We start from the raw sequence: 141,771 nt of genomic DNA on the forward strand, positions 1-141,771 counted from the left end.
TATTTTGCCCCAAAGAAGGAAAACAGAAAACACCCTAACTGGACCTGTCTGCCTCATCTGGGTCCTGTCCGGGTTCCTTCTGCCCATCACCTCACTGCTCCTAGGGAAGGTCCATACCCACGGTTCTAGAGTGCAAGGCTTCTGCAGAGGGCTCTGAGTACTGTGTTCTGACTTCAGATGACCCTGTCAGATGGCTCATTTTACCAATTGCAATTGGTTTTTCCCCTCCTTCACCCTGATATCTTTCACTGCTGGATATGGTATGACTTAAAAAGAATATTCTCTGGAGCTGATCACCTTCCTTCCTCACTGGCCTTGTCCCCACTCCCTCAGTGCCCCTTTACTCACTCTCAGCAAAGATGCATGCATGTCGTGGGTCACCAGCTGGTAAAATGTAGAGCCATAGTCAACCTGGTCAGCTTGATTCCAAACTGTGATCTTACTTCTCCCTGTCTCTTCTCTCCCATTCCCTTCTCATTAGTTCTCTGGAACTGATCCTTCATCTGTTGCCTTGGAGAGGAGGAAACTGGCATGAAATCAGCAGGCAGTGGATGGCCCTTCACTTAGGCAAACCCCTCGCTGATCTAACCCTCCATGAGACTGTCCAGTGTCAGGAAACCAAAGGCACAGACATTCGAGGAGTGAAAAATGCCAATACTGGGACTTCCCTGGTGGTCCAGTGGGGAAGAATCCACCTTCCAATGCAGGGAACATGGGCTCGATCACTGGTCCAGGAGCTAAGATTCCTACATGCTGAGGGGCAGCTGAGCCTCCATACTGCAACTACGGAGTCCATGGTCTGGAATCCATGCGCCACAATTAGAGGGAAGTTCATGTGCTGCAACGAAGAGACTGCATGCAGCAACTAAGACCCGACACAGCCAAAAATAAAAGGAATGCAAGCTGAAAAAAAAACAACCCAAGACAAAAAGAAAAATGCCAGTACTGACAGACCCAGACCATCGCCCCCTCCCTTGGGGAGGTTTAACCACCTTATCCGCTCTCCTCATAAAACCTGCTGCCCTTGGCTTTCTCCTGTTTCTTTTCCTGTCTCCTCTACATGTTTCTCCTTTGTCCTCTTTGCAGATTCTCATCTGGGAGCCCATGGGGGCCACCAAGCCTCAGCCCACGAATCCTACTTCATCCTTCTCTTTGGAGGCCAGAATCCATCTAGTCCTTCCCTGCCTCAAGGCTTTCTCACTGCCTCCCCTAACTGTGCCCTCCATGGGGTCAGGGACCGCATGGCCTTTGGACCACCCCCCTCTCCACCGCAAACCATTAACCTGGCCCAGTGTCTGGAGCAGAGATGTCAAATGCTGCAGGTGGGGAAATAAGTAAAAGTGCCAGCTTCCCCTCCCCCACCTCTTGGTTGTGACCTGGCAAAATCCGGCCCCACCTAATCACCCAAGTAGACCTCTGAAGCTCAGAGTTTTGAACTTAAAAGAACAAGACACAGATAAACTCACTCACAGAATGTGATGCAACTTTTCGGAGAGACAGTTCAGGGGCGTTTAATAACAAATGAGAAATGCGTATGAAGATGCTGACCATGTGGCAGCACAGAAAACTGTATAAACATAATGATCATAGCTGGGTGCACAGGATGTCTGGAGGGTTCCTGGGTCAAAGTGCTGAAGTTTACTTCCTGGATTCATTGAACCAAGAAGGCTCTGGGCCTGGGGATACCAACTGCAATGAAGTGAGTGAGATGTCTCGTACTGAAAATGTACAAGATTCTTCCTTAGGGAAAATGATCAGCCTAAGTGAAAAGTCTTGTAACCGCTGACACAGGAGATCTGTCAGAGTCCTCTCTCATGACCTTGCCCTGAAGCCACAGCTTGGCAAGCCTTGTTCACCTGCTCAGCCTTGTGTGTGTGTGTGTGTGTGTGTGTGCGCGCGCGTGCATGTGTATGCTCAGTCATTCAGCTGTGGCTGACTCTTTGCGACCCCATGGACTGTAGCTTGTCAGGCTCCTCAGTCCATGGAATTCTCCAGGCAAGAATACTGGAGTGGGTTTCCATTTCCTACTCTAGGGGATCTTCCCAACCCAGGGATCAAACCCAGGTCTCCTGCCTTACAGGCAAATTCTTACCCTCTGGGCCACCAGGGAAGCCCCAGCCTTTTGGGTCCTGATTGTTAAATTTGGAGTCAAGGCAGGACTCCTAGGGAACTGCCAAAAATCAGTAGACATTTGAGGAAACTTCTGACATGAAAAGTACAGACTGAAACAAATAGAAAAAGGAACTCAGAGGAAACAGAGATAGTACAGAGAACAAAAGGGAATTGAAAACAAAAAAACTTAAAAAGCAACCCTGTGATTAGTATCTTCAGAGATTAGAGAAGCTGTCAGGTCCATAATGTGTCCACATTCAGACACAGGAAAGGGCCCAAGGGAGCTAAACAATTGACTGTTGTTCAGCTGCTAAGTCATGCTGACTCTTTGCCACCCCATGAACTGCAGCACTCCAGGCTTCCCTGACCTTCACTATCTCCCTGAGTTTGCTCAAACTCATGTCCATTGAGTCAGTCATGCCATCCAACCATCTCGTCTTCTGTTGCCCCCTTCTCCTCTTGCCCTCAATCTTTCCCAGCCTCAGGATCTTTTCCAATGAGTTGACTCTTCTCATCAGGTAGTCAAAATATAGGAGCTTCTTCAGCTTCAGCATCAGTCCTTCCAAAGAATATTCAGGGTTGATTTCCTTTAGGATCTACTGGTTTGATCTCCTTGCTGTCCAAAGGACTCTCAAGAGTTTTCTCCAACGCCACAGTTCAAAAGCATCAATTCTTTGAAGCTCAGCCTTCTTTACAGTCCAACACTCACATCTGTACATGATTACTGGAAAACCATAGCTCTGACTAGATGGACCTTTGTCGGCAAAGTGATGTCTCTGTTTTTTAATAAGCTGTCTAGGTTTACCATTGCTTTTCTTCCAAGGAGCAAGCATCTTTTAATTTCATGGCTGTAGTAGCCGTGAGACTGGAAGTTGAAGGACAGAGTCTCTCATTGGATGGAATGAAGAGACAGAGAAATGTAGTATGGGAGAGAAAAGATAAAAAAAAAAAAGAGATAAATCCAGGAGGTTCACATGTAACAACTAGGAGATCTAGAAATAGAGAAAAGAGAAATTGAAAGGGAGAAATTATGAAATAAATTATACAAGAAAATATCCAGGAATTTGAGGATGTGAGTTTCTAGATTAAAAGGGCTTACCAAGGATCCAGCCCCAGAACTAATGTGACAAGATGCATTGTGAAATTTGAAGCAACCAAAATAAAGAGAAGGTTCTAGGAACAGTTGGGGGAGGGGTGTGGAAAGAAGGCAAACGTGAAGGTTCAGGAATCAGAATGGCTTTGGACTTCTCAACAACAGTTCCAAGATTCTATATCCAGCTAAACTCGCCATCAAGGTTGAGAGTAGAATAAAGGCATTGTCAGAATAGCAAGATCTCAACATTTAACCTTCCATGCACTCCTTCTAAGGAAGGTCCTGAAAATCGGATGAGGAGCTAGGAAACAGGACTAAAGGAAATACATCAAAATGTTTGTCCACCATCAAGTTCTACCTACAGTTCATCCTGGAAGGAATTCAGGGCAAAGATCAAGAATGAGGCAGTCTGTGGTCTGGGAAAACAAGTATAAGAGGCCTCCAGAGGTTAGATATTTTGAGAAGAAAATTGTCTGAACACAGATTCCTCCACCTTGCATACTTGCAAAAGAACTAATTTACTGAGATAACATTCCTCATGACTTAACAGTAGCCTTCTAGCGAAATGTGTGTATACACTGACTCTAAAATTGTGTATACACTCACTTCTCTCCTTACCTCTTTGGCACAGTTCTTCAGAGCTGTCTGAGAGACTGTGTCCTGGGCTATAGTCCTCAATAAGTCTCCCAATAAAACTGACCTCACAGCTCTCATGTTGTGCATCTTTTTTCTTCAGTTGACATTTGGTTTATGTTTATCTTAGTTAGTGTGAGAGAATGACAGGTATTACAGAGGCCGTCCCCATGACAAACCCATGGCCCCCTGTTTTCATCAAACACCACTTTGTTTTGCTTCTTGGTTTTTTGTTTTGGCCATGTCCCACAACATGTGAGATCTTTGTCTCCTGCATTGGAAGTGCAGAATCTTAACCACTGGGCCACCAAGGAGGTCCCTCAAAAGTACTTTGTTATGAGACCTTCTCTCTTTGGTTCCCAGAATGTCTCCATAACAAATCATAGGGGATAAATTAAAAGTAAGATGATACAAAATGGTCCAACCTAGCTTTATTAATTTAGGTGTAAATGACAAATGACATGTAGGAGTGTGATGGACTTTTACCAATATAGTTCAGTTTAGTTCAGTCGCTTAATCATGTCCAACTCTTTGTGACCCCATGCACTGCAGCACACCAGGCCTCCCTGTCCATCACAAACTTCTAGAGTTTATCCAAACTCATGTCCATTGAGTTGGTGATGCCATCCAACCATCTCATCCTCTGTCATCCCCTTCCCCTCCTGCCTTCAATCTTTCCCAGCATCAGAGTCTTTTCCAGTGAGTCAGCTCTTCACATTAGGTGGCCAAAGTATTGGAGTTTCAGCTTCAACATCAGTCCTTCCAATGAACACTCAGGACTGATCTCCTTTAGGATGGCCTGGTTGGATCTCCGTGAAGTCCAAGGGACTCTCAAGAGTCTTCTCCAACACCACAGTTCAAAAGCATCAATTCTTCAGCGCTCAGCTTTCTTTATAGTCCAACTCTCACATCCATACATGACTACTGGAAAAACCATAGCCTTGACTAGATGGACCTTTGTTGGCAAAGTAGTATCTCTGCTTTTTAGTATGCTGTCTATGTTGGTCATAGCTTTTCTTCCAAGGAGCAAGCGTCTTTTAATTTCATGGCTGCAGTCACTATCTGCAGTGATTTTGGAGCCCCCCAAAATAAAGTCTGCCACTGTTTCCACCGTTTCCCCATCTATTTGCCATGAAGTGATGGGACCGGATGCCATGATCTTAGTTTTCTGAATGTTGAGCTTTAAGCCAATTTTGTTTACTATTGATTCATTGAGAGTGCTTAGTTGTCAAGAATAGAATTCACTCCAGCTAGTATTTCTCAGGGAAAGAACTTATCAAGGGTTACTGTGTCATTCACAAAATCTCTCAGAGGGAAGTTAATCAGGCTTGGATGCCACAGTGTCAGAAACATCAGTTGAATCATATCCCAGGGCTGCCTTGGTGGCCACCCACTGATCCCTGCCCATGCCCTTCCTCCCCCTGCACTCCCCTCTGCCCCAGGCTCACACACTGCAGCTGCCCAACCTGGAGGTCTCTGCCGCAACAGGTGCCAGATACCTTCCACATGGTGCTACCTCTCCATGTCACTAGCTTCTCAACTAACATTTCACAAAGGTGGCATTTGATTGGTGGAGCCCAAGTCATTGGCCTGCCACTGGGTACAAGGGATGCTGGGAAAGGGAGCTTCTGGCTTTTGCCTCTAAACGGGGTGTGGGTTCTTAAATGGATAATCTCTAAAAAGAAAGCAATGTGTAGGCATTTGTCCCTGGGACAGCACAGCCCTGGATGCCCAGCAGTTATTTTGTTTTTTGGCTGTCTTGAGTCTTAGTTGTGGCAAATGGGATCTTCCATCTTCACTGCGGCATGTGGGATCTTTTTATTTTTAGTTGCGGCCTGTAAGCTCTTAGTTGCTGTAAGCGGCATCTAGTTCCCTGACCAGGGATCAAACGTGGGCCTCCTTCGTTGGGAATACAGAGTCTTAGTCACTGGGCCACCAGGGAAGTCCCCCAGCATTTTTTGGATAAAAGACGGTTTTTGATTCATTGGCTCCATAAACAGTGAGTCTGATGGCCACTTTCTGGGCCAGCAGGACAGATGTTCGGGTAGGGCGATGCTGTCATCCTTGCTGGAACCCACTGGGTGAACTGCTGCCCTTCCATACCAGAAGGGCGGTGCTGGGCACAGCTTCTCAGGACCAGGGCTTCCGCTGCCCTCCCCGGTCTGATCGTCTGTGTTCTGTCTGCAGTGCTCACCCTCAGCCAAGGACTTCCTTCCACTCTGCCTAAGGATCCGGGATCTGCTTGATTTGGATTTAACTCCTACTCGGTGAGGCAGTTTCCTCTTTGCAAAGGCCCATTCTTTTTCTTTATATTTTAATTGTGTATATTTCATATAATACTAATGTTGCAAGTTGATGGCTCAGGTGAATTTTTACAAATATAAACACACAGATTAAGACAGATAACATCCCTGGACCCCAGGAAGTTCTTACATTCCCTCTCCTAGTTACTATCCCACAAGAGAATCACTTCTAAACGGCACAAATTCATTTTGCCAATTCTTGAACTTTGTCAAAATGGAATGCAACAGTATATACCCTTTCATGTCTGGTTTCTTTCACTCCACATGAAAGGCTCAGGAGATTTCAATTTTTCTTATTTGTCCTTTTTCTTAGTGTTCTACAGTGAGCAAGCATTACTGTAATTAAGTTTATTTTTTACAGATCATAATATCTTTAAAAATCATCACAATACCTGTCAATTACAACATTTTCAGAAAGTATAGGCATTTTTTTTTGTGAGCAGAAAAAGTAGAATTTGAAAAATCATAGAACTATACAAAAACAGTTGATAATCATATGCACAGAAATAATGAGGTGGCAACTAAGATGTATGTCATCCCAAAGTTGCAAGGTGGCTCCAATCTCCTCTTGGGCCCCTCATCATTAACCCCAACACCAGGCTGTCTGCACAACCTTATAGATTCCTGCAGCAGCTAGCATTACTGAACCAAATTTGAGTCTGCCTGCCTGACTTGCACCAAAGCCAACCTGCTGACACCAGGCTGTGGTGAAAGAAAGTACAGTGGTTATTTCAGGGTGCCAAGCAAGGGAGTGAGATACAAGCCTCAGAGCCACTCTGCTTGGTCTTTGAGTTAGCGGTTTTTATTCATTTTGTTAATTAACTAATTAATTTCAGTTTGGGTTGCCATAGGACTGTGTTGCTGTTCACGGGCTTTCTCTAGTTGCGATGCATCAGCTTCTCTGTGCAGTCGCTTCTCTCGTTGCAGAGCCTGCATTCTAGGTGCACGGGCTCAATACTTGTGATGCTTGGGCTTAGCTGTTCCTTGACATGTGGGATTTTCCTGGACCAGGGATCAAGCTTGTGTCCCCTGCATTGGCAGGTGGATTCATATCCACTGTACCACCAGGAAAGTCCAAGTTAGAGGTTTTTTAAATGGGGACGAGCAAAGAGGCTGGCATGAAGCATAGTCTTGTGACACTTATGTGGCATTTCTTAAATGTAGTTTTGGGAATCAAGATGTCCCTGGTTTATAATTCTCTATGGCTTGGGGATCTGTTAGCTTATCCTGTCCTGAAGAAACAACTTGAGTTTTTACGTTGATGATGATATCTAGAACAGCAAATTTTAGTACATTAATGATGTTATTGACAATAACACTTATTCATTTAACTCTGTTTAGCCCAGGATTGAGGTCAGAGGGGATAAAGAAAAGGAATAAAGTTTTAGGCATAAAGATTAATCAGGGACTTTCCTGGTGTGGTCTAGTGATTAAGAACCCACCTTTCAATGCATGGGACTCAGATTTGATCCTTGATGGAGGAACTGAGATCCCATATGCTGTGGGGCAAATAAACCTGCACGACACAGCTAGAAAAAAGCCCGAGCACCACAACGGAGATCCTCTGTGCCACAGCTAAGACCTGACGCAGCCAAATACATTTAAAAAAAAAAAAGAAGATTAATCATAAACTCAGTAAGGGAACTCAGTTTTAGGGGGATTCAGTTCCAATAGGTCCCACAACAGAGGTGGTGAGCAAAGGGCCCCAGTAGAAGACAGGCGTAAATCTGAACCATTTCTGTATCATTACGAGGGCCCACTGGGGCTGGCACTGAGTTTAGAGACACAGGGGTCTCCTGCGCTTTGCGGAGCCTCTCTGACTACAGGAATTCCAGGTCAAGCCTTTGTACTATCAACTGAAAAAAAAAAAAGCACACACACACACACACACACACACACACACAAGGTGAGAACAGTGGATTTCAGTTTTATTTTGGGACTTACCTGAAGACTGTTGAGAGGAGAAAATTTTCCTTTACCTTTTTAAGTTCTTCTGCCTGGTATAAGAATGAAATTGACATGAGACAGAGTAACAGGAGAAAATAAAAAGAAGTTAGTAACATGAATACATGGGAAAGACCCAGGAAAACTGAGTAAGTCGCCAAAATGGCTGAAACCTTCACCATAGATACCATCTTCAACTGAAGACAAAAGAGGATGCTGAAGAAAGGAGTTTAAGACTTTGAAGGGGCAGGGAGATAGAAAAGCAAACGCTTGGTAAATAAATGTTTGATGGGCCATATGGCAACCCACTCCAGTACTCTTGCCTGGAAAATCCCATGGACGGAGGAGCCTGGTAGGCTGTAGCCCATGGGGTCGCACAGAGTCAGACACGACTGAAGCGACTTAGCAGTAGCAGCAGCAGAGACAATGGGATGGAGTGGTCTCCTATCTCCAAGCATTGCCCCCGCCCCCATGCACATGCTGGTGCCTGCATGCGAGCCTGCCCAGTTGTTCAGTATTGTTGGACTCTGTGACCTCATGGTACTTAGCCTGTATTCTTTGTAGATGTTTCTGATAATAAGTCTGTTTCTGAAACAGACCTTCTATTTAAATTCTTCAGGGAATTTGGGAGAAAATTAAACGCTTCTACCTGAGTCTTTTGTTTCCATCTTGAAACAATATGCATTTCAGAGATATTTTGGGCATGTTTTGCTTCCTTGCAGTCCTGCCTTTGAAATTTTTCAGAAGTTTCACATTCTAGAAGCTGAGTTGGTGGATTGTTCCATCTCTCTTAGTCCTGATAATAGGACTCATTTTAGGAGATGCTGACACAGGGGGATTCTCCAAGTTAGGTGTATAACGTGCTAGCAATCAGGTATTTAATAAGAGCATTTCTGTGGAGGAAAACAAAGGTTAGTGATTGGGGCAAATTATTAATATAAACCCAGTGTCTGAGTCCTGAAAGCTACCAGTCAAGGTCTCTAGGTGTGAGGGTCGAACCACCTGCTGAAGTTTGAAATGTCTGTGACGATGCTGTCAGGTATTTAGGTAAACTTTCTGAGTGGCCCCAACAACAAGAGAAGTGAAAGCTGTTTAAACATGAGCTGTTGTGGTGATTTCTCTGAAGTTTCTATCCAATCATCGAGCTTTAGTTTGCAGGGCTTCAGGAAAAAGGATGGTTTTAGTTCTCAATGATTCCAAGTCAAAGTAGGAAAAAAATTGGAAGAGTGTGGAGAGCTGTAGTCAAATATTTGAGGAAACCCTAAGAATTCAGGATCCAGTCCAGCTTACTGATGGAAAAACAAAAACCTCAAAGATAATAAACAGAACCGGAATCTAGCATCCACAACTGCTGTCTTATAGTTTCTGCCGAAACAGCTTTTTTCTCTCTGTAAAATCACCCATCATCCCAAGCGATTTTTCTTGCTGATAGATTTTGTAACAGGGATAGCATAAGCTTATTTGGCTTGTGGTAAGCCTAAGTACAATAAAAGTTTTACATTTAATGCTGATAACAGTAAAAACATGCTTATTTTAATTAAGCCAATAATTTAAAATTTGCTTTTATTTACTAAAGATTAGTCCTAGAACCCTTGGAGTAGGAAATGGCAACCCACTCCAGTGTTTTTGCCTGGACAAGTTTATAGACAGAGGAGCCGCAGTTCTGGGACTGCAAGGAGTAAGACACGACTGAGCACGCACGCGTGCACTAGTCCCAGAACGTGTGAACCTGAAAAATGTTTGGATTAGTTTCTGTTACACTTTTGAGATTTAGAGTTATTTGATTTGTGTTTACTTTTAAGCCCATTAAATAGAGATCTTTTACAAATTAATTTTGGCAATACATCCAGAGGTAGAAAACTACCACATCTATAATGTACACATTTAGACTTAAAGACAGACACAACCAGAGACCTTATAGCTTGCATTTAAAACTTTTAGTTGTGAATCAGACATAACAGTATAAAACTCATTAGTTTATAAATAGCAGTTGGAATAAGTTAAGTTTATTTGCTCTGATGGCTAAGGCTTTTCACTATTTGTGGAAAGGAATTTTAAGATTTGTATTTGTCCTGAATAAATCCTTACGTAGGCTGTGAACTAGTGTTTTGAAAATAATTTGATTTATTTGCTTTTGGCTGTGCTGGGTCTCCGTGGCTGCGTGCAGGCTTTTCTCTAGTTGCGGCGATCGGTGTCTACTCTCTAGTTGTGGCACGAGTGCTTCTCTTTGCAGTGTCTTCTCTTGCTGCAGGGGGCTCTAGGCGGCCCAGTCTTCAGTAGTTGTGGCTCATGGGCTTAGTTGCTCTGCAGCAAGTGGGATATTCCCAGACCAGGGATCAAATTCACATCTCATGCATTGGCAGGTGAATTCTTTAGCACTGAACCACTAGGGAAGCCCTGTGAGCTAGTTTTTTGGGTAAGGGAGAACTCCAGCAATTTATATTTTTTAAAAGGTCTCTTCTTTGGTTTCAAGTTTTACCCGATCCAAGTTAACTAGGCTCAGTCTAGTTATATTTCTGACTTTGTAGAGTTTTCAAGACACAGACAGTTACTTTCAATTCCCCAAAGAAGTGGACTGCTGTCTAAATGATATCAAAAGATTGATTTGCCCAACTACATTTTTTCTCACTTTGCTTCTTTATATCAGTGAGAGTTTCAACTAAATGGGAAATCAAAAGATTTTTATGTTCTAAAACTTTAGAGTTCAGTGTACTATGCCTTCAAAAGTTTGCACAAGGCATTCAACAAAGACCCCTTTTCCAAGCACATAAATCAACCCCAGATCAATTCACCCTATGGGCAAAAAGCTTTCACTATTGCTCATTTTAACCCCTTGATATTAGTAGGGGCAACTGAACCCACACAATGTGAATCCCCAGTTTTTACCTCACATTGTATGGGTTCAGTCATCCCTACTAGTTTCTTCAGCGTGTTTAATTAACATTGCCTGAGGCTGGATTTCTGCGCCCTGTGTTACAGGTGGGGAAACATTTCCCAGTGAGACACAATGTCTGTCCCCACGACTGTTGTTGTTCAGTTGCTCAGTCGTGTTTCACTCTTTGTGACCCCATGGCCTGTAGCCTGCCAGGCTCCTCTGTTCAAATCAGGCAAAAGAGACACCACCATCTTACAAAAAGCCCATTCAGATATTTCAGTTTCCCTAGAAACTTTCATCTCAATTCTGTTAACTCCTACTCTTTTAACCATAGCCTCCATTAGGACCCCATCAGCAGGTCCTGGTCTTACAGCTGCTACTGAACCAAATTTGGGTTCCTTTGCCTGACTCCACCAGAGAAGGCAATGGCACCCCACTGCAGTACTCTTGCCTGGAAAGTCCCATGGACGGAGGAGCCTGGTAGGCTGCAGTCCATGGGGTCTCGAAGAGTCGGACACGACTGAGCGACCTCTCTTTCACTTTCACTTTCATGCATTGCAGAATGAAATGGCAACCCACTCCAGTGTTCTTGCTTGGAGAATCCCAGGGACGGGGAGCCTGGTGGGCTGCCGTCTATGGGGTCGCACAGAGTCAGACACGACTGAAGCGACTTAGCAGCAGCAGTCTGACTCCACAGCAAAGCCAATTTACTGACATTGGATTGTTGTGAAAGAAAGTACAGAGTTTATTGCAGAGCACCAGGCAATGAAAGCAGGTAGTTTTTGCTCAAAAGACCTGAACTCCCCAAGGGCTTTCAGGAAAGTGTTTTGAAAGGCAACATTAGGGGTGATGGGTGCAGCTTGTGGACTTTCTTCTGATTGGCTGGTTGTGAGGCAACAGGGTGATATTTCAGGAATTTTTATCATCCACCTGATTCCAGCCAGTCTGGGGTCCATGTCCTTGTGGTCAATGAGTCTCCTTCCTTTGCCAGGGGAGGGTTTTAGTTTCTGCAAAACAACTCAAAGCTCTGAATCAGATGGTTATCTAGAGCCCTTGAGGAAGAGCCAAGATTCTTTTATTACTGAACTATTTGTTTAAGTTACCATTGTTTTTCTTGATGGACAGCTTTTCATTTGATTTTGCATTCCCTCACTTCTCTAGTTGCTAACTTCTCGAACCTGCTGTTTGGAACTCAGGGAAGGTCTAGGAGATGAAATCTTTTTCTACAAACAAGAAGTGGGGGACACAGAGGGGTCTTGTCACTGGGAAGGTCTGATAGGATCTTGCTCAGTTTTAATCTTCTCTTTGCTTTGATATTCCTCAGTTGTAGGGGGAACAGGAATGGGACAAGAAAGAGAATAGCGTTTTGGACAGAGAAGTTAATCAAAAACTTGGTAGGGGAACTCAGTTTTAGGGGGGACTCAGTTTTGCAATGAGACCCAGAAAGTTTTATCCTCTGGCTATTTTTTAAAAACTTTTAAAAATATTGGAGTATAGCCAATTAACAATGTTGTGATAGTTCCGATGTCCCCTGGTATTTTGTCTACTCCAGTGTAAAAGGCTTTGGGTCATCACTGAAGGATGGAGCCAAGGGACTCAGGTTCTTTGGTCAGTCTTTAACTTGACTAATTGGTCTAGCTGTCGCTGTAAGTAATTCTGGTCAGATTTTTCAGTGTATACTTTTTTCTTCCAGTTTTTAAATTTTTCTAAACAAGTCCACTCTGTTTATTCCCATTTTAGAAAAATTTAAAAACTGGAAAAAAAAATACACTGAAAAATCTGACCAGAATTCCAACCCCAAAGAAAGGCAATGCCAAAGAAAGCTCAAACTACACTACAAGTGCACTCATCTCACACACTAGTAAAGTAATGCTCAAAATTCTCCAAGCCAGGCTTCAGCAATACATGAACCATGAACTTCCAGATGTTCAAGCTAGTTTTAGAAAAGGCAGAAGAACCAGAGATCAAATTGCTAATATCTACTGGATCATTGAAAAAGCAACAGAGTTCCAGAAAAACAGCTATTTCTGCTTTATTGACTATGCCAAAGACTTTGACTGTGTGGATCACAAGAAACTGTGGAAAATTCTGAAAGAGATGGGAATACCAGACCACCTGACCTGCCTCTTGAGAAACCTATATGCAGGTCAGGAAGCAATAGTTAGAACTGGACATGGAACACAGACTGGTTCCAAATAGGAAAAGGAGTACATCAAGGCTGTATGTATATTGTCACCCTGCTTATTTAACTTATATGCAGAGTACATCATGAGTAACGCTGGGCTGGAAGAAGCACAAGCTGGAATCAAGATTGTAGGGAGAAATATCAATAACCTCAGATTTGCAGATGGCACCACCCTTATGGCAGAAAGTGAAGAGGAATTAAAAAGCCTCTTGATGAAAGTGAAGGAGGAGAGTGGAAAAGCTGGCTTAAAGCTCAACATTCAGAAAACGAAGATCATGGCATCTGGTCCCATCACTTCATGGGAAATAGATGGGGAAACAGTGGAAACAGTGTCAGACTTTATTTTTGGGGGGCTCCAAAATCACTGCAGATGGTGATTGCAGCCATGAAATTAAAAGACGCTTACTCCTTGGAAGAAAAGTTATGACCAACCTAGATAGCATATTAAAAAGCAGAGAGGAGGTGGTCCTAAGATGGCGGAGGAATAGAATGGGGAGACCACTTTCTCCCCGACAAATTCATCAAAAGAACGTATGAACGCTGAGAAAATTCCACAAAACAACTTCTGAATGCTAGCAGAGAACATCAGGCACCCAGAAAAGCAGCCCATTGTCTTTGAAAGGAGATGTTTTATCAACGGTGCTGTATAGATGGAGAAGTCTTGATGCTACTGTAAAAATAAGACTGAAAACCAGAAGCAGGAAGCTTAAGTCTAAATCCTGAGAACACCAGAGAACTCCTGACTCCAGGGAATATTAATCAACAGGAGCTCATCAAATGCCTCCATACCTACACTGAAACCAAGCACCACCCAAGGGCCAACAAGTTCCAGAGCAAGACATACCACGCAAATTCTCCAGCAACACAGGAACATAGCCCTGAGCTTCAATATACAGGCTGCCTAAAGTCACTCCAAACCCACTGACATCTCATAGCTCATTACTGGACACTTTATTGCACTCCAGAGAGAAGAAATCCAGCTCCACCTACCAGAACACCCACACAAGCTTCCTTAACCAGGAAACCTTGATAAGCCACCTGTACACCCCACCCACAGCGAGGAAACTCTGCAATAAAGAGAACTCCACAAACTGCCAGAATACAGAAAGGCCACCCCAAACACAGCAATATAAACAAGATGAAGAGACAGAGGAATACCCAGCAGGTAAGGGAACAGGATAAATGCCCACCAAACCAAACAAAAGAGGAAGAGATAGGGAACCTACCTGATAAAGAATTCCAAATAATGATAGTGAAAATGATCCAAAATCTTGAAAACAAAATGAAATCACAGATAAACAGCCTGGAGACAAGGATTGAGAAGATGTAAGAAAGGTTTAACAAGGACTTGGAAGAAATAAAAAAGAATCAATATATAATGAATAATGCAATAAATGATATCAAAAACACTCTGGAGGGAACAAATAGTAGAATAATGGAGGCAGAAGATAGGATTAGTGAAGTAGCAGATAGAATGGTAGAAATAAACGAATCAGAGAGGAAAAAAGAAAAACAAATTAAAAGAAATGAGGACAATCTCAGAGACCTCTGGGACAATGTTAAATGCCCCAACATTCGAATCAAAGGAGTCCCAGAAGAAGACAAAAAGAAAGACCATGAGAAAATACTTGAGATAATAGTTGAAAACGTCCCTAAAATGGGAAGGAAATAATCACCCGAGTCCAAGAAACCCAGAGAGTCCCAAACAGGATAAACCCAAGGTGAAACACCCCAAGACACATATTAATCAAATTAACAAAGGTTAAACACAAAGAACAAATATTAAAAGCAGCAAGGGAAAAACAACAAATAACACACAAGGGGATTCCCATAAGGATAACAGCTGATCTTTCAATAGAAACTCCTCAGGCCAGGAGGGAATGGCAAGACATACTTAAAGTGGTGAAAGAAAATAACCTACAGCCCAGATTACTGTACCCAGCAAGGATCTCATTCAAATATGAAGGAGAAATCAAAGCTTTACAGACAAGAAAAAGCTGAGAGAATTCAGCACCACCAAACCAGCTCTCCAACAAATGCTAAAGGATCTTCTCTAGACAGGAAACACAAAACGGGTGTTTAAACTCGAACCCAAAACAATAAAGTAAATGGCAACGGGATCATACTTACCAATAATTACTTTAAACGTAAATGGGTTGAATGCCCCAACCAAAAGACGAAGACTGGCTGAATGGATATAAAAACAAGACCCCTATATATGTTGTCTACAAGAGAGCCACCTCAAAATAAGGGACACATACAGACTGAAAGTGAAGGTCTGGAAAAAGATATTCCATGCAAATAAAGACCAAAAGAAAGCAGGAGTAGCAATACTCATATCAGATAAAATCGACTTTAAAACAAAGGCTGTGAAAAGAGACAAAGAAGGACACTACATAATGATCAAAGGATCAATCCAAGAAGATATAACAATTATAAGTATATATGTACCCAACATAGGAGCACCCCAATATGTAAGACAAATGCTAACAAGTATGAAAGGGGAAATTAACAATAACACAATAATAGTGGGAGACTTTAATGCCCCACTCACACCTATGGATAGATCAACTAAACAGAAAATTAACAAAGAAACACAAACTTTAAATGATACAATAGACTAGTTAGACTTAATTGATATCTATAGGACATTTCACCCCAAAACAATGAATTTCACCTTTTTCTCAAGCGCACACAGAACTTTCTCCAGGATAGATCACATCCTGGGTCATAAATCTAGCCTTGGTAAATTCAAAAAAACTGAAATCATCCCAAGCATCTTTTCTGACCACAATGCAGTAGGATTAGATCTCAATTACAGGAGAAAAACTATTAAAAATTCCAACATATGGAGGCTGAACAACACGCTTCTGAATAACCAACAAATCACAGAAGAAATCAAAAAAGGAATCCAAATATGCATAGAAATGAATGAAAATGAAAACACAACAATCCAAAACCTGTGGGACACTGTAAAAGCAGTGCTAAGGGGAAGGTTCATACCAATACAGGCATACCTCAAGAAACAAGAAAAAGTCAAATAAATAACCTAACTCTATACCTAAAGCAACTAGAAAAGGAAGAAATGAAGAACCCCAGGGTTAGTAGAAGGAAAGAAATCTTAAAAATTAGGGCAGAAATAAATGCAAAAGAAACAAAAGAGACCATAGCAAAAATCAACAAAGCCAAAAGATGGTTCTTTGAAAGGATAAATAAAATTGACAAACCATTATCCAGACTCATCAAGAAACAAAGGGAGAAAAATCAAATCAATAAAATTAGAAATGAAAATGGAGAGATCACAACAGACAACACAGAAATACAAAGGATCATAAGAGACTACTATCAGCAATTATATGCCAATAAAATGGACAATGTGGAAGAAATGGCCAAATTCTTAGAAAAGTACAACTTTCCAAAACTGAACCAGGAAGAAATAGAAAATCTTAACAGACCCATCACAAGCATGGAAATTGAAACTGTAATCAGAAATCTTCCAGCAAACAAAAGCCCAGGTCCAGACGGCTTCACAGCTGAATTCTACCAAAAATTTAGAGAAGAGCTAACACCTATCCTACTCAAACTCTTCCAGAAAATTGCAGAGGAAGGTAAACTTCCAAACTCATTCTATGAGGCCACCATCACCCTAATACCAAAACCTGACAAAGATGCCACAAAAAAAGAAAACTACAGGCCAATATCACTGATGAACATAGATGCAAAAATTTTTAACAAAATTCTAGCAATCAGAATCCAACAACACATTAAAAAGATCATACATCATGACCAAGTGGGCTTTATCCCAGGGATGTAAGGATTCTTCAATATCTGCAAATCAATCAATGTAATACACCATATTAACAAATTGAAAAATAAAAGCCATATGATTATCTCAATAGATGCAGAGAAAGCCTTTAACAAAATTCAACATCTATTTATGATAAAAACTCTCCAGAAAGCAGGAATAGAAGGACCATACCTCAACATAATAAAAGCTATATATGACAAACCCACAGCAGACATTATCCTCAATGGTGAAAAATTGAAAGCATTTCCCCTAAAGTCAGGAACAAGACAAGGGTGCCCACTTTCACCGCTACTATTCAACACAGTTTTGGAAGTTTTGGCCACAGCAATCAGAGCAGAAAAAGAAATAAAAGGAATCCAAATTGGAAAAGAAGGAGTAAAACTCTCACTGTTTGCAGATGACATGATCCTCTAAATAGAAAACCCTGAAGACTCCACCAGAAAATTACTAGAGCTAATCAATGAATATAGCAAAGTTGCAGGATATAAAATCAACACACAGAAATCCCTTCCATTCCTACACACTAATAATGAGAAAATAGAAAGAGAAATTAAGGAAACAATTTCATTCACCATTGCAATGAAAAGCATAAAATACTTAATATATCTACCTAAAGAAACTAAAGACCTATATATAGAAAACTATAAAACACTGGTGAAAGAAATCAAAGAGGACACTAATAGATGGAGAAATATACTGTGTTCATAGATCGGAAGAATCAATATAGTGAAAACGAGTATACTACCCAAAACAATCTATAGTATCAATGCAATCCCTTTCAAGCTACCAACGGTATTTTTCACAGAGCTAGAACAAATAATTTCACAATTTGTATGGAAATACAAAAAACCTCGAATAGCCAAAGCAATCTTGAAAGAAGAATGGAACTGGAGGAATCAACCTGCCTGACTTCAGGCTCTACTACAAAGCCACAGTCATCAAGACAGTATGGTACTGGCACAAAGACAGAAATATAGATCAATGTATGATTTCACGCCAGTCAGAATGGCTGCGATCCAAAAATCTACAAGAGATAAATGCTGAAGAAGGTGTGGAGAAAAGGGAACCCTCTTACACTGTTGGTAGGAATGGAAACTAGTACAGCCACTATGGAGACCAGTGTGGAGATTCCTTAAAAAACTGGAAATAGAACTGCCATATGACCCAGCAATCCCACTCCTGGGCATACACACCGAGGAAACCAGAATTGAAAGAGACACGTGTAGCCTAGTGTTCATCACAGCACTGTTTATAATAGCCAGGGCATGGAAGCAACCTAGATGTCCATTGGCAGATGAATGGATAAGAAAGCTGTGGTACATATACACAATGGAGTATTACTCAGCCATTAAAAAGAATACATTTGAATCAGTTCTAATGAGGTGAATGAAACTGGAGCCTATTATACAGAGTGAAGTAAGCCAGAAAGAAAAACACCAATACAGTATACTAACACATATATATGGAATTTAGAAAGATGGTAATGATAACCCTGTATGTGAGACAGCAAAAGAGACGCAGATGTATAGAACAGTCTTTTGGACTCTGTGGGAGAGGGCAAGGGTGGGATGATTTGGGAGAATGGCATTGAAACATGTATAATATCATATGTGAAACGAATTGCCAGTCCAGGTTCAATACATGGTACAGGATGCTCAGGGCTCGTACACTGGGATGACCCAGAGGGATGGTATGGGGAGGGAGGTGGGAGGTGGGTACAGGATGGGGAACACGTGTACACCCGTGGCAGATTCATGTTGATGTATGGCAAAACCAATACAATATTGTAAAGTAAAAGAAAATAATAATAAAAATAAAAAGCAGAGACATTACTTTGCCAACAAAGGTCCGTCTAGTCAAGGCTATGGTTTTTCCAGTAGTCATGTATGGATGTGAGAGCTGGACTATAAAGAAAGCTGAGTGCTGAAGAATTGATGCTTTTGAACTCTGGTGTTGGAGAAGACTCTTGAGAGTCCCTTGGACAGCAAGAAGATCCATCCAGAGCATCTTAAAGGAGACCAGTCCTGAGTGTTCATTGGAAGGACTGATGTTGAAGCTGAAACTCCAATACTTTGGCCACCTAATGGGAAGAACTGACTTATTTGAAAAGACCCTGATGCTGGGAAAGATTGAAGGCAGGAGGAGAAGGGGACAACAGAGGATAAGATGGTTGGATGGCATCACCGATTCAATGGACATGAGTTTGGGTAAACTCCAGGAGTTGGTGATGGACAGGAAGGCCTGTCATGCTGTGGTCCATGGGGTTGCAAAGAGTTGAATACGACTGAGTGACTGAACTGAACTGAATGTTTGCGGAGACCAGTGGAGGTGGGATCTCATTGACCCACCCAGTGGTAGGTAAACCTAAAACCTTTATTTCAATGTCTGTTTTATTTATCCGATTAGTTAATAAATATCTAAAGATTTTCATTCTGCCTGAAGGGTCCAGTAACTCTTCCCTTTTGATTTCTCTTTATTCTACCACTTACAATATTTGTTTTATTTATCTTATTTTTAAATAACCCCTTAAAATTTCCACCTTGTTCCCCATGAGGGAAAACTGAGACACCAAACTCCTTAAGGCTTTCCAAACTCTTTTTGGTTTTGTTTTCCTTTTTTTCTCATCAAGGATTTCTTAAAGTTAGTTGCTATATTTCTTTGTATCCACCCTCTTAATTTATTCTTTTTAATAGGTACCAATAAAACAGGTACTTATGATGAGATCTCTGTAAAACATTTTATCACTTTAGAAGCTTTTCCAATTTAAAGGATCCATCATCTGGCCATTGACAAGGATCTTAATAGTGACTCAAACCAACAAAATGCAAGAGACATCCCCACAAGGGAGTGTAGAGAATTCAGTCTTCATAAGATCCAGAAAGTTCAGTCTCAAATATAGTTTGAGAAATTAAAGACTTTTGTTACCTCACTAATAAAGCAATGAGGGTTGAGATAACAAAGGCCCATGTGGACTGAGACTCCATATGACAAAGTCCCCTGAGAACTGGCACGGCTGGACCAAGAGACTGCTAAGAATCCCAGTCTATTCAGCTGGCTCCCAAGCACACACTGGTAGGTGCACCTTGTGAGAGCTGGACCATAAGGAAGGCTGAGCACCAAAGAATTGACGTTTTCAAAATGAGCTGCTAGAGAGGACTCTTGAGAGCCCCTCGGACTGCAAGGAGATCAAACCAGTCAATCCTAGAGGAAATAAATCCTGAATATTCATTGGAAGGACCGATGCTGAAGCTGAAGCTCCAAACATTGGCCACCTGATAGGATGCGTCCACTCATTGGGAAAGACCCTGATGCTGGGAAAGATTGAAGGCAGGAAGAGAAGGGGGCGATAGAGGATGAGATAGTTGGATAGCGTCACCAACTCAATAGTCATGAATTTGAGCAAACTCCAGGAGATAGTAGAGGACAGAGGAGCCTGGCATGCTGTAACCCATGGGACCACAAAGAGACAGATTAGACTTAGTGTCTGAACAACAACAGCAAAAGTGCACCTGCCAGAGATGGTAGAGAAAATAGAGAGTATTCTCACTGGTTTACAAGCCAAGCTCTCAAGACACAGAACAAGACGAAAGGAAAACCTAATCAGATGAATGATTTTCTTCCTTAGGACAAAGGACACAAAAAACAGACAAGGAAAACAGTGACAACTTCTGAGAGGAAAAGAATCAACAAATCGAGAGTACTCTGCCAAATTTCAAGCCAAGAGTCACCAAATCCAGCTAGCCCTATATCTGTTTTCTCCAGATAATCTATTTTAGGAAAGAGAAAACTTAACCACTCTTGTTTCCAATAGATCTAGAAGATAGAGATTCAGGAGACAGGCATAGTAAGAATTCTTAAATTTTGTCAGTCATCCTAGGGTCTTTTAACTGTAGCAGCTTTGAAGTGGGTAGTGTCCAGCCAGTAAAGCTGCATCCCACCCTTGTTGCCAGCTCTTGGGGAGGAAGAAATTTTCCTCTGCCCTTCTAGGTTCCTCTTGCTGGTCTAAGAATGAAATTGACATGAGACTGATGTCTCATCAGAAGAAAATAAAACAAAGTTTAACAACACACATAAATGGGAGAGATCCAGAAAAACTAACACGCTGAAATACTTGAAACTTTCACCTTAAATACTGTCTAATTAAAAAATAGTCACAACCTAAAAGTTGAGAAATATGTTTTTATTTGGTGGGAATTTTTAGGACTTTAAGCCTGGGAGACAGCATCTCAAGTGACCCTGAGAGAACTTCTCTGAGGAGGTGAGGCGAGGAGCCAGGTTATATAGAAGTTTTGTAACAAAGGGCATGTAGTCTGAACATCAAAATGATATAATTAAAGGAAACCAGATATCCTAAGTTAATGAATTTAGCACTTTTCTATACATGGGAAAGTTAGAGTCTACTTCTGCTTCACTGACTATGCTAAAGCCTTCGACTCTGTGAATCATAACACACTGTGGAAAATTCTTAAAGAGATGGGAATATCAAGCCATCTTACCTGCCTCCTGAGAAACCTATATGCAAGAAGCAACAGTTATAACCGTACCTGGAACAACGGACTGGTTCAAAATTGGGAAAGGAGTACGTCAAGGCTGTATATAGTCACCCTGCTTATTTCTTATACGCAGAGTACATCATGTGAAATGCTGGGCTGAATGAAGCACAAACTTGATTCCCGGAACCAAGATTGCCAGGAGAAATATCAATAACTTCATATGTGCAAATGACATCATCCTCATGGCAGAAAGTGAAGAGGAACTAAAGAGCCCCTTGATGAAGGTGAAAGAGGAAAGTGAAAAGCTGTCTTAAAACTCAACATTCAAAAGATGAAGATCATGGCATCCAGTCCCATCACTTCATGGTAAATAAATGCAGAAATCATGGAAACAGTGAATAACTTTATTTTCTTGGGCTCCAAAATCACTGAGGAAGGTGACTACAGCCATGAAAATAAAAGACACTTGCTCCTTGGAAGAAAAGCTATGACAAACCGAGATAGCCTATTAAAACCAGAGACATTGCCGACAAAGGTCCATATAGTCAGTGCTATGGTTTTTCCAGTAGTCATGTATGGATGTGAGAGTTGGACAATAAGGAGGCTGAGTGCTGAAGAACTCATGCTTTTGAACTGTGATGTTGGAGAGAGTCCCTTGGACTGCAAGGAAATCAAACAAGTCAATTCTAAAGGAAATCAACCCTGAATATTCATTGGAAAGACAGATGCTGAAGCTGAAGCTCCAATATTTTGGCCACCTGATACGAAAAGCCGACTCATCTGAAAAGACCCTGGTGCTGGGAAAGGTTGAAGGCAGGAGGAGAAGGGGATGACAGAGGACGAGATGGTTGGATGGCATCACCGACTCAATGGACATGAGTTTGAGCAAGCTCTGGGAGATGGTAAAGGACAGGGAAGCCTGGCGTGCTGCAATCAAAGGGCTTGCAGAGCTAGACACAACTGAGCGGCTAAACAACAACAACTATAAGAGTCTGGGCTCACTGAAATAATTCTTTTCATTTGTATCTCAGCTATCTGGGGCCAGTATCTTGTGTTTTTCCCGTAAAAGAAGATGTTGGAGGTAGGGGCTTAAGGGGTTTGAAGAGGCATGGAGATGGAATAGCAAATGTTTGGTAAATAGATGTTTGCTGGCCCATGCAGAGATAATGGGATACAGAGGGGTCTCATCTCCATCTCTAAGACCATATTCTCTGTAGATGTCCCTGGTGATTCCTGAAACAGGCCCTCTTTAAATTCTTCAGGCAGTTAGAGGGAAGGTCAATTTTTCCTAAGTCTTTTGGGCTTTGATTGTTTTCATTTTTAAGTAATCTGCATTCTAAAGAGATATTTTGGGTGGCAGATTTTGCTCCCCTACAGGACTTTGGCCTAGGAGACTGCTCTCAGCCAGCTCCAATGATCTGTTCCAAAGAAGTAAGGGAAAAGATAGGGTTTATATCAATCTTTTTTTTTTTTTTTTTTTTGCCGGGAGAAGGGGGATGAATATGTAGTCATAAAAAGATTATTGCTAATCCCAAACAACAGACACCTCAAGTGAATGATTTTAGTGTTTTTCTATATATGTTGTTGTTTAGTCACTAAGTCCTGTCTGACTCTTTTGAGACCCCATAGACTGAAGCCCACCAAGCTCCGCTGTCCATGGGATTTTCTAGGCAAGAATACTAGAGTGCGTTGCCATTTCCTTCTCCCTGGGATCTTCCTAACCCAAGGACTGAACCCTCGTCTCCTGCATTGCAGGTGGATTTTTTACTGACAGCCACCAGAGAAGTTATGTGTGCAAGAATCTGGGGTCATGGAAATTTTCCTTAGATAAACATCTTACCTAGGGACCAGTACAATGCAAACGCTTTCTGTTTTCCTTCATCCTGAAGTCTCCTCAGGGTGCACTGAGGGAGGGAGTTCCCTCAGGTAGGTGGCCACTGTGGCTGATGCTTGATGTTTGTAGAACTGAAATGACGGGCTACATTCTTTCCTTTACAGTACCAAGTTTGGGAGGAGCTGTGTGGGCTGGAGTCAGCTGGAGGAAGCTGACCGCCCTGTCAGCTTCTCACTTAGCCTTGAGCTGGTGATTATAAGCTGGGTCCCAGGGCCCCAGGGCCGGAGTCACATGCTGCAGTACGGGCAGGGACAGCGGCAGCTGTAGGGGCAGCATGCTGGCCAGGGGGCTTCCCTTCCGCTCAGCCCTGGTCAAAGCCTGCCCACCCCTCCTGAACACGGGCAGGGAGGGCTGGGGCCACCACAGGGTGGGCACTGGAGAGGGAGCTGGCATCTCCACGAGGACCCCTCGCCCCTACAGTGAGATCCCCTCCCCTGGTGACAACGGCTGGATTAACCTGTACCATTTCTGGAGGAAGAAGGGCTCACAGAGAATCCACTTTCACCACATCGAGAACTTCCAGAAGTATGGTCCCATTTACAGGTAAGCCTGGCAGAGGATGGGGGCTGGCGGGATAGGGAAGCCGGTGGTGGCCCCCTCCCTGAAAGGTCTGCCTTCCCTTTCCAGGCTCTGGTTCACCTCTGACTTTATTTCTTCCTGCCTGGGGTGGCAGGAGTAGAGTTAATGCTTCCCAGACAGTGGGTTTACTTTCCAGCCCTGAGGCCTCAACAGTCCCCGGGCTCTACACCCTTAGAAACTTTGGGGAGGTGGGGAGGCCAAGAGAATAAGCCCCGGTACCTCCATTATCTGCAGGACACTGTGCAAGGTGTGGTTGTCATCCCCATTTTCAGAGGAGAAGGAAGTTCAGAGAGGTTAGGACTCTAGCCCTGACCACTCAGCTAGAAGCCCGTCCTGCTAGGGTGCTGGTCTTGTCACCCCTGGGCCTGTGGGGCTCCGAGTGGCTGATTGGTCCCTTCCATTAGGCCTGGCTGCCGTCCCTCTTCCCCAAACATCTGCCTTGCATCCAGCTGGGAGGGAGGGCCTTTGGGCTTTTGGCCTCGCTGTACCCCACCTTCTTGCCCTGGGTTGGGGGTGAGGTCTGGGGGCTGCCCTTGGGAGGGAGGCCTCACTTGTTCTGGTTTAGCAGTTTCTAAGGTAGGTGGGCTTCAAGAGACATTTGGGTTCCTTTCTGAAAGCATAGGTGAGGGGGATTAGAGGTGGCAAAGGTGATGGTTGAGGGCAGGGAGGGGATACGAGGAAGGATAACGCTTTACTTTTACTTTATTTATTTATTTTTTGGTGGGGGGGATGCACTGCGTGGCCTGTGGGATCTTAGTTCTCTTCAGGGATCAAGCCTGTGTCCCCTGCAGTGGGCGCACTGAGCCGTAACCACTGGACTGACAGGGAATTCCCCCTTTTACAGTTATAAGCGCTTTTTTAGAACTGGTTGGAGACAGGGCACCCCCTTAGCCCCAGGCTGAATGTTAGGTTTGGAAGAAGTTTGCTCCTTAGTCTCTCTTCTTTGTCTGTTTCTTTCTCTCCCTTCTAAGCCTCTCTCCCCAGTCTTACTCCATGGATTTTTTCATTATTCCCTACTTCCTCCCCTCCTCCTTCTTCCTGTTCCTAGCCCCTTGTAGGAACTCTTTATTTTATAAAGCCCCTATTTTCTGAGTCACTTTCATTTGAGTCTTGCAACCTGTCCTTAAATTTGGCATTATCCCAATTCACAGATGGGAAAACTGAGACCCAGAGAGAAGGGTCTTGCCAAGGTCACACAGTTCATCAGGGCAAAGCCAGGGCTGCAACCCTGATTGTTTAGCTTCCAGTTCAGGGTGTCAGGCTTCCCAGGGGGCACTAGTGGTAAAGAATCTACCTGCCAATGCCGGAGATGCAAGAGATGCGGGTGTGATCCCTGGGTCAGGAAAATCCCCTGGAGGAGGACATGTCAGCCCACTCCAGTATTCTTGCCTGGAAATCCCATGGACAGAGAAGCCTGGCGGGCTAGAGTCCATGGGGTCGGAAAGAGTTGGACATGAGTGAGCACGCATATTATTATATTATTCAGGGTGTCAGTATTCTAACTATAGCCTGGAAATAACAAACTTCTAAATGAACATGAGGAATTTACAAGTTTCATGGACTTTCCCTTAATACAAGTCTATTCCTGTCCTTTATTCAACAGTTTAGAAAAATTGATATCAAATACAATCTCAGTTTTGGTAATATTTATGTACCATTCAGAATGTGAATGTATTTATATGCTATTTGTGTTGTCCTATAACACTGTACCAAGGACTTCTTTTCTCTTTTCTCTCTTTAATATAATTTTAAAAGGCAGCATATTAGCCCATAGTATGGATAAGACATATTTTTTTCAGCCAGCTTTTTAAAGTGGATATTTAGACCACTCTAGTTTTTTTTTTTTTTAACTATTAGACATCCTTATCCTTTTTTTTTTTTTTCTATGAACATTTTCATCCATCAGGCATCACTGATGTCAGATAGCTGCCTTGGGCTAGATTCCCAGAGGTAGAATTGATAGTAACAATAGCATTTCAAGGACTCTGCTTAGCTGTTTTTAATGGAGTCAGCGGTTTGAGGATGTGTGGCAGCTGGAAAAACACTGGGGGGATTTTCTGGGAGGCCATGGTCGGCCAAGGAGACTTGGGGAAGATAGGCCTGGGCTCTGTGGGTTAGTGGCTAAAGCCATGCTCTCTCCCACTCCCCAGCCTCACCTTCTCCCCTTCCCCTCTCTCTCCATTCTCAAGGGAGAGGAAGGAAGAGAGGGGAAGGAGGGTAGAGAGAGGGAGAGAATGAGAATTTGGCTTATACTTGTATGCTTTTATATTTTACCTTGAAGTGTATCTTGAATTAACTTTCTTATGCAAAAGGCAGATACAAGTGAGAAGCAGAATTTTCTGTTGTTTCATGACAGTTGTACATTAATACTATGCAAAGTGTCTTAAGGTATATTTATACCTGGGGCTTGATGATTTAGCTCTGTTTTATTTTAATAGTGACAGAGTACTTTGTTGGGCATCTAATTCCTGGGGGAGGGTGACCAGTCCCACAACGTCACTCCTAGAGCTTAGAAGGGACTGCCTGGCCTGGTGTGTGACCTGCATGGAGTCACTCTAGTCCAGGGTTACTCCCAGCTGCCAGGAAAGTGCCATGTTTCTGAGCTCTGCATAGGTGAGAGGGTGGAGGGTGCTGAGAGTGTAGACACACAGGAAGAATGAACACTGGAGGGCCTGATGATCCAGGGGAGGCCCTGGGTAGGGGTGGGCTTGGTCCTGAGGATGTGTAGGAGCCACTGTGATGATAAGATGAGCACGAAGCTGTTACTTAGAGAATGTCTTCCCAGGTGGCACAGTGGTAAAGAATCCGCCTGCCAATGCAGGAGACACGAGGGACAAGGGTTCAGTCCCTGGGCAGGAAGACCCCTTGGAGGAGGGCTTGGCAACCCACTCCAGTATTCTTCCCTGGAGAATTCCATGGACAGAGGAGCCTGGTGGGTTACAGTCTATAAGGTCACAAAGAATCAGACTGAGCACAGACACACGCAACAGCAGTCACACTCATAGATTTCATATCATCCTGTTCCTCAGCAATCCTGTTGGGCAGGTACTGTATTTATCCCCACTGGAGAAACTGAGACTCGGAGGAGGAGACTCAGGTCGTACAGCGAGGAAACTAAGGGCCAGGATCCACTCCCAGGCCCGTCCGCGCTGTGCTGTTGGCCGCAGGGTGGTTACAGAGGAGCTGAGTCCTGTGCCCTGATTGCTCAGGGTCTGCGGGACTCTCCGCAGATCCTGACTTCACAGCGCCCCTCTTCTGCCCCTCCAGGGAGAAGCTCGGCAATTTGGAGTCAGTTTATATCATTCACCCTGAAGACGTGGCCCATCTCTTTAAGTTCGAGGGATCCTACCCACAGAGATATGACATCCCGCCCTGGCTGGCCTATCACCAGTATTATCAGAAACCCATCGGAGTCCTGTTTAAGTGAGTCCTGGGCCCTCTCCCAGGGGCTGGAGGGAGATGCTCGGTGGCTGGGGCAAGGGCAAAGGCTGGGGGTGAGATGCTGGGGCCGTGCTTGTCCTGCCCTTTCTGTTAACAGCTGGGCCTCTAGACAAATCCCTGTCATCTTCCTGCCTCCATCAAACAGATGATGGGGAGGATGAACTGCCCTGCCAATCTTCAGGAACATGGTCAGGAAGAAGATCTTACTGAGTAATTAAAGACCTTGAAAAGTTCTCATTCACTGGTTCATCCAGTAAGACCCATTTTATTGAGTGCCTCATATGTGCCAGTCCTGGTGCCGGACTCTGAGTGACAAGTAGGGCAGGGCCCTGCCCCTAGGAGAGTCCCTTATAGTCTAAAGGAGCAGTAAGAAGCATGAACAAATCAGTGTATCTAAATGCAGTAGATACCATTTTCCACCAAATTGCTCATCAAAACAAGAAAATGTGACCATAACAAATGTTGATGAGGATATGGAGCAACTAGAGTGCTCCTAGCTTGCTAGTGGGACTGAAAACCGATGTCACCACTTTGGAAAATGGTTGGACATTACTTCCTGCAGTTGAATGTTTATAATGCAGCCATTATAAACCCATACTTAAAATGCAGTCATTCTGCTCTCAGGAATATACTCCAAAGAATACCCCCACCCCACCCACCGAGACGGATATGTACTAAGATGTTTGCAATGCAGTTGTTCATAATAGCAAAAACCGGGAAATCACCTAAATGCCTAACAGGAGCATGAAAGGAGTGACGGTGGCAGGCCCCAGTCAACAAGAACAGACTCAGTGTCTCACAACAATACAGATGATACTTAGAGATATAAATTGAGTGAAAAAAGCAAGTCATGACAGCTTTTATAAGAAATTGAAAACAAGCATGCATTTTTTAAAAGCACGTTTTGGAAATATATGTTAATCAGATAAAACTATTTACAAAAGCAAAGAAGAGATTCAGGTTGGGAGGAAGGGAGGCAGGATGTGGGAGGACCGGGCTGGCATCTGAAAGTTATCATCAAGCTTCTAGTATTCATGTTGGATTGTGAGTTTATAATAACATTCTTGTAAACATAAAAAGCCCCCAAATAACAAAGAGGGCTTTGCACGGATCTATTTTCAAGAAAGGGCTATAAGCTGTGAATAGGAATGGGTATTAACCCAATTCTGGGCCCCTGAGATTCCCCACCAATGAAAGTAATGAGACGTGTTGGGGGTACAGAGGTTGGTCAGTTGTGCAGGGGCCAGAAAAGGTGATGTAGAGGGAGCCTTGAATGGTAGGAGGTGAGATTGACCAGGAGGAAGCAGAAGTGGTGGGGAGGGCAGATCTGTAGCAGAGGCCAAGACTAGAGGGCTTGACAGTTACTTGAAGGCTCTAAAAATAGGATTTCCATCTTGTTTAAAGCAGCAGCAGCAGCAGCAGCAGCAGCGGGAGTTGAGCACGGTTGGGGGTTTGATCTTCAGCTTTTTTTTTTTTTTTTCTGTCACACAAGCCTCCCTATTCCCTCCCCTCTGTCCCGCCTAGGCCAGGCAGAAGCTGGGAGGAGGGGAGGGCAGGGAGGGCTGTGGATGTGAGCGCTGGACTTCGAGCTGTGGCTCAGCCTTTTGGGAAAGCCTAGTCAGCCCCCTCTGTGTTTGCTAGGCCTGGGGTTTGTGACCATGAGGGCCCGAGGGCCCATGTTTTTCCAGGAAGTCAGGAGCCTGGAAGAAAGACCGGGTGGTCCTGAACACGGAGGTGATGGCTCCAGAGGCAATAAAGAACTTCATCCCACTGCTGAATCCAGTGTCTCAGGACTTCGTCAGCCTCCTGCACAAGCGCATCAAGCAGCAGGGCTCCGGAAAGTTTGTAGGGGACATCAAGGAAGACCTGTTTCGCTTTGCCTTTGAGTGTAAGGAACTGGAACCTACCTGGCCACAGTCCTGGGGATGGGAGAATCCAGCATCTCACCTTGAGACCCAGCATAGACTCTGAAGAAGTGTCAGGATTGGTTTCTGGGAGGAGCCGCTGAACACATTCTCTGTCATCAGCTACCCGGGGGAGAGCTGCACGCTCTCATCTGATTCATGATATGGGGGCAAGAATTGCTAAAATGTGGGTCCCTATCACCAGTTTCCTCCAAAAGCCAGGGTTTGACTTGGCCTTTCATTCAGCAAATCTCTCTCTCGGGACAGAGCTTCCCTTCGAAGTCTGGGAGGAGAGGGGAGGGTTGGGTGGGTAATTGAAACAGGGTATTGGAGGATGTGTAGGAATTTTCCAGATGGAGTAAAGAGGTTGGACAGTGTAGGCAGAGGGAACAGCACATGCAAAGGCCCTGTGGCTTGATGGGGATCATGTGGTCACTGTAGGAGATTTGCAGTGCCCAGGGTTTGGCATAAAATTCCTGACCCAAGAGGCAGGAAACCCTTGAGGGTTGTTGTGACTTCTTATGACCAGCCAGAGCAGGCCCTGGATGGCCAGTTACTGGGGACTAATGTCCCCCCAGGCACTCATCTGACCTGTTCCAGGAAGTATGTAGCCACTCTGATCAGTTATAGACGAGAAGTTTCTCTTCCCAGGAGGAAAGCTGAGAGGCTGCTGGGGAGTGCTGGTGGAAGGGGGACAGAGCAGTTTCCTCCCAGCCTGAGCCTTTTCTCAGCCATGCTGGAGGCTCTGCCTCCCGCTTGAGGGATCCTTTTTTAGGGTCTGTCCTATGACCCTCGGAAGGGCCTGATTGACTGCCACAAAGGCAGTTTTCCTTATTCCTGCAATCTCAGCCCTTTGGGACTCAGCTCTCAGTTTCTTTACTGAAGGAGGCTGAGGTTGGATGCAAGGGCTTCCATGTGTTGGGGAGAGGGGGACGCGATAGTTTCCTGGGAGCTGAGGCTGTCAGATGGTCAGGTTGGATGAGACTCTTCAACTTTGCAGCCATCACTAATGTCATGTTTGGGGAGCGCCTGGGGATGCTGGAGGACACAGTGGACACCGAGGCCCAGAAGTTCATTGATGCCGTCTACAAGATGTTCCATACCAGTGTCCCTCTGCTCAACCTCCCTCCAGAACTGTACCGTCTGTTCAGAACCAAGACTTGGAGGGACCATGTAGCCGCATGGGATACAATTTTCAATAAAGGTGAGGGCTGTGCCCTGGGCAGTCATAGGTGGGAGCCAGGAGAGTCCTGTCTGCCTCTGGAGATGGGAAATCCAGGCCTGGGTTGGAAGGTTGAGGGTTGGGGGAGTGGGGAGAAAGACACAGAGGGAGAGAGAAAGTCAGTTGGGAGCCTCAGACCTTGGCCTGCCGCTTTGTCCCAAGTTACGACTTGCCGCATAGAAAACCCACGGATGGCCATCAGGAAGGACCAGGAACCCCTGAATATGGTAGGCAGAAAGCTGGCTCCTGGGGATGATCAGATTTTTCTGAAGAAAGGATTAAAGAGGTCTATCGTATTCTTCCAAGAAGCCTGGGATTCCCAACATGGGTTAAAGACCAGCATTTCAGACACGGCCGTGCTTAGTGACAGAGCAGGGCTTTGGTGACAGGGTGGAGACGGCTGACTGGGATGTGGTGATGATGCCAGGTCTGGAGTTAAATCCTGCCTCTGCCCGGACACCCTTGTGACCTTGTGCAAGTTATTGTCTTAGATGGACTTCTGTTTCCTTATCTGTAAAATGGGCATGATAGCATTTACCCTAAATAATTAATAATTTAAAAAAAAACAGGTATGAGGAACTTTATAGAGCATGCTCCTCAAAGAAACAGCAGCTAAGAAAGTGCAGGGCTCCAGAATCCTCAAGCCCTTGTGCTCCTTCTTGCCCCTCTGAGAGAGCCTTGCTGCTTTTTCCTTTTCTTCTTTTGGCCACCTGGAAACATGTGGGATCTTATTTCCCTGCCCAGGGATTGAGTCTGTGCTCCCCTGCAGGAGAAGCATGGATTTTTAACCCCTGCACAGCCAGGGAAATTCCTGGCCTCCCTGTTTTCTTTCTTTTTGCCCCACAGCTGAAAAATACACTGAGATCTTCTACCAGGATCTGAGACAGAAAACAGAATTTAGGAATTACCCAGGCATCCTCTACCACCTCCTGAAAAGTGAGAAGATGCTCTTGGAGGATGTCAAGGCCAATATTACGGAGATGCTGGCCGGGGGTGTGGACACGGTGAGGACCCAGAAAGGTGGCCGTAGGGGTACATCCGGTCCCTTCCTGCGCCCCTTCCCCACAGCCTTCCTCATTGTCTGAAACCCCTGTCCATGAAGGCTCCATCTCCCCCTCCTGACCCCACTTCCTAGATGCTAATCTTCTGGGAAAGCGAGCTCAAGTCAGTCATCCACTGAGCGTGCCTTGAGGCTGATCCACCATTTTTCCTTTGCTAATGAAGAGGGCGTGACTAGGTTCAGGTGGGTGACACAGCTCACTTGGTATCAGGAAGGCAGGCGGGTCTCTGAGCAGCTGGGAGCCAACCAACCAGTGGAATTTGCCCTGGGCTTGCCCTCCAAATCTTTTTGTTGCCTTCCATGCCCCCTCTTCCAGACCTCAGTCCCCCTTGGTTCCCCCAGTGTCTGAAGGCATCATGCACGGTGTCTCCCAGAGGTCCACAGGTAGAATAATATCCAAGAAACTTCTTTTTTAGTATTTATTTTACTGTATTAATTTAGCTGTGTCAGGACTTGGTTGTGGCACGTGGGATCTTTAGTTGTGGCCTGTAGGGTCTGGTTCCCTGACCAGGGATTGAACCCGGACCCTCTGCACTGGGAACGTGGAGTCTTAACCATTAGACCTTCAGGAAAGTCCCAGAAGCTTCTGTTCTTGAATGTCAAAATTTCTCTGTCCTGTGTGCCTTCCCTTTTCCTAAACCTTAAACTTCCTCAAGCGAATGTGATGGTGAGGGTTAATTCATTAGCGTTTCTTGATTGCTAGTTATGATTCAGGCCCCAAGACTATAAAGATGAATACAGCAGACCTCAGATATCCTAAATGGCTCAGACAGGAAGCATGTATAAGTTTGTGAGAGGTACCATGATAAAGCAGTACAGACTGGGTGACTTAAACCACAAAAGTGTAGTGTCTCATAATTCTGGATCAAGGTATCAGCAAGGTTGCGTTCTTCTGAAGCCCCTCTGCCTGGCTTGTTGATGGCTGTCTTCTTCCTACATCTTCACATGATTTCCCCTACTTCCTTCTTTTTCTTTTCAAAAAAATATTTATTTATTTGGTTGAGCTGGGTCTTAGTGGCAGCATGCAGGATCTTTAGTTGCAGCATTTGAACTCTGATTCCTTGCTTTCAATGTAGGGGGCCTGGATTCGATCCTTGGTTGGGAAACAAGATCCCACATACCTCAACTAAGAGTTCCTGTGCCGCAACTAACATTCCCTTTTCTTCTTACATGGACACCAATCCTATTCGATTAGGGACCCCCCATATGACCTCATTTTACCTTGTTTAGTAGCTAAGTTGTGTCCACCTCTTTTGCAACCCCATGGACTGCAGCCTGCCAGGCTCCTCTGTCCATGGTATTTCCCAGGCAAGAATACTGGAGTGGGTTGCCATTTCCTCCTCCAGGGGATCTTCCTGACTCAGGGATTGAACCGTGTCTCCTGCATTGGCAGGCGGATTCTGTACTACTGAGCTACCAGGGAAGCTCGTTTTACCTTAATTACCTTATTAAAGGCCCTCTCTCCAAATACAGTCACACTGTGAGGTGCTGGGTTTATGACTTCAACATATGAATTTGGGAGGGACACAGTTCAGCCCAGGACAAGGAGGCAGCATGGCCCCAGACGACCACCTCTTCACCTTATAGGGCTGGATGATGAGGTACTGGGTGCTGAAAATACTAAGAAGAGGGGAGAGACCAGCGTGGCCTTGCAGGACAGGGAGAGCACTCCACAGAGTAGTCAACTTCTCTTCCCTCTTGTGCCAGGAGGAGAGAGAGGAGATAGCATTTCAGGACTGGGGAGAAGCCGGTGACAAAGCCCCTGGGTGAATAACTTCATTTCCTAGGTATTCTATTTACATTGTGCTCTAACCTCTAATGCAGGAGTTTCCATTCCTGGGCTGCAGATGGAGACTTTGAGCGTATTTTAAACATAGTGTATTGTCAGTCATGTAAAAGGGATTCCCCGCTAAAAGCTCACCTGCACCAGAGCAGCTGTTATTCTTGGGTAACATTTATTAAGCAAGCAGGAGCCTAAGCTTTTCACATTAACTCTTGTAACTCGTTTAGCATTCACAAACAATACTTTGCGGTATGTTACTGCTCCCCTTTGTTGAGATGAGGAAACTGGGGCACAGAGAGGTTAAGGAAATTCATTAAGGTCACACAACCAGTAATTCAGGTGAAGGTGAAAAGTGAAAGTGAAAGTCACTCAGTCATGTCTGACTCTATTCCACCCCATGGACTATAGCTCACCAGGCTCCTCTGTCCATGGAATTCTCCAGGCAATAATACTGGAGTGGGTAGCCGTTACCCTCTCCAGGGATCAAACCCAGGTCTCGTGCATTGCAGGCAGATTCTTTTACCATCTGAGCCACCAGGGAAGCCCTAACTTAGTTGAATACAGCCAGTAGTCTCTCTCCTCATTCTCCAAAAGCCATGTCGGTCTCTCCTCTTTTCTCAGTGTTGTCAGTACCTGATGCCTCGTGATTCAGCCCTGTTGCTTATTACACAAGTATCTCTTGAGTACCCACGCTGTGTCAGGGCTTGGAAGGAGTGAGACAATTACATGCATTTGATCTGAGCCTTAAGAGAGGGGTACACACCTGCTTCCAAGGCTGGGGAAGGGAACTGTAGGAAAAGGGAATGGCATGAGGAAGATTTCTGGGCTTCAGGAGCTGCATGTAGCTCAAGGTGGCTGGAGCATGCTGGAGAGAGGTGGCAGTGGGCTGGGAGCAACCGGCAGCTGTTGGAGGGGGTCCATGGGTCTGGTCACAGACTCTGGACTTGATCTGGGGACTCCAGGGATCCAGGCAAGGATTTCAAGCTGGTAAGTGACTGGATGGCTTTTTTTTTTTTTTTTTTTTTCACAATTGCTTCCACTGAGAGGAAGAAGAAGCATGTCCAAACCTCTTGGACCAAAATATGATCCTTGGCAAGTTAATACGCCAACACTGTGTGTCTAGCCCTAGGACATATTCCAGTTCCATCACTGAAGAATCTGTTCTATGGGGCCTGAGGAGGATCACTCATACCTCCGTGAAAGTTAACACTCACTACATTAGCTCTGAGATTAGCTGGTCAGTCTCAGTATAGACCACATGCTAATTGCAACCCTGACATAAAAGAGGTCTGGTTGTTCTGGTTTCAGCATTTTTGAGCCTCATTTTATGCTACACTACTATAGGCAGATGCTACATTTAGAGGGAAGTTCTGCTGGGGAGAGGGCTGCTCATTTAACAGGCATTTCAAGAGGAACGGCAGTCATCAGGAGTACAGCCATTACAGAAGTAGGATTTGGCCTCTTAAGGCCTCTGGAGTCCTTTGGAAGAAGGCATTAGTTAGGGTCCTTCCCTCTACTGGCTGGGAAGATGTGAGGGCTCTGGTGATGTGAGTGGGGAGGGCAGGGATAAGTGCTGCCCCAAACATTCCTGCTTGGACCACAAGAAAAGCTTCTTGGACATTTGCCTTAAAAAAAAAAATTTAAAAAAGTATTTATTTGGCTGCACCAGGTCTTTGTTGCAGCATGCAGGATCTAGTTCCCTGACTAGGGGTTGAAGCTGGGCCACCCCTGCATTGAGAATGCAGAGTCTTAGCCACCAGATCACCAGGGAAGTCCTGACATTTGCCTTCTGAATTGTGGTTTGCTTTATGTGGATAGTGGTTTCTGGATCCCTAGACAAGGGTGAGGGGAAGTGTTTGGCAATGAACTAGATGCCCCATGAGTAACCAGCCCTCTGGGTTTTCTGCACCCCCACACTCTCCACCAGACATCCATGACGCTGCAGTGGCACTTGTACGAGATGGCACGCAGCCTGAATGTGCAGGAGATGCTGCGGAAGGAGGTTCTGAATGCCCGACGCCAGGCAGAGGGCGACATAAGCAAGATGCTGCAAATGGTCCCACTTCTCAAAGCTAGCATCAAGGAGACGCTAAGGCAAGTCCACTCCCACCTATGCCTGCCCTGCCCCACCCTACTCCCTCAAATCCCTGGGCAGGGATAGGGTGCTGCCTGAGCACAGGGTTACAAGGATGGGCTGGTGGAGAAAATGGGTAGCAGGAAGTGAGGAGTCTGGGGAAGACAGCTGGGAATGGGGAGGAGGGGTCCTGCCTCCAGAACACCACCCCCGCCGGGGTGCTCCAGCTGGAGCTGAGCTGCCATGCTGGGGGCCGGGCCTTTGTCCAGGCCTTGGGGCATCAGCTTCTGAATGCTTTCCACTGGCAGACTCCACCCTATCTCCGTGACCCTGCAGAGATACCCTGAAAGTGACTTGGTTCTTCAAGATTACCTGATTCCTGCCAAGGTAGGTGTGGCAAGAAGGCTGCAGGCTCTGTCGTCAGACAGGGGAGGCCAGGAGCAGACTGCAATTGCATAAGATAGTGGCAAGGGGGGCTTCTGTCCTGCCTTTCTTCCTGGGGCTGGCTGGTGGGGTCCTTGGCAGCAGTGGTCCAAGTGTGAATGAAGGGCAGAGGGGATGGTCACAGTGGATGGTGGTTTTGGGATGTTGCTGGACTTCTAGGTTAGGAGGGAGATTCCATGGGCTGCCTGGGTTTCTGAGGGTCCTCTGGGACTGAGGAAAGGGGCACGACAATCCCTTGGCCCATCCCCAGCCTAGTGTCTTTGGTGGTGCCCGTTGGATGGGCGAGGCTCAGGGAGAGGTGGGGCCTTATTCAAGATCACATAGTGGGTATTATGCTGTGCTGGTATTGTTCCGGGTGTGAGGAGGTAGGCCTACTCAGACCTCGGCTCACCTTGTCCTCAGACACTGGTGCAAGTGGCCATCTATGCCATGGGCCGAGACCCTGCCTTCTTCTCCAATCCGGACAAGTTTGACCCAACCAGGTGGCTGGGTAAAGACAAGGACCTCATCCACTTCCGGAACCTGGGCTTCGGCTGGGGAGTGCGGCAGTGCGTGGGCCGGCGGATCGCCGAGCTGGAGATGACCCTCTTCCTCATCCACGTGAGTCTGACCTGGGGACATCTGTCTCCTGGGACTTGGTCTCCCCTCCCCCACAACCTCCTGCGGTCTCCTTTTGGGGCAAACCCACTCACCATCCACGGGGGCTCCCTGGCCATAAGTTCCCACAGAACTTATGATGGGAGGAGGGTGGGGTGGAAAAGGTTTCGTAGAAACCAAAGTGAAAGCCTGAACCAGGGGGACAGAGTGCCAGTGGTATTTTCAGGCTCTGCACAGGGTTCAGTAGGAGCTGGAGGTAGACCCACTTGGAGCATCTCACATCACACGCAACTGCTCCCAGGTGAATGAGCCTGGGCTGGGGGAGACAGACCTGCCCCGCCTCTCCCCTAAGCCCACTACCCCTCTTTCTCAGATTCTGGAGAACTTCAGGGTTGAAATGCAGCAGATCGGTGATGTGAACACCATCTTCAACCTCATCCTGACTCCGGACAAGCCCATCTTCCTTGTCTTCCGGCCCTTCAACCAGGGCCCGCCCCAGGCGTGACCGGAGAGGGCGGGCACTCCCCTTTCCACCAATCCAGCTAGCCGGGGTGTGGGAGGACGGCCCGAGGGGGTGGGGCCGTGGAGGTACCCGCACCGCCATTGCTCACTCAGTCCACAGCCCTTGCACCTTTCTGGCCAGCTGTGACCAGATGGAGCTGGCACTCAGGGGTCAGCTGCTTCCGCTCAGCTGAGGCACCCCTGTCTCACCCTACCTCTTCCCCCTCTTCACCCACCCTATGAAGGCAATAAACGGGTGAACGCTGCAAAGTGCTTTCATTTTCCTTCTGACCCCCTAAGGTAGTCATCACTCCTGGAGAGATGCTCTCTGACCCAGGTCAGCAGATAGATCTGAGCATGAATGGAGAACTGCTACCCTTGAAGCCTTTTCTGCCGGGACCCACCCACCTATAGCAGCTCCCTGTTGTCCTGCTGCTTATGAGGCAGAGCAGATGGAGGGCTATTGCCATTGCACCCCTGGAGCAGCTGGCATAGGGATAAAGAACTTGGCAGAGCTCTGCTGAGAGAACAGAGCAGCCTGAGAGGTGTGGGCCAATCCTGGCTCCTGGGCCAGGCCCGCTTATCACGGATGAGGCTCCTACAGTGCTCTGCTTGGCTGAACCTTGGGTGGGAATTGCCTGTGGGGCTATGAGGACTTCCTGCTAAGGGCCAATGAGAGTCTTGAGCGTGATATCTGGGGATAATGTGGTGAAGAGGATGTGGGTGAGGGGCTGGTGTGAGGTGACTGGCTCTGGGAAGAAGAGGCTGGCATGCTTCCTCTACCCCACCTGACCACCCTTCTCTGGGCTTCCCCAGGCCTTAACTTCCAGCACCAGTGGGATGGGCCCACAGGTCCAAGCTCTGGGCATTGGGCAGGGAGACTGGGGCAGAGCCTCTGGTGCATTATTTGGACTGCCTGAAAATGATCTCAATTTTAACCCCCTTGGCCCCCTCTGAGTTCTGTGACTCCTGACTTGACCAGGTACCTGATCCTCCCTGGCCCTTGGCTACCCAAGTCCAAGTCAGGCAGACATAAGGGGCTAGTGCTGCTCAGGATAGCAGCACAGATGGCTTGGCCTCATCTACCAGGATCTGCAGGTTCTGAATTCACTCTTGGAGCCCTTCTGCTTTTCCTCATCACAATCCTCTTCCTTGTTGTCTTTCTCTCTCCTTCCTGCTTCTTTTCCTTTCTCCAGGCTTGAGTCATTTTTGCTTGGAAATGATAGAGCTGGAGGGCCTTACTGTCACAGATGTTAGCTCAGAGAGGTTGTTTGGGTCACACAAGGTCACACAGCATGCTTGTAGCTAGAAGCCAGGCCTCCTAACGTTCAGTGGAGGGCTCCTTCTTCTAGCCCCTTCTGCTTTTCTGTCCCTGGATGTGTTTAGACACAACACTCCCAGCTCAGCCTATCCCTCGTGAATGGAGTATTTCATACAAACATGTAACTGATTGTCACAGGCAGGCTTCAAGTCTTTTCCTTCCCAAGAAACAGATAAACCAAACTTGAAACAAAGGATTTCAGATATGATACATGTTGAGGGGCGGGTAGAAAATCCCAGCCTCTCTTACCAGCTGACCTCTGGTGGTCTCAATTCTTTTGGAGGTCTGAATGGGGCTTGTCTCCCTGGTTCATGCTTTGAAAGGCCTCTTCCCTCTCCCTGCCCACCCCTGTCCTGAGTCCACTATGGCATTTGACTCTTTAAAGAGGGTAGCTCCTGGGACAGGCAGGAGGCTATTGGGCTACAGCAGAGGGCCCAGACCCAGAGTGGGGTCTCGAAGGAGGAAGCTTAGGTACCCCAGGCTGCCCTGCTCTGGGAAAAGAGTGAATGCTCACCAACATTCAGCATTTAATAAAGTCAGTTTAAGGGGGTGGGGCTGAGACTCCAGCACACAGAGGGGGAGGCTTGCTAGGAGTCAGTCTGTTGAGATTTCGAGAGCTTGTTGAGCTTAGTCTCTGAGCTGGGCATCAGGGATCCAACTTGGAGGGTTGCGTTTGGTCCTTGGAAGGGTTCTGTGGTGGCAAAGCAAGATGAAGTGAGTATGCCCCTGCTCCCAGAGGAGTAATCCAATAAAATGCATCTTTCCTGGAAAGTCATGCCTCAGACAATCCGAAATCCAGTGGGTCATGACTTCTCAAATATTTCCAAACCCATTTAACCACAGTAGGTCATACCTAATTTCTCTCAGAGTCTCCGGGGCTCAGTGGGTGAGTCTACTAAGGTAGCCCGGTATTCCTTCCAGCCCCCAGCTCCCCCATCCTTTTCAGATCTGTCCAGGAGCCAGGAAAGAAGCAGAACACTGATAATTCAAGAGCAGGAGCAATCAGGGGGTTTGCTTTGTGGGGCTGGGTGGCCCAGGGCTGAGCTTGAGGGGCCTATTTGTTCTTGGGAAGCTGGCGAGGTTTCTCTCTGGCAGCACGATCCCATCTCTGGCAGGTCTGCAGCACTGCGCTTGCCTGAGAAGGGCTTGTTCATGGGAGAATCTTAGGCACTGTGGGGTGGGGTGGGGCCACAGCTACTCTGCCCATGAGCAAATCCAGTCCTAAGGTACAGCCAGTGCCAGGGCATTCGAGAAATGCCCTTGTGGGCAACCTGTCAACCACAGCCATCTCATTGGTGATACTCATCACTACCTGAAGGGGAGGGCATATCTTGGCAGGACTCACTATTCCCCTTAGACCGGGGCATTGAGATGGGGCAAGAGCTTCAGCTGGCAATGAGCAGAAGCTGAGCCTGGGTCTTCTGACTACCAGCCAGGAAGTAGGACCCCCTGGACAGTTTTTATCAGGGTCCATTGACTCTGGAGGTGGGATGGCTGTCAAACCCACCACCCAAGCCCCAAGAAGCTCCCCCGTGGGGATCACTCACGGGCACGTCTGTGGCGACTATGTTGGAAGGGTGCCGCAAGCCATATTCTTGTTCCTGCAGCCGTGTGGCCAAGTCCTGCTTCTCTCGTCCCCAGCGCCGAGCTGAGTCCTCTAACTATAGACATGAAGAGGCATAGATGGAGAACCACTAGGCAGCAGGGCCCCTCCCTGAGAGCTAGGACAACCTACCTGAGCCTGCTCTTTGGGGAAAAAGCAAAACCCTGGGTCATGTGGGCTAGCTACCCTCCTTAGAGACCTCAGGGTGACAAGAGTGGGTGAAGAGGGACTAAGTGACAGCTTGACTGTGGCTGATGGATCTTCTCTTAGTTCCACCAGCAGACTGAGCTCAGACACTATTACAATGAGTCCAACCAATCCTCCACCATGGCGCTCCAGCCCTCCTTATACGTACGGGAAACCCTGTCTCACCTCTACCATTGTCACGAGTTGAGCCCCCAAACTCCTCATTCACTGAGCCCCAAACCTGGTCACACAGGGAGCCCTGATCCTGATCACAAAGTGAAAGTGAAAGTCGCTCAGTTGTGTCCGACTCTTTGCAGCTCCATGGACTGTAGCCTACCAGGCTCCTCTGTCCATGGATTTCTCCAGGCAAGAATACTGGAGTGGGTAGCCGTTCGTTCCCTTCTCCAGGGGATCTTCCTGACCCAGGGATTGAACCCAGGTCTCACCACCAAGGAAGCCCCCTTGATCACAAATGGAGCCCTAACTCTCTTGACACACAGATCCCAGACCCTCCTCACAAACTGAGCCACCACCCTGATCACACACGGAGCATGGACACAGTCATACATCACACTCGGACCCTGGTCCAAATGGAGCCCAGACCCTGGATGCAGATTGAACCCTGACCCTCCTCATTGAGCCCAGACGTGGTCACACAGGGAGCTCCGACCCTGGGCGAGCACTGAGTCCTGAGCCTGGTCACACATGGAGCTCCGACACTGGTCATATACAGAGACCTGACCCTCCAAACACACAGAGCCCCCACTCTCGAGGCTTTACACACGGAGCCTCAACCCTCCTCATGCCCTGAGCCCCAACCCTCTTCTGACATGTGGACCTGACCCTGGTCACCGGTGGAGCCCCGGTTCTTCTCACAGAGCCCTAACCATCCTGAAACACAAATCCTGCTCACAAAGCAAGCCTTGACCCTCTTCACACTTGGAGTCCCAACCTCCTCATACAGGGAGTCCCGACCCTAGCAAACACCGATCAGCAGTGCCGGACACACACAGAGCTCTGACCCTGGTCACACAGGGCATTCCCACCCTGGTCACGCATGGAGACTGACCTGAGCCCTAGCCTACTCTAACGTGCAGCCTTGACCCTGGTCACAAAGGGATCCCCGAATTTCTTCACACACTGAGCTCTGACAGGAAGTCCAGACCCTAGACCAAAACTGATTACTGAGACACCCATGTCATCCAGCAGTTGAGAATCTGCTTTGCAACGCAGGGGACGCAGGCGAGCTAAGCTCCCACATGCCTCGGGGCAACTAAGCTCGTGTGCCACAACTACTGAGTCCATGCTCTCCACAGCTAGAGTCTGTGCCCTGCAAGGAAAGATCCCGCATGACACAATGAGGACCCCGTGTGCTGCAGCTGAGGCCTGAAGCAGCCGAATAATAAATATTAGAAATAAAGCCACCCGTCGCCAATCCTCGACACACACAGAGCCCCCACCCTGATCACACACGAAGCCTTGACCCTCCTCTCATACAGAGCACTGACCCCAGTCACACACCAGGCCCTGGTCACAAGAGGGAGCCCCCAGTCCTGGTCACAATGGACCCCCGACCCTGGATGCAGATTGAGTGGTGACCCTACATATACACACACACTGAGCCCAAATGTCGTTAAATAGGGAGTCCTGATATCTAAATACAGGGAGCCCCAGTCCTGGTCATGAATTCAGTCCTGACTCTCCTCACACATGCAGCCCTGATCCTTTTCAAACACAGAGCCCCGACTCTGGCCACAAATGGACCCAAACCCTCCTTGAACTTGGAGTTGACCCTCCTCACACACGGAGCCCCAGCCCTCCTGAACTATAGAGGCGGAGCCAGGTCTCTGACTGCGTGGAGACTCCCTGGCCTGTGAGACCCCTTCGCCTCACCTACCTGGCTTTCCAGGGACAAGATCCGGCTCTGAGCTCGTTCCAGCTTGGCCAGGAGGTTAAACTTGTCTGAATTACTGGCAAGGAGATCCTGTGGGCACAGCAGAAATTGGCACATGGTCCCCGTCGGGGGCTGCAGCTGTGTGAGCTCGGGAGGCCAGGTGATGCTGAGGGGGAAATCAGCCAGGTCCAAGCTCCAAGTTCAGCTCCCAGTGCAGAGCCCCGGCTGTTCTCTCAGTCGTGTCCGACTCTTTGCAGAACCTCAGACTCAGGGCCAAAGCCCCTGTCCAGGGTTTCACACTTAGCATGTGGCTTTTTCACAGCTGTTCTCCCCACATATTTTGAGTGTATGAATTTTTTGTGCATCAATTAAAAATGTAAAAATATACTAGGGAGGGCTTCTCTGGTGGCTCAGGGGTGAAGAACCCACCTGCCAGTGCAAGGTGCACGGATTTGACCCCTGATCTGGAAAGATCCTACATGCTTGGAAGCAACTAGGCCCATGTGCCACGACTATTGAGCCTGCGCTCTAGAGCCTGGGAGCTGCAAATACTGAGCCCACGTGCCTGGAGCCCATGCTCTGCAGCAAGAGAAACCACTGCAATGAGAAGCCCATGCACCACAGCGAAGAGGAGCCCTTGCTCACTGCAGCTGGAGAAAGCCCACACACAGCAACAAAGACCCGGCACAGCCATAAGTAAATGAGTAAATCCTTTTTAAGAAAAAATGTATTAATGCTAGGGAGCACTAGGTTAGTGCACAGAAGGTAATCTTGAGCTGGTGGGGGGTGGGTCTTTCTGTAAAGTAAAGGATCCGTTTGTAAAGTGAGGGTTCCCCGTCTTCCGCACTTTATCTGGATGTCCACACATCGAGGGTTCTTTCAAACAGAACTCACCTCCTGCAAATCCTGGGATGAAGAGAAAAACTTTGCTGTGCCCAGCCCACCTGGCTTGTAATTCCAAATGTTCAGTCTCTGGGTTTGCATAAAGCACGGACACCTGTAACAGCCTCGGAAGGAGGGAGGGGCTAGGGACACCCACCTGTGCGGGCAGGGTGCCCCTGGAGTGGCCCGGGGCTTCTGTCTCTTGCAGGCTTTCTGCCAGGTCTCCTCTTGCTCCCAACTCCCCAGGGTCCACCTGGAATCAGGGAAAGGGCTCTCCAAGGCTGTACGAATCCCAGGAAATGCTCCAGGATGGAGTTCTGAGAGCCCTGTGTGGAGCCCACTGCAGGCCAGCCAGTGGCAAATGGGCTCAGGGGTCAGCTAGGGGCTTGCTTGCTCTCCCAGGATACTAGATGAGGGTAAGGGTGAAGCTTTCAGACTCGTAGTGTTCTCCAGGGGAAAAGAGCCAAGGCCCGAGAGCTAGAGACTCTCCAGAGATTCCAGGCACACTGAAGACCCTGGGAAACCTAGCTCCTGGTCTGGGGCTTCGCCTCGGATTGTGTGGTGAGCGGTTTCTGGGCACCTGGTGACCTGGGTAGGCAGGCCCAGGACCACGCTTGTGCTGGTGGCTCTTACCGTCAGGGCTTGCGGCTGCAGAATGATGGGGGCCGACTGGTGGCGGTTCTTATCCAGCTCTGCCCGCAGTCTCGAGTTTTCCGTGAGCAGCACTGAGTAGACGTCAACAGGCAGATTCTCGCCCGAAGGACCCAGAGGAAGGCCAGAGGCCCAGAGCATGGGGAAGCCTGTGAATGTGGCCATAGATGTGCATGAGATAGGCTTTCCTGCCTCCATGTGCCTGGTCCAATCTGCCTCAGTGTTTTCCTTCTTTCTGCTCGTCCTCTGCTCCCCAGCCTGCTATGGCTCCCTACTGCCAGTGAGATCCACACGCCTCCAGAGGCCATCGTTCTAGGCTCTTTAGAATCTGACCTGGGTGATCTCCCTAATCACTGCCCCACCCTTTTTCCTGGGTCTGTTTCAGCTCCTCATCTCTATCTCTCCTCCTTTCTCTGCTTCTGGCATCCTTACTCCCTGAGCCAGGGCCTGGCTGTTTCCTCTCCCAAGATTGCCTTCTCATCTCTCATGCTAACCTCAGGGTTCCTGAAAGGCAGGCTCAACTTTCATTGTTTGTTAAAGGCCTTCAAAAATGCCCCCTCCCCACTGACACCTCCATGCAGTGAAGGCTGTCACAGGGCTGGGCTTACGGGGGTCCCCAATGAGGTGGCACAGAAATCCTCTGCTTGGGCTGACCTGATCCCGTGTGACCTGGTTCTCTTCTGCTCATCAGAGCTGCCTCGGATGGGCAGTTCTGGATGGCTTTGGTTAACATTGATGGAGAAAGCAAATCATGGACTTGACCAAAATATTTTTTTTCTGTTTATTTTATAGAAGCAGACTCTTTGAAGATATAGGGAGATGAGCATATAATTTGAAGGGTCCTGGAGTTAAGAAGTTGGTAACTGCTGCCTGGAAAAGCCCCACTTTGCAGGTAGCCCATCTCTGTTCACTTGAGTCTCAGAGCTGCTTCTGGAAGGTCAGAGCCTCTTTCTAGCATGGTTCACATGCTGTGTCCCCTCACTTGTGTTGAGGGGCTCCCTGGCAGGAGAAGAGAGTTCAGGGAGCCTCTGAAAGTGCTGAGTGTCTGAATGAATGGGGAACTAGCACCCTCTGGGCAGTTTGAAGGTGCTGCTGAAATTGAGAGGCTCCAAGAAGGCAGGGCCTCCAGGGGCAGGACGACAGCTGGGGAGCAGACTCACGCATGCTGGGCTTTCCCTGCGGCTTGTCCTGCAGGGGCTTGCCCCTCTTGCGCAGCTTGTCCTCCAGCACTTGCTCCATCTTCTCGATCACCTGGAGGGCAGAGCACAAAGGCTGGGCTGGCCCCGGGGCACCACACCTTCCCCTCAATGGCCAGGTCGGGCAACCTGGCCTTTCTGACACCTGCCTTCTCCTGGTGCCTCACGGTCTCCTCTAGCGCCTTCATCTTCTGCAGCTTGTCCTGGTAGCGCTTCAGCAGCGCAGCCTGTGGCTGCTGAGCCTGGTGTCGGAGGAGCAGCTCCTTTTCTCGATCATTCTTCTGACGGTGGGGGGCGGGGGAAGAGAGGGGAGAGAAGGGGGAACAGGGGTGCCCCTGGCCCCGAGGGTCTACCCTAGCCCCCTCTGCTCAGTCCTCCACTGCCCTGGCCCCCTGGCCCCTATGTCCCTCTCCCTTCTACTTTCAGACATTCCCTCCTGAGGGCCCTTCCCCTCTGCACTCTGAGCCCTGGCTTACTAGAATCAGTTCATTCTGCAAACGCTGCACCTTGTCCCTCAGCTTCTTCATGTCCAGCTCACTCAGCAGCAGTTTCTGCTTCATGGATGCTAGTGGTGGTGGAGGAGCGGGCTCAGGGAGGAGACACCTCCCAATTCAAATTGGAATACTTGAGGGTGGGCAGGTGGGGAGGGCAGATGTCTCTCAGTCCTGGGGCTTGAGACAGGGCTGGACTCTCAATTTCCTTCCCTGGAGAGACCCCAGACTCCTATTGATTAGCCCGTGTCCCGCAGCACACACACCTGGGAGAGGCCCCCACCTCCCTGTTCCCTAGCTGGCCTGCACGCCCTCACCCAGGTTCTGGGCCTTGTCAGGGCTGGCTGACTCCTCTTCTACCTCCTTCTGGGCCAGCTGGCTTCTCAGCATGCGGTTCTCTGCCTCCAGGATGCTGGTCTGTTTCCGCAGTGACAGGATGTCCTCTGCCATCTTCTGCATGGCCCGCCGGTAGTTGTTCATCTCCTGCGGACCCCGGAGCTCAGAGCTGAACCCCCAGCCCCACTGTGGCTGCCACCCAATATCGACATTCACACTTAGAGGTCAGCAGGTCACTCCCGAGGCCAAAGAACAGAGAGAATCCCAAGCTGTGCCCTCAAGTCTTAGCAACTCCTTGGAGGGGTGGTCATGACTGGGTCTTCACCCCTCCTGGTCAGTGAGAACAGCTGTGTAAATGTGCTCTTCTGGGGGCTTACATCTTTTCATGAGATGCCTTCTAGGGGGGACCCAGGCCTCAGACACCATTGAGGAAGTCCCTGAGTGATGGAGATTTGAAAACCTCCGGGCCAGCTCTCCAGGGCCTGGCTAAATTCGGGCCATTCTCACCTTCTCCTTTCTCCTTTCTTCCTTCTCTAATCCCTCTTCTTCTTTGTGTCACTGAGAACCCAGGGAAGACTCTCTCTGAAATCTCCCTGAAGGCCCCTTGGGAGCTGCCCCTGGGCACCAGCCTCCCAACCAGCCCAGGGGTCTTGAAGGGACCCAAGGTAAGCCTGGGAGACCCAGATAAGGACTCAGGGTCAGTGCTGGGATCCAGCTATAGGATCCAGGATATGAGGTGGGGCCAGGATGCCAGGCTCTGTCATTAGGATAGGATTCACAGCAATACTAACATCTGGTATTCATTGAGCATTTACCATGTTCTAGGTCAGGCCCGCCTCCTTCATTTAGCCTGTGAGGATGGGTTCTCTTATCATCCTCATTTTACCGATGATGAAGACAAGGCCCAGAGAGGTGAGTAGCCTGCTCAGTCACAAAACTAATGAGCGGCAGGGTCAGGGTCTGAAATCCAGGCCTGCTGGCCCTTGAATCCTTGTTCTTAAGCACTGCAATCCTGTCATGATGCCCCATATAGGGAAACTTCACAATATTTTGAGAAGTGATGAAAACAGATTATTACAAAGAATTATGATTTCAACTTGGGAAAAAAATTCATGTTTACCCTTGTGTGTACATAGGAGAATTCATAGGTTATATTTACACTATTTGTTTTATAATCAGAAATTCCCTACTGTTATTTACAAACACTTTTGTGAAGGTAGCTTCTTAAATATAAACAGTACAACAAAATAGAAAAGAGAGACTCAAAATGTGAAGCCAGAAAGGTCTGTGGAGGGGGAGGAGGGATGAGCTAGGTTTGGGGTGGAGCAGGAGGAGGGAAGCAAGGCCAGGGGGAGCTTGTGGCCTGTGGCCTTCCTGAGACTGTGCAGGCCTTGCAGGCGGGGGGTGGGGGCTCCAGCCAGGAAGGGGCTCCCAAGTCGTCAGGAAGCAGAGCTCGGTCCCCAACTCCCACCTGGGCCCCATGCTGACTGGGGATATGGCCTGGCTCCCAGTCACTGCCTCCAACCTGTTGCATGGTGGGCTGCTGGCTTCCCAGGGCGGGGTTTCCAGACAGCAGGGGCTCATCAGATACCACTTGTCACCTGCTGCTGTCTAGCCTTCTGGCTAGACTGCCTCTGAATGGTGCCAGCGCTGGGTCCGTCTCCCGAGCACCTGCCCCAGTCAAGTTTCAGGTCTTGGCTCCTGTAGATCTGCCCATCTGGTGCCCTCAGACAGCTACGTTAACTAGGACACTCAGCCCAGAGACTGCACCCCCTCAGGGCTTTGTGGTCGGGCCCCAGGCAGAAGCCCAGCTTGGCTACTGACTCACTGAGTGAGCTTGGACAAGCCCCTTCATCTTGCTGAGCCTCAGGTTCCTCTGACAGGAGGAGCGTGGAGTTGCTGCAAGGTCAGAGTTCAGGAGCCCTGCCTCAGGCAGGCAGGCCTTGGAGGCAGCAGTTCCCATCCCACCCCATCACTGTTCTAGTACCAGCTTTAGTTAACAGGTCAGACCCCTTCCTCTTCGTCCTTGCTGCCCTCAGCCTGGGTTCCCTTGCTCCCTCCTCTGCTGTGCTCTACATCTTCAATGTATAGCAGCCCCTTGATGGACAGGGGTTTGGGAGGCTCAGTAGACCGTCAAGAGGAATCACATGATATTTTTGAAAAAGAAAATTCATCCCTCCTTTCCCTCCCTAGCCTAGTTCACGCTCTTCTCATGTCTTCTCTGAACAATTACGGCAGTATCCAAGTGGGTTTCCTTGATTTAGAATTATCTTTTAGAGAAAACACAGCTTGTCCAAGAAAACAAGTTCAAGGATGCTCCACACACTGCAAAGTGTGTTATTCTAGGAAATGCTCAGTCTCTGGATACAGGCAGTACTTACAAGGAATGACCTAGATTCAATTGTTCTGAGGCAGAGATGGCCACACTGTATTTTTAAGTTAAAAAAAAAAAAGTAGCAATGTGGCAAATTAATATGATCACATCCACAACTGGTATGTGTACGTGTGAATGCACGTGTGCACGTGTGCATGAGAGCATACATACAGATGTATAGTAACAGTGGTAACTGCTCAGTTTGGGAAGGAAAAGGAACACTTGCTTAATCTAAGAATTTATTCATGTTATTCATCTAATTAAAAATAACTTAAACCGAAATACATTGAGGGCTATACCATGTTCACAGAGTGAAAGACGAAATGTTTAAAGAGTTAGTTCTTCCTTACACTCATTCATAGACTCAGTGTATTTTCAATTAAGATCTTAACCCTCTTGTATATGTGGAGAAACAGATGAACTGGTTCTATGAGAAATAAAAAGAATAAGTATCGCCAAAACGCTTTTGAAGAGAAACAGGTGGGAAGACTTGCTGTATCAGCTGTCAAGATTTATGATAAAGCTACAGTAATTAAGACAGGGTAATATAACCGCAAAGTTTGACAAGCAGGCCAAAGCATGAGAGAGCCCGAATACAGATCCACGCATATATGGACCCTTAACATATGATGGTGCTACAGGGTGGTAGGGAAAGGACAGTCATTTTAATAAAAGGTGCTGCATCGATTGATATCTATCTGGAGAAAAGGGAAACTTGACTCCTATTACATACCATAATTAAAAATAAATCCCCCCCCCAAAAAAAAAACAAATCCAGAGGGACTGTAGATCTAAGTGTAAAAGGTAAAACAATAAAGCCTCCAGGAGACGAGGATAAGAACATCTTTATGAACTTGGGGTAGGGAAAGGTATTTCAAAACAGGATATCTCCAAAAAGGGGAGACTTCCCTGATGGTCCAGTGGTTGAGATGCTGGCCTTCACCACTGTGGACCCAGGTTTAATCCCTGGTCGGGGAACTAAGATCCTACAAGCCACACAGTGTGGCCAAAAAAACACAAAAAACAAAAAACAAACAAAAAAAACAACCCAAAACAACAAAGAAAACCCCAAACCAAAATATGCCAAAAAAGCACAAATCAGGATGGAAAAGATTGATAAATTGGTACATTTAAATTAAGATATTGTATTCATGTAGAGACATTATTAACAGGGTGAAATGCGCAAGAAAAGTGGGAGAAGATACTTGAAACAAACACAACCAAAGATGAGCTCATATTCAGATATAAAAACAACTCCCAGGCTTCTCTGGTGGTTCAGTGGTAAAGACTCCACCTGCCAATGCAGGAGACACAGGTTTGATCCCTAGTCCAGGAAGATCCCACATGCTGCAGAGCAACTAAGCCTCAACTACTGAGCCTGCGCCCTAAATCCCGGGAACCACAACTACCGAAACCCAAGCGCCCTACAGCCCACGCTCCACAACAAGAGAAACCACCGTAGAGAGAAACCCGTGAACCACAACTACAGTCATCCCTGCTGAAAGCAACTAGAGACAACTCTGCACAGCCACTAGGACCCAGCGTAGCCAATGAATACACAAGACATAAATAAATAAAATTATAAAAAACCAACTCCCACAAATCAATAAGAGAAAGACAGACTATGCAAGAGAATAACAGGCAAGAGATTTGAACTGACCCTCAACAAAATAAGCCAATAAGCATCGGAATCAGTGGCCACCCTCATTAGTCCTTTAAAACCAAAAAGATTCTGCTATATGCTGCCACACTGACTAAAACAAAAACAAAACAACCCTGAGCATACCAAATATTGGTGATGATGTAGCACAAGTAGAGCTCTTAGTCCCTGCTGGGGGAACGTGAAGTGCCACCATCCTTTCACAGATCTGTTCAGAAACTGGATCCTATTGAAGCTGAGTGCCTGCATAGCCTATGATCTGGCGATTATACTCCTGAGTATATACCACCCCCCAAAATGCACATGCGAATGCATCAAGAGGCTGGTTTAAGAACATCACTAGTAGTATTATTTGTAATAATCTTAAACTGGAAATAACACAAGTACCCATCGCAGTAGAATGGTGGGAGAGTCATACAGTAAGATGCTACTCAGCAACACAAATGAATGAATGGTGGTCAGGGAAAACCACATGGAGGAATCTCTCAAACTAATTGTGAGCAAAAGAAGAAAGACACAAATCCCCTACTCTACAATTCCATACAGATTTTCTCTAAAAGCAAGTACACTTGGATGAGTTAAAAATCAGGGTATTAGATCCCCTCGGGAAGGTAGAGAGATGATGAGGGCATGAGGGAGCTTCTGGGGTGCTGGGAGTGCTCTTCTTGACCTGTAGGACCTGTAGGGGGTTACATGTGTGTGTTCACCTTGCGATGATTCATCCCTTGTATGCATTTATGTTTTGTGTGTTTGTTTGAATGGGTGTTGTACTTCACATTAAAAAGTTAAAAACGTTTAATGAATTAAAAAAGAAAGGAAATCCTGGTCAACTTCAGTTAAATACAGGAAGCCTCCACATTTCCACCCCTTTGGAGAGCATCCTGGTTCTCAGCAATAGTGGGGTCCTTTCCAGCCCTGAGCTTTGGGTGCTCCCTGTGGGCCCTGGTTCTGGGCCCTGATCACAGCCTCTCCACCCTGTGAGGCTTATCCAGTCCTGTCTGGGAGAAATGGCCAGATCTGCTCTACCTTCCTGGCAGGGCCCTCTGAGAGCAAGCAGGCCCACGCTGACCCTTGTCGAGGGCCTAAAGGATGCCTCAGAACATCCTATGAGACTCAGATTAATTCACGTTTCCCATTGCCTGCAAATGTGAAGCGAGCCTTTGCACTCAGACCCTGCTAAAACCTGTGCTCTTTGCACCTACTGGATTGAGGCAGGTTGGGGCTTCACCCAGAGGGAAGAAGATTGGGATCCTGCCTTGACAGTAGCTGAGTCTGTCTACAGAAATCGAGGGGCACTGATGGGGGTTGTGGCCAGCACAGGCACCGGTGTCCATATGATGTCCCAAGGTCCCAGGGTACCCTCTGTCCCTGATGCCAAGGCTGCCTGGCATGGAGATGGAAGAAGGGCATCCTCAGCCTGCTCCTCAGGGAGCCAGAAGTGCCCAGGTCTCCCTGCGTTGGGACAGGTGGGCATGCAGCCTGCTTAGCACAGTGAGAAAACTGTGGCCTGATCCCATTGCTGCTTTACCAGCTTCTCCTTCAGTAGGTCCTGCTCAAGGTAGGGGGGCAGCGAGAGAGGCACTGGGCAGGGAAGAACCCTGCTAGATGCTGAGGTCCGGGTACCTTAGTCTATGTGTGTGCGGATGGGGAAGGCTGAGATCATCACGGCTGTGGTTCAGAACGAGTGCCTGAGGTTTGGAGCAGCTTTCTTCCTGCCCTGCTTCAACTTAGAGGCAAAATCAAGGCCTCTTACAAGCCATCCCCTTATGCCCATCAACCCCGCCCTTCCCCTCCAGCACTCTTATCTCCCCCTTCACATCTCTACTCAGGCTGAACTATTAATATCTGCAGAGAACCTCTCCCCCATTTCCACTACCTAATCTTTGATCTTTTATAGTCCACTCAGTAATTTGTAGTCTAAGGGACTACAAGGAGATCAAACCATTCAGTCCTAAAGAAAATCAATCCGGAGCGTTCATTGGAAGGACTGAAGCTGAAGCTCTAATATTTTAGCCACCTGATGCGAAGAACTGACTTATTGGAAAAGACCCTGATGCTGGGAAAGATTGACGGCAGGAGAAGGGGATGAGGATGAGATGGTTGGATGGCATCACTGACTCGATGGACACGGGTTCAAAGCTCCAGGAGATGGTGAAGGACAGGATGGCATCACCGACTCGATGGACATGGGTTCAAAGCTCCGGGAGATGGTGAAGGACAGGGAAGCCTGGCGTGCTGCAATCCATGGGGTCGAAAAGAGCTGGACATGATTGAATGAACAACAACAGTAATTTGTAATTGCATGAGGACTGGTAGTGTGTGTGCTCCTGAGAGTGCATGTGTGTGCACCTGTGCACGTTTGCGTGGCGGGAGTCCTGGGGAAGGGGCTGTGACCTTGGCCTGCCCCACGGGTCTAATCAGCTCCTCTTCTTATTGGGCTCACCCTTTCTAATGCTCTGTTATCTCTCACTCAGGAGTCTTGGGGGTGAACAAAGTTCTATTCTTAACACCCCTCCTCCTTGACAAAGAACGAGAGATGAGGTCCAGAGGAAGGGAAAAAAATAAATGGAGAAGGACAGTGTGGCTCCTGCTGAAGTGGGGAGGCCTTACATCAGCCACATGGCTGATGGGTTCTTGGGGGCTCCATCCCTCGGAGGTTAGCCCTATTGAGCTTCCACAGGCCCCACCACCACCCCCAGCCAAATCTCCCCTGGAGGGGTGGAGAGGGACCTGGTCCTGGATCACCCGCCCTCAGGCTCTACTCTTGCCAGCTTCCTCTATCCCAGGGGACCCAGAGGGGCGGCAACCTCCCTTCCTCTCCAACTCCACTCACCCCCACAGCTGAGCTGTGCTTCTCGACGGCAGCCCTGACCTCTCCAAACAGATTGGGCTGGGCTCCCGGCTCAGGGCCACGTTCTGCGTCACAGTGCAGCCTTGAGAAAACCCAGGACACCACGACCCAGATTCCTGTGGTGTGCCGGCCCTCCACTTGCCCCCTCCCCCTCCAGTTCCCAGGCTGCTCTGCTGTGGGGATCGTGGGCAGGACGTCAGCCTCACTCCTATCTCTCTGGGCCTGCACATCCTCTAGTGACAAGGACTCTACCTGTGCCCGACCCTGAGTGCCCACTGTACCCCCCTCACCCACTGGGACCCCAGCTCTCTGAGCAGCTGACGTGAGAGGCACCAGGTGGCCCTGGGTTCATAACTCCCCTGCTACAGGGTGTTGGTGGCCTTTGCTGCATGCACCTCCTCTCTGGCCCTGGAAGGGTAGTAACTATGCTCTGAGCCTCAGTGTCCTCATCTGTGGAATGGGAAAATAGTCTCATCTCAAGCGGTGGCTGTGGAATCAGGAAGTGTGATGAGGGTCTGCCTGGCTCTGGTATATAGGCTGCCTGAAGACACCACATCCCATCTTTGTTTTTTTGGCCACCTTGGCTTGTGGGATCTCAGTTCTCTGACCAGGGATTGAACCTGGGCCACAGCAGTGAAAGCCTGGGATCCTAACCACTAGGCCACTAGGGATCTCCCTCTACCTCCCATCTTTGTACCACTTTTGATAACCTACAAACTGGATACAAAGTAGAAATCACCTTACACGTATAAAGAGCAGGTGAGATAATGAGGAATTATTGGACATAGATGAAAAAAAAGTATCCGTGTGATAGCCCTGAGTACCAAGTCCAGAAGGTATGATTATCTGACTGCTCCCATTTTACAGAAGCTGAGGCCCAGCATCCACCTCAGCCTCCCTCACCTTTAATAAAAGAGGAGGGGTGGTGGTGATCTTTCACAAAAGCCTGAAGAGGGCAATGCTTGCCCCTCTCCCCCACAAAGAACTTTTTTACGGTGGAATCAGAGGCACTTCAGCCATTTGAGGCTGTTCAAATATCCCTGTGGCCACAACCAACTATGTTGGCCAAAGTGACAGTGAAAGTCACTCAGTCGTGTCCGACTCTTTGTGACCCCATGGACTATACAGTCCACGGAATTCTCCCGGCCAGTATACTGGAGTGGGTAGCCTTTCCCTTCTCCAGGGGATCTTCCCAACCCAGGGATCAAACCCAGGTCTCTTGCTTTGTAGGTGGAGTCTTTACCAGCTGAGCCACAAGGGAAGCCCAAGAATGCTGGAGTTGGTAGCCTATCCCTTCTCTGGCGAGTATTCCTGACCCAGGAATCAAACTGGGGGTCTCCTACATTGCAGGCAGATTCTTTACCAACTGAGCTATCAGGGAAGCCCAGGTACGCCTTATACCTTCACTGTTCAGATGGTGAAGCGGAGGCAAGAAGGCAGCAGTGTGCCCAAGGTTGCAGAAACTCAGTCATAAAGCCTTGACTGGAAGCAGCTCAGCAAACATCCAGTCAAACAGCACTTGCTGAGTGCCACATGTGAGCTATGCTGGGGCCTCAGAGCCCAGAAGAGTCCAGACTGTTCCAGGAACGTGGTGGGCTCCCCTCTACACTGAGGAGGTGGCAGGAAGTGCCTGTGACAGAGGGAAACTCAGAGTCTTATTCCAGTCTCGGGGCAGGGTGGGGCAGGAAGGCTTCCTGGAGGAAGTGATCATCTGAGTTGACTCTTGGGAATGAGCTCTCTGGAGGTGGAGAGAGGGCTCTCCTGGCAAAGGCGTGTACACTGCTCAGTCGATCAGTCATACCTGACTCTTTGGAACCCCATGGACTGTAGCCTGCCAGGCTTCCCTGTCCACGGGATTCTCTAGGCAAGAATACTGGAGCGGTTGCCCTTTCCTCTTCCAGGAGATCTTCCTGACCCTGGAGTTGCAGAGTCTCCTGCATCTCTTGCATTGGGAGGGGGATTCTTTACCACTGAGCCCCCTGGGGAGCCCCTGGGCAGAGGAGATGCTGTGGCAAAGACAAGGAGGTGAGAGAGAGTGAGATTAGGAACAAAGCAGATGAGAGCAGGGTGCGGGGAGGAGAAATAGGGGTTCAGCTGGAGAGGTAGTTGGGCAGACAGAAGACGGCCTTGAAGGCCAGTCTCAGGGCCTAAGACTCCGTTCTGAAGGCCATGGAAGGGCCTAAGCTGTGGGGCAGGGGCTGCCTGTGATAAGACCTCTCAGGATGCTGAGCCCAGAAGATAAATCAGGAGAATGAAGGCTAAGAACAGTGAGCCAGGTGAACTTGTTAGGACCTGTATCAGGGGTAGGCAGTGGGTCTTCAGGGGAGGAGGCGCGTACATGGAGTACGGAGGCTGAGGAGTTGGCCTGAGGTGCAGTCAGGCTGGGTGGGAGGTACCTGTGTGGCTTCCAGGTGAAGGTGATGGTGGTAAGCTAAAGAATCTCAGCTGGAGATAAAGGGGTGGGAAGACAGCCTCCCAGGTGTGATGGAAACCTTGACGGGAGGAGATTTTCCAGAGTCAGAGGAAGTGTAGGGTGGGGAGAGGGGTTCAAGGACAAAGGAAAAGGGTGGTGGTGGGACAGGAGCCTTCAAGTTCAGGGAAATTGCCAGAGGGGTAGGAGGAAAAGGGGTGGGTGCAGGTTGACTTGGTCAAGGCCACAGAGCTTTAGAAAGGAGGAGAGATAGCCTTCTGCTTTGGCAGGTCAGGAAGCAACAGTTAGAACTGGACGTGGAACAACAGACTGGTTCCAAATAGGAAAAGGAGTACGTCAAGGCTGTATATTGTCGCCCTGCTTATTTAACTTATGTGCAGAGTACATCATGAGAAACGCTGGGCTGGAAGAAGCACAAGCTGGAATCAAGATTGCTGGGAGAAATATCAATAACCTCAGATATGCAGATGACAGCACCCTTATGGCAGAAAGTGAAGAGGAACTAAAAAGCCTCTTGATGAAAGTGAAAGAGGAGAGTGAAAAAGTTGGCTTACAGCTCACCATTCAGAAAATGAAGATCATAGCATCCGGTCCCATCACTTCATGGCAAATAGATGGGGAAACAGTGGAAACAGTGTCAGACTTTATTTTTTGGGCTCCAAAATCACTGCAGATGGTGATTGCAGCCATGAAATTAAAAGACGCTTACTCCTTGGAAGGAAAGTTATGACCAATCTAGACAGCATATTCAAAAGCAGAGACATTACTTTGCCAACAAAGGTCCATCTAGTCAAGGCTATGGTTTTTCCAGTGGTCATGTATGGATGTGAGAGTTGGTCTGTGAAGAAAGCTGAGCGCCAAAGAATTGACGCTTTTGAACTGTGGTGTTGGAGAAGACTCTTGAGAGTGCCTTGGACTGCAAGGAGATCCAACCAATCCATTCTAAAGGAGATCAGTCCTGGGTGTTCTTTGAAAGAAATGATGCTAAAGCTGAAACTCCAGTACTTTGGCCACCTCATGCGAAGAGTTGACTCATTGGAAAAGACTCTGATGCTGGGAGGGATTGGGGGCAGGAGAAGGGGACGACAGAAGATGAGATGGCTGGATGGCATCACCGACTTGATGCACATGAGTTTGGGTGAACTCTGGGAATTGGTGATGGACAGGGAGGCCTGGAGTGCTGCAGTTCATGGGGTTGCAAAGAGTTAGACACGACTGAGTGACTGAACTGAACTGAACTTGGATAATGGCACATGCAGCAATATAGACCAACTTTCCCTGTAGATAAGCTGCAAAGCTGGATACAAAGTAGAAATTACCTTCTTAAACATATAAAGGACTGGTGTGACAGTGAGGAATTAATGGAATAGGTAAGAGAGGAGGTTGGGGTGGGGTGGAGGAACCCATACAATAGAATACTATACAACAATGTAAAAGAGGACCCACAGCACCCCCACAACCATACAGATGACTGTCACACATAAAGCTGAGCAAATGAACCATACACAAAATAAAACACGTGACGTGATGCTCCTTATAGAAAGTTAAAAACAGGGCCTATTAGGTCATAGTGATGAGGGAGATGTACGGAAGTGTTGATAATATAAAGAAATAAAGCAAATGGGACTTCTCTGGTGGTCCCGTGGCTGACTGAGCTCCCAGTGTGGGGGCTTGGGTTTGATCCCTGGTCAGGGAACTAGATCCCATGTGCGGCCAACAAAAAATCCTCATCCTCCAGAAAACCCCCTCTCCATCCCTAGGTCTCTCTTCCACCCTGTATCCTCAGCTAAGGATGCCACATGCCATAACTAAGACCCAGCACAGCCAAATAAATTTAAAAAGAAAGAACAAGCAGCAGCAGCAGAGTATAAGACATGAGCGGGTCCAGGGGTCATGTCTAGGAGATGAGAAGCACCAGGGACTTGGGGTGCTGGTGATATTCCAATTCTAGACCTGAGTGCTGGTTTCATGGATGTTTACTTTAAGATAATTTGGTTGTGTTTAATTTTTCTGTTCAGCGCAATTGTCTCCATGGGGGTTGTATTTCACAATTTAAAAGGGTTTTGATAAAAGGTGGGGTTTACTAGCTTTCCAATCTGTACAGGAAGCCTCTGGGCGGGACCTGAAGGAAATGGCCCCTGGTGGCCTTGGCCAGCACTCTGAGTGCCAGGAGGAGGGTGTGCAGGAGGAGGACAGAGGATGCGAAAGGACAGAGGTAGCTGGGGTTACCGGGTAGAAGAGAGACCTGGGGATGGCGAGGGGGTTTTCTGGAGGATGAGGAGACATGCAGGGAGAGGTGTTTAGGGGTCATGGATTGGAGCATGGGAATTTAGGGCATTGGCGGGGCCTTCATGCTCCAAGGGGAAGGAAGAATCCTGGGGTGTCCAGATCAAAGGTGGCATGGGTGACAGGGCTCTGCAGGGGGTGGAGTGGGTGCAGAGGGTGGGTGGGGAGGCCCAGCCAGGGGCTGGGTGTGCAGGGCTGCGCATGTACCCTTCCAACTTTGCCCTTCCCTGGGGAACCACCCAACATCTGGGTCCCCAGGCCTCAGGGATCCCTGACTGGCAGGCTACCTGCAGTGTGGTCTGCCTTTGCAGCCGGCAGAGGGCACTCGCCTTCCACAGATGCTCTGGCTTCGGCCTGCAGTGGGAAGTATGGCCTGAGTGGGCCCCGTGCTCTTGGGGAGCATGTCTAGGGGTGCTGTCCAGCCGCAGGCACACACGTTCGTCCCCCCGGTAGTCTAACCTGCCATCTCACACCTCCTGCCTCAGAACTCTATCTAGGAGATTCTGCTGAGAACTGCCCATGGAGACCAGAGAGGTGCAGTAATTTACCAGAGGTCACACAGCAAATCCTGCTCCTCAGCTGGGACTTCTGTCCCGAGCCAGCCCCAGGGAAAATGATGGGGTTGAGTAGGGAGAGATGGGACTTGGGACAAGAGCCATTTCAAAGCACTGAAGCGACCCTGACATACATACACATACATGGCTGACCACTGTGCCAGAGCAACAGTTGAGAGGGACTTGGGTGCAGTTTAAAACGTGTACGCCACGCCCTCACGCACACGCCCCAAAGCCTAAATCTTTACAAGTCCTCCATCTTCCCAGGAAGATACACAAAGCCCAAGTTGACCTGTAAGGGTCACGGAGCCTCATGACAGCAGCTCCCCTTTGTTGAACGTCTGTCACTGGCCAGGCCCTTTATGTACTTTTTCTCTGCCCTGAGCAATGAGTCTGCAAGGGAGGCATTTTCAGACCCAATTTGCTGAGGAGGAAGCTGAGGCCCAGAGTGGGAGGAGCCGAGTGATGCGTTCAAGGTTGCCCCACTCTCAGAGGCAGAGCTGCAGTTCTACCTGGGGTGCTCTGGGCATTGTGGAAGGAGGCTGCTATGGTGCCCAGGAAGCCAAGCCTGGGGTAGGGTTACTGAGCTGCTGTCTCCAAGGGGACAGGACGAGCTGCCACCCTGCCCTTGACCTTCTCCATTCTCCAAGGACTGGGGCTATCTCCTAGGCAACGTGTCTGCCTGGGGGTGGGTGTGTGCACATTCCCTTCAAGCAAGGTGTTTTAGGAGCCCTTAGAAGCTGCTTTTTTGAGTCAGAGACAGAAAGATTCATTTCTACCCACATACCCCCTTACCCTGGTCTGGCCAGGCCTTGGTGTTCCTGGACTCCTACACAAGCAAGGAGGGCCCATTTCTATTCCCTCATAATCCCTCTGCCTTTGTGTGTGTGTGTGTTCAGTCGTGTCTGACTCTTCACAACCCTGTGGACTGTAGCTTGCCAGGTTCCTCTGCCCATGGGATTCTCCAGGCCAGGATACTGGAGTGGGCTGCCATTTCCTCCTCCAGCAGACCTCCCCAATCCAGGGATCAAACCCGTGTCTCCTGCATCTCTTGTATTGGCAGGCAGGTTTTTTTTTTTTTTACCATTAGGACCACTTGGGAAGCCCCCGGCCCTTGAGAAACCAGCTAAGACTGTAGGTATATCCACCCTCCCCTCAGGAATTCCCTCTGCCCAGAAGGACACAGGGATGGGGCAGCCTCCTCCACTGCTCCTGGCTGACTGGTCTGATCTCTGGAGCCTTCTGCAGGCAGGCCTCATGGTTCTCCGCTTCTCTTACATTTGGTCTTTCTTTGTGCTCCCTCAATACACAGCCTACCTCTCTGATCAATGAAAGAGGGCTAGAAAGGCTGTGTTCCTCCTCTTATTGAATCTAATCTCCCTCCTTGTGTAACTGGATGAGCCTCAGAGACTTTGCAGAATGGCACATTGCAAAGTTCTGGGACATCTCAGGCCAGGTCATCAGAATCTTCATAGCGTCCACCCTTCCTCCTGGAAGCCTTGCTGTTCCCCTAGAGAAGAATGTCCACTACCCTGAGGTGGCCATGCTGTGAGGAAGCCCAAACTAAGTGTGTGGGAGAGAGATACCTGCCTGGCCCCAGCCTCCCTGGGCTGGGAAGTCATGGCGGCTAGGAACCCACATATCATGGATTGAGACCAGGCCTCCCTGTTGTGCCTTGGCCTAGCTCCTGACCCGCAAAACTGAGAATGATAAAAGAAGACATTACTGCTTTAAATTCGGGATGCTTATTATGCAGCAAGAGGTAACTGGAACCTTCTGCCTGGCCTCAGGAGCCCTCCAATTGCTCCACGTGCCTGCATAATAAACTTCCAAATCAATTTCAAGGCCATCTGTCACAGCACAACCATATCACCTGGCCACTAAGTTCAGGGGCCAGCCTTCCTGGGCTCCTCCCTATCTCTGAAATCTTACTGCTCTGTCTAGAAGACATCTTTGACCTCCACCCCCACTCTAGCTTGGCACTCCTTACCCTACCAGTCTCTGCTTAGCTCCTGGAAAGTGTTAGTAGTTCGGTCATGTCCAACTCTTTGTGACCGCGCGGTCTGTCCATGTGATTTCCCAGGCAAGAATACTAAAGTGGGTTCCCATTCCCTTCTTCAGGGGATCTTCCCAATCCAGGGATCGAACCTGGGTCTCCGGCACTGCAGGCAGATTCTTTACAGTGTGAGCTACCAAGGAAGCCCTTAGCTTGTGGAAGATCCTGACTTATGGAAGGACCTCTCCTCCTCTCCACAACCTCTGGTTGCCATTCTGAGTTGGGGAAGTAGGGTCAGGAAGACCCCCCGCCCCCGCCCCAACCCTGGAGTGGTGGCCAAGGACCCTGCCAGATTGGTCATCAATTTGATGGGCAGAGCTCCTATAGGTCCCCTCAGGATGTCTGAGAGGTCACTCTTAGCTAATCTGTAGCTTTAAGGGGAAATTAACCACATTTCTTTAAAATGGAAACACTCGGTTTGTACAAATTGGTGTCGTTTCTGTAGTTCCTGAGATCAGAAGTCTGAGCAGGGGAGCCAGGGGAGAGGACAGAGGTTGTGCCTGACCACAGCAGTCAACAGCAATTCCGAGATGCTGGACCTGATCTGTGTGATTATCTATAGTGTTTTTGTGGTCTTGAACTTTTGCATATGAATCAAAAGTTTTTTCTACCATGAGCATAAGCCTATGCAGAACTTCAAAATTAATCCAAGTGTTGGGTTTATGGTCAGTTACCAATATGACCAGTACTTCTTGGCGGATTTCTCCTCTCTGAGGCTCTAATTGGATAGACCTTAGGAAATTTGTTCTAGAAGAAAGAAGTTGTAGTTCTGTCTGAGTCACTATTGATCTTACTAGATGGAACCCACTTGGCCAATCAATCATACTGGCCCTAAGCAAGATCTTTAAATTTACTCAGGCTCAATCAGAGAAATGACCTAAATTTCAGTCAAAGAATACAACTTCTCGATTATTAGGAGGGACCCCCCCCCCTCAGTTATGGGATGGATTTATACATCAGGCTATTATGGCTTAAATTGAAGGGACCACCCCCCCTTATGTCAGGGACAGTTAAATCATACTAAGGATAATCAGCCTAATAACACTAGGAAATTGGGGCTGATGCCTTATTGCCCTTAAAGATAGAGATGGATACTAAACAGATTGGGTCAGCTGACCAGGGATGTACTGGGCAGCATCTAATGGAAGTTCTTGGCTTAAATTCTTACTTATGACCTTATAAAGCCTACTAGTTATATTGGAGGAGGAAATGGCAACCTACTCAAGTATTCTTGCCTGAAGAATTCCACGGACAGAGGAGCCTGGTGGGCTACAGTCCATGAGGTCTCAAAGAGTCAGACACAGCTGAGCAACTAACACTCACTCACATATTATTATATTCTGCCTATTTTACAAGATTATTATTTCTTGTATTCTCCAGTGTGTGACAGCTACTGATAAGAATGATGGCTGGTGAGTTGAAATGACCGACCAGATAAACGGATCAATGATTGCAATAGTGTAGTTACAGATATGGAAAGAAGCAACAAGAGGGAATCTTCTCTTGGACCATAACAGATTAGTTAGACATGTCCAGAGACTTCTGGGTGTGTTTAACAGGGTCTAGTCCAACAATAGTCCATCGAGGGACCTAGCAATGGAATCCCTGCCGACTCAGCAACGAGGATTTCTACTAAAAATTGGTCATGCAACGCCTCCCAAACCTTGGTCGAATTTATGAATGTCCCTAATCCAGTTCCATGTATAGTACACCCTGAAAGAAATTCAGGGCAAAAATCAGGAATGAGGCACTCTGTGCTCTGGGAAAAACAGCAGAAGAAGCCTTCAGATAGTTAGGTACATTTTCAGGAGAAAATTGTATGAATCCAGAATCTTGCATCTTCCCCTACGTAGAAAAGCACTAAAACCATGAACTGAGATATCTGTTCCTCGTAACTAAGAGCAGCCTTCTACCGAGATGAGTGCTTGGTGGCATGGACTCCTTTCTCCACAGTCACATATGTGCTTGCTGACCTCCCCCACTACCTCTCTGAAGGAGCTCCATCAGAGCTAGGAGACAGGCTGAATCCTGAGCTATCGTCCTAAGACCCTGCATAAAACTGAACTCACAGATCTCAGCTTGTGCAATTTTTTTTCCAGTTGGTGCCTCCACCCGACACCTCCACACCTCAGATGTCAGCTGAGCCTCCCAAACACAAGCAAATCTGTGCAAATTGCAGTTCAAAACAGGTTCCCTGAGGGGGAGGCAGTTGCCTCTTTGTTCAGCCCAAGGTTACAGCAATGGAACGGAAGGAGTGAAATTTCCTTTCCTTCTGCTCTTTCTTTTCCTTCCAGTGGCAGCAGAGACGGCGCCTGGAAAGCTTTTGTGTTCAGCACAGTAAAGCTTGGAGGGGTGATGGCAAGGCCTTGGTTGCTGACCCCAAGCTCTGCCTAGGTGGCCCCTGCCGAGTCAGCTGGCTAATTGAGCAGAGCCTGGACAATGGAGGGGGGTGGGGCTGGCTTGGGGGAGGGGCTTCCTGAAGGATGCTTTCTCCCATTCCCATTTCCCTTCCCAGGCCTCCCTGTGGACCTTCAAGGCTCCACTCTGGACCCTCCTCCTCCAGGAAGATCTCCTGGGCTACCTCCATTATACCTCCTCAGGTATGGAGATCAGAGACCTGCCTCTCCTAGACTCAGCTTGGGGGTGGCTTTTGATCTCAGCCCAGGGAAGTTGAGGAACAGGCACTCATGGCATTGATGAGCAGACAAATCCCTGCCCTGGCTTTACAGGCTCTGCTTACTCTCCCATAAGGACCCCTTCCCCTGTGCTCATGTCCTGCCAGCCTCCTCCCTGGTTAGAGCTTTGCTGTCCGTAAGTGCTCCATGTGGGGTGTGAGGAGAGCCCTGGTTGGAGGCCACAATCTTGGGTTTTAATCTAGCCTCTGCTCAAATCAGCTGTGTGACCCTAAGCAAGGCCCTGACCTACTCCAGGTCTCCTGATCTGTGGGCTGGAGATATGCTCCCTCATGGGCCTGCTCTGGGTTCTTGCCATGAAGAAAGAACAAAGGCTTTGGCTCCTGGAGTCTGAAGGAGAAAGGTGTCCCTATCCCAGGCAAGGCAGGCCCCTTGGCCTAATGCTGATTCCCCTCCTTTTGGATGACCCCACCTGCCTCTGATGCTGGGTAAGATGGAAGGCAAAAGGAGAAGGGGACAGCAGAGGACAAGAAGGTTGGATGGCATCACTGACTCAATGGGCATGAATTTGAGCAAATTCCAGGAGATAGTGAAGGACAGGGGAGCCTGGCATGCTGCAGTCCATAGGGTTGCAAAGAGTCTGACGTGACTTAATGACTGAATAATCTGCTTTGTTCTTCACCCTCACTGGCCCTTATGAGCTCTGGCCCTATCAACAAGACCTCCTGGCCTGACTGCCCCAGGCTAGCCCAGCCCCAGCCACTTTCTAGGATATAGGACTGGACCTCCAAGAGACCAGAGACAAGCCCTGAGTTAGCAGGATGCAGCGGTCACTTTAAGGGGTGTTTCCAGAAGTCCTTCTCTCTTCCCTTTCTGGGTTCCCAGGTGTGGGCTCGGGTAGCCTGGGCTGGGCCTGGGAGCCCCACAGAGGTTCCAGTGACCACAGGCATCCAGTGGCCAGTGGCTGTGGGGGCCTGATCTTCTAGTCCTTCCTCTACCTTGCTCTGGGAATACCTTTATCGGTTGCTAGGCAACACACCCCAACACACCTGGCTGCTAGGTAAGCCAACCCATCCTCCCAGAACCAGCGGTATGGGGGCAGACTTACAGAGTGGCTGTCCAGGAGGCCTGGGGCAGCCTGGGGGGCTGGAGGGGATGGAGACTCTGGTTCCCCCATCTTTCCTGCTAGCAGTTCCGTTCCCCAGGATGGGCCCCCAGGGACCGTTGCTACAACAAGTGCCTGCCTGGTGACTAAGCCCTGCCCTGCGCTGGAAGCAGGCAGGCCCAGGGGACCACTCCCGCTTTGTTCCAGGGTGAGGGCATCTGGGTGGGGTGGCTGGAATCAGGCTAGGCTTATTCCTTAGCCAGGGAACTGCAAGGAGATGGCAGGACCTGGAAGGGCTGTGGGGCCAGGAGACCAGGAAACAGGCAAGACCCTGAAGGGCTCCGACCTTCTGTCTCCCCAAGCCCAGTCTCAGCATCCCCCCCGACCTGCCCTCTATGTAGACCTCAGTCTCCCGTTAGTCTCGCCATCCATTCCCACTGTCTCTGCCTTTTGGTTACCCCGTAGCCTAGTCTCCCCTGTCCTCTTCCCTTTAGCCTCCTCCTATTTTTAGCCCTCAGTCTCCCTTCTCTCTGGCCCTTGAACCCTCAGCAGTCCTCCTGCAGTGGTCCAGGCCGGGCTCACTTTTCTCCTGCAGCTGCATAGCGAGGCCTAGGGCCCCAAGCCTGACCCCCGGGCCTTCCCATCTCCGCTGTCCTGATAGTCTGGACAAATTCCTTTCCTGTTAGTTCAGTGGAGACAGCATGGGTGGATGTCTTTAAAAGGAACTCCCTGGGAAGCAAACGGAAAACAAACCCAAACAAGGCAGCCCACCACCTAGAAACGGCCTTGGTCTCTAAGGCAAAGCCATCTGCTACAACTGCCCTTGGCCTGGGACTGCCGAGACACCCTCCTAGGGCTTGGCGTTTTCTGTCTGGCTTTGCCCCAACTGAGCTGGGTCCAGCCTGTCTATCTCAGACAAGCTTGGTCCCAAAGCCTCCTCTGATGGCCCCACCCCTCCATCTGCCCCTAGCAAGATGTCTACATGAAGCTGGGACTCCATATATATTTGCTTATCTATTTAATAAATGCATGGAGGAACGATGGGGGTTTCTGGGGTTTCAGTGGTGGTTCAAGAAGACAGTCCAAGACAGACAGCTTGACCTGTTTCCAAAGCTCCAGCCTGTCTAAGGCACCCCCACCCCCGACTGCTGGGTGCTAGCCCAGGGTTCTGTGTGGGTGGGGGCCCCTGTCAGTATTGTAGGTGGGCTCTTACTCCTTTCCTTGGCAGGCCTCATTTCTCATTGAATTTACTCTGAGACCCTGTAGAATTCACTCATTCCTCATGGGGTTTCTTCCTCTCTATCATATGAATATGATATCATAAAGGCAGGAGTATGGAGCAGGATAAGCTCCACACAGCTCTGGGGCTCATACCTGAGCTGGCTGGGAGCTGTGGGAAGGCAGTGGGCTTTGTGTTTGCTCAGCACTGTGTTCGAGTCCCACCCTGGGCCTCAGTTTCCTCCTCTGTGAGGTGGGGAGTGTGATCACACCCACCTCCCAGAGCTGCTAGGGGGCAAGGATACTGAGGCTGGGGCAAGGGGGTGGGTAGAGCTCTAATCAGAGTGCCTGGCATGTGAGCAGCTCTGGAAATGTTATCATCTCCTCTGTGGGACCCCTGGGGGTTCTAACCCTTCTCTAAGGAAATGAGGCTTGTGAGGGATTTGGCCACCCTTTCTGGGCAGCGGCAGCCTCTCAAATGGCATCCCAGATATGGGCCTAGACCTTCCTGGTCCTGCCCCTCAGCCTCCCCACAGGGGAAATAGGCTGCTGCCTTCTGGTGTATCTCCCATCTCCACCCACCTCCATCCCAAGATCCCAGGGAAGAAGCCTGGGATATAGGCAAAGCCAGAGTAACATCCTCTCCCAGCCCGGCCTTCAGCCGCCCGCCCCCTCAATGAGAGGGGCCCTGGGCTCGCACGCCTGCCGCGCTGCCTATCGATTGAATCTGCTCCCATCCTCGGGCGTGCCATGAATTTTTCATCAAAGGCCTGTAGACTTTGGGAAACGCACAATTAGAAGCCCCATCAATAATGCACCGTGCAGAGGCATTGCTGAGCTCAGCCAGGCCCCAGACACGGCTGTCTTCCAGTCTGCTCTGGTGGGAGGTGGGAGTGGAGCCCTCGGGGGTCCGTCACTGGACCCCATAAATGTGGGATGCTGGGAGGTGGGAAGAAGCTGGACTCAAAGACTTGAGCCTGCCCCCTTGAAGCCTTGTCTCAGTCACTTCATCCGTAGAATGGGTGCTGAGGAGTCCTACTCCTTAAAGCGTGGTGAGGCATAGCAGAGTTGCTAGGGGAATTCTAGGGTTCTTTGTGGGGCTGGGGGATATCCGAAAGCAGGGTAGGCACCAGGCTGGGGTGGGGAGGCAGTTGAGGGAAGAAGAGGGAAGCCTGGTGGCACTGAGGCAGAGGTTATTCACTCAACTCCTTGGTCAAGGTCCAATGTGGCCCCGGCCCTGCCCCCTCCAGCCTCAAAGCCCAGCTCCCCTTCCACGAGCGCTTCTGTCGTCTCAGAACCAAGGCTGGGGGAAGAACAGAGGCTCTGTCCTATTCTCCTCTAAGCCGTTACAGTTCTTCCACAGGCAAGATGGAGGCGCCTTCACCCTATCTCTGCAGATCCCTTCTTAAACAGTCTCCCTCCTGACCAAGCCTTTCCACTCTCCTTGGCGAGAAGCGACGGCAGCTTCCTTTGCTGAGTTTCGAGAGCTTGAGCCAGACCCGAAGCGCTCATCATGGGCAGGCTCTGTTCTAAGTACTTTGTAGAGATGAATTTGATTTCATCCCTCTAGGAACCCAGTGAGGCAGCTGCCACTACCTCCATTCTACAAAGGTGGGCAGTGCAGCAGGAACCTGTCCCAGTGGAGGAGATGGCTCGAGTCCACTCTGTTAACCACCTGCTCGGACTCTGGGGCTGGCTGTCCTGTCCTCAATTGGCCTTCGGGTCCCCTGAGGCAGGGCTTATACTCTCCACTTCCTCACTGACTAGGGCTGGGATCTTGCCACTGCAGGGCCTAGGGCTCTCCGGCTCCCAGTTCAGGGGAACTCAGAGCAGGGCCTGGAGGTCTCATAACACCCACCCTGACCTACTCCCCCCACCCTACAGGCTCCAAGACTGGCTCCAACATCCTGAGGCTGTCCTGGGCTCTGCCCTTCCCTGCAATAAAGCACATCAACACACGGGAGAGGAGGAGGCTGGGACCGAGGTGATTTGTCCCATGGCTTCTGGCACATTGCTGTATTTCTTCAGGCCCTGCCAAGCTATGGGCCTCTGCTTCAGCCTAGGAGGGGGCTTGTGGGCACCCCAGGCTCTGTGTCCCTGCACATGGGCTGTGTGGGGCCTCAGACACCAGCACCTGGAGGCCTGGCATACGCCAAGGGGGTTTGGGTCTCCATTTCTAAAAGCCTCTCCTGGCAGAAATGCCACCAGTGGGTCTGAAATACACATGGAAGCCATGAATCACACGTCCCTCCCCTTCTGCCGCCCAGGCAAAACCCTGCTCCAGGAGCCCAGGCAGGATAAGCTTGGAGCTGTGGCAGGGGACTCACTATGACTCTAACACCAACATCTACATGGGGTTCTTGTGCTGGGCCTGCAGCTAGGTCGGGCTGGGGGAGCTGGGTGGGGAGCTGGATAGAGCCTCCTCCTTGGGTGCCTCCCTGGTGGGGCACTGCACTGGGCCCTAATGAATCCACAGCCCCCTCTGAGGCCTCCAGAGTTCTATTAGCAGGCAGCCCAGGGAGAAGGCACATAGCCCCCCATCTGTGGGGGAGGCTTAAGTATCTCTCTTCTCCAAGCTGGGATAAGGGCACTAGGGTCCATCTATTCAGCACACACTGCCCAGCAGCCCCGTTTGACCAGGCCTGTACTGCGCACCAGGGACACGCATGTGACCAATGCTTGGGGCTTATACTGTCCCCGGGGAGCCTGTAGTGGATGTGGCAGCAAGCAGAGTGTGATATGATACACAGGATGGTCAGCGCGTAAGTGGGGGAGCCCCTCAGCCAGCCCTTCCTCACCCCAGGATGCATGCAGGCAGAAGAGTAAACAGAGGGTATCCCGGAGCTGAAACGAGTTTTGAAGGGTGAGTAGGAGTGTGCCAGGTGAGAAAGGAGTGAGGAAGCAGTGGGTTCCTGCAGAGAGAGCCACAGGAGCAAAGGAGGGAAGGCGAGAAGCAGCCTGGCACACTGGCTGAAGGGCAGACAGTCCGGATGTGTGCTGAGGAGGGGTGGTGAGAGATGAGGCTGGTGTGGCTGCAGGGCCCAGTCATGGGGACTTTAATGCCAGGCTGGGATCTAAGCCTATCATAGTCAAGAGAGGTGGGCTGGGCTGGAGCTAGATGCTGGCACCAAGCCTGATGATGAATTTCCCAAGACCTTTGGGTGTTTCTCTGGTGGCTCAGATAGTAAAGAATCTACAATGCAGGAGACCCCAGTTTGATCCCTGGGTCAGGAGGATCCCCTGGAGAAGGGCATGACTACCACTCCAGTATTCTTGCCTAGAGAATCTCATGGACAGAGGAGCCTGGTGGACTACAGTCCATAGGGTTGCAAAGAGTTGGACGTGACTGAGTGACTAACACTTTTACACTTTTCCCAGGACCTGGTTGCCTTGTAACCATGCCCAGCGAGCTGCAGAGGGCACCAGAGCCCAGAGAGGGCAGGGAGTTGCCTTGCCTCCTACAGACCTCAGTGGCAGAGCCAGCTTGGCATCATCAGGGTTGGGAAAGCCAGGCTGCTTCAGGATCCATGCTGAGGGCTGGAAAACAGTCTATCAGGGTTGGAAGGACTGAGACCTTCTGGAGGAGAGAGTGGTCTGAAAGGGTTGGGCTGGGATGTTGGCCGCTGAGAACCTGGGGATGATGGGGAGCCAGCCTCCGGCAGGTGAACTTAGGACGCTGCCCTTTCTCTGGGTGGGCCACCTATCCTGACATCTTGGAGCCACCAGGCCAGCCCCACCTCACCTCACAGGAAGCAGACTTGGCTGTGACTTCTCAGCCCCCTCCCACCCTGTGGCTCCGTGATGTCCCTCTTCTTAGAGCAGGAACCTGAAAACCTTAGGCTGTGCCTCTCAGGTCCCCCCGGGGCAGCCAGCTTTCTGGGGGACAGTTGGATTGGGATGGGAGGACCAAGGCCCTGCCTGGTCAGGGAGGGCTCAGAGGGGATCTGCAAGGACCTCAGGTCAGGCCCGGCTCATCAGCTCACCGGGGTGAGGGGCTAGAGGTGGGGAGGGAGATGAAGGAAGAGGAAGACTTGGTCCTACCTTCAGGGGGATGGTCCTAGATTGAGGGAGGGAACGGTGCCCCTGCCTGTGGAGCCCCAGTCTGAGGGGGGAGCCATGGACCTGCTCAGGAGCACGTCTGGCAGGGAGGCAGGACCCACACACTCCCTATAAGGACACATGAAAAGAACAGATGGAGCCAACAAGTGCAAATTAATTGAGCGAAGCCTGTGTACACAGGCGCTGTGAGCAGGCAGGCTGACAGGCCTGGGAGGGATGGAGGGGGCGGTGAGGACGGGTGAGAAGCTGTAACGAGCACTTATCGATGTCTCTCTGGGTCTGCAGTTGCTAACGTGGTTATTGACAAAGCCTGTCTATAAATCTCCTGGCCGTGTCTCCAGAAACCTTAATTACGGGGCCTCATTACCCCTCACACCTCTAGACACAGGGGACCAGCCTGAGCCGTGGCGGCTGCTGACACTCCGGCTGGACTGTGATGGCGGGTTGAGCCGCTGCAGCAAGAGACGCCCAGCTGGGATGCCTAGGGGGACACGACTTAGGGTCCCAGGCCCCAAAGAGTGGGCAGAGGTTCAGCCTCCAGATGAAAGGCAGCGGGGTGGAAGAGACTTTGAGGCCAGGGAGCTCAGGGTTCACCTGCCAGTTACTCTTGGCTCTGCCAGGCACTTGGCCACTCTGAGCCTCAGTTTTCTCATCTGTACAGTGGGAACAGGACTGGGGTGAAGATGAACTGGGCAGTGTCTGTAACAGTCGAGCACCAGGCCTGGCACTGGTGCATGTGCAACACAGCCCTTCCCTCTCCTCTTGGTCAGTCTGCTGGAAGTCACCGAGAAAGAAGGCAGCAGCCCCTTACATGCCAGGAGCTGGCCTGGCACACCCACCTGGACCTTGGTGTTCTCCTATTGAACATAATTTCACAGCATTGACAAGGCTACTCTCTGACCAGCAAGACACTCCGTAATCGTGTCTGAACACAGCTGAGACGTGAACATTGCCCAAACCACAAGGGTGACAAGACAGCAGCCTTCCCTGGCTAATACAAGTGCCTTCTGCTTCTTACCAAGAACGGTTGTAGTTTTCGTTGTTTCCCCTCCTTCTGGATGAGAATCACTAAAATCCTTGCTTATAGAACTGTCCCCCCTCCTGAGAGCATCTGACTAGAGAAAAGCCCTCTGTCCTTGAAGTCTCCCCTGAATCACCCAACGGGAGCCTGAGTCCTTCCTGTCCTTTGCCAGCACAACTTCCTGAGGTCCCCACCCACCTTCTCGGTCATCTTTGGCTGGAGGAGTTGAGATTATTAGTAGAACATCATTTGTTTCGATTAGCGTGCTCCATGCCTGAATTCTAGACTTTCATTTTCAGAACCCCTCCCCTCCACAATTCATCATTTCTGTGAAGGCGTGTGTGTTCACTGCTTCCCGTTCAGTGTCGCCTCCCTAGGCCAGAAGCAAAGATGCCCTGGGGCAGACTGCAATAGAGAGAGGTCCTCAGGCTACCTGCCAAGTCTCTGGTGTGGAGGAAGGAGCCCCAGGCTGGATGTCTGGACCTCTTGCGTGATTCAAGGGTACTGAGACAATCTGGAGCTGAGAGAGAGACAGTGAATGGGGAGGGGCTGGGGTGACAGGGGAGTTGGAGGTAGGATCTCTCTTCCTTCTTTCCAGGGCTCACCTTAACCTCTGGAAAGCCAGGTCCTCTACTCCAAATGCCTGGACCTGATGTGCCCAAGGGCCAGACTCCCAGGACTTTCTGGGGGAGGCTGGCATGCCTGGACAATGCCCCAGGGTACTTGGGGATGGGCAAGTGTAATTCCCCACCCCTGGGAGCTCACCGACCTTGTCTCTGCCTCTCTAGCCGTATCGAGTTTCTTTTTAAGAAAACTTTATGTCGTCTGCCCCACACCCTCAGTGTCTGGACCCTTTCTGTCTGGTTGTCCTCTCCTGTCTGTAAGCCAGCCCAGAAGTGCTAGACACTGGGCTCCATTTCTGCCAGGCTCCAGGCTCATCCCCTAGCGTCACAGAGTTTTTCTGCTTTCAGCCTCCTGGGTGGTGCTTCTGGACAACCATGTTATGCTTTGCCTTCAGAGGCTTGAGCCACAAGGCAGTGGGTCCCTTCAAAGCTCCTTCTCACCTGACTGGTGACCCAGCCTCTTTTAGGCACTTTGCCCTCATGACTTGCCCCCTCCCCATCCTGGGAATCCCACTCACTGCACACCAGGCCCTGGTCCTCACAGACTTAGGCAGGAATGAAGGGATGGGCTTCATGGGGCGGTGGAGGTGGGTGGTGGTGGTGCTGCTGAGGGCTCCTTCTCTACCCAGTCTCTTGGGGTGCCCATGCCCCTGGCCAGCTAAGGCCCAGGTTCAAATCCTGACTAGTCAGACTTGCTCCAAGCACAAGTCCTGCCTCAGGGCCAGCTCCCCTCCCGCTTCTAATGTCAGGTCCCAAGTCCCTCCTGCTGAGACAGCAGTAAGATCACATACTCCAGAGGATTTGGAAAGGTCTGGGTTGGGTAAGGCAGAGATCCAAACACAGTGGGGGACTGGATTCCCCAAGGGAGTGACTATGTAGTCTGATATGAGGGTCTTGGAGGGGCTGAGAGAGAGGAAATCTGCCCAAACTCTCCCATACTGTCCTCACTTCCTGCTGTGAATATTAAGGCACTTGAGCCCCTTCACACCTTGCAGAACCCTTTCCAGGCACCATGGGATTTTTAAAGCTAGTGTGTAGCGTTAGCGTAAGCATTATCATTATTCCCATTTCACAGCTGAAAAGACTGAGGTTCCTATAGGTGCTGGCTGGGTACTGAGTGGGAAGCAAACTTCCTATCTGTGATCCAGACCTGTCTCCTCCCCAGGTCATGTGGTTGCTTAGGAGGGACATTTTATGCACCTGTGGACCCATTTATGGAGCATATATCCAGGCTCCCCAGAATGTGGGCAGAGAGAGCAGAGGAGCAAAGGCCTTGAGCTGTGAGCAAGCATGAATAGGGTTGGGTGTGGGTAGAATATTCTGGGTTGGGGCACAGGCTTCAGAGGTTGCAGGGGTCATCAGGCCGAGGGGCTCACGCAGCAGGTATGGAAACTGTGGAAAGCTTTGGGAGCAACACGCCGGGTGGCTCTGTGCCAAGGCAGAGGGGGTCAGGTGTACAGGAGAGTTCCATCTGGACTGCTGGCTCCTGGACCCTGAGCTGGCTTCCCGAGGGAGCCCCTCCAGCACTCCACAGGAGCCCCCACCTCTGAAGGAAGGTGAAAGGGAGGGGCCTTCATCTTGGCCTCCAGGAGACTCTCCTCCAGCGGGGAGCAGGACTCAGGGACCGTGAGATGCCGCCAGTTGCCACATCAGTCCTCTGAGGTGGTCCAGCTGCCAGGCCTGTGCCCTGGCTGGCCTTTCAAAATCCCTGAGCCATATCTGGCCATCCCCAGTGTCCACACATCAAGGTGGATTTGCATATCTGAGGGTGAAAAAAAAAACATTCTGCCGCAGAAGCTTAGCGCCACCAGGGCTTCAAGCCCCCTTTTGTCTGTTTGAGTAAGAGCTGAAGGCTGAAGGATAATTAGTCCCCTGTGGGCAACGCTGCCCCCCCTCCTTGAAGATTTAAAGGCACAGCCCACCTACTCAGCCCCTTCTCCTCTCCCATAGTTCCCACCGGCCTCTCAGCCCTCCCCTTGCTCCCCTCCCACCCTGTCTGCTTGGTCCTGGCTGCAGCGCTGAGGAGGGGAGGGCTGCGGCTGGAGGAGCGATGAATGGGCATTTTATCTGATTAAACTGGGAGTGAACTGGCCCTTCTCTATTATCTTTGGACCTGATTGGATATTTAACACCAAGTGTAGTGTGTGTGTCTGTGTGTGTGTGTGTGCGCACGCACATGCATGAACTGGGCTTTTCTAGTCCACGTCGGGAGGAAATTGGATTGTACTGAAAAGCATTTAATCTGAGCTCAGGAGCCCACCCTAATAGAGTCACTGAGCTGGGGGAGAGACAGTTCTGCCCTTGACCCTGGACGAAAAGGGGCCCTGTGTCTTATATGGAGTCCTACTCCAGCTCTCCTAGGGCCGAACCCTCCCCGTGGGGTGGGAGGAGATGGTGGGGCAGAGGCGCTGTGCCCATGCAGGGTCTGAGTCCCGCACTAGACCACACCCTGGTACAGGGGACCCTGGAATCCCTTCCTGCTTCTAGTGCCTGTCCTCCTAAAGGGGACGGTGCACCCTGACACAGGCGAAAGGCCTCCCACGGTCACTGGGTCAGTAGGATGTGGGGCTGAAACTGAGCCTAAAGGGAAGGAAAGGGGGTGCCTCCTGTGTAATGTGGGGGCACTAGGGGCGGGGGCTGGGAGCTGTGCTCCTCATGTCGCCAGGGTCCAAGGTGGAATCTGAGAATCCTCTGAGGTTGTTTCTAAGATATGCGTATATAAGACATATATTATTAACATATGCAAGATATATATATCTAAATATACATATATATTATATATATCTGTCACGATAGAAGAATAGAATGTATGTAAGAGTTGGGGGGTCCGGCTTGATTTAAAAATTTTCATTATTTGGGTTGTAGGTAATGTGATGTATAGATCTCCACATGTATTCTCAAGGGTTTGGGATGGGCTTGGGGAGGGGACCTGCAGCCACAGAGCTCTGTTTTGGAGTTTAATTGAGACCAAGGCAGTCCTCCCACCCAGACAGGCTGGGAAGACGATGAGTCAGGCCCTTGACTTTTGAGTCACGAGGCTTGGCCAAGGCAGCTGCAGGAGCAGGCCCTGGGCGGAGAACCCAGACCTGCTGGACCAATGAATGCTCTCCCTTAGTCTCACTCTGCGGCCCTGAGATAGTTATCGAGCTTCCAGCAGTTTTCCCAGCTGGAAAATGGGGATGATCATTGTACATCCTTGATCAGATTGGTGCAAGGATGAAATAAGATTATGACAAAGATCTGGGAGCAGAGTAAGGACTCAGTAAAAGATTGATGGAATAATTAGTAGTATTAAAAGGAGGGCTGAGCTGGCTGTTTGTGGAAAGGGATGGGTCCCATTTCCCAGCTTAGCAAATCTCTCCCAGTCTCCCCTGGTTCTGCAGTCGCCTCCTACCCTCCGCAATCGATGATTGGAGTGCTCAGCAATTTATGGCCTCATCATCTCGGCTTTATTTACAGAGAGAGCTGCACTCCTGCACCACCCATCCACTGTTTAATCAAGGAACTGAGATGGACAGTGATACAGGGCAGCAAGAGCCGTCTCACTAAGGAGCGAGCCAGAAGGCCATCCTGCCCTCTGCCTGCCTTGTTTGCTGGGATGAAGGAGGACATCATGAAGACCAGGCTTCTCACTCCACAGAGGAGGGAGGCGGAGGCCCAGAGAAGGAAGGAGTCAGCCAGGGTGTCTCCTCCAGTCAGTGGCAGAACAGAAACTGGGCCCCAGGCCTTCAGATGCCTCTCCTGTCCTGTGCTCTCTCAGTTGTTAATTTCCTCTCTTCCCGGTGGCCCCCTCATCTTCTCCCCCTCTGAGCCCAGTTCTTGGGTGCTTGGGGCTAGGCCCTGATTTGGCCAATTTCCATTTTATAGATAAAGAAATTGAAGTCCAGAGAGGGAAGAGACTAGCCCAAAGACTCCACAGTACCTCTTGGTGAGATACTAGGCCAGGGTCCCACTTGGGGGATATGGAGACACACACACACACACACACACACACACACACACACACACACACACACACATGTCATCGTCACTCAACAGACTACTCTTGCAGGAACAAGTTCACTCACCTACACTTCTCTTCTACTGACAAATCAATGATCCGCCATGGTTTTCATACCAACAACTCCTGACAGCAGTGCCGTCTGTGGACCATACCTGGCATTCTTTATGAAATGTGCCCTTCCTGGCACTGGGGTTAGGGTTAGGTATACTCCCCTCTGTGCTCCTACAATCCCCTGAGCCGACTGTTCCCCAGCCCTGGACATACTCTCCTCCTGTGAATTCTGATGTGTCTCTTCTGTCTCATCAGAAAAGACCAACTCATTAGAAAAGACCCTGGTGCTGGGAGGAGAAGGGGAAGACAGAGGATGAGATGGTTGGATGGCATCACCAACTCAATAGACATGAGTTTGAGCAAACTCAGGGAGATGGTGAAGGACAGGGAAGCCTGGCAATGGGGCAGTCCATAGGGTCACAAAGAGTTGGACATGACTGAGCAATTGAACAATGACTCTTCTGTTGAATTGGGCTTCCTGAGGACAGGGACCTTTGTAGGGGGTCATTATCATGTTGGGCTTCCCTTGTGGCTCAGCTGGTAAAATTCACCTGCAGTGTGGGAGACCTGGGTTCAATCCCTGGGATGGGAAGCTCCCCTGGGGAAGGAATGGCTACCCACTCCAGTATTCTGGCCTGGAGAATTCCATGGACTGTATAGTCCGTGGGGTCGCAAAGAGTCGGACACGACTGAGCGAACTTCACTTCACTTCACTATTATCATGTTACTGTCACTTAACCTGGGGATAAGCTTCTGGAAAGGGATCAAAAGGGAGGGTCTGGGTGAGTTGTGCCACCTCCCTCTTTCTCTCTCCATCTGGAAGGACCCCATGAATGCAGTGACTATTAATAAGTTTTCTGCAAAGTGGACAGCCCTTTACAGTTTCCCATGTACCGCCATCCACTCTCTTATAAATCCTCTCAAAAGCCTCAAGATTCGGGTAGGGGGAGAGGATTCCTTCCTTTTAACAGATGAGGTGGCCTAGAGAGGTGGAGTGACTTTTCCAAGGTCCTACAGCTCCTGAGTGGTGGAGACAGGACTCAAACCTATTATAGCTGCGCAGAAGAGTAGATGGGTCTGCAGGGGGAGATAACAGGGCTTGGCACAGAGTAGATGCTCAAAAACCTGGTTGAATGAATGAATGAGTGAATGAATGAGCAAGTGAGCTCATATGCCTGACTGCAAAGTCCACTGGGAAGGGGAGTGGCTCAGGGCATGTGGGGTGGAGAGTGCTTGACATTTTTGTTCCCTGTGCCCACATGCCCTTGTCTTAGCTCCTCAAGCCCCACTCAGACTCAGGGCAGAGCTCTTTCCCCTTTGCAGTCCCTGGGGAAGCGCTGTTTTCTAACTCACCTACCCAGGCTGGCTCACTTCCCTTGGCCTCTGCAGGCTCCTCCCAGTTAGGCTGGGGGCCTTCTCCATGGAATCATGTCTCCTCATCTCTAGGTCTGCCCCTGACATCTGTGAGGCCCAGGATAACGGCATAAATAGAGGCTACCAGCAGGTGCCCACACTCCCCGATAAACAGCTATCTCCTGGGCTTATGGGCATCCCCAAAAGTATTGGATCTTGGGAGGATAGAATTTAGCAAGAGGCCTGCACAGCCTTCAGAAGCAGGCTCAGGTCCATTCAGGCAGGGAATTCTGAGGTCTTGGATACTGAAAGACTGGTCTAGACTGCGAGGTTTGGGCTCCAGAGTACATTTATCTGGCCCTGTGGACCCCTTGCTCTCTGGGGAGAGACGAGGATGGGGGAAGCCCAGAAAGGGCCCTTCTAAAACCTCAGATATGCAGATGACACCACCCTTATGGCAGAAAGTGAAGAGGAACTAAAAAGCCTCTTGATGAAAGTAAAAGAGGAGAGTGAAAAAGTTGGCTTAAAGCTCAGCATTCAGAAAACGAAGATCATAGCATCCGGTCCCATCACTCCATGGGAAATAGACAGAGAAACAGTGGAAACAGTGTCAGACTTTATTTTTGGGGGCTCCAAAATCACTGCAGATGGTGATTGCAGCCATGAAATTAAAAGACGCTTACTCCTTGGAAGAAAAGTTATGACCAACCTAGATAGCATATTCAAAAGCAGAGACATTACTTTGCCGACTAAGGTCCGTCTAGTCAAGGCTATGGTTTTTCCTGTGGTCATGTATGGATGTGAGAGTTGGACTGTGAAGAAGGCTGAGCGCTAAAGAATTGACCCTTTTGAACTGTGGTATTGGAGAAGACTCTTGAGAGTGCCTTGGACTGCAAGGAGTCCAACCAGTCCATTCTAAAGGAGATCAACCCTGAGATTTCTTTGGAAGGAGTGATGCTAAAGCTGAAACTCCAGTACTTTGGCCACCTCATGCGAAGAGTTGACTCATTGGAAAAGACTTTGATGCTGGGAGGGATTGGAGAGCAGGAGGAGAAGGGGACGACCGAGGATGAGATGGCTGGATGGCATCACTGACTCGATGGACGTGAGTCTGAGTGAACTCCGGGAGTTGGTGATGGACAGGGAGGCCTGGCGTGCTGCGATTCATGGGGTCGCAAAGAGTCGGACACGACTGAGCGACTGAACTGAACTGAACTGAACTGAACTGAAATCATCTAAGGATGGTATTCCTCCCCTGTCCTGTCTAAAACCCTGGTTCCAAGAGCCCTGGGGACCTTTCCTGTGGCCAAGCCACTTGCCACTCTGGTCAAGGTGTTTAGAAAAACAAACCCACTCCAGCAGCTAGTGGCTTTCTCTGGACTGGCTACTAGTTGACCCTGGGCTCCCCAGCAGCTCCAGGGGCCTGGCAGGGGTGTGGGATGGTGTGGGAGGGAGTGAGCCCACAAGCGATAGAGTATGTGCACTGGGGGAGGTGGAGCCAGCCTGCAGGGGGCCTCGCTCAGCTACACACACACACACACACACACACACACACACACACACACACACACACACACCAAGACAATAAATCGACAAACACTTAATCTCTCTGCAAATTGAAACGAAGCTGTAAATATCTGCCGCATCCCAGCAGCTGAGTTATGAGTCTCGTTTATTAATCTCTTTAGTCCCAGGTGATGGATGGAGGAGGAGAATGGCCCACCGGGGAGATGCCGGAGATGGGGGGAAGGAGGGAGAAGAGGGTCAGGGGTCTGGGAACAGCCCTCCTGCAGAAGGGGTCAGAGTGGGGAGGCCTGGGAGATGCGTGCTTTCCCCCTTTCATTCTCTGTCTGCAAAAGCCCCACCAACACAGTGACTATATAAGCCTCCTGTAAAGTGGACAGCCCCTTACAGTTTCTAATGCACCGTACTGTCATCCACTCTCTGGTTAACCCTCTCTACAGCCTCAAGAGGTTGTGTATGGGTGGGGAGGGGGTGGATTTCTTGCACTTAACAGTAAGAAGATAGGCCCAGAGACTTGGAGTGATTTATCCAAGGTCACACAGCTCTTGAGAGGTGGAGATGGCTCACGGCTGAGAGAGGGGGGAGAGGAGGAGTCTGCAGAGGGAGATAACAGAGGCATATAGGATGAGATCCTTGTTTCTCTCAAATGCTTGGTAAGCACCTTTTCCTCTCTCGCTCTGTAGGGACTGGAGGAGGAAGAGAAGGACAGAGAAGAAGCAGAGTGGAGCTGGTGACGGCTTTCAGCCAAGCCCGGAGCTGTGACTGCTGCACCCTCACAAGATTTATTTTTAGACAGCCCCCGAGTGCCAGCATGCAGGGCTTACCACTTGGGCTGCAGGAGTGCAGGGGAGGAGCTGAGACGGGCTGGAGTCCCGAGAAGACCTTCTACCTGCAGGAGCTGGGCTTGGGATGGGAGTGGATCTGGTGCCCGTGTGCGATGAACACGTATCCTTAAATGAGCCTTAAGCCAGGTGGACAGAACAGGGGTGCTTGTAGAGTGACAGGGACAGGAGCCTGACCTGGCAAACGGGACCACGGACACTGGGCAGTGGAGGCTGAACTGCAGAGACTGGGGTGTTGGAGCAGGAGAGATGGGGTGACAGTGATGTTTCTGGAACACAGCTGGTGGTCCATGGAGGCACCAGTCAGGGCCATCTGACGGAGGCTGTGAGGGGCACCAGAGGCTTTCTCTGTCTCTGCCTCCATCTGTCTCTCTTGCATCTTTCCTCCTCCTGTGGACCAAAGATCTGGGTGGGGCTCCGACTCTCAGGACCGGGCAATCTGCCTCCCAGGGCGGGCTCTGTGTCACTCTGGTTTCTGGGGGCTGACCCCAGGCTCTTGGTCTTGTGATGCTCACAACCTGAGCTGATGTTCCTGCTGCTAGCTGCCACTGATGTGCGTGGCGTCCATACTTGGGGACCACTGTCGGCAGCTGCCTCCTACCTAGGACCCATCACCTGCTACCACACGGTGCCCGGGGAGCCGAGGTTGTTGCAGAACCTCACTTCAGTCTGCAGTCCTCTTCCTAGGCCAGAGCCTGGGGGCAGGACCAAGGCTCCAGTCACAGCCCAGGGACCCCAGGGGGCTTTGGAACATCTGCTCCAACCTCCTCTGCAGACAAGGAAGGGACTGGGGCCCAGAGAAGGGAAGGGAGTTCAAGGTCACTTCAAGGAGGAGTGCTGTGAGTGTGGGGCACAGTGTGGCGCTGGGCTGACAGGTGGAGGGTATATGTCCTATGGCTGTGGGGGGCTGAGGGGGCTACTACCGTGAAAGCAGCAGGGCTGGGGCAGGGGCAGGGGAAAGCCCACTCCATGACCCCATCCCGATTTGCCTGGGACTTAGGTTTAGCTCTGCAAGTCCTATGTCCCGGGATCCCTCAGTCTTGGGCAAACAGGGACGGTTGGACTCCATAAAGGCCATGCCAGGCAGACTCGCAGGCCCAGGCTCACAGGTGTCTCTGCTACATGCCAGCCCTTTCTGATGGCCCCTCACCAGTTCCATTTGACCCTGAGAGGCAGGTGAGGCAGGCAAGTCAGGTAAGTGGTTCTCTTCAATTACAGAGGGAGAAATCAAGGTCCAGGGACACAAAGGGCTCCAAGTCACCCTGGGAAGGCACAGCAGAGCCAACCCCTCTCTGCCTGGCTGGGAAAGAAGCCGTCCCTGGGCTGGGAGGTCTGCCCTCGGTCTCCCGAGCTGCCCCCTCCACAGCTGTGTGACCTGGGAGGAGCCACAGTGCCTGCTGCCTTCCTTCCTTACCTCATCCTTGAAATGGGGCCCTTTGTCTTGGGGAAATGACGTCTAGAGGAGTTGAAGTCAACCTACCAGGTTAAATGGGGGTGGGGACAGCTGGGGAAGGGGACACAAAGGAAACGGGGGTAGGCGGAGATCAAGGGATCATTCAGGGTTCAGCAGACTCAAGAGAGGAAGAGAAACAAAAGTGTGATGCTCGGAGCAGGGCAGGCATGTGGGGACCAGGAAGGGGAAAGATGAAGGGAGGGGGTTAGGCTTTCAAACAGAGAATGAAAGAAATGAGTTATTCCAGTGCGGTGAGGTTGGAAAAACTCCACTGAATCTTTAAACAACCCTCGTCAATTATTCATTCATCTGCTGGTATGAGGGCCCTCTGGTCTGCCACAAATCTCCTCTGAGCAGTGGAGGAAAGGAGGGAGGGAAGGAAACAGAGGGGGCATGCTTTGGGGGGGCACTGGAGGAGAGAGACAGAGGAAAGAGCAAATATTTCCCGGCTACTGTGTACCTACCCTGCTCCTCCTACCTGCTGGGAACTCCCAGAGCTGGGTGCCTGGGCCTCTTTCCACCCTACCCCCCGCCACCACCTTCCAGGCCCCTGCACAGTTGGGCACACGGCTGGGCACCTGGCTCTGGGGCAAGTTCTTTTTTCCTGGCTGGTGAGAGAAATTGCTATTGGAGCTGCTGGGGAACAGAAATCTGGGCAATGGCAAGGGTTTTTTTTACAAGCCCCAGTGAGTGGAATTGCTCTGTCTGGAGGCTGCCTGGGGCCCCTCATCTATTGCTTGGCTCAGCAGGAGGTGGGCTCAGGGTGTCTAGGGAGCGAGCAGGGAATGCTTACAAGTTGTTTGGAATTTGGAGAGTTAGCATGTTTGGGATGGCTTTAAAAAAATTATTTATTTATTGGTCTGTGTGGGTCTTAGTTGTAACATGTGAGATCTAGTTCTCTGACTAGAAATTGAACAGAGGTCCCCTGTATTGAGAACTCAGAGTCTTAGCCACTGGACCAGCAGGGAAGTCCCCTGGGATGACTCTTAATATCTCATTCTTCACCCTCACTCAAAAGCCTACCTCTTCCAAAGAAGGCTCCCTAGGCTGTTCAGAAGGGAGGTGAAGGCTTTCTTTAGCTCTGCCCAGGACTAACTCTGGACTCAAGGTCACACTCACAAAGGCCCTGACCCGGGTGGGTCCACTCAGGACTGGCACTTTGCACCTCTTGGACAGAATGGAACTTGAAAAGCCTGTGTCAAAATCAGGTGTCTTGAATGAAGGGAGGCAGAACTGACTGCCCTGAAGGCAGATCCAAGGGCACACTAGGGCACACCAGGACACACCAGGGCACACTAGGGCACACCAGGGTTCACTAGAGCAAGCACGGCCAGTAAGGGAAGAGGGGTGTGGGGTTGGGACAGGCAGGCCCAGGGCGGCAGGGAGCATCAGCGGTATCCTCCTGGAAGAGGGGGCACAGACCCTGTTCTCCTCCACTCCCTTCTCTGTTCCCAAGGTGATCCTTTCTCCAGCAAATGTTCAATTTCCTATTAGGCTCTGGAGGAAATCAGTGGCAGAATCGTTTCTGGGCTCTGGGGAGTGTGCTCAAGACCAGACACAGATTAATGACTCCTGGAATCAGGTGGTGCTGAGAGGCTCCTAGTCCAGATATAGGGGCTGAGAGCCGAGGGACACAGTCAATCGTGAGCCCACCGCTGTCCGCCAGGCTCCGCTTCTGCTGACCGCTCCCTGACGGCATATCCAGGAGTCACACACCCGTGACGGTGCCACGGCCACCCAGATGTGTGCTAGTGCAGTGAGGTGTCTTTCCACATTCTGCGGCTGTGTCTACAGTGTGCACATTGCCGTCTTTGCCCACTGCCGTGCTCCGTGGCTGTGCCTTCCTCTACGCCGGCTGTGTGATATCATTGTGTGGCTTGGGTCTATTGCTGTGCAACGACGCTCCACAGCCCCCTGGCCGTGGCCTATAGCTTGTCATTGTGTCTCTCGGTCACATGGCTCACTGATTGCTGTGTAATTTTGTTTGGTTGCTATGGAACCCATTGCTACATGCGCCCTGTCACAGAGCTGTGCACAGTTGCTACCCACCCACGGTCTAGTCCTTGTTCCTGGGCTCTGCTGGCTGCATGAATGCTTGTCTGGCTCCTGCGCTGGTCCTTCGAGGCTCTGGCTAAATGCTTGGAACTGGAGCTGGGGGCTGAGTCTCGGACTCAACCAAAGCAGAGGTGGGAATAATCAGCATGGTATATCTGTGCTGATAAGAGACAGAGAGAGACAGAACAATGATGCACTGGAGGACGGAGGCTGGGCTGGAGGGTAAAGGGAATGGAGCCAAAAGTTAGCATAGAATAGGCTGGAAGCTGGGCCTGGGACAGGATGAATGGGAAAGAGAGACAGGCAGGCCTGTTGCCTGAGTACTCTGAGTGTCTGAGGGATCCAGTGGCGTCAGGGTGGCCAAAGGGCCCAGGGCTGGATGTGTGGGCCTCTGCAGCCATCTGCTGTTCACTCAGCTGTGTGCAGGACACCCTGGGGTGGTGGAGTCAGAAAGCCTCGGGCAAGGGTCGTCCCACGGCTGGGCTTCCTCACTGACATCCTTTGCAAAATTAGGAGACTGTCCTGGATATTCTCTCTAAGGTTCTTTCTGATGCCCTTGTCCAGCTAGGAATTCTCTCACACGGTCCCAAAGCATTTACCTACATCTGTGTGGAACCAGGTCTGCCCTGGGCCCTGGAGCTCAGAGATGAGGAAGCCAAAGTGCTCTTAGTTCAAGTCCTGGAAGGTGGTGGCTGAGGGTACAGAATTCAACAGGAAGCTAGGGCGAGAAGCCAGTGCTTGAGACCTTGCCACATACCCAGCAAGGGGGAGGATAGAGGACTGAGTCCACCAACGAGGGTGCTGCGGTGATACCCAGAGAGGGCACGCTGGAATTAGTTCTCCATATAGGCCCAGCTCACAACACCTCTGACAGGGTACAGGGCAGCCCTGAGCCCCCTTGTTCATACTCAGAGCCTCCTCACATCCTGCCTTAGTGCCCTCGGGCCACTTATTTCCCCCCCTACCCCCTGTCAGTCATGATATTTATTCAACCCCTCGCTCAAAAAGGGTTCCTCCTGGTGGCTAGCTTTGACTTCTCAAGTGCAATATGGACTCATCTCCACAGCTTAATGCTTTAGAGAGGGTCAAGACTAGCTGGCCACTATCCAAGTTATTATCCTTCAAGTATTAGGGGACATTAAATATATATATAAATAAAATGTTTAAATTTGCCCACCGATTGGATCCATCCTATATGTAAAGGCCCTTTCCCCTCAGCTCTGATTTTTTTTTCACCTTCTTACCCCCATCATTGCCATTAACACCAATGCATTTTGTATGCAGTATGAGAAGTCCAGCTCAGCTCATTCCAACACTTTCTATTAATAAGTCATACCCTCCCCAACCAAACACAAAGACCATACTAAAATTATCTCTATCTTTGCGCACGGGGGCTAAGTTGCTTCAGTCGTGTCCGACTCTTTGTGAGCCTATGGACCACAGACTACCAGGCTTCACTGTCCATGGGATTCCCCAGGCAAGAATACTGAAGTGGGTTGCCATTTCTTCTGCCAGGGGATCTTCCTGACTCCACGGATTAAATCCGTGTCTCTTATGTCTCCTATATCGCTAGTTCTTTACCACTAGCACCACCTGGGAAGCCCCCATCTCTATCTAATTTCTCTCAAATAATCCAGAGCCACTGACTCCAACTCAGACCTCGGATCCTCTGCCAAGCAGAAATGTTCACCAGACTCCAAACCAGAGAGGGCTGCCATGCACAGTACCCGGAGTGGGGCCCATACGGCTCCCTCCTTGGTCCTACTGGCCCAGCACCCAGTTCTACTCCCTGGGACAGTGTGAGGTCTGCATCCAGCAGTAAGCGGGGCCTCACTGGGTGATGACAGAGGCTTGGCTGGCTCAGCATCCCCGAGGAGACCCCCGGAGCTGGAGGGGTGAGGGGAGGAGAGTGCCCTGGAGGGGTGAGGTCTCTGCAGGGCGAGACCAGGGACGGAATGCCTTTGCCTTTCTCCTTCCTCCCAGTCTGCCTTTCCCCTCCTGTGGCGCCTTCCCTTTTCCTTTCTTCCCTGTTTCCCCTCCTCCTTTCTCCCCTGCACATCCTCTGCTCAGAGACACAAGAGGGGTGTCACGAGGCCAGGCTGTGGGGGCAGCAGGCATTGGATTATTCACACTACCCAAAGTCTCCAAAGTCAGGCCTGAATCTTTATTTTCAACCCAGCTGATGGGTGGGCTGGCAGGTCAGGCCTGAGAGTCGCTTTCCCAGGGGGCAGAGGTGAAAAGAGTGAATGTAGAAGATGGCCTGAGTGCTCTGGGTCTCCAGGGAGGGCGCCATTGGGGGTGGGCAGGGGCACTCCACGTGGGGGCATCCTGGCACACCCAGTGGACAGCTCCCTCCCTATTGGTCTGATGGGACGTGTTCCAGGAAGGGGCAGAAGTGCCAGGGGAAGATGCGGAGGCTGTCGGTGGCGAGGGGTAAGTCCTGGGAAGAGGAGGCCCAGGGCTCCCCTAGGGGCCGGTGGCCTCGGCTCGGGCCTTTCCTCAGTGTTTTCCAGAGCAGTGTTCCCCATGGGATGCTCTGGGGGAGAAGGGAAGAAGCCACGTGTGATTTCACCCATGGTGGCTGGGGCAGGACTTCAGTGGGGGCCCTGGACAGTGCTGTCTTTCCGGCGGCCAGTCTGGAGCTTTCCGCCTCAAGGGGCTGGGGCTGGGACTGGGCCATGACCCCTCATCCAAGGAAGCCATCATTTCAGCCACCTGCACCATCCCTCTCCCAGTGTCTGGTCAACAGGAAGCCAGACCAATTCCCGGGACTAAGGGCAGAGACTCTGTGACCCAAGACAGAGTCTCCTTTTCTCTGAGCCCCAGTTTCCTCTTTCGAAAGTTCAAACTCTCAGGGGCTTCCCATTACCCAGAGGGCGAGCTCCCAAGGAAGTTCTGTGTTGATGGCAGCTTGAGTCAGAGGAAGGAACCCGGCCTTACAAGTGTGGCAGGGGTTTGTTTGGGAAGAAATCCCTGGTGTGTGTGTGCTCAGTCGTGTCTGACTCTTTGCAACCCCCTGGACTGTAGCCCGTCAGGCTCCTCTGTCCATGGAATTTTCCAGGCAAGGATACTGGAGTGGGTTGCCATTTCCTCCTCCAGGGGAATCTTCCTGACCCAAGGATCAAACCCAGGTTTCCTGCCTTGCAAGCAGATTCTTTACCACTCCGCCACCTGGGAAGCACAAATGGGAGTTCCATTCAAAAGGAAAAGAGACTAGGTAAATGAAGAATTCACCCGTTTAGGGCGACTCACACACAGAAGGAGCCTAAAGGGAAGCTCCACTGGCCACCTAGGAGTGAACAGCCCACAGGTGGCTGGCAAGCCCCTTCCCCAGGCCCAATCCCCACTCTGGCCCTCCTAGCCTGGCTCAGAGGGGAGACATTCACCGTTTCTCGGGACACTTTGGGCACCTGAGACTTGGCCTCTGTTTCCTGCCAAGTGGATGTGATGGACCCAATCATGCAGCTCACCGTGGCCTTGGACCAGAACTCACGGATGACACCCAGCTTCTCATCTAAAATCTTGGGGTCCAGGACAGGCAGGCCTTTGCTGTAGTTTGGTGTCAAGTTTTCCGGCCTTTGTGGAGAGAAGGTGCAGAGACGTGGCTCTGTGACTTTTCTACCATAACCGTGCCATTCCACACCCCCAAGCCACTCCTATTCTTGGCTCAGGAGGCCTGCATGCCTGGCCCCTGTCTACCTCCGACCACCTGCCTCCTGCTCACTGCGCCCTAACCACACTGTCCTTGCCTTTCTTCCAACAAGGAAAACCCTGCCTGAAGCTCTTTCTCGCTTCAGGGCCTTTGCATCTGCTGTTCTCTCTACCTGGAGAGTCCCTTACGTCTTTACATGGCTATCCACTTCTCATCATTCAGGTCTCAGCCCAGATGGGCTCTTCTAAGAGAGGCCCTGCCTTGGAGATAGAGGCCCATCCCACCTAAAGTAACCCTTCCTCCAATACATTCTATCCACACTATCCCATTTTACTGTCTTCACAGTATTTACCAGAAAATTCACTTTCAAAAAATGTATTTACTTGTTGACTGTCTGCCTCCCTCCTCCACTCTCCACACTAGAATGCAAGTTACTAGTGAACAGGGACCCCATTTATCCCTAGTGTCTGCCTGATTGTAGGTACTCAAGAAGTATTTGTGGTTTTTTAGTATTTATTCTATTTATTTGGTGTGCTGGGTTTTAATTGTAGCACATGGGATCTTTGATCTTTGCTGCAGGGTGTGAGATCTTTAGTTGTGGAATGTGGGATATAGTTCTCTGACCAGGGATCACACCCAGCCTCCTGCATTGGGAGCAAGGAATCTTAGCCACTGGACCACCAGGGAAATCTAAGAAATATTTGTTGAAAGAATAAATAAATTGTGGCATCTGTGACTCCAACCCTTGGTGTAATAACAACAGATTTGAAAACCTCTCTGCTCCTTTGACACCCTTTGCTTTGTAGACTTGCTTTCCTTTCCATCTCCTCATCTCACCCTCTCATCTTCTCTTCTCTGATGGGCCTCTTTCTCCATCCATGTTGTTTTTCCTAATTCTCTTCTTCCTCCCTTGGCATGACTAATACTCTCATCTCTGCTTATCCAGAATTTAACCCCACTCAAATACCAGCCCCTCCAGGAAACCTTGAGAGTCCCTTGGACAGCGAGGAGATCCAAGTAGTCAATCTTAAAGGAAATCAACCCTGAATATTCATTGGCAGTGCTGAAACTGAAGCTCCAACACTTTGGCCAACTGAAGCAAAGAGCTGATTCATTGGAAAAGACCCTGTTGCTAGGAAAGATTGAGGGCAGGAGGAGAAGGGAGCAACAGAGGATGAGATGGTTGGATGGCATCACTGACTCAATGGACATGAGTCTGAGCAAACTCAGGGAGACAGTGAAGGACAGGGAAGCCTGCTATGCTGCAGTCCAAGAGGTTGTAAAGAGTTGGACATGACTTAGCAACTGAACAACAGCAACGACCAGCAACAACCCTTGATGGCCTCCACCCACACTTGCTCGAAGCTTTTCTGGCTTCTCCCAGCCCAGCAGCTGGCTTTTCTGCTCTCACAAGCATGTATGTTAAGTCAGTTGTGTCCAATTCTTTGCGATGCTATGGACTATAGCCCACCAGAGTCCTCAGTCCATGGGATCCTCCGGGCAAGAACACTGGGGTGGGTTGCCGTGCCCTCCTCCAGGGGATCTCCCCAACCCAGGGACTGAACCTGCATCTCTTGCACCTCCTGCACTGGCAGGCAGGTTCTTTACCACTGGCGCCACCTGGGAAGCTTTCTGCTCTCACATTTTCCTCCAATTCTAGGTTTATTTGCCACTTTTGTTTTTCTGGCAAAACTTTAAGTTGCTCAAGCTTAGGGATATGTCTCATTCTCCCTTTGGGGAGAGATTACTTGAAAGCTCTGTTGAAAATCCATGTTAGCCTCCAAAATGTGCCCACTGTTCAAAGAACTGTGTAGTCAGTCTGAAGTTTGTAGGGACCTCAACAGTGACTCACTTCCACCCTACTTCAGCTGTTGGAATCCTGTCTTGGCCACACAGTAGAGAAATTATTTCACTGTCTAGAGTGTTGTGCTAGGAGCAAATTGAACAACGGGCACCATGCCAACCAGGACAAATGTGCTCAGCGTTAGACATGCCCGAATGTCTGACCCTGAGCAAAACAGAATGAATGCAGGTGGTCCTCTCTTTAAGTGGATGCTCTGTATGAAAGCCCACACATATGGACCAGTTGAATTACGACTACGACCCTTCCCATTACTTGTGCATGCATGCACGCTCAGTTGCTAAGCTGACTCTGACTCTGTGACCCCATGGACTATGTAGCCCACCAGGCTCCTCTGTCCATGGGATTTCCCAGGCAAGAATACTGGAGTGTGTTGCCATGTCTTTCTCCAGGGGATCATCTCAATCCAGGGATAGAACCGCTTCTCCTGCACTAGCAGGCAGATTCTTTTACCACTGAGCCGCCAGAGAAGCCCATTACCTTTAAAAATAAATTTGGTGGGGATTTCCCCTGGTGGTCTAGTGGTAAAGGACCACCTTCCAATACAAGGGACAAGGGTTTGATCCCTGGTTGGGGAACTAAGATCCCACATACTGAGGGGCGACTAAGCCCAAGCATCACAACTACTGAGTCCCTGCACTATGGAACCCATGAGACACAACTAGAGAGAAGCCTGTGCATCACAACGAAGATCCAGTACTAAGACACAATGCAGCCAAATAAACACACAAATAAGTAAACGTTTAAAAAATAAAATAAAATAAATTTGGTGAGCAGAACTTCATTAACAAGAAGCATTTTCAGGCTTGCATCAGCAGATTAAGGGACATTCATTCAAGTACAGAGGTATCCTGTCCAGGCTGGGCCTCATCCCCCCTCCCTCCATCAAATTGGTACCAGGAGAAAGCTGCTGTATGAAGACTCTGGGGATGGGAAGAGTGAAGCACTGGGTGACCTCGAGGCTGACGTCGGCACTGACTGCATAACCAAGACTTCTGGGGCTGTTTTGTCCCTGGATATGAGGCCTGGCTGTCTCTCTCATCAGCTCCTCTCAGTAAGTTTCATTCATTCAGAGACTCCCCACTGAACATGCCCTCTGTAAAGCATCTGAGTCAGATGCTTTGGGGTTTTCTGGTCGTCTGTGTGTTTTAGGTAGTAGAAAGCACCACGTTTGCCTCCTGTTTGGAACAGCTGAACACCAGACTGGCTGTAGCAGAAAAATGGCAGAATGTGTACCGGTTGGATGGATAGGTGGGAGGATGCAGGAGAGAGGGAAGGAAAGAATAGCTAGCCAGAGCAAAGAGCAACTCCCATTTGACCAACTGGCCCCTGGGACTAGGGTGAGATGCTGATTCAGGACCTATAATGACATTTCTCCTCATTTCCAGGCAGAAAGCCAATCTGGATGCCCTGGGTTTCATAGACTGCCATCTAATCCAGTTAGGGGAGGAAGTAGAAGTAATGAAATCAAGGTCGAGGTCTCCAGAGGTGCCCCCGTCAGTTCTGAAAGCAGGGACACATTGCTGACAGTGTCCCTCCCCCCACAGCCTGTCGGCCTGATATCCACCCTGTGTGGTCCCAGTACCAGGTGGGTCAATTTGGTGACCCAGAGCCAACACTTACTGGACCCCTGATCAGGGCTGGGCACTCAGCAGGTGCTACTTTTATGTGGATTCGGAAATGTATTATGTATAATTCATTTAATTTCATCACAAAGATAAACATGCGACAGACCCCTCAGTCCAGACCACCCCATCAGTTGCTGGTGGGCAGAGGGGTTGTTCCAAGGAAGAGGAAAGGAAAGGCAGGGTATTTACGGACTTCAGTCATATCCCCTGTGGACTCCCCGTGGCTCTTTCTACAGCCTCTGCCAGACTTGGTTCCCGCTCTGTCCTCTCCATGGCTGGCCCTGGCCTCTACCTGTTTCCACAGCTGCTTCATGCCAGTACCTCCTCAGCCCCCACTGCTGCAGGCCTACTGCCGACATTTCCAATCCTTGCCCCCGTCAGCTTTGCCAAGATTCCTCCCTTCCTGAGGGTTGGGGCAAGGCGGGTGGGAGACTTTTCTAGAAAAATCTTTTTCACTTCCGTATAACGCAGGCTCTAAAGGGAAGGTCAGAGGCAGCTATTCCAGTCATGTTGATGTAAGGGGCCCCAGGACCATCATAGCCCCTCACATAGTGCTTAAATGCTCCCCAGTCATTCCCTTTCTTTAGGGCCAACATTGCCTGCCCACATTTTGGGGAGGGGGTCGTGCCCTCCTCTCCTTGCTCTTCATGGGATGGAACTTGTCTGACACTGCAGGTAGCAGTGAGTCAGGCTGAAGCAATGCTAAAATGGGGACGGAAAGAGGGTGGGGCTTTGGGGACTAGCTCTTCCGTATTCAGGTCCAGCCTTGCCTTGCTCTTCCTTCCCTTCTTCCAGGTGGGGGAGGAGGCTGCTGGTTCACCCCACAGCCTGCTTATTTGCTCTTCTGTTGGTAAGCTTGGCCCTGCCTGCGGAGGAAGCCTGGGGCTGACAAGTGGCCCCGCGCTCTGTGGCTCCACGGCTACAGCACGTCCTGCTTCATTAGGGCTGTAATTGGGAGACTTACTCTGAAAGCTCAAAGTGATGCACAGCCGTGCACTGGCTCAGACTCAGAGCCCAGCCCACCGCTCCTTGTCTTGCTGCAGCTGCCCCACACCACATGAGGCATGGAGGGGAGAAGACACCCCTTCTTTATCCTTCTCAGCCCTCGCTGTTGCCTGCAGAGGAGGGTCTGTTGAGACAGACCAGGCCAATAGCATTAAGAGGCTCAAGGCGTCTTGGGTCACTTGTCTCCCCCCTCCCCCGCCCCCCCCCCCAGCATCTTCTGCCTCCCTCCTACTCAGTTCATCCCCTAGATCCCTGATCATGCAAAATGCAACAGTTCCAACCTGCCCTGGCAATTACAGACTAGCCGGGTTGCAGCTGCTGTCCTCGGTTCTGAAAGTGCCCGTCTTGAGGCCTGCCTGCCTCTCGCCCCGCCCAGAACCTTCTTGCTGGAGCGCACAGGCCTCTTAATTCAATTAGCTGGCCCTGAACCCTCCCCAGGGAGCCTGAAGCGGAAACTGACAAATTCTGTTTAACAAAGACATTTGTCCCCCGCCCTACTGGCTTTGGGCTCTGCCCGCCTGTATCCTGCTCATTAGGTATCTAACAAAGTGCGTCCCGAGAAATCTGCTTCCAATCGCTAGTAATTCACGAGGCCTGATGCAATTTTCTCCCTGATAAGGGTGTCTCGCCCGCTGGCAAGCGCTGTAATGAGCCCTGTGCCGTGGATCCCCCTCAGTCGCCGCTTTGTCATTTCCTGTGGCTGCAGTTGTAGGTTCTTATCTCTTCAGCTGAAGGCGAGGCTCAGGCAAGGAGTCCCTCCAAGAGGGCTTGCCACCTCCCTTGAATATCGAAAGCCTCATTTATGACAAACCATGTGGTCTGGCAGCTGCAGTGGGGTTTGAAGTTCTGAGTCTGTCCGCCAGCCAAGAAGGGCCCAAGTGTTAATCCTCACTGGGGCCATGATTCATTCTCCAGAAAATGGTGTCAGAGGGTTAATCTAAAAGCAAGTTGTGGGGTCAGAGGAGGGGAGCCAGTGATAAAGATTTTTAAAAAATTCTGGCAGAGATTTTAGTATTAAATAGAGCCCTGCCTATGGCTCAGTGGATAAGCTGTGGGCTTTCTCTTGTTAGCCTGAAACCTTGTCTTTCTGTGCTGAATCTTTCCCCTTGGGTTCCCTCTATTCGTATCTAGAGATCCGTCCAATATATAGATCAAATCACATCTTACTGCTGATCAAACCTCTTCCTCAGCTTCCTATTGTGTGTCTATGTGTGTTAGTCACTCAGTCATGTCTGACTCTTTGGTACTGTGGACTGTAGCCAGTCAGGCTCCTCTGTCCATGGAATTCTCCAGTCAAGAATATTGGAGTGGGTTGTCATTCCTTTTTCCAGGGGATCTTCCTGAACCAGGTATCAAACCTGAGTCTCCAGCATTGCAGGCAGATTCTCTACTGTCTGAGCCACCAGGGAAGTCCAGCTTCCTACTGCTATATGACAAAGTCTAAACCTTGTATCCTGGCATCCAGACACTCCGCAATCTAGGCCTCATCTAACTCTCCAGTCTTGCTGCCCACCACAGTTCCCTCATGTCCCATGCACTCCAGACATGCTTCTGGGGCTTTGTACTTGTGGTTCCCCTGTCTTGCCCATTTCCAAGCCACTCTTTGAGGCAGAGTGTAAACCACGCTTCTCTATGACTCTTCCCCTGTGCTCAATGCATCTACCTTAACTAGAACCCTTAGCAAGGTGGATACTGATGCTCTTTTGGAGTGCTTTACTGCTTGTGCAGGTGAGGGATCTAATAAACGGCTGATGAATTCATGCCTGAATGACCTTGGCTGGACCCACGGCGCTCATGGTTTGGCTGAAAGGAGGTCTAGGCTGCGGTAGTCTGGCTTTGAGATAGGGAAAAACCCAAGAGCAGCCTCCACTTTCTAAGAAGTTTGGTCTGAAAGTTTCTGCCCAGTCTTACTTCCCCACCTCCCCTTCTTCAATCCATCAGCTATGCATTGGGCTCATGGGAAGAGGAGAGCAGGCCAGGGGAAGGCCCAGATGTCCAGTTTCCAAGTCTGCATCCTGACTCAATCCATTCCATCTGTGGCTGGGAGTCGTAGGCTCACCCTCGAGGCAGCATGGGGTGAGCAGGGAGGCATTCAGGATGAGCCTGCAGTGTGGCTCTGGGTTCAGCTCTGGCTTCCCTGACCTGGGAGCTCACAGGTCTTCATTTTCTCTATCTTCTCTCCAGCCCCCAGCTCAGGGCTCTGGCCTCTGGAGACGTGATTGTCTGTCTGTTCTGTGTTTCTTCATTCCCTGAAAAACTGCTGTGAGACCAAATGTGGTGTTGGTGACGTTTATCTTCAGCACTCGGCAAGGCCTCCTGATGTCCTTATGGATGGGAATCTGGTGGAGCAGCTGTCATGAGGGGCGGGCGCCCAGTGATGGATTAGCAGGGCTCTGTCGTTCCCCTCCCCCAGGAGCCCTGTCCTCATCTCTGATGAGTTCAACGTGTTTGTCAGCGACTTGGGTGAACAATAGGAAGCACTCGCTTTACTGAGTGTCTGCAAGACCCTGTGCTGGGCACTTACACACGCTCCCTCGTTCAATGCTCACTACATTCCTGGCCGGTAGGGATCACAGCCCCTTTCTACAGACGAGTAAAGTAAAGCTTAAGGTGGCTAAGATCAAGTGGAAGATTCAGAACTCAAACCCGGTTCTAAGGATGCATCTCTTTTTTCACTGCACATTGCAGCAAAGTGTCCTAACCATGTCAACAGATGACCTGGAGCTTGGGGTGGGGTGGAGGCGGGGCTGTGAATGTGTGACCCATGATGAAATCAGAGTCCAGGATGATCTCAGGTCCAGACAATATGCCGAGACACAGAAGGTGAAATGCCGCAGGGAAGAGAAGCCCTGCTTAAGTTCGAACTGGAGCAGCAGAAGGTCAAGGTGAAGATGTGCTGCCTGACAATGGCTCACATCCAGACTGGACTTCTTGGCTCTAAATGGGCCCCCACGGCCTTGGTTAGTAATCAAATAAAGCAAATGATAGACTTTGGCTGCACCAAAGGGGAGAAAGTATTTGCAGAAAAAGGGTGCTGGTCCTATTCTACCCACCGGTACGGATCCAGTTCCACAGTTTGCAGGGGACACTTTAAGGGGGGTGTTGGCAAGGTGAGGTGAGAAGGAGGGTGAGAAGCGAAACACTCAGTGTGACCAAGGACAGCCAGAGGAAGGAGAGTTGGTCAGGCTGGAGACGACGCCAGTTTGCAAACAACAGGGCTGACCTGGGCATGGGAGCTGATTTCTCCAGAGCTGACCTCAGAAGGGAAAAGGCAGGACTGGGAGAGGCAACTGGAGAGAGGTAGGGAGGAAGAGGCCTATAAGGGAACTGATGGAGACTGGAGAGGGCTTCCTGAGAGGTAGTGAGCTCCCTGTCATGAGAAGTGAGCAAGCAGAGTCTGTCAAACCTTGTGTGTTGTGCAGGGAGTGTCAAAAGTCCTCTCTGAGGCAGGGAGCAGGGTGGGAAGGTTGAATCATAACCAACAGCCTGTGCAGGGAGTATGGAGCACCGCTGGGAGGGGTTGAGGCACTGTGAAAAGCAGGCAAGAGCCTCTTATGGTGGGATGGTGAGCCCTGCCCCAACACTGAGCACCTGTGAGCCAAGGGCCAGGCGGGCCCTGGAAAAGCACAGGCTCTGCCCTCTCACGCATCTGTCTCCAGCTTCCTTTGGTTGTATGGGAAGATCTCTGAATTGGGCCTAGAGTCTGAGCAAGTGGGGAAAGGGTACCCGGGAACTGGAGACAGACAATTTCTCTGTCTCCCGCCATGTGGCCTGGGAGAATGGGAGGACAGGGAGGGAGGGGGCTCAGGGTGAGGTTCGGGGCTGGGGGTAGGGCAGGGAAGACAGTCAGGGATGTTGTGAGGTTGAAAGAGGGGAAAGAGTATTTTATTTCTGGATTCGCCGTTGTCCTTACAGTAGCATTTCCAGAGCTGAAGTCTTGGGGGTGGAACTGAAGCTCCCAGAGGATAGAACTGACTGAGGAGGCAGCTGTGCTACCCTGGACACTGGGTCTTCTGGGCAGCTGGGCTTGGTGAGGAAATGGAGATGAGCTTGTGTTGGGGCTTCTCTGAGGACCAGCCCCAAGGCTGTCATGTGTGGTTTCCAAAAATCCATAAAAATTCATCAGATGTCTGCATGGTTCTGCCTGTCACCTGCCCTCCACTCCACATTTGCGAAACAGCCACTTGTCCCCACTCTGGGCTGGTCTCCAGAGAGATCTTTGTAAGTGGGTTGAATAAAAGCACCAGGGCAGCCTTTTGCATGGCCTCAAAGCCCTGCCCCCTACCTTGAGGAGAACAAGGAGGGGGAAGGTCAGATCAGATGGGGCTGTGGGAGCCACCCTCAGTGGGGAGAGCAGGGGCCACCTCCGCCTATCCTTCAGTGCACCCTGTCTGTGACAAACCCAAGGAAGCAGTGGGCTTTGAATCCTCCAGCAACTCTCAGGGCTATGGGCTAACAAGAGGTGGCTACCCACCCGAGAGGCCCTACCTTGCCTGGTGACCTGGCACCCTGCTTTGGCAAGACTCTAGGCCCCAAATCCCAGCCCCAAGAGAACACCCAGATGACAGTAAGGATTTGTCCCACCTTGGGGGGAGGCGTATTTCCAGGCAAGGAGTCAGGAGCTGACACAATGAGCTCCTACTGTGTGCAAGCCAGGCTCCCATCCACATAGTCAGCTTAGGAAACCCAGTCAGTGATCTCACTTCAAAGAGGCTGTCTGCAAGCTGCAGGGCACCCAGGATGCTGTGGGATCCAGAAACCAGTTCATTAAAAGCGGCAGACTGCTTAGCCCGGAGAAGCCCAGACTCCTGGGAGACAGATTGCACTCTTCAAAGAGTAGAGGCCAAGATCAGAGAGGGACTGGAGGAGGCTATGGGTTTATTCATGTATGTATATGTGGAGTGGCCATTGACTCCTGGGTTCTCAGAGTTGAATAGACCTCCAAGGTGAACTCCCACTGAATAGGCCATGTAGAGAAGTTTTCCATATATACGCATGTGTCCATGTTTTCCTAGGTTTTGTATCTGTGTGTAGTTATACGTGTATGTACTCATCTACACACACACAACTCCAGCTTAAGGCAGGTCACTCTAAGCAGCAGGTGTCCATTGAGGAGTTCCATCGGAGGGAAAAAGCTTAACCCGTCACCAGCAGAACCAGCTTCAAACCCAGTACCCCAACCTAGGAAACAGCTCCCTCTTGCCGTTGACTGTGATGGCAGGCTTGGTTGTGTAGTCTGCCCACCAGCGTGCTGGAGGGCTTGGAAGGAGGCTTGCTGGGGTTGCGCAGTGGCTCTAGAGGGCAGAGTCAGCAGCCTGGGGCAGAGGGAGAGCCCCTAGAGGCAGGGTGGGCTCAATGTGGAGAGAGCACTTCTATCAGCTGTAGCCACTGAACCATGGGACTGGCTGCTTCTGGAGGCAGTGAGCTCCCAGACTGGGCAGAGCAAGAGGAAGAGGCTGGGATGACCATCGTGGTGGACAGCATCACAGAGAGTCCTGTCCAGGTGAGCTGTTGAGAGACACTTCTGTGGTCTCTGCCTATTTGGAAGTTCCACAGTGGTGTTGTTCCTGGAGCTCTGAGAATGGATGCTATGAGAGCTGTGGCTGCGAGGAAACTGTGTTTACCAGAAGGTCAAGTAACCAGGATGGCCTGTGCCCAAATCTGCAGGGCATGTACGTTCTCAGGGAAGAGGCTGGAGGGCAGAGATGAAGGCTGCGTGACTCCCACCACAAACTGGCGGGCAGCACATTAGGTGGACCAATAAGATGGAAGGAACCCAGTCTTCCTTGATATAGCAGCTTGGCTAGTAAGCTTACTTGGAGAGCCCAGCAGATGCAAAGAGCCTGTCCAAATACTCCCTATCATGTCAACTCATTTGGGGTTCATCAGGCCTCGTATCCTGAGCTGATATCTGCTCGTGAATTGATTTGCTCATTGTCTGGTCCACACTCCCTGCCCTCTAAGAATACAGGCTTTGTGAAGACAGGGCCTTTTCTCATCTTTTTCTGTGTAAGACCCATAAACCTAGAACAGTATTGGTTACACAGCAAGTGCTCAGCAAAGACTTGCGGTTATGTGGAAAACGGTGGCGGTGTTACAGTAAAGACAACGGTGAGGAGCGGAGCCGGGGACTCGTCCTTTAGGTGGAGCTGCTATACCCTCTGATCTCTTCATCAACACTTTCCTACTACCCTTAGGGAGGAGGACGCCAAAGGGCTCAGACACTAGCAAAGAGCCATGTCCACACCTGAGGAGGGGGAATTCAAGGCAGGCGGGCTGCATGTCTGCCGGCTCCTCTCCTCATTGCAGTCCACAAGGGCCTCTGAAATTCTAGTCCTCGTCAAATATATGTGGGATAAAAGAAAAAGTGATTGGGTTACCAAGCCTGCAGGAACCTTATGCCAAAGCCATCCATGTTAGCTCTTCATATTCAGGCCCCCACATTGGACTTCAAGATTCTAGAATCAAAGCGAGTCAGTTATTGGCCAATTCTCAGATGGTTTTGCCAAGAAACAGTTTAACCACAAAAAGATTGCGCTTCTGCGTGCGCCAATGCCGGTGTGAAAACATCTGTGTGTCAGTTTGCAGGTGTGTGGGGGGGCATGCATCTGTACGCATTAAATGTGCACACCCTTGCAGAGAGGTGTGTAAGTTTGTGTGTGTGTGTCTCTGCATATGTGGTTGTCTATGTGTGGGTTTTCAAATGCGATCTTGTGAGAGCATGTGTAGAACTGTGTGTGTATGAACACTTGGCTGCAGAATCTGAATTTCCTTCAGTACTGTTTTCCTGGTCCACACCCAATCTTGATCCCCTTTCTTGTCCTTTCTTCTCGGAAATCCATTACTGAAAGGTTTTTTTTTTTTTTTTAAACCCGCCTCCAGGGGGAGGGGGCTGGGAGAAGGGGAAGCTAAAATCACAAGGCCCAGATCAAAACACTCAGCAGCTAAATGAATTCGGCAGCATTTTCCCGCATGACTTGGAGGGATAATTTAGTGAGGCCGCCAGCTGGAAGGAAAGGGATTAATTCTGCACTTAGCGCAGCTCCAGTGAATAATTCATCACTGAGACCTTTGTGCCCAGCCCCTGGGCGATGGAGGAAACATCCTGCCCACCTGCCTGTTGCCTGCCTGGGTCCCCCAGTGCCCTGACCAGCAGCACGTGACGCTCCTTTCGGTCCTCAGGACACATGTGCTCCAGTAAATGGGTAGAAGGTGAGGCGGGGGCGGGGGTAAGGAAAGGGCTGGCGGTGGCCTGGCACTGACTGACTCCAGACCCTGAGAAGAGCCGTGGAGGGTTGAGCTCCAGTCTGGGACATTTTTCTCCGAGGACTCTGCCTCCCCTTCCTTGGGGTCTTTTGTTGCTTCTGTGTCCTCCCCTCTCGATAACTTCTCCATCTCTCTCTGGTTTGGTGGTGGTGGGGGGAGGGCAGACATCAGGTGGTACCCAACAAACCCTCTGTGACCAAGAACCAGAGGAGGGCGATGCGGAGCATTCCACAGTGGGGAGTGCTATGGGAGGTTTCCAGCACTCACCAGAGGGCTTGTGGGGAGACACTTTGGGGCTGGTACCTTCCCAGATACCCCCTCAGATGCTCCCACACGGAAGTCCCTGGGTTCTTCACAGGTAAAGTCACAGGCCAAGTATTACCCTAGAGCAGGTGGCTCTTTCTCCTGGCCTGGGAAGCCAGCAGGAGTGGGCTGATTCAGCCATCAGCCCCCTGCAAGCATTTCCGGGGTTCATGGTCCTAAACTGCCCATATTCCAACCTCTTGCCTCTCTCAGCACCTCAGAGGGAAAAGTGGAAAGAGTTCAGCCTATCATGTTCCCTGGTGCCAAGTGACCCAGGTTCAAGCTGGACTCAGAGCTCAGGTACAACTGCTGGAGGAAGAGAATTTGTCCATCAGACAGGGCTCAGCCCCTGGGGTTTTTCTACTCAGGTCAACTCAGCTGCAGTGGACAGGATTCCAAAAACGAGCCTCCAAGATTCCATACCCTAAGCCCTGAAACCTGTGAATACGGTGAGCTATCACTCCTAAAATTATGTCACGTGGCACCGCGGACCTCAATATAGAACATCAGCAGGAGCCTGATCGAGTCACAGGAGCCCCTTTACAAACAGAACATTCTCTCTGGCTGCTGACAGAGGAGAAAGTTAGAGTGCTTTGCTGTGGGAGGGGGGTTTGACACGCAGGTATAAAGACGGAGGAGGCATTGTGAGAAAGAATGTGGGTGGCCTTCAGGAGCTGAGAGAGGCCCCTGGCTGAGCCCAGCCATTGAGGGAACAGGGACCTTAGTCCTGCAGCTGCAGGGAACTGGATTCTGATGACAACCTCAGTGAGCCTAAAGTGCCCCCTTCCTCGGAGCCTCCGGAAAGGAACAGGGCTCTGTCCGTATCCTGTATGCTGATTTCAGCCTTGCTGTATTGGACTCCCTAGCTGCAGAAGTGTGAGCTCATACATGAGTGTCATTTTAAGCCACTAAGTTTGTGGTAGTTTTTACACAGCGACAGAAGTGAATATCCTAGTTCACTCACTTCTGTAGCATCTTGATCCCAGGGAGCCAGGCTTGGCATGGGAGGAATTAGAGGCTGACTCCCAGGTCTGAGTGGCCCTCTATTCTCAACTCTTTCCTCCTAATCTGTTTTTTTCAAGCCTAAACTCACCATCAGGAACAGCAGCCCTCTCCTTCCAAAAGCTCCTGAATAAGGTCAGCAATTGAGAAGGAGGTTGCAAGCCACTGAGAGGCTATACAAGCTGGCGTGTGGGCTGCCAGGCCCTGAGCTTTCCCTGACCCTGGTCTTATGTCAGAGGAAAGCACCTGGAAGGAGAGATCCACCGCGGGGCCTCACTATTTATGGTTTTCAGCTTGGTGTCCTGGGGGAGGTAAAGGGAACCATTGGTCGCACTGGCCAGGGCTGGCAGCTGCTGCCACTGCTCTGCCCGCTGTCCCAGGTTCCCTAGGACGGTGCCTGGTGGAGGCTGTGCCCAGAGGGTGGAAGGGAGGCAGGAGCTGGTCTCCCACCTCTGGTCACCCTAACTGCTTCCGTACCCTCCTGAGCCCAAGCCCGCAGGAGAGTTGACTGGCTCCTTCAGGCTTGCCTCCTGGTGGAATGGGGAAGCTCTAATTTGTTGAGGTCTGTTCGTGACTACCCCCTCCAGTATTCTTGCCTGGAGGATTCCAGGGACCCGGAGCCTGGTGGGCTACAGTCCTTGGGGTCGCAGTTAGACATGACTGAGCACCTAACTCTATCTATTATGTCAGGGTGGCCAAGATATCTCTTTAAAATTACTTTTGGTTGCCAAATTATGCTTCTTTGTTTTTTATGAGTTTAATTTTTTGGCCATGCCACATGTGGGATCTTAGTTTTCTGATCAGGGATTGAACCCAAGCCCTCTGCTTTGGAAACTCAGAGTCTTACTCACTGGACCAACAAGGGAAGCCCCTTGACCATAGTCTTTTAGGGAAAAACATGGCATAGAAATAGATAGTGATGATGATAACTCATTGTTATTGAGTATTTATTCTATTCTAAGGTTATACAGGTGTTTCCTCAAAAACAAAACAAAACAAAACAAAACTTATAGCAACCATATGAGAAAAGTATGTTATTATGAACCCATTTTATAGACAGGGAAACTAAGGCCCTGGGACCAAGTAATTTTTCCATGGTCATATAAGCTGATAAATGCTAGAACCAGACAGTCTGGCTCCAGACTGTCAGGATATACAGAGAAATCATATCCAGCATGCTGTTTCCATTTCAGAGATGGGTGCTCTATAGGTTCAGAGAGGTTAAGTAAACTGTCCCAGGTTCTATTGTGAGGACTAGGGCAAGTCAAAATTTGAACTCAGGTCTGGCTGGTTAAAAGTCTGCTCTCCCCCAGGGCCTCCCTGTGCCTCTCCCAAGTTGCTCAGGGGCAATTTCATCACTAGCCCCGAGGCAAGACTGAGTTTTGGTGTTGGAGGTACTCCTCACATCTGACAGTGGTCAGATGCCCTGGTGGAGGCCCTGTTGGAAGTTGCTGGAGAAACCAGATTTGCTCTGTTGGTGGGGCGTGGTGGAGCAGGTTGGGGAGGGGTGAGACCAGGGGGACCAGCCATGGACTCTGTCCAGGGGATGAGCCAGGGGCTACTCACAGTGATGGGGAGCTTCTCTACGTGCAGTCCATTCAGGCCTCGCCCTGTCAGCATCTTGTGGTACAACGGCTCTTTAGAGGCAACACGGAGCTGCCCAGGAGTATGTTAAGGGTCCATGGTTCATTGCTTTTCACTGTGAGGGAAGATCAACTGGGCTCCTACTAAAGCCCCCAGCCCAGGCTTCTTGGATCCCAGCATCTGAGACCCCACTGGGGCCCATCTTTTGGTCAGTACTGAGTGCTAAATTGCTTCAGTCATGTCCGACTCTTTGTGATCCTATGGACTGCAGCCTGCCCAGCTTGCTTCCAGCTGGGAATCTCTAGGCAAGAACACCAGAGTGGGTTGCCATTTCCTTCTCCAGGGGATCTTCCTGACCCAGGAATCCAACCCGCGTTGCCTGTGTCTCCTGCACTGCAGGCAGATTCTTTACCACTGAGCCACCAGGGAAGCCCGCTTTGGTACCTGACATCTAATTCTCCCATCCCTCACCACCCACCAATTTCTTGCCTCCTGACCTTTCCCTACGCAAATCTCCTCCTTTGCCCTTCAGGGCTTCCTGAGTGCAAGGCCAGCTCCAAGCATATTCCATGTCTCTAGGTGTGTATATGGTTCTCCCTTGGCTCTGCGCTTTGGGGGCTTCAGTCTGATGGTGCGGAATTGACTGTGGATCAGCTGGTCTCTGAATCCTGTATCCCTGCCCCCAAGGCTGTGAGCTCTTGGGGTCCCTCTCCTCTCTTGTCACTGACAGACTCAACTGGAGGCAGGTGGTGGTGCAATAAACACATGGATCTAGTATGGGAATAGGGCCCGTGTGTCCTGGCCCAGGCCCCAGTGTGCTCCCCAATCTGTCTGCATACACCGGAGGCTCTCTTGGGACCCCTTCACCCATCCCCACAGGAGGCAGAGGCAGGATGGTCTGAACACCCTCTCAGACACGTGTCCTGGTGTGTGGCTTCCCTGAGGTGGCAACGGAGGTCATCACTTGAAGACGAGGGGCAGTACTCCAGCACCAGGGCTGTGTCCTCGGAGAAGTTGGTGGCCCCAACTTGGTTTTGGAAAAGGAAGGACTGATGCCACAGGGGCAGCTCTGGGGGTCCCCCAGGCTTGAACAGCTGCAAGGAGAAGGTGGGAGTAGGTGGTGGGGTCACAACTTCTCCTGAATCAAGGAATGTTCAGACATCAGCTTGTGTACATGTCTGTATACGTCACAGGGATTTGTCCCGATTATGAAAGCAACACAGTTTTGGAAAAATACAGAAAAGCAGAAAGATGAAACAAAACCTGAATTCCTACGTTAGAGAAAACTGTTCATAATACTGCATGTTCCTTTCTTGGTTTTTTTTTGGCTGCACTGTGAATCTTGCAGGATCTTGGTTGCCCAACCAGGGATTAAACTCATGCCCCTGTGATCCTAACCACTGGACTGCCAGGGAATTACCTCTTTTTATTGACAGTTTTTTTTTTTCCTATGCCTATTTTGTATATAATCGCCGTGTAATCGTCATCTTGCCTTTTTTTTTTACATTTACCGTTAAAACCTGAGCATATCCAGAGTCCTAAGTAACATTAATTACCCATCTGTAGTAGCTGCAGGACATTCTGTCATGTCCAAGCATCCTGGTTTCTCCCTTCCCATTTATCCAATAAACTGCATCAAATAATCTTTGATACATAGCTCTGTATCTTAAATTATTTCCTTAGAACAAGTACCCAAAATAGAACTGTTGAATTAAAGGACATACATATTTTAAGACACTTGATTCATCATGGGGAAACTCTTCCCCAACAGTTATACCAGTGTTCCCACCCATGGCTGGTGGTGTTCTAGATGCCAAGTTAGATGTGACCTCTGTCCTTGTCACCAGTCCCTCTCTGCCCTGCATCGGTGTCCCAGCCCCTCGCAGCAGCCACAGCAGGTCTTCAATAGGGCATTTGGGGGACTAAGCCAGTATCCAGGGCACACATGTGGCTAGTATTTAAACAACAAAACGAGACAGCATTAACGATAGCTTCCAAACAAGGGACTATCTGAGACACTCCCACGGATGATCAGAAAAGCCTGCTTGAAGGAAGCAGGACTAGAGAAAGCCTCTAAGAGAAAGGTCTGGCAGGCTGAAGGGAGGGAGGCTGTTATTCTGGGTGGGAAAACCTCCTGAGCCAACGTGTGGAGGTGGCATCAAGCCTGGCGTGTGTGGACCCCCTAGAATGAGGAGGGACTCCAAGGAGAGAAGGTCAAGCATCTGCAAAGGCCAAAAGGTGATGAGTGAGTGATGGGATCGGGTGTGTGTGTGTGGTGGAGGGCGGTGGTGGTGTCAGCCTGTAACACCCAGCAGGCAGCCCCGCATGGTCCCGACCCAGGGAGGTGCTTGGGGGTCATTGGCACAAACTCTCCAAGTAGCTGCCGTGCCTCTGCCCCCAGCCTGGGGCTTTTAGGTGGGTGGCAGTTGCTCCCACCTCTGGCTCTCCTGCGGGAATCAGTCATCACTCGAAAAGGTCAGCACAAATGCACTGCCGGCTCCAGGAATTATTGACAGCAGGATTGTGAAGCACAGTGTGGGTCCCCTCCCCCGCCATGGCAGGGCCTGATGCCTGTCACACTAAAGTGTCTCTCCCATCCTCCCAGACCCGGCTGCAGGCTCAGCTGTGTCTGCCTCTGCCCCCAGGGAGATGAGCTGCAGTCACTTTGGGACCTGAAATCAGGGGTGATGGGAGTGCTCCTGAGAGCAGGCGCTGGTGGCAGCTCAGGGACAGTGACTTGGCCACCAGGTCAGGTCAGAGAAGCTGCTCTGGGTTCTGTGGTGCCCGGGAATGGCCTTTCAGGATTTATCCCCAAACTATGCCCATCCCAGAGCGACTATTCTCCCGAATCCCAGAGGGGCATCCGCACAGCCTGGACCATCTGCCAGATACCAAGGCACTCAAGGAGGACCTGTGACAGCCCCCTCTGCCCCACCCAGGAAGAGGGTTGTTTAATGGATGCTGTCTGTGCTCTCTAGGGGCTATTAATGTGTCTAAATGGAGTCTACACAGCAAGAAACAGTGTCTGCCTGGCCAGGAAGGACAGCTCCCTCCCTGAATGGTTTCCCAGATGAGTCCCCCAGGAAAGATCCTTTCAGACCTTGAACTGCGGAGGAAGGGACAGCCTCTTTCCTGTGTTTATGGGGTGGGGGCAAGGAATCAAGGTTAAACTATCTCCCGAGGCTGATACCAGGGACCTGGTGAAGATGCTGGTAGCATGGGGTGGGGGCACCATAAGTGCAGAAGCCATTCCCCATAGATGCTAATGGCAAAGGCTCTGGCAGGCTGTGGAATAAGGAATGTGATTAACCTTCAGCTGTGATTTTCAGCAAAGCCATTAACCCCCAGCCACTGAGGCAGACCTGCCTTCCCCGGGGACAGAGCCTTCATTACATGGGCCTACGGTCCCTCCTCACATTTCCCCAGGGTCCACCACAACCACACCCACGCCTGCTGCTGCCTGCTCTGCCCAGACGCAGTGGTGGCCACCAAGGGGGCAGCTGATGCTGGGTGGCTGGGACACCTAGGCTCTGGGCCCGGGTCTGCTTCAACCTTGTGTGTGACCTTCAGCAAGTCCCTTCCCCTCTCTAAGACCTGGTTTTCATTGTCCAGTGAGAAGACATTTTGGGTGCCATGCTTTGACAGGCTGCTGTGAAGGCTGAAGGAGACAGCAGATGTTTGGCTGTGAAGGTGAAGGCTCAGTTCAGTTGATCTCAGCAAATACTAATTGGAGGCTTCTCCATGCTCATGGATACTGGGGTGCAGTAAGGCCTATGGGAGAACTAGAGCCTGACCATGCTCCCCTCTGGAGCTCATTGCCTGCCAGGGGGTTAGGATACACACACACACACACACACACACACACACACTTATGATCCATGCAGAGGCCTAAGCAAGTTGTGGGTCGTGGAAGCCAAATGTCTGAGAGAAAAGCTATGACTTCCTGACTGGAGAGGGGAGGGCCTTAGGGATTGTGCAGGAGGTATAAGAAGGTGGAAGACCACTCCAGTCTGAGAGTATAGCAGAGGCCAAGACGGGCAGGTGACAGAGGACAGCATGGCTATGAATAGCCAGTCATCCAGTGTAGCTAGAGAACGCCTGGGTGAACAGGGACAGAGACCCAGGAGGCTGGAGGGGACAAGGCCTGTGTATCTGGCTGACAGTGAGGGCTTTGCCCTGTCCGTGGTAGGGACAAGGAGTCCAGGGGGAAAGCCTAAACCTGGGCATGGAGCTGCTGTGGCCACTTGTCACAGGATGGATGGGAAGGGCCCTGCTGGAGGCTGCTGCAATGGTCCAGCCAAAAGGAGACGCCAGCAAGGGAAAGGGGTCTCGTGAGAGCTTGGGTGCAGATTGGCTGTGGGAACTGAGCAGGGAAGAGATGCAAGTGGGCACAGACTCCACTGCTTGCATTTCATCAGCTAGGAGCTCTATCAGTTCTGTAGGAGGCCAGGGTAGGAGCGACTCCTAAGTTCCACCCTCTGTTGGGTCCCACAGGCTGTGCCCAGTCAACTCATCAGAGTTCAGGTTTCGCTGTCATCACCAGGCTCCAAGAGGAGTGAAGCAGGCACTGAGGGCTGCCTACCCCTCAGCCATCCCCTTCTTTCCTCCAAGCCCAGAACCAGCTTTGGTCCAGGTGCCCCTTCTCTACACCTGTCTGCACTGGCAGGGTGATTTGCCATGCCTTTTCTCCGTGATTGGCTGAGAGACGTGCATGCGATCCAATTCTGGCCAAAAAGATGAGGTGGGGGGGAGAGTCTTCTGAAGGGCAGCTGGAGGAGGTTGCCAAGTCCTCATAAAAACCACTTGTGGGTGTTGGCAGGAATGTAAGTTGGTGCAGCCACTATGGAAAACAGTATGGAGGTTCCTCAGGAAGCTAAAAAAAAAAAAAAGAGCTGCCGTATCATCCAACAATCCCACTCCTGGGTATATACCCAGACAAAACTATGACTCAAAGAGATACAGGCACTTCTATGTTCACAGCGGCACTATTCACAATAGCCAAGTCAAGGAAGTAACCTAAACGTCCATCAACAGATGAGCGGGTAAAGAAAACATATATACATATACACAATGGAACACGACTCAGGCGGTAAAAAGAACGAAATAATGCCGCTTATAGCAATGTGGATGCAACTAGAGATTGGCCTACTAAGGGCAGTAAGTCAGAAAGAGAAAGACAAATACCGCATGACATCACTTGTATGTAGAGTCTAAAATACGACAGAAATGAACCTATCTACAAAGTAGAAAGAGACTCACAGACACAGAGAGCAGACTTGTGGCTGCCAAGGGGGAGGGCGGTGGAGGGAGGGAAGGGGAGTTTTGGATTAGCATATGTAAACTATTTTATGTAGGACGATGGGCAAACAATTAGGTCCCACTATATGACACAGGGGTTAACATTCAATATCCTGTGATAAACTATAATGGAAAAGAATATATATAAAAAGCATGTCTATATGTGTAAAACTGAGTCTTTGCTGTTTAGCAGAGAATCAGCTACAGTTCAATAAATTAAAAAAAAAAAACAACAATTGTGGGAAGGAGAGTTCTCTTGTCCTCCTGGTCTTGGCACCTCTTCCTCTGGATGGGGTGCCAGAACGTTATGTACCCATGAGCTGTTAACTGGCTGAAGATGGCAATCCAGGGTTGTTGAAAAGATCCTGAGTCCTTGAGCATGCTGCTGAGCCCACGCATCAACCAATTCTGGCAGGATCTTCATGGGGATCCGTCCCAAGGGGCCATAAGAGTTTAAGTTGATGGGAATTAGGGTTCATGCTACTTGCAGCCAATTGTAACAAGGGCAATGGCAAGGCTGGCCTCAGAGGGGGCATTGCACTAAGGGAGGGGCAGCTGTGAAAGGGTCCGAATCCATTTCACTTCCACCCAGGATGTGGACATTTTGCAGAAGTTAACCCAGTAAGTCTTCCTAACAGCCTAGTAAGGTAGAAATTAGGAACTGGAGAAGTCAAGAAGCTTGCCAAGTGGACTTCCCTGGTGGTCCATTGGCTAAAACTCCACATTCCCAATGCAGGGGGCCCAGGTTCAACCCTTGGTCGGGTAACTGGAACCTGCATGCTGCAACTAAAAAAAAAATCTTGCTTGTCACTATGAACACAGAAGACCCGATGTACCACAACCAAGACTCCATACAGCCAAACAGATTAAAAAAAAAAAGAAGAAGCTTGCCAAAGTTCACCCAGCCAGCAAGTCACAGAAGAGGGGTCAAACTCAGGTCTTCTAAACCCTCGAGTCCCCACCCACAGTGCTGCGTCATGGTGCGTGACTGGTGGGACATCACTATACCCCAAGATGTCCGAGGGGCAGGTCCCAGCAGTGACCTAGTCCATCCCCCACCTCTGAACTCAGATGAGGGGACTGATAACTTTGAGAGAGGACAGGACAGGGATCCGTGTGAGCTGCTGACTGGTGCCCCTTCCAGGTAGGGCTCTGCTCACCCCCCACATCTCCCCGCCTGTGCCACAGAAGCCTGCCCGTGTCCTCTCACTGCTGGAACCTGGGCACCCCTTTGCCAGCTGCCAGTGAGTTCCCAATCTGGCCCAACTGCCGCGGCCGGGTGACCTTCAGCAAGTGTCCCATCATTGCTGGGCTTCTGGCCCCCAGTCCCACACGTGCAAGAGGCATTGGGAACAATGCCCCCACCCAGACTAGTTAGGCAGCAAAGGCAGCCAGAGCCCCCCAGGGTAGGGAGGGGGCTCACTCATTAAAGCAGTCAGCGCTTCCTGTCCCTCGGGATTGCTTGCTGATTGGTTCATAATTTTCTGGGCAAATGCAGGGCCATGAGTGAGATGACTCCGGGGAAATCAGGCCGAGGATTGGTTTGGGTCTGAAGCCTCTGTCCCCAGAGTCCCCCTCTGTCCCACCCCTCCTTACCACCATCACTCTTGTTCATGTCTAAGCCTTCTTCCAGTGTCTTTGCCTTTAAATGGAGACTGGGGCTCCAAAGAGGTACCTCATTCTATATTCATTATGCCAGACACAAACTCTGGTTGGCAGACAACAAGAAGCACTTCCCAAGCACTCCTATCTTATTCAAGACCCCAGGAAAGTTGGGACCATGGTGTGGGGCAAAGGGAAGACTATGGGAAGAGATCAGTGAGGCCGTTGCTGGACCCAGCCAGTCTGCACACCCCGCCCCAACGCTGTACTCAAACCCACCGCCCTCCCCTCCAGCCCGGATGTGTATCACGTCCTGTGCGTTTTTGCCTCCACATCTGTGCTCTTGTTCTCAGCCATTCTACACCAACCCTTCCCTATTAAAAACTCAGCGGTCCAACGTCTGGGCACCTGTCCAGCCTTCACACCCCTCTCACCTTTGGTTAAAAATTTTTACTTATTGTAGTAAAACAGGCATAATATAAAATTTATCATTTTAACCATTCTAAGTACATAGTTCAGTGGCATTAAGTACATTTACCATGTGGCATAACCATCACCACCACTGATTTCCAGAACTTTCTCATTATACAAAACAGAAACTCTGTACCCATTAAATAATAGCTCCCCCTTCTCTCCTTTCCCGGTTCCTGGAAACCACCATTCTACTGTCTGTCTCTATGATTCGCCTGCTCTAGGTACTGCATGTAAGTGGAATCACATAATATTTATCTCCACTCTGATTTTTATGGCTCTGCCAGTCCCTCCTGGTTTGTTGCTATTATACATTATTTTATATATTTAACCTTTTCACGTATGTGACTCCTGTCTTCACCAAACCAAAAACTCCCCTGAGGGCAGCTGCTCCACAGCACAGACAGCCCTGCCTTAGGGCACAGGCCAGGATCCAGTGAACTCTTATTTAACAGTCAAGTGAACAGCTGACTGAGTGAGCAAATACATGAGTGGGTGAGCTACTAGAGATATGAGCCAGAGACAGGGCGAATGAGGGAAAGCGCCATACCTGAGGGTACCCGTTCTGGCTGACCCGAGGAATGTCAAAGTTCATTCCGGACGGCGTGGGGAAGGAGAGTGGGGTGACGGGAAGCCCCATGGTGGCCGGGTTCTGGTTTACCTGACTGTCCCTGGGGAGGCAAAGAGACCCTCCTCAGCACAGGAGTGCGATGGGTGTCCAGCACTGCTGGCTCTGTGCCCAACCTGGTGGCTGAGGACTCCCATGTGGGCGCTGGATTGATGTGAGAGAGGAAAAGGGTGAAGCAGCCCGCATCGTTCAGGTCTGGACCCCCAGACAGATGATAGACCCTGATCCTTCAGATCACTGGTCCTAGCCTTGAGAAAGCCCTGCTCAGGATACGGGCTGCAGTGCCCAGGTTTCCTTCCCCAGGACTCACGGCGGCCTCACTGAGTCCCCTCCTGAGGACTGGGAACCCACCAGACCCAACAGAGGCCTGGGGAGAAGGAGGATGGGCCAGGGATGGGGCCAAGGAGACTGCCAGGAGGATGAGGAAGGGGATGGGAAGAGGCCCCTGCCAGGTTGGACCACACTTTCTCTGGCCCTTCTAGCACTGCTTTCAGTGGGAAGAGAGTGCCTGGGAGTAGGAGCTTGCTCTGGATCTCTCTCTCTTTTCTCTCCTCCCTTTGTCTCTCCAGTGCCCTTTCCTAAGCTCCCCTGCCAGGATTCCTCCCTGCTGGTTGCCTGCTCACTCCACACAGGTATGAGCTGACAAGGGCTTAAAACAGTGATGAGGACCATTCAGCTCTCACAAGAGACAGAATCTCTTTACTAAAATCAAAAGACTGAATCTCTGATGGTGGCAATTTAAACTCTGGATGGAAGTGGGGTCCGGGCCTGAGGGACTTCACTGGAACTTGTTAGACTTACTCACAGGGACTTCAACAGGTGTAAGGGCTGAGACGGGGGTCTGAGAAGTGTGTGTGCATGGCAGGGGAGGTGTTAATTTCCAACTGTTCTGTTCTGAATGGTCGAGTGTGAATGAACAGCTACCTGCTCATGCCAACCTGAAGCAATTTCTTCCACTGTGCTCTCTGCTCTGCCATCAGGAGCAGACAGGAAGGACATCTGTGCTGGGGCAGGGGAGTGGGCAGGGTGCTGGCGGGCAAAGGGGCCCAGACTCTACAGGACAAGTCAGAGGGCTGGGGTGGGGGTGGAGCAGACCCACAGTGGGGGGCGCCCTGCAGGCCAAAGTTCAGCCTGGATATGACAGGTGTAGCCCCTCACTGAGGGGTGTGATCTGGGGACAGCAAGGCCAAGCTGTTGTCACTCTTCCTTGTGTGTGTGTGTGTGTGTGTGTGTGTGTGTGTGAGCTGCTGGCTGTCTTCAGGGAAGACATGATCAAAGGGGGAGAGAGGTAGATGGGAGCAGAGGGTGTCTGCACACCCTTAGCGTTCAAGGGGAAGCAGAGATGTAGGTCAGGAGCTCTGGGCTCCAGTACCAGACTCCCCTTGGGTCTCAGTGTTTCCAGCTGTGAAATGGGGCTGACGAACACGTCTTGCCTTACCGGGCCTACAGTGCTATGGGGTAGATCAGACCAGCCCTGTTGGGGCAGGGGAAGCCCAGAGCCTAGGTGGGAGCCACCTGTCTCCCACCCTGATCATACTCCAGCCACGACTGGAGTTGAATCTGTCATCCTGGGCTGTTTGAAGGCTGATGGCAAGGGAGAAGGGCTAGGTCCCAAGACCACATCTTCCTGGAGCATTGCCAGTCCTCCTGGAGCTACTGATAGGTCTGGAGATAGAAGGTAATGGGGGGAGGGGAGCATGTATGGCAGCTAGGCCCAAGCTGGGCCTGGTCCTGACCTGGCTAATGGAAGAGGCATTCATTGAATGAATGAATGAATGATGACCTAACTGGAAGACCAGCCAAATCTCTTCAGAAACAAAGAAGGGTAAGGAGGTCCCTAAAAATTTCCCTCAGGGTATGTAAGCCCTAGTTCAGGGGTCACTACTCTTGAAGGGACAGAAAAAGAGAGAAAACACCAGAGAATGTAGGCCACAGTTGGGCACTCTGCCTCACCCCATGACGGTCAGGGAGACATAGGTTTTGGGAACCTCCTGTCCTCCCTGCATGGTATGTGAGGAGCAGAGCAAGGTTAGGGCAGGGTCACATGCCTGGAAAGTGCTGGAGAAGATCAGGGATCATCATGGTCATTTTTATCCCCATCACTCCTGCCATCCCAGGGCAGGTTCTATACAAACTACTTCGGCCACTTTTGAAAGGTCCAGTGCCTTTTTCTTTCTCAATTTCTTCCCCAGACACCCCTGCCTCACACCATCAGGCCAGCCAGAGGTGGCAGCCAAGGGCAGAGCTTGGGGTCTGCTTAAAGTTGGACCCCACCCCATGCCTGAGGGTCCCAGTGCCAACACCCCAGAGCTGTGTGGTTGTGGTCGATGTAGCAGGGGATGAAGCTGCCCTTCTGAATGACCATTGCATACAGTTGGGTCTTGGCAGTGGCTTCATCGACTTTCCCAGACTCAGTGGGCTAGGGACAGGGTGCTGGAAGAAGACACACAAGAGGAAGCGCGACTAAGGGGCCGACCCTGACCATAAATCCAGCCCTCTGCAATCACTTGGCATTGCTCTACTGGGGCTCCCAGATGATAATTAAAGCTCATGGTCCCTGCGAGCCCTTCCAAGGAGATCAATACAATAAATCTTCCCTGTTCTATTTGAATATTTCATCACCCTCACAAGGACCACTGCCTGCCTGTTCTCTTTGTAAAGATGTGATAAGGGTTGTAAGCGGACAGAGAGTCAGGAGGTCTGCTGATGTTCCCAGTGTTATGGCTGAACTGCTCAGTGTCCCCGGTGAGGCACTAATCTCTCTCGATCTTTGCTTCCTCATCCTGAGGGCCTGGGCATGGGGTCCTCCTTGGAGCTCAGGGAAGGTATGGACTTCTGGGGCCGTGGTTGAGGATTTGTTTGGAAAGAAGTCAGTGCCAGGGCCTGAGGGAGGGAGGGAGGAGGAGAACTAATCTGAACTGAGCACCTACTATGTGCCAGGCCCCTTGCTATGTGCTTTATGCCCATCATGGCACTTGAGCTTCCTAATGTCCACACTAGGAAGGACAGTGTCTAAGTTTTGCTGAGGAGGAATAGAGGCCTAGGGGGTTATGGATATACCATTGGTAAGCAGCAAAACTTGGACTGCAAGGAGATCCAACCAGTCCATTCTGAAGGAGATCAGCCCTGGGATTTCTTTGGAAGGAATGATGCTAAAGCTAAAATTCCAGTACTTTGGCCACCTCATGCGAAGAGTTGACTCATTGGAAAAGACTCTGATGCTGGGAGGGATTGGGGGCAGGAGGAGAAGGGGACGACCGAGGATGAGATGGCTGGATGGCATCACTGGCTCAATGGACGTGAGTCTGAGTGAACTCTGGGAGTTGGTGATGGACAGGGAGGCCTGGCGTGCTGCGATTCATGGGGTCACAAAGAGTCAGACACGACTGAACGACTGAACTGAACCAAACTGAAACTTGGGTTAGGAACCCAGGCTAACTTCACATTTTTCTTTAAACAATCATAGAGGTCTGTGATGTATACTGAGAGGGAAAAGTGATGCTTCTGTTCATCTCTTACCAGTGTTTGGCACACAGTAGGTGCTTAATAAAGTACTTGAATAATGAAAGACTGAATTATCCTTTCTATCAGTCAGCAATGGGGAGAAGGGTTGGGCAGGGGGCACTGGGGCAGGGAGGCTTGGGTCATGGACTGAGGGGTTATTGCCTTGGAATGCACCCCTCTAGGCTCTTGCCCTGTTGTCCACTAGTGGGGTGCATCCCAAGGAACACTGTATCTCCCACACACCCCAATTCTCCTGAGCCTTCCTCCTGCCAAGGCAACATGGAGACAGCACAGAATGAGCTAGCGTGGGAGACAGTGTGTCCTAGGCTCACCCTTGACTCTGCTACTCACTTACTCTGTCACCCAGGATGAGAGGGTTCTACTCTCTGGGTCTCAGTTCTATGTATGCAAAATATGACTCACCTTGAGAATCAGAGATGGTGTGTGTGGTACCTAGCCCAGGACCTGGAATATAGTAGGTGCTCTGTAAATACTGTATTTCTTTGACTTTTAGGTAACTTCCCTTTCTTTAAATATGTGTGAAATGAGAATACATCTTTAATTGGTGTATTCATTTAATGCAGTAGATGTTCTGTGCTCACTGGACTGTTTTATGGAGATGAACTCGAAGAATTCCAAATTCTTATGGAAATCATTCCTGTTTATCTGCTGGGAGCTATGTTTCTTGAGTCCCACATGGCCCAAGAGTTGCAATACTGGGTCAGCCTGGGATGCCCAGAGTTGCTCTGAAGGAATAGCTGGGGTCATCTAGGTGGTGCCCACCTGCCCTCTCTCTACTTGTCCTAGGCCTACATGACCCCAGAGCCCAGGGCTCTGCCTCACTTTCACCAACTCAAAGTGGTAGGGACAGAAGACAGGCAAGGACTTGATGGGGATTTGGAAGGGCAACAGCTCCTCTTTCTTTTCATTGTCCACCACCTTGAGAATAACTTCTGGAGAGAGAGAGAAATGAACACAGGCTCATAGCAGGGCTCAGCTGATCACTGTCCCTGCGAATGAGGTGAGACAGTGACAGGTGAGCAAGGGGCCCACGCTGAAGAATCAACACGCGTGCACAGCTGTAGAACACACAGACACACACAACTTCACAAGCAGTGCTGATGCCTGCACAGGGTAAGGGTCCACGCCAGGCGCTGTTGGGACCGAACGATGCAGTTCTCTCCCGCTCCCCAGATTCCCAGCCCAGAGATGAACACACACGGAACGGAGCCCAGTCCCCTTAGCAATAGACTCATGGACAGATCCAGAGACACACACGTAAGTACGGATAGTACCCCTTCCCGGGAATAAGGCCCCTTCCTGTGGTCACAGACACTCTTACTAACTCCTTAGGCAGGAGGGGGAGGGCTTGTGTCCCATAAGTTGTAGAGGGGGAAAAATGAGGCTCAGTAAGAAAAAAATGCTCTAATCAAGAAATCTTTCAATGCAAATATCAACAAAAGTCTATAAATGAAAACTGGTCTAAACACTAAGGATGTTGCAGCATTTAGGAAACTCATTCCAAAGAGACTTCGTTTTGTCTTCAAATCCATGAGCTTTGGGATGAACTCTGAGGAGCACCACTGACCTGGAAATAATCATGGTGATCCTACTCAGTAAGCACTGACTGATTGCCAGGCATAGGGACAGGCACTCCTGACCCATTATTCCAACAAATTTCCACCACAGACCCTCAAGGAGGAATCACCATTTCTGTTTTTTAAGTGTGGACCTGGAGTTCAGAGAGGTGATCTAACTTATCAACACCACATGGTTGGTAAATGGCTGATGTGAGAGGCTGGATTTAGTGACCCTGGACTCATCTTCCCACTCTAGAAACCTATGATTTGAGGAAGAAGAGGAGAGGGAGGAGGAGGAAATAAATAAGAAGATGGAGGAGGGAGGGAGATAAAAGAGAGATCTAGAGGAGAATGGGAAAGGGAGAATCGGGGTGGATGGATATACTGGAGGGAGATTCTGGATAGCCCCTTGCCCTTTGCCTCTCTTCTTGAGACAAGGACGTTTCAGCACCAGGGACAGCTGCCGGCCCTGCAGGCTCACTGGGAGCACAGCGCTGCTGGGTCACGTAAGCTGAGTGGGTCATTTGGATCAGGGGGTGGAGGAGGAGCTGAGAGCTTTGCTGCTTACTCTTCCTTGTTTCCTCCTCCCCACAGGCACGGAAAGGGAAAGACACTTGCCAAAGTCCCTCAAGAGCCGGCCATATGGGATTCATGCTCAAAGGAAAGAGGAGGAAATAGGCACTGAAAGGACTTGAAGCTGCCTCCAAGAAAGGAGAATAAGGGACTTCTCTGGTGATGTGGGCTTTCCTGGTGGCTCAGACGGTAAAGAGTCTGCCTGCAATGCGGGAGACCCGGGTTTGATTCCTGGGTTGGGAAGATCCCCTGGTGAAGGAAATGGCAATCCACTCCAGCACTCTTGCCTGGAAAATCCCATGGACGAAGAAGCCTGATGGGCTACAGTCCCTGAGGTAGCAAAGAGTTGGACACGACTGAGTGACTTCACTTCAGTGCAGTGGTTAAGACTCTGTGCTTCCACTGCAGGGGGTGCAGGTTCCATCTCTGGCTGGAAAACTAAGATTCCATATGCTGCACAGCCGAAAATAATAATGCAATGAAACAGAAATATAGGGCTTCGTTGGTGGCCCGGACAATAAAGAATCCACCTGCAATCCAGGAGAACAAGGTTCAATTCCTGGGTCGGGAAGATCCCCTGGAGAAGGCAATGGCTGCCCACTCCAGTATTCTTGCCTGGAGAATTCCATGGACAGAAGAGCCTGATGGGCTACTGATCATGGAGTCGCAGAGTCGGACATGACTGAGCAAGGAATACTTTCACTTTTTAAGTGATTTATTTAAAAAAAAATAGAAAGTAGAGTAAGGCAAGGGATGAAGTCAGTAGACCTAGTTTCTAGTACCAACATACTGACTTGCTTTGTGACTTGTAGCCAGTTACTTAACCTCTCTGAGCTTCATGTTCCTGCTCTGCAAAATGTTAATACTTTAAAGAAGAAAAACTGTCCCTCTCCTAATAAGTGCTATAGGGAAGGGGTATATGTTTTTCAACCCATAAAATTCTTAGCAAATAAATGTTCCTTGTAGCAGTCACCCTTTTCTTGCTCATTAACCATCTGTAGTGTTCCATATGCTCACCCAGCCCTGAGCAGACTCAAAACACTCAGCTGGGGGATTCCAGTGCTCCCAGTCAAATTTACAAGAGTAGCTGTGAAGGCTGAAGCCCCTCATGGCCATTACCCATGGGCCCTGAGTCCTCAAATCCAGTTGGAATTTACTGAGGCCAAACAAGGGGTGAGTGCCTGCATTTCTCACCACCCCCTCCCCAATCTCTGGAGCTCTATGTGGGCAGCCAGCAGATGAGCTGTAATTGGGGGAAATGGACAGCCATCCTCCCTGTTCCTGTCTCCTTGCTACAAACACGCCTCATCAGCTTCTTTTCTGGGCATTGTGCCCCTCCGGCCTCCTACAGTTCCCTTTGTGTGGCCGACAAGCCATTTCTGCCGCCAGCCTGCTCTGGCCCTGACACGGGGTCTGCGACTCCCCTTTGCTTTTCATTAACACATCCTTGAGCTACCTCCCACCCTTCCCCCACCTCCTGGCCTGGCCCCCAGTCTCCCCCACCCCCCACTGCAGATATCGCCACAGCAACCAGTTCCAACCGGGTTCCAGCAAGCATCCAGCTCCTTCAGGCTGCAAAGAGGCTCCTGCGAATATTCCCTGCCTGCCCACAAGGTCTCCCCACCCTCTTGTCCCTCCTGCGCTGAATCCTGCTTCCCCCTCTGCTACACAGATGGGCCCCAAGGTCACTGACTCATCATGCCCTTTCCTGTAATCCCCCCAGATGTGGAGAGCCCAGGGCAGGATCACAGCCCAGGTCTACTCATCCCAACCTGCCAGCCTGTCAGCCACACAGAGGTATACATACACACACACAAACTATATACATTATGTATCAACAGGCTTACACTAGCTCCCAGGTAAATCTAGCTGCACACATAACACACTGTTGCAGCCAGACATGTGAATGCACTTACACATAGAAGACACGCAGATGCGTGTGCCTGTGGGCACAGGCACGTGTTCACAATGCACGTCAACCAGCATGAAGGTGTTCATACGCAGGCGTACGTGTATACCTGCATGAGATCCTTGGTCAGTTTCTCCTCCTTTTCCACATTTGCTCAGCAGCTCCACTTATCCCTTCATAGGCAGAAAAGGAAAATCCTGGGGCTTGCCCTAGAACCAGCTTCTTTGTCCTGTTACCGGTGCTCCTCTCCCACCCCTCCCTCTCGCCCTTTCCACCGTCTTTAGCAGCTGGGGGCCCGTCTTTGTGAGGTAGACGAGGAGCTCTGTCTAAGTCCCCGGCAAGGTTTCCAAGGGGAGGAATAAGGCCTGTCTTCTAGGTCACCTGCAAGATGGGAGCCTGAGACTGACCAGATAAGACCGGCATCTGCAAGTCTGCACTAACAGAGCCTGATGCCGGTGCCCACAGTTGTCCTGGCATCAGCCGGTCAATACTGCTGCGTGCCCAGCCTAAGCTCTCACCTGAGAATGGAAACCAGATGGGTCCCCAGTATGGAAAACACAAGTGTGCACACATATGTGCGTACAGGCGTGTGTGCATGTAAGCTGCTTCAGTCGTGTCTGATTCTTTGGGACTCTATGGACTATAGCCCCCCGGCTCCTCTATCCATGGGATTCTCCAGGCAAGAGTACTGGAGTGGGTTGCCATGCCCTCCTCCAGGGGATATTCCTGACCTGGGGATTGAACCCAGGTCCCTTCTGTCTCCTGCATTAGCAGGTGGGTTCTTTACCACCAGCGCCACCCAGGAAGCCCATACGTGTGTATGTCGGTACCTTAAATTGCCTGCAGTGTCAGAATTTGCCAAAACACAGGGCCTAGAAAGGCTCCCGGGGGTGAAGGAGTGAGAACTATTAGGTAGCTTCTATGAACACGACCCCCGACCTCGGAAGCAGACATTCTACTGTCTGACAGCCTGCAGTGCCTGGGGAGGATGAGGCAAGACAACACAGCCATTCCAGGGAAGCAGAGGACCTCAGGAGCTACACTGAGAGCACGGGATCCTGGGCCGAGTTCCCCCCTTACCGACCACTTGAGCTTGCGTCTGTGTTTATAAGTTCCCTGAACCTCAGTGTTTTCATCTCAGCAATGGGAACAGCACTGCTCCTCTGGGGAGGGGTGAGCCAGTGAGCAATGCGCGGGGACGTGCCAGGAAGCAGTAATGTGCCATTTCAGTGGGAGACGGTGGTAATAACAACCATGAAAATAATAACAACGGTCGTAAAAAAGATAAGCTTTCATTGTCTGGAAAATTCATTTATGTGGAACAACTCATTTTTCGAGCAGGCTGGGGAGATGAAGCATGACAGCATTATGACTTTTTTCCTCTAAAGTGCTTTCAGCTGAGCCTAAGGAGATGTTCAGGTGGTCTCCAGCTGTGCTGAGGGAGCCTGGTTCTGCCTCGCACTCCACCCCAGCACGCCAGCCGGCCTGCCCCGCCTCCCCCTCATGTCCTGCATCCTCCGCTTGGGTCTCCACTTTGACTGTGTCCCCCGAGATGGGGGCTTTGGTGAGCTCTGAGGACACAGACGTGACTGCCTTGGAACTCAGGTTCTTTGCCCCCTTGGATGTGGTTTTCCTGGAGAGGAGGAGGAGCAGGCTGAGTCAGAGGGAGGGGGTCCTGCCTGTTGTTCCCCTTCTCAGACTCCACTGTCCATAAATCTGAGCAAAGGGTGGACAGAGTATGACACACTCCCTCCCAGGCAGAGACACTCACGTCGGCCCAGGCCCAGGGAAAGCCAGGCCTTGCTCCTTGGCTGCCCTGCCTACCTGGGTGACCAAGGCACTGGAGGCTGAGGGTGGGGTAGAACTGGAGGGAAACACCTTGTCTGTCTGACTTCCTGACCCCTGCCAGGTCAGGGTGGCCTAGCAGGCTGCTGAGTGCAGAGGCGCCTTTCTCCTGGCCCTCTTCTGAGGTTCTGGTGGGAGGGGGGCCTTTGGCAGGGCAGCTGTACAGTGCCCCCCTGCTTGGTCTCTCCTTAACCCTCATCCTCCCAGCTCCCCTGGCTCTGAACCTTTCCAATGGGACGCACACACACCACTGCCCTCTGCAGCAGCCACTGTGTGCAGGGCCCCGGGGCTTGGCACTTGGAGCTGGGCATGGGGTAGGGCAGGGGGTGGTGAGGGGTTTCAAGCCCATGAGACCTCAAGGTCATGCAAGGTCAGGCTGTCCGAGGTGAGGCGGGAGTGTGGGCCTTCTGCATCCCAGAGCACCCCACAGCTATCTGGGATAAGCGGCCCTGAGATCCTGAGCCATCAAACAGTTCAGTGAGGGAATTAACGCTTCTTCTAAGGAGGAGGTTATTACATCAGGGCTGGAACAGGTGCTGCTACATTAACTGCAGCGATCACGGGTGAGGAACCATCCAAGCGAGCCTTGGCAGCGGGACCGCACTTGGGAGGGAGAAGCATCAAATGGCACCTCAGGGTGGGAAGCAGAGATGGCGTCCTCACCAACCCTTGGCCCCCACCTGCAGAGGCCCCCACAAGGAGTGTGTGGCAGGGGAGTCAGCTCAGAAGCTCAGAGCCAATGTGTCCCCTGTGTTAGTAGCCCGGCCCGAGATCCTTCCCAGCTCAGCATGCTCCTCTCCTCCAGGAAGCCTTCCTGGATGCCCTGGCCCTCACTGCTCCCTCTGTCCTCTCAACTTGAGTGACATAGGGGCCTGGAACTTTCCTTCGAACCTTTACAGCTCTACTACTATGGACACCCAGTCATATGGGAGTCCTGTATCCAAGCTCGGGGGTCCACTGAGGACTCCTCCCTCTGCTTCAGCTAGAGGTAGTATGGCATGGTGATGATGGCAACAGGCTCCCTGGAGTCACACCACATGGGCTGCAAATCCCAGCACTAACCCTGAAGTATGGGGCTTCCCAGGTGGCTCAGTGGTAAAGAATCTGCCTGTCAATGAAGAAGACACAGGAAACACAGGTTTGCTCCCTGGGTCGGAAAGATCCCCTGGAGGAGGAAATGGCAACCTGCTTCAGTATTCTTGCCTGGAGAATTCCACGGACAGAGGAGCCTGATGGGCTCCAGTCCATGGGGTCACGAAGAGTCCAACATGACTGAACACACAATCCTTAAGTAGCTGTGTGACCTTGAGCAAGGTTCATGACCTTGTTGGGCTTTACTTCCTTCATCTGTGAAGTGGGGGTGGTAATGCAGGGTTGTTGTGGACAAAAATTCATACATGTAAACTATCTGACATTGTTAAATACCACGAGAGTGTTAACAATAATGATAGTAGCAATAATTACAATAATTTTAGCTGCTCCTGGCCTGGTGTCTCTCCGTCTTGACTCCCAACTCTTGGTCTGCAACAGGAGGTCCCTGGCTGCTGTGACCAAGGATGCAAAAAGCACAGGCTCTGGAGCCACGCCGAAGTGGTTTCAAGCCCACAGTTCTCTTTTGGCCGAGCACCTCCCCTCTCTGAGCTACAGTTTCCTCTTCTCTAAGCAGCAACTCCCTCTAAGGATGGTTATCAGGACAAGGAAGAAAGTATAATAAGCTTTAGCACCGACCCCCCTGCCACCTCAATGAGGTATGAAGGGGTGCCCATAGAGCCATACCACAGAGCCCCCCAGACTCAGTGCCCACCCACATATGGCCATCACCTCCGCATGCCTGAAAAGCAGGTCCTTCAGGCCCAGGGATATGCGTGTGAGAGGCTGCCAGGCTGGAGAGGAGCAGGCAGAAAGGCTGGCGGGGTGGTAGAGCCCAGCCTGCCATGCTCCTCAGTCCCTTCCTCCCAGCTCTGTGACCTCTGCTAACTGAGGGGTGACACCGGGACCTCTCCTCCTGCCGCTCTGCTCGGGTTCTCCCTCTGACAGCCAGCCCCAAGGTTGGAGGCCGCAGAGCTCTCAGCAGCCTCCCACCAGCTCCCATGCCGCCTGTTCAGTCTGTTTCCCACGCCTCCCTTCCTCTGGGAACCAGGAACCAGGCTCCACGGAGGACAGAAGGCAGAGCAAAGCAGAGAGGCAGAAGCGCTGAGCAGGGAGTGATGTAAGGACATGTGTCAGGAGGAAGTCAGACCTTCTCCACCCAAACAGCAAGCCTGCTTCTGCAGGGCATGTGGTATTGCACCCCTGGGGGCTTCCCTGAGCAAAGAGAGGACAGACCCACGGGGTGGGTGATGAACTTAGGTTGCAGCAGTGCAGTGACACAATGCAGGTTTTAACCCATGACCCCAACTTTCCAGCCTGTCTTCCACCCTTCTGATGTCTTCAGCCTCTTGTCCCCTCCCCTCTTCTACATAAGCTCCTGGGCATCTAGCAGGAGGAATTCCAGGTGGAAAGACACAGGGAAGGGCAATGGAAAAGGCCAAGGGAGTCTGCTGGTGCTGACTCTGCTCAGGCATAGAAAGGGTTAAGCAAGCATCTCCCTCAGTGGGAGTACTGGGGTTGGGCAGAGCTAGGTGAGCTGAGAAGAAATAGCTCAGGAGGGGTGAGGCCCCAGGGGAAGGATGGAGGCTTTTAGCAGGTGGAGGGAGGCTGTCAGGGTAATGGCTTTTCCTGGCATAACTGACTCCTCCTGGTCTTGATGCTATTCTACAAATGAGAGCTAGAGGGGCCTCTGATCCTTCACACAGTTGCAGAAGGAAACCAGTTCACTCTCGGCTTTCAGTCCCCACTCTGGGCCCCCAGCTGGTACGAGAGAAGCTGAGCTCTAATATCCCCCAGGCCTCTGATGGAGTTCAGGTCTCCCAGTGCAGTCTCAGTACCCAGAGGACCTCTCAGGGACCTGCCTCCACTCAGGCCGCCTGCAAGCTTGAGACCCTCCCTCCCTGTTCTTAAAGCCCTGGCCTGGCTCTATCGGGGACCCGTGGGGAGCTGCCAGCTGCTGCCCACTGTCCCGGGGCTCAGACTTCATCCAGCCATGGGAGCAGGGCAGCCACCCCAGGATGGAAGCGGGCTTGGGTTCAGAGGCCCAGTGCAGTAGTCCTGGGTCCCAAACTGCAGGAAATGTAAACCTGCCTCCATCCGGCCTATCCCTCAGGGCATGGGAGCGGGTGCTTGTGTGTTTGACAAAGTCCAGCCAGCTGCAAGTGGGAGGGGAGAAGGACTCTGCTTTGCTTCGTGAGGCCAGAACTAAGGGGAGAGTGCTGTCTGGTTCCAGGGGCCTCAGCTCTGAATGGAGGTGAACTCCGAGAAGGCGCAGAGTGCTGAGGGAGACAGGTGAGTCCCTGAGGTCCTCCTCAGCCTCCACTGTCTGTTGAATGCCCTCCAGGGCACGTACCTTGGGGGAAACCTATGTGCCAAAGTCCCTGTGCCCAGGAAGGCTCCGCTGACTCCTCGGTTTCCTCTCTCCCATTACAAGCACATGTGTGGGTGTGTGTACGCGAGTGCGAGCACACACACACACACGCACACACACAGGCTGCCCCAGAGGTTTGTGTGACATGCTGTACCTGATCTTCATACCCAGCCTCCAGTCTCCTAGCCCTCAAGGTGCCTCTGTGTCTCTCAGCCCACCTCTTGCCCTGGCTGTCCTCTTGGTCTTCCACATTCCTCAAAATGAACAACTGCCAAGGTCTGGCCTCCTCCTAGGCAGGGTTTTGGAAGGATGTCAGCCACCTGACTTGACCTAAGTGCCATTCCCTGGGCAGCCCTTGGGGGATCAGGGGAAAGGGGAGCCCTCCAGTGTGGGTCTGTTCTGGCTGCTGGGGTCCCAGATGGGCAGGCTCCTGAATCCTGAAAGACCAGAGGTATATTCCCAGAAGCCCTGGGGAGGGAAGTGCTTGGGTAGATAGAGAAGGATGTGGTGGAGGGCAGAACTGCAGGTGGATGGGTGGCAGAGGAGGTCTTATGACCTTTTGACCTGTCCTCCACAGCCTTGCTGCTCTCTCACAGGGAACCTTAGAGGGAGGTGAGGAAACAGATTCAGATGAAGACTGCTGCAGGCCAGATGCTGGTGTGCCATGACTGGGCCTCATTCTATTTTGAGAGGACAAGGAAGCTGTCTTCTACCTGGACCCTCCGTGCTGGCCTCTGAGCCAGGAAGGCCAGCCTCCCCCACCCTCCAGAAGCCCAAGAGGCAGCTGGATTCCCAGGTCACAGGGCTACCCCCCATCCCCAGAAGGCAGAGACAAACCCCATGACCACTTCCTGCCTCAGAGGCCCAGCCTTACACAATGTGGACAGGATGGAAGAGCGGGCCTCTGCAGAGATGGCCATCTGACCAGGCTGGTCAGAGGCTGGATTCCTGTGTTTCTGACCCTGCCTGAGATGGACCAGGGAAGGAAAGTTTCCTGGAGGAGGTAGGGCTTGAACAGGTGGAAAGAAAGACCTTCGCAACTGGAGATAGAGCCTGAGGCTCAAAGGAGCCATAAGCCAATGGGCAGGTCAGGAGAGGGGCTGGCGGTCCTCTCTAAGGTCAGTGGGTTGGGAGCCTGAGTTGGAGTAGTCAGAGAGGAAAACGAGGCTTGTGGTCCTCCCTGACCTCATCTCCTCTCCAGCCTTCTCTCCACGCCCAGATGTGGTCATCCTCTGAGGCCAGACAGGTAGGAGGGAAAAGCCCTGTTCCTCACACTTCTAGTCTTGGCCAAGGGATAGCTGGGCAAGAAGATGCTTCCAGAGGCTCCATGAAGGAGGAGCTGAGATCCGAGTCAGGGAGTGTTTAGTCTGAATCTCCTCCTCTCGCGTCTCCCACATCACCAGATAACAGCCCATCCATGATGTCCCCCTCCCGCTTCATGCTTGCCTCCCCCCACTCAGCTCCCAGTGCATCTGATTCTTGTGGGTTCTGAGCTCCTGGCAGGCTGCCACTTAAGGCATAAGCGGGGCTGCTATTCTCAGTGAAGTGATGGGCTCTCATCCTGGGTTTCATTTCTTAATTGGATGCTAATGAACCATCACTAATTGTTGATGGTGCTACACCACCTCAGGGGGGCCTCGATTTAGAGGATCGAAGGTGTAAGGCGGGTGTAAACTGGAGTCCAGTCATCTCGGCATCCACACAGACATGGTTCCTTCCCTGCACTCTCCTGTGGGCAGTGGGGACTGCTCTGGAAATCAGAAATGGCACACTCCAAGAAACTCTGAGATGAGCGCTCTGGCAAAGGAAGAAGTCTTTCTGTAAAACAAGAATGCTGATCCCCACACCCCCACCCACACTTCATCTGAAATAGCCCGGCTGTTCTCAGGGGAGCCCCTTATGGTCAACAGGCACCCCTCCCCCTGGAAGCTCAGGGAGACAGCCAGGCAGGGATAGTCTTTCCATATGGCCCACAGGAAAATCAGAGCCCAGAGCTTTGGGGGTGGTCCAAGCCAGACTCAAGCCCCAGCCTACCAGGCACCGTCACATCCTTCATCCTCTCCTGGGAAGAATTTCCTTGTTTTCCAGAGACCCCTTTTGCCTCTGTTGAGGCAGGGGATGATAGGAGGCAAAGAAAGGCCTCTGCTTGTGCCATCTGCCAGCCTTTGGAATGTCTGAAGTGAAAGTTGCCCAGTCGCATTCGACTCCTGGTGACCCTATGCACTGTAGCCCGCCAAGCTCCTCTGCCCATGGAAATCTCCAGGCAAGAATACTGGAGTGGGTTGCCATTTCCTTCTCCAGGGAATCTTCCTGACCCAGGGATCAAACCCAGGTCTCCCTCATTGCAGGCAGATTCTTTTCCTCTGAGCCACCAGAGAAGCCCTTTGGCATGTCCAGCTGTGGCCAATCCTGTGGCCTGGCTTGGTGAGGGACCCATTTCTCAGGCAGAGGAGAGAGGGCCCAGCTGTCCATCAACACCATTTCCTAAAGGATGTCATGACAGTCTCCTTGGGAAAGTACAGCCTTGGGAGAGACAACCCTGGAAGATCCACCATGACTTGGAACCTTCTCAATGGGTCTCTCTGTGCACTCCCTCTGAGTACCCCCTTTCTCACAGATGCTGTTTTAGAGCAGGAAGAATGTGGGCAGACATTTAAGTGGACTTCACAGCTTCAGAAAAATGACTTGAGACACAGAGCCTGCCTCTTGTCCCCTTCCCAAGAGACAGCCTCCCTCAGGAGTTCTGGTTCCCAAGTGCTGGGGCCTGGAGCCTGCTCAGCTGCCTTCTTCCTTGGGAGACTGTGGGCACAGGGCAAGTGAGGGCTATCTGTTACTCACCACTCCATCTCCCTCCACTAGACTGTGAGCTCCTGGAGGACAGGGATCTGCCTTGTCAGAGTTGCAGTTGTTCCCAGCTCCCAGTCTGGGCACAGTGGGTCCCAGCAAGTGTTTGTGGCATGAAGAAAGGGGCGCCGGACCCTTGGGAAAGCACGTGGAGACAGAGGCAGCCCCTCCTCTCCAGCTCTGCTAGGCCAGCCCTCAGCCTGGACTGCTGGGACCCTTCTTTAACCCAGGGAAGCTCATCAGGACCACCCTGGAATCAGCTCTAGCCTAGGAGGAGAGTTCAGATCCCAAGTTCTAACCCAGAAGTGTGTCCTCACAAGGAGGCAAGTGGAACCCAGCAGTAGGGGCTGGGACCTCTTGAGGTTCTGGTGCCTTGGGGCTTTGAGATCCTTGGTGCAGATTGGACCTTGGCCTCTCTGTCCCAGCTTGGCGCCCTGGGGCTGGATCCTGAATCCTGGTTCTCCTGGCCACACTGACCATCCTGATCACTGCCCACCGTAGCCATGGTCTGGCTCCCCAGGTCCAGCTTTTCCAACACCCACAGGACATCTCGGCATGTACATGGCACTCCCCACAAGCCCTGGAACTAACTGGGAAGTCAGCAAATGAGAGATGGGGCAGCAGAAGGTCAGGACCATGAGCCCTTCCCCTCACTCAGGGCCAGCCGCACCTCTGTCTTCAACTTTGTGGGAGCAGGAAAGAGGGAGGCCACTGCCCCCTTCCCCAGAGATAAAGCCCCTCGGCCTTCTGAGCATTCCCGGGCCAGAGAGGCTGGGTTGGTGCTCAGTCTCACAGGCTGTGGGTCTCTTGAGTCCTGGCCTCACTGCCTACTGGGGCTTCCCAGGTGGCGGTGGTGGTAAAGAACGTACCTGCCGAAGCAGGAGACACAAGAAATGCAGGTTCGATCGTTGGGTCAGGAAGATCCCCTGGAGGAGGATGTGGCAACCCACTCTAGTATTCTTGCCTGGAGAATCCCATTGACAGAGGAGCCTGGTGGGCTACACAGTCCATGGGGTCGCAAAGAGTCAGGCACAGCTGAAGTGACTTAGCACACAGGCACGCACACACGACTGGCTACTGATTGTGCGGGCTCATCCTTTAAACATCTGTGAGCTCAGCTCCTACCAACAGTGTAACTCACAATGTCTCTGTAACGCACAGGTTTCTGGATGGACAGTGAACCCCAGAGGAGGAGGTGATGAGAAGGCCAGTTTGCGGAAGACTGAGTCTGGCATAGAGTGTACACTGACTGGTGGGTCCAGGGGCTGGAAAGGTCTGAACTGGACCCATACATTCTGGAACCCCCAGAATTGGGGTGGAGGTGGGTAGTCTGGGGTGGGGGAGATGTCTCAGGAGTGTAGAGATGCAGGGGAGGGTCTAGGACTGAGCAGGGAGCATGGACATTCACAGGGTACAGGGAGAAAGGGCCCCACAGAGGAGTGGGCAGAGAGAGAAAGGGGAATCAGGACACCAGGTGTCCTGGAAGCAAAGAAAGAAAGGGCTTCAAGAAGTGGCGATTGGGGCTTCCCTGGTGGTCCAGTGGCTAAGATGCCACACTCCCAATGCAGGGAGCCCAGGTTCGATCCCTAGTCAGGGAAGTAGATCCCACATGCTGTAACTAAGACTCTGTGCAGCCAAATAAATCAATATTTTTTTTTAAAAAAAGGGGGAGGATGCCTCTCAGACTTGTTCAAAGGATGAGCAATCATGGGGGAGTCTGTGGCCCCTGGGAGAGCAGGGCGGTCAGTGACAATGAATGCAGAGGTTGAGTCTAAGTGGGCTGAGGGTTCAGGAAGGGAAGACAAGGAGGTGAGACTCAGATCCAACTGAGCAGAGGCGCTCGTTCTGCCTGTAAAAACTGGTCGATTTCACATAACAATCTGGATTCCCGTCTTCTCTTGAAAACCTGAGAGCTCTAACCACTCCAGAATTGGGGTGGAGATGGGTAACCTGGGGTGAGCGAGATGTCGTACACCTGGCTGACTTCTGCACCCATTAACTGGCATGGGCCTTGAAGGGGCTGTGACCGTGCCATCCTTGATGCCGTTCCTTCTGGTGGAATCTCACTGTGTGTGTAGGGATGGGAAAGGACAGAGACGGGAGCGCACAAGGGCAGCAGGAGCCGAATTGGAACCCGAGTCCTGGCTCCCTGCCCAGTGGCCTCCCATCCTCTTCGATAGATGCTAGACTACAGGCGTGTGGCCCTGAAACTGGGGGGCCAGGCAAGGGCAGAGTGAAGTCTGACCATGCCTGGATGGGGCACCAAAGCTCCGGGCTCCTCATGGTGTCCTGGGAGGAAGGAGGAGCCCTGTCATCAGTTTTGGTCATGCTCAGAAATAAGCAGACCAGACAGTCTGTGTCTAATGCGATGAGGACACCAGGAGGGCCCCCCGGCCTGCCTCATCGCCTGAAATCACTCCACTAATACTTGCTTCAATTGGTAAGCTCTGTCTTTCTGGGCTGCCCCTCTGGGATTCCAGCACCCCCGCGGGAGAACTCAGGCTTTGGGGGTTTGAATAAAAGTTTCAAGTATGAGAAGACCTCAGGAGGCCTTGGCAGCAGTGATGGGGGAACATTGGGAAAGAACCCTGTGGCTTCAGTCTGGCTTGGGGTGTCTCCCACCAACTTCCTTTTAAACACTGATGCCAGCTGTGTTTATAGCTCTGGGCCACAGGGATGTTCTCATTGAACAAAAATTCTGAGGCTCTGAGCCTCAGGGGACTGACGTCACTTGGAGCAGGTGCAGGTAGGTCAGGCTATGGCATAGGCAGGAGGCCCTGCAGGGAAGATAAAACTCAGGATTCCAGGGCCTTCTCCTCCATCACACGCCTTCTCCCATGGGCATCCTGCTGGGAAGGAAGAAGGCTTGGCCTCTGCCAGAGCAAATGGCTGGTGGCCAGATGGGGACAGTGTTCTTCATCTGCTCCACTCCCACTGGCCAGCCATGCGATCTTAGTCAAGTCCCTTCACTGCTCGAAGTCTTGGCCTCCTTGGCTATTAAATGGGGCCAATGTGACTGGCCTCCCTGGGCCAGTGTTAGAGCCAGAGTGCGTGGAGAACCAAGCGCTGAGTGAGCTCAGTGTGGAACCTTCCCAGCAAATGCGGGCTGCTTTTTAACTTCACATGACACCTGTCACTGGATTATTTTTGTTATTATAGTGTTATTTTTGTAAGTCCAATGCTCTGGCTGCTGAGACAAGCTCCCAGGGCACCTATGGGTCATATTGGGCCTCTACCGACTTCGCCCAAATTTCTGCCCTCTGGGGGCCTTGGCCAAGGCCCACAACTGGACACGGGCAGGTGTGAGCAGTCAAGTCCCAGGAGGGTCTTCAGAATAGTCACTGGATCTTCTCTGCAATTCTGGGACCCTGATGCCAACATCACCTTCCAAGGGCAGCGGCTACATGAAGATCAAGGCAGAGAGTGAAGTGGAAAGACTTTTTGGATTTTGGAATCCTGGCTTGGATACTCACTAGTTCTGTGATGTTGGGCAGTCATGAAAATGCTCTGAGCCTTAGTAACCTAAGGACACTGTTACCTACTTAACAAGACCAAGTGATGATTAAACATCACACACACATACACACAAACACACGCACACTCTTAGCCCATTTGACAGGTATATGGTGATGGTGGTGTAGTTGCTAAGTCATGTCCGACTCTTGTGATCCCATGGACTGTAGCCTGCCAGGTGCCTCCGTCCAGGGGATTCTCTAGGCGAGAATACAGGAGTGGGTTGCCACTTCCTTCTCCAGAGGATCTTCCCAACCCGGAATCAAACCCAGGTCTCCGTATTGCAGGCAGATTCTTTACCGACTGAGCTATGAAAGAAGCCCTGGATACATGGTAGACACTTGAAAAATATAACCATCTTCAACTTGGCCTTTCTTACTAGGACCTTAGACAAAAGTGCCCTACTTTTAATAGCTTCTTCAATTAGTCATCAGGGTCAGGCTCAGTCTGGGGCCAGAGTCATAGCTCTCAGGCTTGTCCAAAAAACCCCCAAAGATCCTGAGTATGACTAACTGGGCTGATCTGTGCCCTGTCTCTCTTACCCTGGGCTGGACCAAGCCCGTTCCATGTGTACAGAGGAAGCAGCCCTCCCCCTCCCAGTACTGGCTTTGGCCCTGCTCTTTAGCTCTGGGCAGCAAGCAGTCACAGAAGCAGCTGCCAACGGGCAGCCCAGCCATCCAGCCCTTGGCCAAGGGTAGGAACTCTGCAGGCCGTCTCCTGGCTGGTCCCCTCCCCACCCTCTGCATGCTGGGATACCCCCCACCTGACAGGCCACTGTCTTCCTGGTCCCTGCTGTGCTCTGTCAGGCAGGTCTCTCTGTGCCAAGCTGGGAGGCAGGTGCTGGGCACTGCTCAGACCCCAGCGCCTTGAATCAAGCCACTCAGGGGAGCCCCTGGGCCTGGCCACAGGCCCAGCAGACCTCGGGGTGTAATCTGTTGGGGGGGGTACAACTGGAGCTCTTGTTGCCTGTAAGGAACTGAGACGGTTTACCAGGCCAGAGCACAAACCAGCCCAGCAAGCCTGGAACTAGCAAGGATGCCAAGTCTTATATCCTGGCCACGGGAAGCCCAGGACTCAGAGGGGCAGGGCCCAGCCTGGGGTCACACGGGGATTCAGGGGCCGTGGGCTCGACCCTGGGGGTTTTTCTGATTCCATTTTGCTCTCTCCATTGCTCTGTGGCTTCCTCTGCTATGTCTCAGGTGCCCACTGTGACCCCTACTAAGGATATCCCCTCACCCTGTGTAAGGCTTTATATCTGCCAGCATCTCCCAGATGGTGGTCTGGCTCCCCCATTTCTTCAGCCCTTTGGGGCAGGTTCTCGGGTGAGGTATTCAGCTTCAAGAGATAAAGTAACTTTCCCAATGTCATGGAGCATGCTCAAAATACAGCCAGATTCATTCTTTCATCTGTTTATTTGTTCATTCAATAATTATTGAGAGCTTCCTAAGCTCCAGAGACTATGTTGAAAGTAGGGATAAGATGGTGAGGGAAACAGACCTGGGGTTGCTCATGGAACTAGTGGGGCACAATGGGAGGAGGCGCTGATGAAGAATAAGTCACTAATCACATCAAAGCACACAAACCACGCGAAACTGCAGCAGCAACCCTGGAGAAGTACAGAGTCCCGTGGAAGCGTGCAATAGATGAGGATCTGGCCTGGCCTGGGAAGTGAGGAGGGCTTTCATCACCGCCTCAAGAAAGCCCTCCTCACTTCCCAGGCCAGGCCAGATCCTCATCTATTGCACGGTGATGATGAGGCGGTGATGACTGATGATCCCTCAAAGAGCGGGGATAGAATGATCTGGGGAGGGAGAGTGCAAAGGCCTGCTGTGAGAGGGAAGAGGGACTGCTCAGAGAATTGAGAGATGTTTGTCCATCAGGTATGGCTGGAGCAGACAGAAGGAGGTGGGGGGTATCATGCTGCTGGGGAGCTGGAGGGACTGACAAAGACCTAACCATGTTGGGCCTAGAATTCTCTTTACCTTGGGAGCAATGTGAAAGCATCAGAGAGTTCCACTGGTACTGTGGCACCACCGTATCAAATGACAACCTGCCTTTGAAGAGGGTTTGAAAAAGGGTCATGTTAGATGTACCAAGAGGTGAACAGTGCAGTAACCTAAGGTGGTGGAGCTGGGGGAGAGGAGCAGCCAAAATCAAGATCACAGGAGAATTGACACAACTTGGCAGTGGATTGAATGGGGGAAAAAGAATGCGATTACTGATGCCAAGATGGGGAGGAGCTCACATGAAGAGAGAGTATAGGGAAATAAGAGAGAGACCGTGGGTTGAAAGCTGGAACAGGCCAACATGTAATTTCAGGTAGACGAGATAGAGTTACACTTCAAAGAAAATAAGAGTAGGGCATCTTGGAAGCCAAGACAAGGAAGGGTTTCCAACAGAAACAGTGGTCATGAGGGGCTAATGCCACTGAGAGATTACAGAAGATGAGACCCGTTGGATGGAGAGCTAACTGGTGATTTTAAACAAAGTTTTGGTTCGATGGCATCACTGATTCAATGGACGTGAACTTGGGCAAACTCCAGGAGATGGTGAGGGACAGGAAAGCCTGGTGTGCTACAGTCCACGGGGTGGCGAAGAGTCAGACCCAACTTGGTGACTGAACAACATTTCAGTGAAGAAGTGGGGTCAGATTGGAAGCTGGTCAATGGCTCAGCTGGAAAGAGGCAGAACCAACCACAAGATGAGCCACGTGGACCTGTTGGTCTGGCATAGTCACCACTGGGGGACACACTCTATTACTAGATTTTCTCAAGGCTAGAGCCTTCATGATGGAGGGAAGTGGCTAAACCCCAGACTAGCAAGGCCCCGTTTTTGGACCTGAACCCTGCCTATTCTGCTCCTCACTAATGAGTTGAGTGAGTGAATGGTTTGGGGTGCTCTCACTCACTCCACCTCTCTGGCCCCAAAATGGGCCTGCCTGCTGGGATTGCAACCACTCAGAGAGGAGGAGGGAACCAAACAGAGGTAGGAACCCCAAGGACCATATTCCCTAGCTGAGGTGAGACCAATGGGATGGCAGAAAGTAGGGAACTAAGCCAGGAATCGAGGACAGGGCACCCAAACACAGGCAACAAAAATCTGAGGGGGAAAAAAACTTTGAAAGGACATGAAATTCCATATATATTCAATATATATTATATAATATGATTTAATATATATTAAACATACAATATATATTTCAAGCATTGAAATATTCATTGTGAGAAAAATGAAAGCTTTGGTGGACGCGCTCTGTTGCTGTGTATTTGAAATCAGGCGTGGAAGGGCGATGGCAGATAAGGTATTCTTTCCAGGGTGTAAGGCTTCTGAGGGTCCCAGTCCTCCCTCTGGGGCTCCTGCCTGGTGCCGGGGGCTCGCACTGAAAGCCCCTTTCAGGTTCTGACAGCTGGGCCTTCTTTCTCAGAAGCTCCCCCCCACCCTTCTGCTTGTCTTTGCATCTCATTAGCACCTCCGCTGCTGGTGGCAGCTCTGCCGCCTGGAGCCCTGGAACGCAGGCTGCAGGCTCGCCCAGGCCCTGCTCCCTGCCCCCTCTCTGGGGGGAGATGGGTGCAGCGATGCGCTCCCCCGCTACCCACGTCCACCCCTCCACACCCTTCACCCTGGCGCCGCCGCTTGGCTCCCACTGCGCGTTCCCATGGCAACCGGGTGCCGGCGCGGGTCGCGGAGCCCTGGGCCGCCCAGCTCCCCGCCCCGCCCAAGCTGGATCGGTGATAGGCAGGGCCTCAATCTCCCGAGATGATCGGCGATAATTGGTTTATGGAAATAGCGGAGGGGAAAAGGGAGCTCCCCGCCAAGCCTGCTCCCAGCCACCTGTCCTTCCTTACCACGGAAATGGAGGGGGGCGGGGCGGGCAGGGCTGAGGAGCTGGGCGGTGGAAACCCGGCTTTTGAGACAAGCAAGTGTGTCACCTGTTGGGCTCCAGCTCATCCTCTGTCCCACTCGCTGTGTGGGTGCCTGTGGCCGGCTTGTTGTCATAGTAACCTAGGATGTTTGCCTCAGTATTCCTTGACCCCTAAGCCTGCTCAGGCCTCTACTGGGCATACTGTTAGGGAAATGGAGAGGGGGAGAGGGGGTCTGTCCTTGGAAACCCCAGTGTGGGGGACAGAGGAGCAGCACCTAATTTTGTTTATATAAAGTATGTCAGACCAGTGTTGCTGCTGCTGTGGGTCCCAAAGCAGGGACAGCTCAGCTAGGATGGGTGCCCTGAGGGGGAGGGGCACAAACCAGGCTCTGAAGGTGGATTTCAGCTGGGGTAGGCACTCCCCCAAAGGAAAGGTGGGCAAAGCCTGCAGGAGGGGAGGGGTAGGTAGCCTGGTGGGGAGGCCTAAGGGCTCCCATAGTCTACAGAGGAGCTAAGGGATAGCAAGTTCATGGAGGGGTTACTGCACATGCTTTATAATCAAGACTGAGCAGATGTTACCCTCCCCTCATCCATATAGAAGTTTGGTTGGATGGAGACTCTGTCGCCCCTTGATGCCCTTCCAGCAGAAGTGAGGTCCAGGAAGCATGCAGTGTACATGACATACCAGGTCTCACTCAGATACCAGGCTGCAAGAAGTATGCTTCCTGACTCCAGCTGGTTGGAGGGGAGGGATCATGCATTAAGGGATCAGAAGGAACCAGGGAAGCCTCATAATAGAAATGACCAAAGAAGGTGGCGCTGGTGGTGAAGAATCTGCCTGCCAATTCAGGAATCACAAGAGACACAACTTCGATCCCTGAGTCAGGAAGATCCCCTGGAGTAAGAAATGGCAACCCACTCCAGTATTCTTGCCTGGAGAATGCCATTGATAGAGGAGTCTGGCAGGCTATAGTCCATAGGATCAAGAGGTTGCAAAGAGTCAGACATGACTGAGCACCATACACGTATGCAAAGCAGTGATGGGGACCGAGGAGGAGGGTGGTCATGGGGCCCTTACCCCAGGACTGGGCATGGTAAGACGGAGCACTCAGAGGCCGGGAGAGGTAGGCCTTAGGCTTTCTCCTTCCTTTGACCATCACCTCCCACTGAGTCCAGCCCAGGTCTCTGCATCTGGGGGCCCTGCCTTGCTGAGGTCGATTTGTGGCCAAACCCTGGTGGTTGTGAGATCAAGGAGTGGCTCTTCCCTCCTCCCCAGCCATGGTGAGCAGCTTCCCACACAGCAGGGAAGATATGAGACCTCTGCAGAGCCCACAGTCCCTGGGTGGTTCACACTCGGCCTTCTTTCCTCTCTGGGTGTCACAGTCCCTGCCCTGAACCTTTGGGTACTCATATCCCAAATATCCACACGCTGGTTTCTGCTCCAGCTTGCACACCATCCCTGACCCTGCTCTCAACCAGCTAGCTATTTATACTACCACGTAGGGCCATGGTGCAGAGCCATCCTTGCAGGCGGGAAGGTTGGTGGCCCCATGGAGAGTGACTGCTATGGCCTCCCTATGAGGGGGAGCCAGGTGGCTGATGACAGAGTCCACCTTCTGGGAGGTATTCATGGGGTCTTCTGGGCCCTCAGTGACCTGTGGAGAAAGCCGGGGCTGAGTGGCCTCTTCCAGGGTGGCCACCTCCCTTTACTGCCTCTTGTCCAAGTAGCTGCTTCCCTCTGTCATCCCCATACCCAGTCTGCAACTACAGGGGCAGTCAACTTTGACCCCTTTTTCTCTGTACCTCTGTCCCTCCCTCCACATCTCTACCTCCCTCTTGCCTCCCCCAGTCCTGATCCAGCACTTTCTATAGAATGAGACAAGCCACTTCACCATTCAAGTCCAGCCAGTCCCACCTCTAAGCCTTTGCTTTTACTGGAACCCATGTCTGTAATTTCGAAATCCTGCCTGCTTTTGAGATTCTGGCGATTGGCCCTCTTTGCTCTCTCCTGTAACTTCACCTTAGTCCATCCTGTTACCCCAGGTCCCACCTGTGCATAGCGCTTTATATTTTTTTAGAGTATTTATTTATTTGGCTGTGCTGGGTCTCAATTGCAGCATGCGAGATCTAATTCCCTGACCAGGATCAAACCTGTGCCCCCTGCATTGGGAGCTCAGAGTCCCAACCATTGGACCACCAGGGAGGTCCAGCACTTTCTAGGTTACAAAGGCTTATCCACATCCATGAAGTCACCCAAAGCACTAGATGGAGATGAACGAATGTGCCTTTTCCAGATGCCTCATCCATCTTCTACCCAGAAAACCCCGTGGACCATGGAGGAGGAGAGGGGCCTGCCCGCACATCAGGTCTCTAGGCTGGTTGCCCCAAGCAGGGGCTCACACGTGCAGGGGCTCAACAGCTCAGCATTTTGTGGGCTCACAAGCAGAGAGCAGAACCCTGAGCTGAGGGCAAAGAGGGCAAAGTGGGAAGGGGAGGGAGTTTCCTGAGGCCCAGGGCAGGCTCAATTTGACTCTGGAGGCAGTGGGGAGTCCACGGAGGGTGGCAGAGTCAGGGTACGGACATGAGGTTGCTGTGGTTGGGATGTTCATCCCTTGGGCTGCTGTAGCTGGGGTGTCCAGTTCTCGTCAGTTCCTTGGCACTGACAGCCTGGCCCTCTTTCCCAGGATCTGGGGTTGACACAGTTGACCTAGATTAAACCTCATCTGGCGAGAGGTGCCCCCCACCACTACCTTACGTGCCTCCTGCTAATTCATAAGCACCAGCTGATGTGAGAGGCCCCCCTGGCCCTGGGGGAGAGGGAGTGGACCTTCTCAGGTTGGAGAAGGGGTCCTGGGGGGATACGGAGGGAACTGGGGGCTGACCGTCTTATATGAGAAAGTTGAACTATCAGATCTGCATTCCAAGGCAGGCCATGGCAGGGGAGGAGGAGCCCTCAAAGGGGGAAATGTCCACGGAGACCATCAAGAATGATGTGAGACGCTGACTCACAGAAAAGCAAGGACGTGTCCTAGGCAGGCTTTGTGCTGATGGTAGCCTAGGCAGGCTGGGTCCCCTGACTCCCTCTGTCCTGATGAGCACCGAGTGCTGGAAAGGCTGGGTTTAAACCAACTCTGCCTCTTATTACGGTGAGAAACAAAGCCACGTGTGCTCTGAGAATCAGTTTCCCTAATGTGACAATGAGTCCTTGGACCAGCCTGTCTTGACACTTACCTGCTTCCTCTGTGAGGGTCCAGGTTCCCCAGACACTGCTCTCCCTTTGAGCCTGGGGGTCTTGGGCACATTTGCTCCTGGCTGTGGGAAGTCTCCAGGCAGAGAGGAAGGGAAGGGCTTTTATGCATGTGATTTCATGCAGCTCCTAGTGCCTCTCCAATCCATCAGCATGTCCCGTCAGCTCTACCTTCAAACCGTGTCTAGAACTGGATCCCTTCATACCATCTCCACTTGGGTCTGAGACATGGGATTCCTGCACTCACCTCATCACTTTCCTGTTCCTTCTGGCCCTCCTGCCACCCCGCCCCCTCTCACGAACAGCCAGAGCGATCCTCTGCCAGTTTCAAGCAGACACCACTTCTCTGCTCAAGCTCCTGCAGTAGCTCCTTGTTTCCCACACAGCTGCACCGTGGCCTGTAAGGACTGCACGCTCTGGTCCAGGAAACCGACCTTGTCTCATCCCCGAGCCCCTTGCCCACTCGCTCTAGCCATGCTGGCCTTCTAGTGATCTCTCACGCCCTCCAAGCTGGCTTTTGCCTCCCAGGCTTGGCCCTGGCTGTCCCTTTTGTCTGGACTGCTCTTCCCTACAAATCCATTTCTGCGGCTTGTTCCCTCACTTCCTGTGCATCTGACTCTTTATCAGAGAGGCCTTCCTGGTACAGGCTGTGGTCCTTGCCTAACAAGATGGCTAATTGGGAGGTGAGAGCATCACTCCCACACCCTTCCCCCAGCCCAGAAGGGCCTGCCCTACAGAGACTCTCCTTCCTTTCCTCTGAGGAGCCCCTCCCCCCAGCCTGGGACCCAGCAGGAGACATCACCATCTGCAGAGGTAACCCCCCCTTCCTCCCCTATTCCTCTGCCAGGCCAAGGCGGGAGGAGGAGGAGGGAGGTTGTACTCAGGATTCCTGCCAGGTGGAGGGGGAAAGAAGGAAAAACAGCTGCAGAGCCACCCCCAGGCTCATAGATCAGTGTTCCAACCTCACTGCATGCTCTGTGACCCACTCACTCCCCAGCAGGTTTGACCTGGTGTGGTGATCCAGGAGCAAGACAAGCAGCCCAGGGATTAAGAGACCTAGGTTTCAACCCATCCATGTCCCCAGCTCTTTGGAAAACCCCTCTGAGCCTTAATTTTTCCCACCCGGTCAATGGGGATGTCCAGAACCATTGGTAATTCAGTTCTCCCAATGATTTGGCCTAAGGTTCCTGCGGTGAGTTCAGGAGAGGTGACTAATGTCCCTCTCACTCCCAGGTTCCCAGGAACTGCCTAGGATGGTAGCTCTAGCGCCCTCGTGGCTGTAATGAGCTCCCGAGGTCCCTGGAAGTGAGCGCCCAGCAGCATGGCAGTTGCCCAGAGGCTCTCACTGACTTCCTGGCAACCCCAAGTCCGGCCAGGCATTTTGCAGACCAGGCCGTGCGTGGTGCCTCTCTATGTCCTCTGCATCCTCAGTACCTCCCCTCTGGACAGCCATCTGGGAAATAAAGCTTGCAGGGGGGTTGGCAAGAACTGCTCATGCTTCACTTTCAGGCATGTGCCCACTGGGCAGGCTGGCCCAAGGCCTGGCATCAAGCAGGACCTGGAGGAGCCACAGTGGGCCAACATTTCTGCCTTCCCCTCTTCCCTCAGATGTGTGCCTGTATCGGGATCAAGGCCTTCCCCACCTCCTGCCCTTCCCAGGCCTACACTGGAGACTTTATCAGGGAGTAGGGTATGTCCACATGCCAGGTTCCACGTGGGGAAGTGAACTGATGATGAAACTAAGTCTCAGGTCTGACAAACCCATCTGTGAGGATGAGCTGAGCCCTGGGGAGGGAATTCACGTCCCCTGAAGACACTTCCTATAGGCCAGGGGGCAGAGCTGGATACACACTCATCACTGGCTTGCTCTGTTAACTCACCCAACACTGCCAGGGTGCAGAAATCAGTAGGCAGGATTTCTAGACAGAGGTTTGGCTGGTTTGCATGCATGCTAAATTGCTTCAGTGTATCTGACTCTTTGCAACCCTATGGACTATAGCCTACCAGGCTCCTCTGTCCATGGGATTCTCTAGGCAAGAATCCTGGAGTGGGTTGCCATGCCCTCCTCCAGGGGATCTTCCTGACCCAGGGATTGAACCTCCACCTCTTATGCCTCCTGCATTGGCAGGTGGGTTCTTTACCACTAGCATCTGAGGCTACTCAGCCTGTACTGGCAGGGCTGGGTTATGAGAACCCAAACCTGCCTGATGCCAAAGCACAGCTCTCTCTGCTCCACCACTGGGCTCTGGCATGTGGGCAGGCTCAGAAGTTGCTAATTCCAGTGTCTCACCCTCCAGACAGTCTGTCATGCCCTCAGTAAGCCAGGATTAGCCAGCAGATGTCCTGAGGGACCTGTGACTGCCCATCGCTCAGGGCATTTGGGGATGTGGTGGTGGAGGGATGGGACAAGGTGGGGTAGGAAGATTGCACCAGCAGTGAAGCGGTTAATGGTCTGTGTGGCAGGCACTTAAATTGGTTCTGGTGGGGAAGGAGGTGGAAGGAGACAGATTTCCAACCTCCCCTGGCCACTCCTCTGCTCCAGCAATCTGGGAGGCCACGGGAAGCAAGGAAGGCAAGTTCCACCCTCCAGGGTATCCCTGGATCTGAAAGCCATGCCACTGGAGAGGCTCTGACTGGGGCAAGAGGAGGGGCTGCTGGGCTGGGAGGGATGGGAGGAATGCCCCTGATCAGTCGTTTGGGCTGATTCACTCCAGGGGCCCCTGTTTCTCCAGCTGCATCACAAGGGCTTGGAGTTAAAAATCACCCCCCCCCCCGTGTTCCTTCTCATTTCAGCATTTAAACTTGCCTGGGAGTTATGACGGTCATGGTGAGGCCCTTTTAATAGGAGAGGAGGCAGGCTCAGGGACACAAAAGGCCTTTCACTGAAGCGCACAGCTTAGCTCATAGGCACAGAGCCGGAAATGCAACCAGGATCTATCCACCTCCACATCCTCTGTCTCTAGCCTGCTCTCACCAGCTGTTCTTTGGAGGTGACATGATTTCTCTGAACCACAATGTGTGTATTCATGCAGGCTCATAACCTGAGGAGCCAGTACCAGCAAACAGTCCTAACAGAAGGAGTTGTGGCGCTTGGAGCAGGAGAGGTTTCTCAAAAGGGCGCAGAAGCCAACAGTTATAAAGAAAGGGACTGATAGACTGATTGTATTAAAAATCCACACCAGAGGACTTTCCTGGTCGTCCAGTGGTTAAGAATCTGCCTGTCAATGCAGGGGACATAGGTTCGATCCCTGGTCCCAGAAGATCACACACTTGCCTAAGCCCATGTTCTACAACTAAGAAACCTGAGGCCTTAGAGCCCTTGCTTGCTCTGCAACAAAAGAAACCACTGCAGTGAGAATCCGGCTCACCCCAACTAGAGAGGAGACCCCGCTCCCTGAAACCGGAGAAAGCCGTGCTCAGCAGCAATGGCCCAGTGCAGCCAAACAATAAAATAAATTTTAAAAATCCGTATCATCTTCTATAATGGTGCAAAATTCACCACAGTGCAAAAAAGAAAAAAGAGAAACTGGAGGTAATATCTGCAGTATATATAAAAGGACGGTATCCCTAATGCACAAAGAATACTGAAATCTATAAACATTACCATCTCAGAAAAAACATGAATGGAGGATGCACAAAGAAATACTAATATGTATTTTTAATATGTGACATGTGATTATGTATATTACAGACCTCCTTATAGGGGGTTCTAGCCAACTATCAAAAATGTTTCTCAAAGCTGTGAACCAAATAAAACACATCTGGCTCCTCCTCAGGGTTCCCGAGATCCCCAAATCCAGTTGCGGGGGCAGGTGGGAATGAGCTTCCAGAACCAGCTGGCAGTTCAGGGCCCCCCAGGTCAGTCCAGTTGGGTTCCTGGCCCCAAGTGGTGGTGACATTCCAGAAGGAGGCTTAAAGGGGGAGGGTGGAGCCAAAAGGAGGAACCAGCTGGGGGTAGAGAACAGGAGGAACCAGCTGGGGGTAGAGAACAGCAGGAACCAGAGACACCAAAGTCAAGGGTAATAAAGTAGAAACCGCACTGGGGTCGGGGTACCCTTAGCCATCTGGTTTATTTGACCTAGGAGTGTAACTACAAAAAGAGTGCTCCCGAGTTAGCAAGTACCTGTATGCCTTTGCTAAGTGACACAGTGAAGGGCGTGGGCTTGCCAGTGAGCACAGTAAAGGTCGAGCTCCTCTGTCAGTCACTATGCGCCGTGACTGAAACAGACAAAAATCCCCTCTCTCCAGGCACTGGAGCATTTGGGGCCGAGGGAGAGGGCTGGGTCAGGGCTGGGAGGCTGTGGAGCAGAGGGGCATGTGCACTGCCGGGGCAGCAGCCTGGAAATCTCCCGGAAGATCTTGGAGGATGATGATGAACCATCGCAGCAGGCTCTCTGAGCCTCTGTGACCCCCAGCAACAAGAAAGCAGAGACTCCTTTCTAGACTCTGTGTGTGTGTGTGTGTGTGTGTGTGTGTGTGTGTGTGTGTGTGTGTGTGTGTAGGGGAGGTGACATACTCATTTCAAGCTGTGATTCTCTCTGGCAAAAATCACCAGATTGCGTTGAGAACACCTGTAAGTGCACCTTGTTTCGGATCCCGCGTGTTCGAGGGGGTCTAGGAACCTCACTTGGAAAAGCCACCAAAGTCACTTCCATCCCCATTTCACAGTTATGAAAACCAACGTCCAGAGAAAGGAAGCTTCTGTTGTGATTCAGGAGCAAACGAAACAAAGAACTCTAGAAGAGATGAGTTCATGCTGGAGCACAGCCCATACCTTTCTCTTTCACCATACCATCCTCTTGGGGGCAGGAGTGTTTGGCCTTGTTTAACAATCTTGAGGACCAGTACCTGGTATCGTTGGGTGATCAGTCCTGCCCAGACAGCTGGCCTGGGCACCTTGGAGTCTTGCGGTTGGCTAACATTATGGAACGTCAAGGTGGTCTCAGGGGTGCCAGACACGGGCTCTGGGACCTGGGCAGGGGAAGGGAGAGGGCCACGGTCTGGTGCTTTCTCAACAGGGAGACATTCTATAAGCAGAGGTGCCATGGGGACTCTGGGTCATGGCCAGCTGGGCAGGATCAGCAGCTGGGCAACTGGTTCTTGGCACCCACAGAAGGTAAAGACAGGAGTGGCCCTCTCTCTGCTCAGACCTGGAAAAGCAGTGGGTTTTCCCACCCAGCTGGGTCACCTGGGCAATACTGTGACCTCACAAGGCAGGCAGAAGTCACACAGACCCCAAGGCAGGGCAATCAGAAGCCCTTCCCCCTATTCCTGGAGCCGCTTTCCAGCATTCAGTCCTCATCCTTCCTGCCCTTGGGACCCCAAACAGCCCACCAACCAAGATTCACCGATGGGCCTGTGTACCCAGCCACATGCTGACCGCTCTGCAGGAAAGGAGGAAACCCCACCGCTGCCGGCAAGGAAGTTGCAACTCAATTGGGAAAACAGCTATTTCTGTTAGTGAATCTGCAGCCATCCTGCCTCTGTGGATGCCTATGGTCTTTTGTTTGTTTAATAATAATAAACACAAAGTTCAGGAGAATGGTTTCCTCTTGGAGGGTGGGTGGGAAGATGGGGGAGAGAATGGGAAATAGGTGGATGTGTTATTGTAACCTTGTCTCTTAGAATGGGTGGCCAGTTCACGAGTGTTCATTATATTCTTGAAAACAAATGACTAAAGAGGGCATGTACAGGTCAACAGTGGTTCTAGAGTACGAACCAAAGGTTATGACTAACCCAACTCTGAACTCCACAAGAAATGGTTATAAAGATAATAACTCTTTTTATCAAGCACTTACCGCATGTCAGGCATGGTTCTGCCACCCTGAGATGGCAGAATGAGGAGTGACTGGCCCTTGGCCTGAGGTGGGGTGTGCTCCATGGGGAGGCAAGGTCTGAACTGGCCTCAGAGGATGACCAGGAATCCTGGGCTAGCAAAGGTGAGATACGGGCACTGGGTAGAGTTGAGCGATGTCTGGAAGACTCCTGTGCCCTGCCTCATTCTTCTGCCAGCTGCTTTAGACACTGTACAGAGGGTTATTCGCATTTTCCTTGGTTTGAGGGCCAAAAGCAGGCCCACTCTGGCATCAAGAGGCAGGAGCCATATTTTACGGAGGCCTCCTAGCCTACCTCCCATTCCTTACTCCAGAGCGAGGGGGGTGGGCTGGGAGGATGTTGGTGTTGTTCAGTTGCTAAGTTGTGTCTGACTCTGGGACCCCAAGGACTGCAGTAAGCCAGGCTCCTCTGTCCTCTATTATCCCTTGGCGTTTGCACAAATTAATGTTCACTGAATCAGTGATGTTATTACCTAACCATCTCATCCTCTGCTGCCCCCTTCTCCTTTTGCCTTCAGCCTTTCCCAGGATTAGTGTTAGCCACTCAGTTGTGCCCAACTCTTTGCCACCCCATGGACTGCAGCCCACCAGGCTCCTCTGTCCATGAGATTTTTCCAGGCAAGGATACTGGAGTGGGTCGCCATTTCCTTCTCCAGGGGATCAGCCCAACCCAGGGATCGAACCCGGGTCTCCTGCACCGCAGGCAGACTCTTTACCAACTGAGCTACAAGGGAAGCCCCTTCCCAGAATTAGAGTTTTTTTTCAGTGAGTCAGCTCATCAGGTGGCCAAAGTACTGGTGTTTCAGCTTTGGCAACAGTCCTTCCAATGGATATTCAGGGTTGGTTTCCTTTAGGATTGACTAGGTTCATCTCCTTCTAGTCCAAGGGACTCTCAAGAGTCTTCTCCAGCAGCACAGTTCGAAAGCATCAGTTCTTGGCGCGTAAACCGTCAGTTGTTCCATGTCCAGTATCTGTTGCTTCTTGACCTGCATACAGGTTTCTCAGGAGACAGGTAAAGTGGTCAGGTATTCGCAATTCTCTAAGAATTTCCCACAGTTTGTTGTGATCCACAGAGTGAAAAGCTTTCACATAGTCAATGAAACAGAAGTAGATGTTTTTCTGGGACTCCCTTGCTTTCTTCATGACCCGACTAATGTTGGCAATTTGATCTCTGGTTCCTCTGCCTTTTCTAAATCAGCTTGTACATTTGGAAGTTCTCGGTTCACATACTGCTGAAGCTTACTTAGCCTGAAGGATTTGGAGCGTCACCTTGCTACCATGTGAAATGAGGGCAATTGTGCAATAGTTTGAACATTATTTGGCATTGTCCTTCTTTGAGATTGGAATGAAAACTGAGCTTTTCTAGTCCTGTGGCCATGGCTGAGTTTTCCAAATTTGCTGATATATTGACTGCAGCATTTTCACATTATCGTCTTTTAGGATTTTAAATTGCTCAGCTGGAATTCTGTCACCTCCACTAGCTCTGGCTCTGTTCATAGTAGTGCTTCCTAAGGCCACCTTGACTTCACTCTCCAGAATGTCCTGCTCAAGGTGAGTGACCACACTATCATGGTTATCTGGGTCATTAAGACCTTTTTTGTATATTTCTTCTGTGTAGTCTTACCACCTCTTCTTAATCTCTT

General features: G+C 50.8%; 2 protein-coding genes and 1 long non-coding RNA gene across 8 annotated transcripts; 2 read left to right on the forward strand and 1 right to left on the reverse strand.

The window, feature by feature from the left end:
* The first annotated feature begins 23,563 nt into the window (after nucleotides 1-23,563).
* On the forward strand, nucleotides 23,564-37,215 carry CYP11A1 (cytochrome P450, family 11, subfamily A, polypeptide 1). Of its 2 annotated transcripts, NM_001093789.1 has the most exon segments (9): nucleotides 23,615-23,883; nucleotides 27,187-27,342; nucleotides 29,049-29,248; nucleotides 30,265-30,468; nucleotides 31,333-31,490; nucleotides 35,257-35,423; nucleotides 35,712-35,790; nucleotides 36,250-36,447; nucleotides 36,818-37,212. In NM_001093789.1, coding segments are annotated over 9 exon segments (1,563 nt in total). In that variant the 3' UTR covers nucleotides 36,950-37,212.
* A 1,558-nt stretch (nucleotides 37,216-38,773) lies between these two features.
* On the reverse strand, nucleotides 38,774-63,558 carry CCDC33 (coiled-coil domain containing 33). 5 transcript variants are annotated; one of them, XR_001436079.3, is made up of 12 exons: nucleotides 63,459-63,558; nucleotides 45,487-45,652; nucleotides 45,155-45,243; nucleotides 44,828-44,959; nucleotides 44,643-44,733; nucleotides 43,465-43,631; nucleotides 42,989-43,084; nucleotides 42,844-42,855; nucleotides 41,953-42,039; nucleotides 39,814-39,927; nucleotides 39,120-39,214; nucleotides 38,774-38,957 (listed from the first exon to the last, which is right to left on the reverse strand). XR_001436079.3 is itself a non-coding variant. In XM_015101990.3 (11 exons), exons 1-11 carry the CDS (start codon nucleotides 63,525-63,527, stop codon nucleotides 38,913-38,915), a joined length of 1,068 nt encoding a protein of 355 aa, XP_014957476.1. In that variant the 5' UTR covers nucleotides 63,528-63,558; the 3' UTR covers nucleotides 38,774-38,912. The 5 variants fall into 5 exon arrangements, 3 of the variants coding, with proteins under 3 accessions (XP_014957476.1, XP_060257418.1, XP_027812997.1); XR_003585735.2 differs by having other exon boundaries at nucleotides 39,120-39,244; XM_015101990.3 differs by lacking the exon at nucleotides 39,120-39,214.
* On the forward strand, nucleotides 44,105-56,666 carry LOC132658086 (uncharacterized). The gene is made up of 2 exons (XR_009597098.1): nucleotides 44,105-44,374; nucleotides 46,331-56,666. It is a non-coding gene; the product is annotated as an uncharacterized LOC132658086 (long non-coding RNA).
* Nucleotides 63,559-141,771: the final 78,213 nt, after the last annotated feature.

The sequence above is a fragment of the Ovis aries genome, chromosome 18 (genome assembly GCF_016772045.2).
Source record: "Ovis aries strain OAR_USU_Benz2616 breed Rambouillet chromosome 18, ARS-UI_Ramb_v3.0, whole genome shotgun sequence".
In the NCBI taxonomy this organism is placed as follows: Eukaryota; Metazoa; Chordata; class Mammalia; order Artiodactyla; family Bovidae; genus Ovis; species Ovis aries.

Bases quoted from the DNA above. Each gene is read 5' to 3' on its own strand.
- CCDC33 (XM_027957196.3), bottom strand. From the start codon at position 63,527: ATGGGGGAACCAGAGTCTCCATCCCCTCCAGCCCCCCAGGCTGCCCCA. The intron at 43,632-44,642 runs GTGAGTCTGCTC...CCACATTCACAG, and splicing joins GCAGGGAAAGCCCAGCATGC to GCTTCCCCATGCTCTGGGCC. The intron at 42,040-42,988 runs GTGGGTGTCCCT...CTGTGCCCACAG, and splicing joins GGGGCACCCTGCCCGCACAG to GATCTCCTTGCCAGTAATTC.
- CYP11A1 (XM_060401375.1), top strand. From the start codon at position 23,615: ATGCTGGCCAGGGGGCTTCCCTTCCGCTCAGCCCTGGTCAAAGCCTGC. The intron at 31,491-35,256 runs GTGAGGACCCAG...ACTCTCCACCAG, and splicing joins TGGCCGGGGGTGTGGACACG to ACATCCATGACGCTGCAGTG. The intron at 35,424-35,711 runs GCAAGTCCACTC...TTCCACTGGCAG, and splicing joins AGCATCAAGGAGACGCTAAG to ACTCCACCCTATCTCCGTGA.